Source organism: Oryx dammah, unplaced genomic scaffold, assembly GCF_014754425.2.
Source record: "Oryx dammah isolate SB20612 unplaced genomic scaffold, SCBI_Odam_1.1 HiC_scaffold_2, whole genome shotgun sequence".
Taxonomy (NCBI): domain Eukaryota; kingdom Metazoa; phylum Chordata; class Mammalia; order Artiodactyla; family Bovidae; genus Oryx; species Oryx dammah.
In genome coordinates, this window is record NW_024070186.1 from 177,774,573 (window position 1) to 177,918,751 (window position 144,179).

Consider the following 144,179-nt stretch of genomic DNA (forward strand, 5'->3'; position numbering starts at 1 on the left):
AAAGATATAAGCGTCTGAATGCAGAGTTCCAGAGAATAGCAAGAAGAGATAAGAAAGCCTTGCTCAGCGATCAATGCAAAGAAATAAAGGAAAACAACAGAATGGGAAAGACTAGAGATCTCTTCAAGAAAATTAGAGATACCAAGGGAACATTTCATGCAAAGATGGGCTTGATAAGGACAGAAATGATATGGACCTAACAGAAGCAGAAGATATTAAGAAGAGGTGGCAAGAATACACAGAAGAACTGTACAAAAAAGATCTTCACTACCAAGATAATCACAATGGTGTGATCACTCACCTAGAGCCAGACATCCTGGAATGTGAAGTCAAGTGGGCCTTAGAAAGCATCACTACGAACAAAGCTAGTGAAGGTGATGGAATTACGGTGGAGCTATTTCAAATCCTGAAAGATGATGCTGTGAAAGTGCTGCACTCAATATGCCAGCAAATTTGGAAAACTCAGCAGTGGCCACAGGACTGGAAAAGGTCAGTTTTCATTCCAATCCCAAAGAAAGGCAATGACAAAGAATGCTCAAACTACCACACAATTGCACTCATCTCAAACGCTAGTAAAGTAATGCTCAAAATTCTCCAAGCCAAGCTTCAGCAATATGTGAACCATGAACTTCCAGATGTTCAAGCTGGTTTTAGAAAAGGCAGAGGAACCAGAGATCAAATTGCCAACATCCACTGGATCATGGAAAAAGCAAGAGAGTTCCAGAAAAACATCTATTTCTGCTTTATTGACTATGCCAAAGCCTTTGACTGTGTGGATCACAAGAAACTGTGGAAAATTCTGAAAGAGATGGGAATACCAGACCACCTAACCTGTCTCTTGAGAAACCTATGTGCAGGTCAGGAAGCAACAGTTAGAATTGGACATGGAACAACAGACTGGTTCCAAATAGAAAAAGGAGTATATCAAGGCTGTATATTGTCACCCTGCCTATTTAACTTCTATTCAGAGTACATTATGAGAAACGCTGGGCTGGAAGAAGCACAAGCTGGAATCAAGATTGCCTGGAAAAATATCAATAACCTCAGATATGCAGATGATACCACCCTTATGGCAGAAAGTGAAGAGGAACTAAAAAGCCTCTTGATGAAAGTGAAAGAGGAGAGTGAAAAGGTTAGCTTAAAGCTCAACATTCAGAAAATTAAGATCATGGCATCTGGTCCCATCACTTCATGGGAAATAGATGGGGAAACAGTGGAAACAGTAGCTGACTTTATTTTTCTGGGCTCCAAAATCACTGCAGATGGTGATTGCAGCCTTGAAATGAAAAGATGCTTACTCCTTGGAAGGAAAGTTATGACCAACCTAGACAGCATATTCAAAAGCAGAGACATTACTTTGCCGACTAAGCCCCGACTAGTCAAGGCTATGGTTTTTCCTGTGGTCATGTATGGATGTGAGAGTTGGACTGTGAAGAAGGCTGTGCTCCGAAGAATTGATGCTTTTGAACTGTGGTGTTGGAGAAGACTCTTGAGAGTCCCTTGGACTGCAAGGAGTTCCAACCAGTCCATCCTAAAGAAGATCAGCCCTGGGTGTTCTTTGGAAGAAATGATGTTAAAGCTGAAACTCCAGTACTTTGGCCACCTCATGCGAAGTGTTGACTCATTGGAAAAGACTCTGATGCTGGGAGGGACTGGGGGCAGGAGGAGAAGGGGACGGCTGAGGATGAGATGGCTGGATGGCATCACTGACTCGATGGACGTGAGTCTGAGTGAACTCCGGGAGATGGTGATGGACAGGGAGGCCTGGCGTGCTGCGATTCATGGGGTCACAAAGAGTTGGAAACAACTGAGCGACTCAAGTGAAGTGAAGTGATTTACTTATTTTATTGAAGTATAGCTGCTTTACAACCTTACACAGCTTTCTGATGTACCTTGAAGTGAATCCGTCATATGCATTCACACGTCCTGCCTCTTGGGCCTCCCTCCCGCCCCAACCCCATCCCACCCCTCTAGGTCACCACAGAGCACCCAACTGGCTTCCTGTTGAAAGCATTTCTGATCCACTTAATAACTCAGCATATAAACAAGATAGACAATTTCTATCTTCAGTGAATGATAATCCTTTGGATGTATTCTTTTGTGAGATAATAGAATATAGAATATATACATATTGGAATATATCTATATATATGTATGTGTATATATATATGTATGTATGGCTTCCCTGGTAGCTCAGATGGTAAAGAATCTGCCTGCAGTGCAGGAGACCCAGGTTCTATCCCTGGGTCAGGAAGATCCTCTGGAGAAGGAAATAGCAGCCCACTCCAGTATTCTTTTTTAAAAAAAATTTATTTATTTTAATTGGAGGCTAATTACTTTACAATATTGTGGTGAGTTTTACCATACCCTGACATGAATCAGCCACGAGTGTACATGTGTGCCCCGTCCTGAACCCCCCTCCCACCTCCCTCTCCATCCCATCCCTCCAAGTTGTCCCAGTGCACCGCTGAATCCCTTAATTCATGCATTGAACTTGGACTGGTCATCTGTTTCATTCTTGCCTGGGAAATCCTATGGACAGAGGAGCCTGGCAGGCTAAGGTCCATGGGATTGTAAAGAGTGGGACACAACTAAGCAACTAACACACCACACACACACACACACACACACACACACACATATGTTCTGACCCTGGTTCCTGAACAGAGCTCCTAAAACTCTTATAATTTTTGGAATGGTAAGAGCACTTGGAGTACCTTTTGTTCTAATATTTGGTATTTGATCTCAGTTCCTGACCAGAGCTCCTAAATCCCATGAGTTCCCTCAGTGATAGCCGTTTCTTTTGTTCTCAAAAGGGACTTTTGGTGTACTCCTGGATGAGGGAGGAGCAAGTCACCAGAAAGACCAAGACATAATTAGAAGCTTGGAATTTTCAGCCCTACTCCCAATTCTTCAGAGAGGGGAGAGGGGCTGCCAATGAAGTTAATAATTGATCATGCCTATGTGAGGAAGCCTCCATTTAAAAAATCCAATAGTATAGGGTTTAGAGAACATCCAGTTTGAACACATCCATGTATTAGGAAGGTGACTCATCCCAACTCCATTGGGACAGAAGTTTCTGTGCCAGAGTGTTGTAAGCGCAGTAGTGGTAATAAGTATGAGAGTTAAGGATGAAAGACACAAGAGGGGTGACTTTTACCTGTTTATCTATAGACAGCCAAACACAATGCTGAGTGCTTTCTAAATATGCAAAAGAGTTTATGTGATTCCAAATGTCACAAAATCTTTATCCTTAAAAATATGCTGTGAGGACTTGCCTGGTGGTCCAATGGTTAAAAATCCGCCTGCCAATGCAGGGGACATGGGTTCAATCCCTGCTCTGGAAAGATTCCACATGCCATGGAGCAACTAAGCCTGTGCACCACAGCTACTCAAGCCTGTGCACCCTAGAGCCTGTGCTCTGCAGCAAGAGAAGCCACTGCAGTGAGGAGCTCACAGACCACAACAAAGAGCAGGCCCTGCTCCCTGCAACTGGAGAAAGCCCATGAGCAGCAATGAAGCCAGTGCAGGCAAAAACAAAAATAATAAAAATAGACAATAAATTTAAAAAATACACTGTGAAATAAGATTTGCAAAATGTTGCTGATTGTAGCACAAAGAAACTATTTTCCCTCTCTCTCCCTTTTTTTTTTTTTTTTTTTTATAATAGGCTTGGGCTTCCCACCTGGCTCAGATGGTAAAGAATCTGCTCAAAGTGCGGGTGACCCACGTTCGATCCCTGAGTCGGGAAGAGCCCCTGAAGAAGGGAATGGCAACCCACTCCAGTGTTCTTGCCTGGAGAGTTCCATGGACAGAGGAGCCTGATGGGCTACAGTCCATAGGGTTGAAAAGAGTCAACACACTTCACACACACACACACACACACACACCTCACACACACACACACACACACACAGACACGGCTTAATGACCATACTAACAATTACTTAGACAACTTTAGATTTCACTGTTCTTATTTGCAGTAACAGCTTTGTTGAGATACAATACATAGCCAACATAATTCACCTGTTTAAAGTGGATTTTAGTATGATCACAGAGTTGTGCAGCCATCACCACAGTCTATTTTAGGATATTTTCATCACCCCAACAAGGAACTCTGTACCCATCAGAAGTGCCTATTTCACCCCAGCCTGCCCCCCACCCCTCTCACTCCTCCTTCACTCCAGTCCCACCCACAGCCCTGCTGCTAAGCTGCTAAGTCGCTTCAGTCGTGTCCAACTCTGTGCGACCCTATAGACAGCAGCCCACCAGGCTCCTCTGTCCACAGGATTCTCTAGGCAAGAATCCACAGCCCTAGACGAATACTAATCTGTTTTCTGTCTCTATGGATTTGCTTGTTCTGGACATCTCATATAAATGGAGTGATACATTACGTGGTCTTTTAGACTAGCTTCTTCCACTTACAGCTCATTCGTGTTTTAGCGTGTATCAGTACTTCACTTCTTTTTATTCTTAAATATTATTACACTGTATGAATATACCACATTTTCACTTATTTGTTGGTAGAAGGACATTTGTTTCCATTTTTTTGCTATTATGAATAATGTTGCAATGAATATTTCTATACAAGTGTTCATTTAAAGACCTGCTTTCAGTTATTCTGGATATATATCTGGGAGCAGAATTGCTGAGTTGTATGTTAACTCAATGTTAACTTTTTGAGAAACTTCCAAGCTGCTCCCTAAAATGGCTGCACTGTTTTGCATTCCTACCAACAGTTATGAGGATTCCAATTTCTCCATATCTTCTCCAACCCTTGTTATTATCTTTTTTATTTTAGCTCTTGGAGGGAGTGTAATACATCATTGTGGGTTTGATTTGCATTTTTTTGGCAGCTAATGATACTGACATCTCATATGTTTATTGGTCATATTTGTATCTTCTTTGGGGAACTGTCTATTTAAATTCTTTGCCTACTTTTAAGTTAGGCTGTCTTTGTACTGTTGAGTGTTAAGAGTCTTTTAAATATATTAGCACAAATTTCTTATTGGGAATATGATTTGCAAAAATTATTTCCCATTCTATAGGTTCTTTTCACTTTCTGATAGTGACTTTCAAAGCACAACAGTTTTTAAATCTGATGATGCCAAGTATCTATTTTTTTCCTTCTGCTTGTGCTTTTGGTGTCAACTTTAAAAGATTTACATCAATATTTTCTTCAAGAATATAATAGTTTTATCACTTCACTTAATTATTTGGCTGTGCTGGGTCTTAGCTGTGGCAGACAGGATCCTGTCTTCATTGCAACATGCAGGGTCTCATGGTTGCAGTGTGTGGACTTCCTAGGTGCAGCATGCATGTAGGATCTAGTTCCCAGACCAGGGATTGAACCCAGGCTCCCTGCATTGGGATTGTGGACTCTTACCCCCTGGACCACCATGGGAAGTCCCTATCACTTAATTTTAGTCTTTGACTCATTTTGAATTAATTTTTGTTTATGGCATGAGATGGGCTTCCCAGGTGACTCAGCAAAAGAATCCTCCCATAATTCAGAAGACACAGGAGACACCGCGGGTTTGATCCCTGGGTTGGAAAGATCCCCTGGAGGAGGGCATGGCAACCCACTCCAATGTTCTTGCTTTGGAGAATCCCATGGACAGAGGAGCCTAGCTGGCCACAGTCCATAGGGTTACACAGAGTCAGACGCGACTGAAGCAACTGAGTGTGAGTTGGTTGCTTCTCATACCAACACACATGGTATGAAATGAGATTTAACTTCACTCTTTTGCATGTGACATCCAGTTGCCTTCACAGTATTCGTTTTTTGTCTCACTGGGTTGTGTTCACACTCTTGTTGAAAGTCAGTTGACTTTTATTAATATGAGGGTCTATTTCTGGATTTTCAGTTCTATTCTATTGACCTGGATGTCTGTCCTTATTCCAGTACTATACTGCCTTGAAATTAAAAGACTCTTACTCCTTGGAAGAAAAGTTATGAGCAACCTAGATAGCATATTCAAAAGCAGAGACACTACTTTGCCAACTAAGGTCTGTCTAGTCAAGGCTATGGTTTTTCCAGTAGTCGTGTATGGATGTGAGAGTTGGACTGTGACGAAGGCTGAGTGCTGAAGAATTGATGCTTTTGAACTGTGGTGTTGGAGAGGACTCTTGAGAGTTCCTTGGACTGCAAGGAGATTCAACCAATCCACTCTGAAGGAGATCAGCCCTGGGATTTCTTTGGAAGGAATGATGCTAAAGCTGAAACTCCAGGACTTTGGCCACCTCATGTGAAGAGCTGACTCATTGGAAAAGACTCTGATGCTTGGAGGGATTGGGGGCAGGAGGAGAAGGGGACAACAGAGGATGAGATGGCTGGATGGCATCACTGACTCGATGGACGTGAGTCTGAGTGAACTCCGGGAGATGGTGATGGACAGGGAGGCCTGGCGTGCTGCGATTCATGGGGTCGCAAAGAGTCGGACACGACTGAGCAACTGAACTGAACTGAACTGAAACTGCCTTGACTACCATAGCTTTCTAGTAAGTTTTGAAGTTAGGACATAAGAGTACTCCAACTTCTTTTTCAAGATTTCTTTGGGGTTATTCTGGATCCCTTAAATTCCCATATGAATTTTTGTATCAGCTTGTCAATTTCTGCAAAGAAGACAGTTGTGGTTTTGATAGGGATTTCATTGACTCTATAAATCAATTTGAGAAATAGTGCCATCTTAACAATATTGTCTTCCAACCCATGAGTATGCGAGGCCTTTTGATTTAAATCTTCTTTAATTTCTTTCAATAATGTTTTGTAGTTTCAACATACAAACCTTGCATTTCGTAAGTTTATTCCTGTTTTATTTTTTGATGGTGTTGTAAATGGAATTGTTTTCTTAACTTCATCTCCAGGTTGTTCATCACTAGTGCATAGAAATACAATTAGTTTTTGTATATTGATCTTGTATCTTGCAAACTTAATTTATTTATTAGTTCTAATTTCTTTTTTAGTGGGTTCCTTCTGAATTTTCTATATATTAGACCATGTTATCTGCAAGTAGAGGTAATCTGACTTGATTGTTTCCAATCTGTGTCTTTCATTTCATTTTCTAGCCTAGTTTCCCTGACTAGAACCTCCAGTACAATGTTTAGTAAAAGTGGTGAGAACATATGAGGTCCATGATTGTAATAGTGTAACTCCAGATATGGGAAGCAGCAACAACAGGGACTACTTTCCTGGACCATAAGAGGCAAGTCGTCTGGAGGTGGTCTGTAGCCTTTTGGCACTGTGAATGAGGCCTACCCCAATAACAGCAGGCTGAGTGGTCTATCAGTGAAAGCTTCGCCAGACCTGGGAATAAGCATTCCTAGCACCATGGGATAAAATGGTCACGAAATCTCCCACAAACCATGGTCAGATTTCCTGCCGACTGGAAACTGGACCTTGTCACCTACCTCTACAAGGATTAAATCCTGGCCACTGAAGCTGCTGACCTTCAGCATCCCCTGAAAGAAGTTCAGGGTGGAGATCAGGAATGAAGCACTCTGTCCTCTGGGAAAAACTGTCAGAACAGGTCTTCAAAACATTAGATATTTTCAGGAGAAATTTTTATGAGTCTCAGTTCTTACATCTTCTTCTACCTAAAGAAAAACTAACATCAATAACGGTGACATCTGCTTTGGCTATTAAGGAGAATATTACAATTAAAAGTCAGAATGAAATTTAAAAAAAAATGAGACCAGATATCCTCCTTGTTTCCAATCTTAGGAAGAAACATTCAGTCTTTTTCCACTTAGTATGATGTTAGCTGTGGGTTTTCAATAGAAGTTCTTTATCAGGTTAGGATGTTTGCTTCCATTCCTAGTTTGTTAAGTATTTTTATAATGAAGGAGGGTTGAATAGTGTCAAATCCCTTTCCTCAGCTACTGAGATATTCATGTGACTTTGTCCTTTATTCTGTTCATGTAGTCTTTTAAAATAATTGAGTTTGGGACCTCCCATTGCAGGGCAGATCCCATTTAGTCATGGGGTATAATCATTTTTATATATTGCTAGACTCAGCCTGCTAGGTTTTGTTGCAGATTTTTGCATTCATAGGCACAGTTTCCTTTTCTTGTGAAAGCCTTACCTTATTGGGGTATCAGCGTAATACTAGTCTCAAAGAATGAGTTGCAAAGTGTTCCCTTCTCTTCAGTTCTTTGGAAGAGTTTAGTGTCAGTCCTTTAAACGTTTGGTAGAATTCACCAATGAAACCCTCTGGCTCGAAGCTTTTCTTTGTGGGCAATTTTGTTTTGTTTTACTAACTCAATCTCTTGTTAAGTCTATTTAGATGTTCTACTATTTCCTGAGTCAGTTTTGGTAGTTTATATCTTCCTAAGAATTTGTCCATTTTGTCTAAGTTATCTAATTTGTTGGCTACAGTGTTCAGAGTATTCTCTTATAATTTTTTTTTTTGTAAGGTCAATAGTTATGCTGTTAAAAAAAAAAAGAAGAAGAAGAAGAAAAAGAGCTTCTTCCCTCAAATCTCTACTCTATGCCTTTTCTCAAAACTTAACGTTTGATACCCAAATGTGGGAGGGTTTTTCCAACACCAAGCAAATCTCCAGTTTTCTGTAGAAACCAACCGGATGCCCTACAGTGCAATAGCCCTGACACTGTCTATTGGGGTTAGCAAATATCCCACAGACAAAGGACTCAGCACCACAGGACTGCACACATGCCCCCACTGTAGATGCCAATTGCAAATCCAGGTTGTTACCTGTGCTTCTGGCCAACTGAGTATAAATCACAGATTCCCATTACACCCTCTCCTTCTGATTATTTGCTAGAATGGCTCACAGAACTCAGCAAACAATTTACTAGATTACCAGTTTATTATGAAAGAATACAACTCAGGACGGCCACATGGAAGAGATGTACAGGGCAAGCTATGTGGGAAGGGGCAAGGGACTTCCATGCCCTCTCCAGCAAGCCACACTCCCAGCAACCTCTGTGTTTACCAACAGGGAAGCTCTCCAAACTCTGTACTTTAAAGATGTTTATCTAGGCATGATTGATTACATCGTTGGCCATTGGTGATTAACACAACTTCCAGCGTGCCCCAACTCCTCTCAGAAAGTTGTGGGGTGGGATTGAAATTTTCCACCCTCTAAACAAGTAGCTGTTTCCCCTGGCAAGCAGTTCTTCCCTTCCCCAGCCCTTAGGAGGTTTCCCAAAGTTATCACATCATCATAAACTCAGGTGTGATTGAAAGGGGAGTGTTAGGGCTAAAAAGAGATGACACTCCTTTCATCGTTCTCTCTCATCACTTAGGAGATTCCGAAGGTTTTAAAAGTTCTGTTGTCAGTAACCTGATGGAGACCAAGTACATATTTCTTATTATAAATCACAAAGTCCTCTTTTTCATTCTTGATTTTAATAATTTGAGTCCTGTTTTTTCTTGATCAGTCTAACTAAAGATTTACCAACTTTTTGTTTTTTCTCTACTGTTTTTCTAAGCTTTATTAATTTCTACTCTACACATTGTTCCCTTCTGCTTTCTTTGGGTTTACTGTGTTCTTCCCCACCCACCCTTTTTTAAAATTTTTATTTACTTGTTTTTGGTTGCACTGGGTCTTCCTTGCTGCCCATGGGCTTTTTCTCTAGTTGCGATGCTCAGGTTTCTCTTGCTGTCGAGTATGAACTCTAGGGCTTGTGGGCTTCAGTAGTTGCATCCCAGCTCTAGAGTATAGACTCAATAGTTAGGGTGCAAGGGTTTAGTTGCCCAGGCACTTGTGGGATTTTTTCCCAGGCCAGGGATTGAACTTGCCTACCCTGCACTGGCAGGCAGATTCTTAACCACTGGACCACTAGGCAAGTCCCTTTCCCCCACTTCTTAATGTATAAAGTTGTTGATTTGAGATATTTCTCTCTTTTTTAAATGTAGGTATTTACAGCTACACATTTTTCACTGTTTTAGCTGCTTCCCATAAGTTTTGGCATGTTGTATCTTCTTTTCCTTTCATTTCAAAGTATTTTCTAATTCCCTGTGATTTTTTCTTTTACACATTGGCTATTGAGGAGTGTGTTTCTAATTTCTACATATTTGTGAATTTGTGAAAAATGGAAGTTTTCTCTGTTGCTTTTACTCCATTATATAAAGAGAACAGTCTTTATATGATTTCAATCCTAGTAAGTTTATTGTGACTTGTTTCATGGTGTATTATATGACCCACCTTGGAGAATGTCCCACTTGTGAACTTGAGACAAATATATATTCTGCTAGTGTTGGGTGGAGTGTTTTATAGGTATTTGTTAAGTCTAATTCATTTGTGTTGGAGTCTTCTATTTCCTTGTTGATCTTCTGTTTAGTTCTATCCATCCCCATCCCTGAAAATGGGCTAATGAAGTCTCCAACTATTACTGTTGAATTATTTATTTTTCTCTCAATTTTGTCCATTTTTGTTTTATGTATTTGGGGCACCATTAGGTGAATATATACTTGCCATAGCTTCCTGATGTATCAATCCTTTCATCATTATCAAATGCCCTACTTTAGTATCTTTTGTTTAAAAGTCTATTTTTTTCTGGTATTAATATAACCATTTGGCTTTTTTACGGTTGTTATTTGCATGTTATCTCTCTTACATCATTTTATTTCCAACCCACTTCTATCTTTGAGTCTAAAGTGTATTTTCTATGAATAGCAGATAATGATATCTTGTTTTTAAATCCAGTCTGACAATTTCTGCCTTTTGATTAGATTGTTTAACTCATTCACACTTAATGTTATGTATATAAGCTGGAACCACTGTTTTCTGAATACCAAGTCTTCCTTTTTTTCAGTTCCTCACTTTAAATTTTTTTCATTTTGCTGGAGAGCTGCTTCAGTAAATTGCTTATGGCTATATGTGGATAATACCTTTTCTGAGTTTTTGAAAAACTGAAAAATTTGTCTTTTATTCTTATGCACAAACAATAGTTTGGAAGGGTATAGAATTCTAGAGTCGCAATCGTTTTTCCTTAGAACTCTGTAAACTTTCAGCCATTGCCTTCTAATACTGTTGAAGGGGAACAATCAAATGCATCTTTCTTCCCTCTTTAATCACATTTTAACCTATTGAACCGCTCTTACATACTATGTTAACACTGAGGATTTATAAAAATCCACAAAATACATCCATGTACAGACTTTTTTCCAATTAATTCTGAGGATAAATCAGGAAACCCTCTTGGCATAAAGATTTAAATATTAAGGTCAAAAAAATAAATAAAATTTCAGGTCAAGTAAATTTTCATTTTTTCTTTATTTTTTCTCCTCTATCTTTCACTATATATTTCTCAAATTCCTTTCCCATAAATATTGAATCATTCTATCTAGGTTGATATCTATTTTGTCTTTCAGGATTGTTGTTTCTTTGTCCTTTTTAACCAAGTGCTAGAGGAGCTTCTTAAATAGAGCTTTTTAATTAATTAATTGTGCAAGTCTATTTTTTTCAATCATGTTTTGTAGCTCCAAAAATTCCTTTTGTTTCTCTGATAATACCTTTTCCTTGTAGCCTGCTTTTACTTACGTCACTGCCATATCTTCCCCAGTCTCACTGCTGCAATATGGCTTCACAACATGGCACTTGTTTTGAATCCTCAGAGACTCACTCTAATGAATGTTTTCACGTGTCTAGAGAGCTTTCTCAGAAATAAGGTGAAGATAGTTTAAGGCCAGTAGCTGAGGGAGTTGCATTAATAATTCCTCACATTGATGAATTGTGAGACCAAAGGAAAAGGAAATTCTACATTAGACTGTTTGTTTATCTAATTGGCCTCAGTTACAGAAACTTGAGATAAATATACCTCTCATTTATGGCATATGACCACCTTCAGGCTGTGAAAATCCTACTTCTCTTATTTTATTTATGCATATATATATATATAGGTAAATAGAGTGCCTGAAGAACTATGGACAGTGGTTTGTAACATTATATAGGAGGCAATGACCAAAACCATCCCCGGGAAAAGAAATGCAAGAAGGCAAAGTGGTTGCCTAACAAATAGCTGAGGAACGAAGACAAGCAAAAAGCAAGAGAGAAAGATATATCCAAGCAAATGCAGAGTTCCAGAGAAGAGCAAGGAGAAATAAGAAAGCCTTCTTCAATGAACAATGCAAAGTAGAGGAAAACAATAGAAAGACTAGAGCTCTCTCAAGAAAATCGGAGGTATCAAAGGAACATTTCATGCAGGATGGGCACAATAAAGGACAGTAAAGACTAACAGAAGCAGAAGACATTAGGAAGAGATGGCAAGATTACACAGAAGAGCTGTGCAAAAAAGGTCTTAATGACCCGGATACCCATGAGGGTGCGGTCACTCACCTAGGGCCAGACATCCTGGAGTGTGAAGTCAAGTGGGCCTTAGGAAGCATTACTACAAGCAAAGCCAGTGGAGGTGATAGAATTCCAGCTGAGCTATTTGAAATCCTAAAAAATGATGCTTGTAAAGTGCTGTACTCAATATGTCAGCAGATTTGGAAAACTCAGCAGTGGCCACATAACTGGAAAATGTCAGTTTTCATCCCAATCCAAAGAAGGGCAGTGCCAAAGAATGTTCAAACTACCAGACAATTGTTCTCCTTTCACATGCTAGTGAGGTTATCCTCAAAATCCTTCAAAGTAGGCTTCAGCAGTATCTGAACCAAGAACTTCCAGATGTACAAGCTGAGTTTAGAAAAGGCAGAGGAACCAGAGATCAAATTGCCAACACTCATTGGACCATAATGAAAGCAAGGAATTCCAGAAAAACATCTACTTCTGCTTCATTGACTACACAAGTGCCTTTGACTCTATGGATCACAACAAACTGTAGAAAATTCTTAAAGAGATGGGAATACTAGACCACCTTATGTGTCTCCTGAGAAACCTGTATATGGGTCAAGAAGCAACAGTTAGAAACTTACAGGGAACAATAGACTGGATCAAAACTGAGAAAGGAGTACATCAAGGCTGTATATTGTCACTCTGCTTATTTAACTTATACGCAGAGTACATCATGTGAAACACTGGGCCGGATGAATCACAAGCTGGAATCGAGATTGCCAGTAGAAATATTAATAACCTCAGACATGCCGACGACACCATCTTATGGCAGAAAGTGAAAAGGAACTAAGGAGCCTCTTAATGAAGATGAAGGAGGAGAATGAAAAGCTGGCTTAAAACTCAATGTTCAGAAAACTAAGATCATGGCATCTGGTCCCATCACTTCATGGCAAATAGAAGGGGGAAAAGTGGAAGCAGTGACAGATTTTATTTTCTTGGGCTGCACAACCACTATGGACAATGACTGCAGCCATGAAAATAAAAGATGCTTGTTTTTTGGAAGAAGAGCTATGACAAACATAGACACCATATAAAAAACGAAAGACATCACTTTGCCAACAAAAGTCAATATAGTCAAAGATATGGTTTTTCCAGTAGTCATGTATGGATGTGAGAGTTGGTCAATAAAGAAGGCTGAGCACTGAAGAATTGATGCTTTTGAACTGTGGTGCTGGAGAAGTCCCGTGGACTGCAAGGAGATCAAACCAGTTAATCCTAGAGGAAACCAACACTGACTATCCATTGGAAGGACTGATGCTGAAGCTGAAACTCTAATACTTTGGCCACCTGATGCGAAGAGCCAACTCGTTGGAAAAGACCCTGATGCTGGGAAAGATTGAAGGTTAAAGTAGAAGGGGGCGACAGAAGATGAGGTGGTTAGGTAGCATCACCAACTCAATGGCCATGAATTTAAGCAAACTGAAAGAGAGTGGAAGACAAAGAAGCCTGTCATCCTACAGTCCACAAGGTGGCAAAGAGTCAGACACAACCTAGCAACTGGACAACAACAGCAGCAGAGTCTAGCGAACTCTGGCTGACATGTAGAAGGCATTTCATAAACCTTTGTTGAAAGAATGATCAAATCTTCAGCAAACACTGGGCAACCACGTGGAATCTATAATGAAAATGGAGGGCTTCAGTTGATCCCGCAGTACCATCCTTGACCCCGAGAGAGGGCACAGAGGCTGGCTGTAGATCATTGCTTCCTAATGCTAGTGGGACCAGGGGTCAAGGACTAATGTGCTCCTGCCCTGGCAGGCTTTGGACAACAGACCTAGAATCTGAGTCAGTTGAGAGCAAAGACGAAGATGAAACAGGAGCCAAAGGAGTGTGTGCTGCAATTGTGATAAATGCTGTGTTAGGGTTACTTGGAACTAGAGAGGCATTTGATAGTGATGTTGGAGGAGGGTAGAAGTCAGGGAAGACTTTTCTGGTACTTGAGAAGAGATTAATATGGATCAACTAGGTGACAAAGAGAGGGGGGCATCCTATTTTTTCCTTCTTCATTTCTTTTTCTTCTCCCTCCTCTTTCTACTCTTCCAGTCCTTGTCCTAGAATTCTGAGTGTGCCAAAGCTGGGCCAAAGGAAGCCTATGTCAGTTAGGGAAGAGGCTCTTCTGTTGAAACAAAGACCTAACAATGTGATACCTTAAATAAATTAACAGGCTTTTATTTTCACACGATAGTCCAGAACTGCAGGATTGCACTGCCCACCCCCACATGTGGCTTCCATGTCTGCTCCAGGGGCCAGCCAGCAGGAAAGGGGAAAGAGAGGAAGTGGAAGGCAACCTACTTCCTTTTAAAAGATGTGACTCCCCTGCTAGGCCAGTGGTTAAGAATCTGCCTTCCAGTGCAGGAGATGTGGGTCTGATCTCTGGTTGGGGAATTAAGATCCCACAGCAAAGCCCTCATGACACAACAAAGTCCTGGTGCTGTGCTTAGTTGCTCAGTCATGTTGACTCTGCGACCCCATGGACTGTAGCCTGCCAGGCTCCTCTGCCCACGGGGATTCTCCAGGCAAGAATACTGGAGTGGGCTGCCATGCCCTCCTCCAGAGGATCTTCCCACCCCAGGGATCGAACCCAGGTCTCCCACATTGCAGGCGATTCTTTACCAGCTGAGCCACAAGGGAAGCCCAAGAATACTGGAGTGGGTAGCCTATCCCTTCTCCAGCGGATCTTCCCAACCCAGGAATTGAACAGGGGGAAATGGCAACCCACTCCACTATTCTTGCCTGGAGAATCCCATGGACGGAGGAGCCTGGTGGGCTACAGTCCACGGGGTCACAAAGAGTTGGACACGACTGAGTGACTTCACTCATTCACTCCTGCATTGCAGGCAGATTCTTTACCAGCTGAGCTATGAGTTTACTGTCTGTGCCATCAGGGAAGCCGCAACAAAGACCTAGTGCAGCCAAAAAAAAAAAAAAAGAGAGAGAGATGTGATCTGGACATTGTATACCACTTCTTACACTCTTTCAGCCAGAAGTTAGTCATGTGACCATACCTACTTGTAGGGAGGCTGGGAGATGCAGCCTCTGGTAGCATAGGGAAGGGATAATGCAGAACAGTTGCCAGTATCTACTGCAGAAAACAAGATCATTAACCCAGAGAAATCAATTCACTTCTTCAAGGCCTACTAGCACTTGCTTGGGTGTTGACAGAAGTTTTACGGGCCAGAGCAGGGAACCTGGCTGGGCCCTGGCTTGGATGAGGGTAGTTCATCTCAATTAATTCTAACATTGTGTTCACACTCATCTAAATAGATAGGGAGGCAAAGGGGATTTCTTTTGATCAATTGGCCAAGCACACAGAAGAGGATGTGTATCTTCCCAAGGCCATTCAGCAGGCCAACAAGCTCCTAACTCCCACCCCAGAGCTCCAGCCACACAACCTTCCCCACATGGCTCAAGGCCAGGTCACTGAGCTCCAGGGCCTGTCCTCATCCACTCACCTGGGATGAAGATCAGGGAAATCCAGTTGCTAATCCATTTAACACCAAGCGCTGGGCATTCTTCTACCTACTTTACACACGTGACATTGAGGCACTAAAAAAATAAAGGTAATTTTCCTAGGGCCACAAATTTGGGCCCTAGGGCCTCCCTTGTGGCTCAGCTGGTAAAGAATCCACCTGCAATGTGGGAGACCTGGGTTCGATCCCTGGCTTGGGAAGATCCCCTGGAGAAGGGAAAGGCTACCTGGTTCCAATATTCTGGCTTGGAGAATTCTGTGGACTGTATAATTCATGGGGTCGCAAAGAATTGGATGCAACTGAGCAACTTTCACTCACAAATTTAGGGCATGGTAAAACTGAGAGCTGAACCCATGTGGTCTAGCTCCAGAATCCATTGTTTTAATCTGTTACATGAGACCACACCTGCTGCAGAGAGGAGGTGGCCTCTACCGTCCCCATGACCTCAGGTCAGAAAGAAGCCAACCTCAGATTCAGAGTGAACAAACATTTGTTGAATGTCTCAATGTGCAGGGAAACTTTGACTCTGCCACTCATGGAGGTTCTGAAGCAGCAGACACTTAAGCCTTCCCCAATCCCCTCTCTGCCCCTTGCCCACCTATTTGCCAGGTTCTCCCACAAGAGAGGCTTGCCAGAACATCTCTGCCTCACTCTGCCCTCTGCCCACCCCTGCCCACCTTCCTCCTCCTTCTCTAAGCCCAGGATGCTTCAGCCAAGACTGGTCAACTGGTCACCCAGCTCTGACCACAGCCACTTCTGTTCCACTGGGCAGGGAGGAGGGTGAGCACAGACCAGACACACGGTCTGAGATACTGTGTGAAGGCAGGCTCTCTGGCCTCAGCCCATGGGGAGGGTCTGGCTGCTGAAACCCCATTAGCCCAGACATGCAGGCTCGGGAGAAGGCGGTCAGGGAACACAAGAGTGGTTGTTAAGTAGAAAGCACCACACATGTTGCCCCCATTATTCCCTTTCTGCACTGTCACTCTGACAAGCTCTGACACAGGGGCATTAATTTTTCATGCCACTCTGCCACAGACACACAGATTTGTTTGGAGCGATGACAAATGAAATGCAAATGTGGCTGGGAGCACAGGGCTGAGATGCGGAGACCACGGGTCACACACTGCTCTGGTCTCACCCACCTATCCCGTGACACCCGCAGCCGCCGCTTTGCATCTGCCACATCCCAGTGGCACCCAGGAGCCAAAGGTGACTGGCAAGGAGAGGGCACACAACACTCTCAGCGGGTAGCAGGCAAGTTGATTAAGAAAAATTCACTCCCTCAATACGGCTTCTGATCGCATGTTTATCTTCATTTGAACCATCCTGGGTAGATGTGTTTTAATTGCAAGCCACTTCCATTCTTTTTCCAGAAGCAGGCAGGGCATAAATTATAAAATAAATAAATGATTAAGAAACATCTAATTATTGTTATTAGTTTCTTACTTGAAGGTACTTCTAAGCTGCTTCTTATTAAAGTCATTCATCAAGGAGCCACTGGGCCCTTTCTGGAGGCGCTGCTCCGAGGACCAACTCGAGGCTCGCTGCCTCCTGAAACCCGCACTGCTTAATAAACACGGGAATATTGATGGCTGTGAATTCCTCCCTCAGCCTAAACTCCAGCTTGATGGATTGATGCTTCCTAAACATGGCGACTATTTCTCCAGCCATTCATCAGCCCCACCACAAATACAGGTGTCAGCCCAAACAGACGTCAGCCTCTAACTGCCTCCCCCAGAGCAGACGTGGGGAGAAAGCCTGTGTTTTCCCACACAGGGACCTCATCCATTTTTCATGTGCTGCAGTCCCTTGACTTATTAAATATTTATAACAATGTCATTATTTACCAAACAAGCTACCAGGCTGTGTCCGAGGTCCCCAGAGCCTGGCTCCTGCGTGTACAGAGCAGGGCTTCCCCCCGCCCCAGCACCCCTTTTTCCTCTGGAGAACCTTCTCAGTAGAGGCCATTGGGTCTGGCAGACAGGTCTCTCTGCCTTCTTGCATGAATGCCTTTGTAGGTTCTCCCCAGGCTTGCCTGGAGGGGCTGGGGGTGGGGGGGTGGGGGCTGGAGGTGCATGACCCCGCTGGAGACCGATGCATGAGGAAGCTAAGGCGCTATGAGCAGGGGACTCCCACCGGGCCCCCCTTGCCATTCCGCCATCCTTGCCATGCTGAACTCACCAATCCCCTGATCCACTCCCCACGTCACTCTTGTCTGGGACCACCGTCCCAAGCTCTAATGCTTCCAGGTCATGGCAGATTACATCTCCAGCCAAGAGACAAAGAACTCACAGGCTCCACAAGGATTAACTGAGTGCCTGCAGGTGTGGGGCACTGCCTTAGGTGCCGGGGACAGTGCAGTGTGGCAGACACCGGGCTCTCCCCCCAGCGCTCACCACCTCCCCTAAGTTGCTTCTCTGCTGGAACCCGCCCTCCCACACCTCCCCCAACACTAGCTGGAAATGGTGGTTGATCACTTCCTTTGCTTTCCTTGTAGCTTGGCCATGGGCAGGTAACCAAGATCCTGGTCAATGGATCCGAGGGGAGGGTTTCAGAAAATGGTGAGGGGTTGGGGTGGGGGGGTGCGGATCTGAGAAACATTCCCCTCCCTGGTCAAGACACTCTGGTAGAGAAAGGCCCCATCTTTCTCTGCTGGATGTCATCACTAAAGGCCAAATCTGAGGACCTGCTGAGAATGGCAGAGAGAAGAGCCTAGATCCAGGCTGAGGCACTGAGCCAGCCCTGCACTTCCCTGCTTCTGACCTTCTTATTAAGTGAGGTTTTTACCATGTCTTTCTTTCACCATCAGAATACCCCCATGGGCCTCCCTGGGGGCTCAGTGGTGAAGAATCCACCTGCCAATGCAAGAGATGCAGGGGCCGTCCCTGGTCTGGGAAGATCCCATATGATCTGGAGCAACTAAACCTGTGTGCCACAACTATTGAGCCTGTGCTCTAGAGACCAGGAGCCACAATGACTGAAGCCTGCATGCCCTACAGCCTTGCTGCACAAGAGAAGCCACTGCAGTAAGAAGCCTGTGCACCACAACCAGAGAGCAGCCCCTGCTCGCTGCAACTAGAAAAAAGCTCACACGGCAGCCAAGACCCAGTACAGCCAAAAAATAAAAATAAAAACCTCCCTTACCAAAAAGAAAAAGAATACCTCTGCAATAAAAAAGTTGTTGCAGGCAAGATCCACCGGTGGATGCTAAAATTAGTGGGCCACAGGAGGAGAGATGGGACAGTTGCATGACCTAACGTTACCTCCCCAAGACATTTATTAAGTCCATAGGGAAAAACAGCACCTTTACAGTGGAGAAACCCAGAAGACATCACCTTAACCAAATGGCCAATGTTTTACCACCACCAGTGAAAGGATATTATCAGTCACCTTCTCCCAGTGATACGTTGTTTTTGGAATATTCTTGCCAAACAATGAAAAATCTTAATCTGACCATGACAAAGCATGAAATAAATCCAAACTGAGACACACACTATATAATAACTGGTTAATACTCTTCAAAATTATTAAGGTTGTGAAAGGGTGAAAGTGAAAGTCGCTCAGTCGTGTCTGACTCTTTGCGACCCCATAGACTATACAGTCCATGGAATTCTCTAGGCCAGAATACTGGAGTGGGTAGGCTTTCCCTTCTCCAGGGGATCTTCCCAACCCAGGGATTGAACCCAGGTCTCCCACATTGCAGGTGGATTCTTCACCAGCTGAGCCACAAGGGAAGTCCAAGAACACTGGAGTGGGTAGCCAATCCCTTCTCCAGTGGATCTTCCCAACCCAGGAATCAAACCAGGGTCTCCTGCATTGCAGGCAGATTCTTTACCAACTGCGCTATCAGGGAAGCCCCTTGTGAAAGAGTGAGGTCTGTCAGTTTGGAGGAACTAAGGAGACACGTCACTTCAATATAACATGGGGTCTCGGATTGGTTTCTGGAATAGGAAAAAAAAGACATTAGTGGAAAAACTGGTAAGATTCAGATAAAGTCTAGTTTAGCTGATAATAGTAAACCAATGTTAATTTTGAGTTTTAATAAGTATTTTGGTTCTGCAGAATGCTGACATTAGGGGAAGCTAGGGAGGAATAGCAGCGGCTGTGCTTTGCTGGAGCAGCTGTGAAAAGATACCCCATGTCCAAAGTAAGAGAAACCCAAGTAAGACGGTAGGTGTTGCGAGAGGGCATCCGAGGGCAGACACACTGAAACCATAATCACAGAAAAATAGCCAATCTGATCACAAAGACCACAGCCTTGTCTAATGCAATGAAACTAAGCCATGCCATGTGGGGCCACCCAAGACGGATGGGTCATGGTGGAGAGGTCTGACAGAATGTGGTCCACTGGAGAAGGGAATGGCAAACCACTTCAGTATTCTTGCCTTGAGAACCCCATGAACAGTATGGAAAGGCAAAATGATAGGACACTGAAAGAGGAACTCCCCAGGTTGGTATGGGTAAACTCCGGGAGTTGGTGATGGACAGGGAGGCCTGGCATGCTGCGATTCACGGGGTCACAAAGAGTTGAACACGATTGAGTGACTGAACTGAAACTGAACCGAGGGAGGAATATATGGGAATCCTCTGAGCTATTTTTGCAACTTTTCTGAGTCTAAAATTAATTTTTAAGTTTCAAAAAATAAGCCAATGACACTCTCCTAAACTGTGTTTCCAAAAAGTAGCAATTTCCCCACTTCTGGAATTTGCTGTAGTAAAAATTTACTCAGAGATTCCACACAAAAGAGGACTTTATACAGTGTAGGATTCCTCTTCTAGTAACTGCATTACTAAATGCAGTTGTATAGGCTGATTATTACATTTCCTTAATAATAGTATAGAGTATTGGAGTAACAATGAAAAAAAAAGACAAGTTTTGAAGTAGTGGGCCTATGTTTGTATCCAAGATGTACCACTTAGACTGGTGTGATTGTTAGGTAAGTTATTTACTCTCTCTGCACCTCAGCATACATGCATAGATGGCACCCCACTCCAGTACTCTTGCATAGAAAATCCCATGGACGGAGGAGCCTGGTAGGCTGTGGTCCATGGTGTCGCAAAGAGTCATACACGACTGAGCGACCTCACTTTCACTTTTCACTTTCATGCACTGAAGGAAATGGCAACCCACTCGTGTTCTTGCCTGGAGAATCCCATGGATGGGGGAGCCTGGTGGGCTGCTGTCTATGGGGTCCCACAGAGTCGGACACAACTGAAGTGACTTAGCAGCAGCAGCAGCAGCAGAGTTGAATTTGGTTGTACACTTTGTTCCTTAGAGCTGAAAACATACAAAATGACATAAGTAACACAGCAAAGACAAAGACTCAGCTTTCATGGTGACTACATTCAGGTGGGGAAGACTCATGATAAATTAGTACCAGTGAAGAAATAAGAATGTCAGAGACTGGGATGTGCTATGAAAATACAATAGGGTAATGAAATAAAGAATGAAAAGAATTAAAGAATTGAATATAGAGGTATTCATTTTAAAAAATGACTGCAGAGTCAGGTGACAATGACGCTGGGTGTGGGACTCCATTTGGGATGAGAAAGGACTTGCCATATGGACGTGCCAGGGAAGAACATTCCTGGCAGAGGAAACAGCCAGTGCCAAGGCCTTGTGGTCAAGATACTCAGGTGGCGTCTATGCCTGCAGTGAAGGAGAGTGACATAAGACAGGATTGGAGAAGTGGACAGATTTATTTAAGAGGCTGATGCAGAAGCTCAGTCAGGAGACTATAGTGACCTGAAGTCAGATGTCATCAGTGGAAAGAAAGGTGGGAAGATTCAGTACATAATTGTGGGATCACTGTAGATGGTGACTGCAGCCATGAAATCAAAAGACACTTGCTCCTTGGAAGAAAAGCTATATTAAACCTAGACAGCATATTAAAAAGCAGAGACATCACTTTGCCAACAAAGATTTGCATAGTCAAATCTAAGGTTTTTCCAGTAGTCATGTACAGATGTGAGAGTTGGACCATAAAGAAGGCTGAGCACCCAAGAACTGATGCTTTTGAACTGTGGTGTTGGAGAAGACCCTTGAGAGTCCTTCGGACAGCAAGGAGATCAAACCGGTCAATCCTAAAAGAAATCAACCCTGAATATTCATTGGAAGGACTGATGTTGAAGCTGAAGTTCCAATACTTTGGCTGCATGATGCAAAGAGCCAATTCATTGGAGAACACCCTGATGCTAGGAAAGATTGAGGACAGGAGAAGGGGGTGACAGAGGATGAGATGGTTGGATGGCATCACTGACTCAATGGACATGAGTTTGAACAAACTTTGGGAGATGGTGAAGGACAGGGAAACCTGGCATGCTGCAGTCCACGGGGCTGCAAAGAGTCAAACACAACTTAGCAACTGAAAACTACCAGGCTTAGACAGGGTTTGCAGATGGATTAGATGTAAAGATAGGTCTGAGGGGAAAAGCAGAGTCAAGGATGGATCGCTGGTTTCTGGACTGATCACCTGGAGCGGATGGTGATGCCATTTACTGAGCCCTAGAAGCAGATGGAAAAATGGGTCAGAAGCAATATTTAAAGAGATAATGCTTGAAAACTTTCCCAAGTCTGATTCATGAAGTTCAGGATAGAAACAAACCAAAAAATAACCCCACACCAGGCCCATCATGATGAAACTGAAGAAAAACAAAGAGAGGCATCTTCAAAGCATTTAGAAAATAAATACACACCTTCAGAGGAACTGACTTATCTATAGAAATAATAAAAAGCGAAAGATCATGGAATGAAAATGAAAGAAAATAACTTCCAACATAGAATTCTATCCTCACTGAAAATAACCTTCAAAAGCAAAGGCAAAATAAAGACATTTCTAATCACATAAAAACTAAGAGAATGCATCATTAGTTCAGTTTAGTTCAGTTCAGTCGCTCAGTTGTGTCCGACTCTGCGACCCCATGAATCGCAGCACACCAGGCCTCCCTGTCCATCACCAACTCCCGGAGTTCACTCAGACTCACGTCCATCGAGTCAGTAATGCCATCCAGCCATCTCATCCTCTGTCGCCCCCTTCTCCTCCTGTCCCCAATCCCTCCCAGCATCAGAGTCTTTTCCAATGAATCAGCTCTTCACGTGAGGTGGCCAAAGTACTGGAGTTTCAGCTTCAGCATCATTCCTTCCAATGAAATCCCAGGGTTGATCTCCTTCAGAATGGACTGGTTGGATCTCCTTGCAGTCCAAGGGACTCTCAAGAGTCTTCTCCAACACCACAGTTCAAAAGCATCAATTCTTCGGTGCTCTGCCTTCTTCACAGTCCAACTCTCACATCCATACGTGACTACCGGAAAAACCATAGCCTTGACTAGACGGACCTTAGTCGGCAAAGTAATGTCTCTGCTTTTGAATATACTATCTAGGTTGGTCATAACTTTTCTTCCAAGGAGTAAGCGTCTTCTGATTTCATGGCTGCAGTCACCATCTGCAGTGATTTTGGAGCCCCCCAAAAATAAAGTCTGACATTGTTTCTACTGTTTCCTCATCCATTTCCCATGAAGTGATGGGACTGGATGCCATGATCTTCGTTTTCTAAATGCTGAACTTTAAGCCAGCTTTTTCACTCTCCTCTTTCACTTTCATCAAGAGGCTTTTTAGTTCCTCTTCACTTTCATTAGCATGGGCTTAAAAAAGAAACACGAAAGGAATTCTTCAGGAAGAAGGAAATTGACCAAAGAAGAAACACTGAAATGCAGGAAGGAAAGAAGAGCGATGGACAGTAAATATCTTGCTAAGTCTAAGTGAATACTGGCTTCTAATATCAATTATGATAACATCAGTGAGGACTTCCCTGGTGGCACAGTAGATGAGAATCCGCCTGCCAATGCAAGGGGCACAGGTCTGATCCCTGGTCTGGGAAGATCCCACATGCCAAGGAGCAACTGAGCTACAACTACTAAGTCTGTGCTCTAGAGCCCGGGTGCCGCAACTACTGAGCCTGCCCACTGCAACTAGAGAGGAGCCCCTGCCCCCTGCTACTACAGAAAAGTCCACCCAAAAGCAACAAAGGCCCAGCACGGCCAAAAATAAATGAATGCAAAAGCAGAATAGAAAAAATAACAGTAATGTTTGTTGTGTAAGTTATATATACAGCCATGCCTCAGTATCATGGGAGATTGGTTCTGGGACCCCCACCCCCACCTCGTGAGTAGCAAAATCCGAGGATGCTCAAGTCCAAGGATGGCATAGTACTGTCAGTCGTCCATATTCCCAAGTCCCCCATCTGTGGATTCAACCAGTCATGGTGTAGAATCCACAGAAGGGAGGGCTGGCTGCATATATATATGCTAAATACACATTGAATCTGAATACACAACAAATAGCAAACGGCAGAAAGGGTAAAATGGGGTTAAAGTGTTCTAAAACCCTGAAGGGGTAAAAATTACCAGTTTTTCTTACACTCTTATTAAAAATCAAGAATGCCTATTGAAATCACAAGGATAACCACTGAAAGAAGAGCAAAACAATGAATTACAGAAGTGAAAACTGGAATTTTAAAAATGGTTGATTAAACTGCAAGGAGATCCAACCAGTCCATTCTGAAGGAGATCAACCCTGGGATTTCTTTGGAAGGAATGATGCTGAAGCTGAAACTCCAGTACTTTGGCCACCTCATGTGAAGAGCTGACTCATTGGAAAAGACTCTGATGCTGGGAGGGATTGGGGACAGGAGGAGAAGGGGGCAACAGAGGATGAGATGGCTGGATGGCATCACTGACTCGATGGACGTGAGTCTGAGTGAACTCTGGGAGTTGGTGATGGACAGGGAGGCCTGGCGTGCTGCGATTCATGGGGTCGCAAAGAGTAGGACACGACTGAGTGACTGAGCTGAACTGAACTGAATCAAAAGAAAGAAGAGAAAAAGAAATACAAAGCAGATAGGGTAAAACTAAATACATTAGTGATCATATTAAAAGTTAATAAACCAAGCATACCAATTTAGCCTCCCCACCATCACATAGATACTGTTAGCCACAATTAACAGGTAAAGAATTTGAGGCACAGAGAGGTGAGCTGTCCAAGATTGTCCAGCTAGGAAGTCATGGTACCAGGGTTCAAACCTAGGAGCCTGCCCCTGAGGCCTGAGTAAGCCACTTCCCCTCTGTTCACCCAACACTGTTTTAGGTCAGCCCTTCCACAGGACTCTACCCAGATTCCTGTAACAAGTTCCTAACCAGGGCTTGCTGGTGCCACGTCGTTGCCATGGTGACCATCATCTCTCTTCCAAATTAAAATCTCTTCCTGGATTCTCATTTACTTCAGGACAAACGTGTATGGTCATAAAAATCCTTCCAGATGAAGCCTCTGGCAACCTCCCTCCCCCTTCATCCACTGCTTCCTGCCTTCCTGTCCTACATTCCAGGAAGACTGGACTCCTGGGATTTCCAGAAAGCGCAAGCAGTTTCCCCAGCCTGGGATGCTCCAAAGCAGTTATGCTCCAATGCCTGCTCCTCTGTAGAGGTCCCCTGAAGGTCAGGGTCAGCCCCTCCTCCCCATCCCGAGGCCTTTCTCTGTGCCACGCCCCGTGCTGAATGCTTAGGGCATCTTTCCCATTTAACTCCATGAAGTACCATCACTCTTCATCTTCTAGACAGAAAGCCAAATGCAGAAAGGCTAAGTGGATTACCCAAGCAAATCCACTCCTCCAGCTGGTAAATATTTACTTAGTAACTACGTAGTAGTTACTTACTTGTGCCTGGCACTCTCCTAGGTGGTGGGAAAAGAACAGAACAAACAGCCCTGCCCTCCTGTGAGCACACACACCATTTTAGGTATACACACTGTACCCCACACACAGCTCTAATGGTAAAGAGCCCGCCTGCCAACGCAGGAGACACAGGTTTGATGTTTGGGTGGGGAAGACCCCCTGGAGGAAGGCATGGCAACCCTCTCCAGTGTTCTTGCCTGGAGAATCCACGTGGACAGAAGAGCCTGGTGGGCTACAGTCTGTAGAGCCATGGAGTCGGACATGACTGGAGCGACCTGGCACACACACAACTGCATGTTGCATATATACTGTACAGATAGTGGCTGTTGGTACTAAGTGACATGAAGCAAAGTAGGGAGGAGGGCGAGAATGTGAGGCTGGGTGCAGTGTTTTCAAAGGTGGCCAGGGCAGACCTAGCTAAGACGCTGACATCTGATCAAAGACATTAGGAGATAAGGGAGTGAGCCGTGGGGCACCTCAAGAGAAAAGGCTTCTGAGCGCAACAGCAGGAAGTGGCTGGAGATGGGGTGGGAATGTGGAGATGTCTTGAGGGAGGAAAAACAGAAAGCACACGCTGAAATCTTCATTATCTATCCACCAACCTGACCCTGACTAGACAGCGAGTTCCTCGGAGAACGGTCCTGTCTCCAGACAGGCAGGAGGCGTTGCTAAACAAAGAAAAGTGAAACTGAAGTCACTCAGTCGTGTCCGACCCTTTGGGACCTCACGGGCTGTAGACTGCCAGGCTCCTCCGTCCATGCTCCTCCGTCCGTGGGATTTTCCAGGCAAGAATACTGGAGTGGTTTGCTGTTTCCTTCTCCAGGGAATCTTCCCGACCCAGGAATCGAACCTGGGTCTCCCACACTGCAGGCAGACTCTATCATCTGAGCCACCAGGGAAGCTTGGACTAATCAATTAAAGGGGTGCTTTCCCCAACACACCCTTTTATGGATTTGGAATCCTGAGGCTGGCACTGACCACACAGCATCATTGCCCACCCCATGCCTTCCCTTTCCTGCTCTCTGGAGATGAGGACTCTGACACGACGCCCCTGTGTCCTAGGAACTGGATATGTACACCGAGGGCCTCTGTGAAATCTTCCTAAACCAAGGAAAGCTACAGGAGAGCCTGCTGGCAGCAGGGAAGCCCAATTCTGACAACATCACTGGTTTCACTCATGTTGTCTTCCCACTTTCTTAAAGAAAAACTGAGTTGTTTTAAATCCAAAGAGCAAGTCAAATTAATGTCAGCCTCCTGCACATGCCAAGAAACAGGGTACCAAGCTGATGGGTTACGCTGCATCAGGCAAAAACCTGTCTGGGAGAGCTCTGGTCCTCTGTGCAGAAATGTGGGGAGGGGGTGAGAAACACGGCTGAGGCCAGACCAAGTCAGGACTGAGCTGCAGAGGGTTCTAAATGAGGAAGACCCAACCCACCCAAAGAGGGCACACCTACCAGACGACCCATCTCAAGACAGAGAACAGAGCCACGAAAAGAAAACCCAAGACGTCCACCTGGGAGAATTCAGGAGGTGCCAGGGAAGGAGAAAGGGCATCCTGGGGGCTGAGGGTGGCTTCAAGCCACACCCCGTAGAGTGACAGTGACCTGGAATCAGTCACCAGACCCACAGGAGTACATGTGCCAGGGAGAGGGGATTTATCAGGCCTTTGCTTTTTCCAGGAAGACGGACACAGAAGGGAAATATGTGTGGGGAGATATTGATCATTCAAATATTTGAAAATCATCTTCCAAATTCTAAGGAGACAGTGATCTTTCAATACTTGCCTTATTATTAAAATGACTACAGTATCTATGTGTTTTACAACGTGAACATTTCGGACATTAAAGATGCCTCTCAAATGATCAGTGTACTACATGGTTACATTCTCTCATACAACCTAAGGCACAATCTTCCCAGTTAAAACTAGGTTCATGGTGCTGTACTTTAGGTTTTGTGGCTCACTCATCCTTGGTTAGGAACAGCCTCCCCGCCCTAACCCTAAACCATAGTGCTGTGCCATAGGAAAATAAGATCTGTCCTGTGCTCTGTACCCAATTCTTAGGAAAAATGACGGCTGGTGGTACTTACCTAAACTGAAACCCCTGTCCACTTATAATGCTCCTCAACTCATATCAAATAAGCATTCCCACATAGGCTAAGAACTTGAAGGACGGACTTGTAAAACACCTTTGATAATGGTGATCTCTAGTGCCCCCAAGTGGTCGTAAGTGATGTGACATCCTCAACAGGGAGTCATCCTGAGAGGTGACATTTTCATCACAACAGGATGGCTGAAAAAGAAGATATCAGGGGCAAGAGGGTCCAGAAAAGATGTTTCCTTTTAAACTGCTGTTGCCTCCCACCATAAAATCTTGGTAGAAGAGAAAAATAATACAAAAGTTTGAAAGCCCACTGGAATTGAGTTAAAATGTGAGTTTTTATCTACTTCCATGACCCAGGAAAAACTGCCTCTTGAAGAAAATGGCTGCATTTACTCTTGGTTATGAAAATTAAATAAGCATGGATGTGATTTTTTTTCTTTAAAATGTTACTTACAAAATATATGTATCCTTCTGCAACTTGTTTTCACTTAATACTACAACTTTAAAGCATTTTGTATCCATCAGTATAGTACAAATACCTGTTTAATTTCCAAAGTTAGTTAACACCAAAAATATGGAGGTTGGCAAGGGGAGAAAGAGGAATATGGCTTGAAGAGGGCATCATGTAATAAATTTATTATATTTCATTACATTTTTCCACTTTTCTCTTAAATTCCAACTGTATACTATATAATCAACTGCTGTTCCAGAAATAAAACATTTTAAACATAAAAATATAAATTTTGCTTCTTAAAAGTGCATACACTTTGAATAATAAAACATACAAATAAATAACAGAAGTCAGTGATACATCTCATGCACTTGTTCTAAAATAATTTAAAATGTATGATACACTTTGTTCCCAGCCTCAAGGAAAGACATCCTGCCTTCCATATTACTGTACAACTAAAAAAGAAAATCATACACAAATCACTATGAATGGTGCATGACCACCACCAAAGCATTTTGTTATACAGTGATATGACATGCAGCTTTTAAGACAACTATAGAAATTCCACTGTAAAAACTTAAGAGTTCAATCAAGAAACTACTTTTGTAATGGGGCTTGAATTCAATTTTAACCAGTGGTGAGAGGCACAGTTGGTGAGCAAAACCAAAGGGAACATAAATGCATATTTGAAAGGCCTACGAAGAGAACTTCAGCTCCAGAAACACAGTAACCGCCTCCCCATTTGGTATAATGACACCTCACCATTTAGAATAGCACCTAGGGGATTTCATATTGCATTTTCACCGTTACGACTGGTATCACTGCTCAGGGCAGCCTTTCTAAAGGAGCATTTCCAACTTGGGTTTTTACTTCTAACTTATTCCTTGAAGTGTTGAAAACCTCCAGTAAACTGTGTTTTCTTTTTCTGTAGGCAGCATCATGCTTAACAGGAAGAAACCACCTGAGAAGCACAGCAGCTCATTTTGAATATATTCGTAGTGCATTCAGCTCACCACAGATTAAAACTAAATTTCATTCGCCTCCATAGGTAACATGTACTGCCAAATTTTTGGATGCATCTTCACTTTTTTAGTTACATGAAAAAAATACTGAGGGTTACTCACCCCCCCCCACCCCCCAAAAAACCCCAAATAAAATGCTTCACAGTCATTAAAAAAAAAAATCCTGAAACTACATTCTGGATAGTAAGAGAGTGAGCTAAATATTCCTAAATAGGAAATTGGGCAGCAGCCTAGGGTTTGCTCCCATAACTATTACAAGATGACCATGGTCTATCAGAATCAGGGACAGCTTTTTCAAAGCCACTGGAGGTTTTACTTTAGCATTTTCTAACTCAGAGTGACGGCCCTGCTCCCTGCCAAGGTCTGGCCCTGCTGTGGCCTCTGGTGGAGAGGCTGTGGGAAGGAGGCAAGCCCCACGGGACACCGATGGCTCCAGCGAACTAAAGACCCCCGGCTTCCACCAGACAGGCAAGGGCTGAGGCACACAATGCTCCAAGCTCCTCACATCAGAAAGGCACCCCCCATTATTTCAAACAGGAGTTTGATCAGTAACTCTTTTTTTTTTTTCTCCCTTGTCTCTCCAAAGCAACAGAGGACTCTGAGTCATTTGTGAGTACTTCACACGGCAGTGATTCTCGCCATATTTCTCAGCAAAGGGAAGGTGTATCACAGTGTTTCTCAATTCTGCAAATTAGAAACACTTCCGAGCTTTAAATATACTGATGGTAGCTCCTGGGACCTGCCACTACACTAATTAGATCAAAAGCTGAGGAGTGGGACCGAGGCATTTTTAAAAGTTCCCCAGACAATTCAGTGAGCGCTGGGTATCCGAACCTCAGACAAGTTCTTCACAAGAGGCTTGATGGAATCCGGGAGTACGTGAGATCCGAAAAAAGCCTCCCAAGTCTGGATCTCCCAGTCTCCCAAGTCTGGATCTCCCTTCTCCCTCAACTGGGAAACACCAGTCTTAGACGACTGTGAGCAGCTCTAGAACCTAACCCTCTGTGGACACTACCGTACACCTCACAGCTCAGTCGCACTGTGACCAGTGGTGGGGAAAGCGCCAAAGCTTTCCAGAACAGCTCTAAGTCTCTACAAAAGTGTCTGAAAATTGTTAGCACTGTTAGAAGTCACATTCTTTCCTTGTGACCACGATAGAACCCTAGAAGATATAAAACATTAAGATCTATAGAAAATGGCAGGTTATTTTTAGAACAAAATACTTTAGGAAAGTCTTCTGGCTAAATACAGTTTATAAACCACTGTGTGTTCAACACACCCATTTCCACTCCTGCTTGCAAAATACTTATTTTACACACAATCTTGCCAATGATAAAAAAAAAAAATCGGCCAAGAGAAACACATGCAAAGCAAAACAAAAAATCACATTCATGCTTTTCAATACTGATGGTAGAATTACAGATTCAAAAATAGAGTTCCAGAATCTAACAGATGTCTTTTTTTTTTTTTTCAAACTCACATTGAGTGTAAGTAGTCTGTATTTTTTCTTAGTTGTTTGCATAGGTAGTAAAAGCATGCTTTCTGGGTTAGACGGAGGCCATGCAAAATTATTTCCATTACTTGGGGGGAAAAAATGATTGGTCATGCTCAAAATGCAGATGCAAAAACACTTTGAGAGTTGATCGAACGGCAGTAGGGACTGTCCATTTAAATAAACGCATGGGATTTCCCCCCCCCCAAAATATGAAGTTACAATAACAGTACCCTTTAAGAAATTGAAGACAGCCAGCCTGCACAGTAACGGCTATTTTTTGTGTTTATGTTTATGATATAGGCACTGGTTTGTCAGCAACTTTTGCTCTTCTCAATTCCAAGTAATACAAAGTTCAGTGTGCCTCATAGAACACGTTTTATTGAAACTGTGCTTGTGATTTGCATACTAGCTCAAAAATCCAACCCGGAAACACTAATCATCTTTGCATCCAATAATTATTATAACCTATACAGGAAAACAGGATCTCCAGCTGCTCAGTAATTGGTCAGAACGAAATTTAACGTTGGATGTCAATCTACTTTTTAAAACACATTTATTTGTAATAAACGAGCTTTGTTCACAGCTCTTCTGTTCCTTTATTCGTAAAGGCTGTCACTTCTGTTTCCTTTACATTCTGTCCTGTTTTCTTCACGATAGGTTATTTTAGAGGGATGACCATTTTCCTCCCCACCCACCCACAGAAAACCCCACATCCACCTCACACAAATGCAGGTGACCAAATTCTAATGAAGAGGGACTTCAGACCGGATTTCCAACCTCTTAGTAGGGACAGCACAGTCTGAAACAGAGGATGTGACAGTAAGATGTCTCCAAAGATGAAGAAGGGCACTTTTGGTTTCCAGAACAGAACAGACTTGTTCAAGAGGCCCGCAAGCCTTGGCCGATCACCAGGATCCACTTGATCTTTCTGCTTGGGAGGACTGGCACCCCTGGTTCATCAGCTGTGCTCCCAGGGCTCCTCAGCTACAGCGAACTCCCGAAGCTCTCAGCTTGCCTTTAAAAGCAAAGCAGGCCCTCAACGAATGTTCGCCGAATTAATGATGAAAGGAGGATTACAGAAGAGGTCAGGGCAGCCTCACAGACAATAACAGTACTCTGCTATACCACAAACACTCCCACACCCATTTCTATTGGCCCAGCGGAGCATTACTTACTTTCAGTTAGGCTGTTTTTAGGATGAGAAAATACACAAAGAAGGTGGGAGACGGTCTTGAGGTACCACAAGCTTAACAGTTTCTTTGTGCTTCCACATTACATTAGGGGTTACAAACGCAAGGTGTAGGGTTGTTGGAAGGAATGATGAAGACTCAGTGCACCCGATGTTCACGGGAAAAGAAATCAAGGATAAAGGTTTTAAAAAGCAAACAAGCATTGCAGACGCAGCACTACTGTTGGTGATTACTTTGTGCCCATCAGGAAATATGACTGCTCTGATCAGGCCCACCTGGTTGTCAACTAGGACGCCAGGCCTACCATCTTCAGCAGATGATTTTTAACCCCCGAACACATAGAAGCTCATTGTGCCAAACATCACTGAGAAGAGAAAAAACAGAATACTGAGTCCCTAACTCCACCAAAGAACTGAACTAAACCAAGTGTAATTTTTCTAGAACATACTTCACATCACAAAGAGTATCTCCAAACTTTTGGGCAAAATATCCTTTTTCTGTGGCTTAAAGGTTGCAACCTAATAACTAAGGATGAAATTTTTACTGCTTACCAAGATGCCTAGACAGTGCCATACTTCCTGATTTTTTTTACCATTAAAATCTGAAAGAGGAACTAAATTCCATAGACATACAGTTTATAGATATGCAAAGTTTATTTCTAGATCCCATGGAACTTTAATGTATTTCATAGATTTGGGGGGTTTTTAATTATAAAGACACTTAACAGAAAATCCATTCTTGGAGAACTCCGAAATAAAAATATTTACCCCTGGGAAAATTAAATTACATTCTATTAATGCTTAACTGTTTATATCCACCCCCCAAAAAAGTGTTATTAAAACACTGAGTAGTCGATTCTAAGACTGTTTCAGAGCTTCAGATAAAATATTTCAAATGAGATTTACCTATTAAAGATGAGAGGTTCAAATAGACAAACACTCAATTCCAGATACTGACAACCCCACATCTGGTGCAATCTTTTTAGGAAATCAAAGTGATACAGGAAAACTCACGGTGGCTAAACACTGATGGAGCTGTCAATGTGCTGCTCGAAGCAACAAGCTCAAGATGGAAGGCAGTCACAGCCCGGCAGGGGAGTGAGGCTGCTCTGGAGAGCCAGACGCCTGCACGGTGAGATGAGGACTCCTGGTAGAGTGGTGAAGTCGGGATCAAGCACAACAGGCTCAGAGTAAGTGGATTTCACGGAGCACTAGCATAACTCTCACAAGGCCAGATGTGTTGTCTTAAACGTTGCAGGGGTCTACAATTCCAGCTCACCCTCAACACACGTGGCCTCCAGACTTGCAGGTTAACCTGCTCGTGCTCAAATTAGCAGCAAAATAAAGCAACCTACTAGAAGCATCTCCCTAGAGGCATTCACAGAAAAGAAAGGGGGAAAAAAGAAAAACAGGGCAGTGCAGAATCCATAGCTATGCAGGTAATGTATGTTCTAGTTACTTCGCACACGGCAATACTGAAAAGGGAGATTATATGACTGGATCTGTGTACAAGGTGTTCAGGAAGAACCTGAAAAGTCCATGACTTAAAAAAAAAAAGTTAATATGTAAACGCATATAAACTTAGCATGCCATATTTCACAGCAAAGTGACAAACGCTATTCAAAGAGAATCAGAACCATGACTCTCTTTGACATTTTTAAAAAATGGAAAAAAAAAAAGCTAAAAATCCCAGAACACCTCCTAAAACCTTGAAATAATCTATATACATATCTTGCTTATCTGTGAATTTCTTGAGGTTCCCTTTTTCTCTAAACAAGAAACACAATTTTCACTGACAATGCCAGATGAAACAGGCTCCAGCCTGCTTCTGAGTTTCACTCCATCTTCAGCACAAAGAAGAAATAAATGCATTCCTGAAAAACAATCCCAATGAAGCCTGATAGGCAGGACCAGTGTGCACATAACACTGTCACACGTCGCTCGAAACCACCACCACTGGCTGCTGGCATCAGGCGACTTCTTTCCTCTCCAGGTTACAAGACGAGGAAACGCGGGTGTGCGCACTTGGGGCAGCATGGGGCTTTCCATTTCTAACACAGGAAAAAAAGCAACACCAGAGAAGGAAATGGCACAGATTTATGCATCCAGTCTAGAATTCATTTCTTTTTTTCCAGGAATTTTCTCTAGTCCATTTCAAAACCCCATTGACCTTAGTGAGCAAATTTACAAGGGGAAAAAAAAAAAATTTAACTACTAGTGACTGGCTTTCTGGCTATCCGACTTGCCACCTCTTAGAACACACCCCACAGGTCAAGACAGCTTATGGCAACGCACATCTTTGCAGATAGGAAGGTGGTGAAAGACTTCATTTCTACCTCTAAAAACTTCTCTCTGTGGCAGTAGGAGAAACGACAGCAACCCACAGGCCACCTTCTCTGATCCTTTCACGGATGCGCAACCGTCCTACACTAGCTGAGTATATACCTGAGAAACGTTAGTGTGAAAATATTGCCCTTGACAAAAACTGGTAAGATGGGGCCAAAGTGCAGAAAGCAACAGTTTCTCCCTTGGTTTATTTCACTGTTAGTATCACAGTTGATAAGTGTTCCTGGTGCCACGTGACAATCCACAGCTGACGACAAATTCCGCTCAGATGAAACGAGAGTCAAGTAATTCATCCTTCTACAGAGCACACTAGTGATAACTTAACTGGTTTCACAGGTTTAAAATCCCTAGTGTCCAATGAAAGTCGTTAAGAGTTCTCTAGAAAGAAATATGTACAGTTACTAAAGGGACCGTCCAGGGTATCATCTATAATTATTTCAGTTAGCTTGGTGTCAATGCTTTGCCTATGGCTGTTATTTGGTTCAATGGCAGAATAAGGCGACGCTTTTAACAATTTGCAATTGAATTCTCCACATACACACACGCGCGCGTGCACAAACACACACACACATAAACACACACACACACATGGCAGGCACATGACCCCCAAAAATACAAAATAGAAGCATAAAGGGCTTTGGTGGGAGGGAAGGGGTTCTAAATAAATTAACATCTTTACAGATAAAACACCTGGACTGCAGAAGTATCACTGAGGTTTCTGAGAAGGCCGTGCAGAGGTTTGCATGCTAGAAGGTAACTTTCTGGAGGATTTCTCAGCAGGCTGCCTGCACCCAGGAGACGAGGGTGCTGCAGAATCGAGCTGAGAAGTCTTGGGCTTGCGAGCGGACAGGAGGGAAAGTTTAGCAGCAGTGGGGTCCTTGGAGGTGAGCGGCTCTTTCCCAACCACACTGGCATTTGGCTGCTGGGAGCCTGGCGACTGGGAGCCTTTCTCTGCCTTGTCATCCACCGCGCTCTTACAGACGGACTTGACGGAGCCCCCGCCCGCCTTCTTGGACAGCAAGGCAGTCTTGCCCAGATCTGTCGACCGCCGGGTCTCTTTCTGTCTCAAGGCCGACTTGAAGAAGGACAGCCCTTTGTCCTCAGACTTGCTGTCCCTCTTCAGACCAGCCTTCACGCTCATGCTGGGGGAGCGCAGGCTGGCCATGGAGGAGCTCCGCACGTGCTTGCTATCCGCCCTGCCGTCCCCGGCCCTGGCCTGGCTCACGCGCGGGGAGTTGGGTTTGGAGCTGGAGGTGACGCTGGCCCTGTCAGAAACCAGGCTGTGTCTGGAGCCCTCTCGGCTTAAGCTCCTGTCTGAAGTCCTGCTCTTCCCAGGAGGGAAGGGGCCCCTCGGGGCGGGGCCTGAGGCTTTCTTTGCAGACGTGGAGGAAGCAGTGTAAGCAAGGGAAGAAGCCGACTTCTGCTTCTGGAGTGAAGGGGATGACATGGACTCGTGGGACTTGGGGGAGGACTCCTTCTTTGGGGCAGGGGCAGGGGAGGAATGCCGTCCACTGGCCCTGGAGGAAGAATCGGCTTTGCTTCGGGAGCGGGAGGGCTTTACGGACACTTTCACGGGAACGGGAGAAGAAGGGGATGTACTGGAAAGAGAGGACTCCTGGCTGGCCAAGGCTGGTCTCCCCTTCCGCAAGCTTCGATCTGGCTCAGAAGCTTTGGCGCTGGGGGATCTCTTGGTTGTGCTCTCTGGTTTCTTTGCGAGGGAGCCTGAGTGGCTTGGGGATTTCACCTCTTTAACTGGAGAGCTGTCTACAGAATCGCTCTGATCCACGTAAGCAATCTGGTTATTGTTATCAAATGGATCAGAGACAGGGGGCAAGTGATCCCCATGTGCTGAGCTTCTGCTCTGTGTGTCCGCCACACTGGAGTTCAACTTGCGGGCGTCCGACTCGTCTCTGAACACACCTTCCATGACAGCCAGAGGGGCCCGACCCACAGCCTTGTGCTCCCGCCGACTGTGACTATCACTCGAGTCCTGGTGGCTGCTGGACAGGTTCCTCAAGCTACCGAAGCAGGAGATGGAGACCTTGTCATCCACGGCCTCCCCGATCTTCTCCAGGGTGGACGCAGAGGTGTGAATCGGAGAGTCCCCTGAGAAGCGGGAAGGGGAACTGGAGCGCATTTGTAGTTTGGCAGACAGGGACCAGGAAGGCCGGATGCAATTTTCATTGACGGCCAAGGGGCTGGTGACAGACGGTCTGGATGACAAGCTCTGGCGCTGGACACTTCTCACGAACGGACGAGTTGAGAAGCCTCCTGAATGCAGCAAAGAGATTACCGTTAAGCCAAACCAACAAGATGTGCTAGTAACATCTACAGAACAAAGGAAGGCCAGCCTCAGGGGATGACCAGAGCGTGACCTGCAGAGCCAGTGCGTCTGGGGTCAGTGAGTCATCCTGTGATTTTAACTTTTCTGAGTCTTTACCTATAAAATAGGGGCATTCTAACTTCGGGACCAGCAAAGCACCTTCTTGCTCACTATCAGGGCTCAGCAGACTTTTACTCTAACGGCCAAGACAGTAAATATTTTAGGCTTTGTGGGGCAGCTGTTCAACTCTGCCACCCTGGTGCAAAAGCAGCCACAGGCAACAAATACACAAACAGGCGTGGCTGTGTTCCAACAAAACTTTTTTTTGTTAACAAATAAAGACAGGGGCCATATTTGGCCTGTGAGCCATAATTTCCTGACCCTTGTAACTCACAGAGCTACTCGGAGAATTAAATGAAGTCTTCAAAGTCCTGTGCCCGGCAAGGTACCTGACGTTGCACACTGCTCAATAAACGTGAGCTACTTCATTTACAGCTTCTTTGTCTTACTAAGGACACTGGGGCCCACAGCAGCGAGGTCCGTGCCCATGACCACACAGGTAATTAGAGGCAGCGCCAGCACCAGAACCACAACCCCTTCCCCCAACTCAACATCACAGGCAGGCGGGCCTGTGATCGCTGACTGTGAATGCCACTAGTGGAAAGGACTAGAGACAATACGCTTCTACCCTGAGTGCCTTAAAACTTTCAAGAAAAATATTCATAATTAGAGCAGTAAGTGACTTTGAACTTCCAAGGAAAATATTCTAAATGAAATTCTCCACACTTGCTACTGGAGCTGTGGTATTAATACAGCTCCATCTGGATGAGACCCTGAGAGACAGGCCCTGGTCCACGGGCATCACCCAGCACGACTGTATGATGATGACCCCAAAGAGGATACCGATTCCCCCAACTCCGCCATTTAAAACAGACTGGGGGCAAACCATATCTAGGATCACTGTTGAAACAACAGTGAGCTTGAAGTTTAAAGGTTTGCTGAAAACCACCTCTAAATAATAAACAAGCCGAGGGGCACTGTCAGTTTTTCATAAAATGTCAGGAGTGCCAGCCAGGAGCTTGGTGGTTACATCCCAAGACTCTTACGCCACAAATGAAGATGCAACAGTCGGAAGAAGGGGCAGAGCTGGAGGTGGGACGGAGTTCTCCACGTCGGGCCTTCCTCCAGACTGCTTTTTCTTCCTGCAGTTTGTGTTCAGATTTACCCACTACCACTAGCAAGCAGCAGTTTACTAGAAGCGATGGAAATGCAGGCCACAGACTGACTGAGGCCTGCTGGGGGTGAGTCACCGAGCTCATGGTATTCCACAGAGGCTGAGCTCACTCTCTCCCCCTCCCAACGCTCAGGACTCCAGCTGCCTGATCGCCTCCCCCCAGCTTGGGGTCCTGGGTGGAGCGGAGGGCGGTGTTGCCACTAGTCCAGCGGGAGCTGAAAGCGAAAACACCAGAGCTCATTTTTATCAGCTTTTCCAAGCTTGCATACTGTGACTGTTTTCAAAATTCCCCCAAACAGATTTATGCAAAGGCAATGGCTTCTGTTCTAGCTGCTTCTGCACTCCCCAAGCACACACCACAAGTCCCTCCAGGGAGACAGCGTGGTGGGAAGGAGAAGCCGAGCAAGTCAGGCGCTCCCACACCAGGCCCCGCATAGCAGCTCATCCCCAGGCAGCCTCCCGCAAAGCCCTCGGCAAATCGTAAGCTCGCTGAGTCCCCTCACAGCTACTCTGAAGAGTTTAAAAAGCACTTTGATTAAACTGTACCCGTTACCATACAGAGTTAAAGCTCTAACCTCCACGTTTAGACTTTAAAAGTGAAAAACGACAAAGTGGAAGAAGAAAGTCCTGGATCCCAGAGGAAAAGCGAAAGGCCCAGTGATATAAAAGGTTACATACGATGGTGACCACAGCCACACAGTCCCCTCACTGTCACCCTCTTTTCTGTTCCCCCAACTCCTTCTTGGGACTTGGCTCCTCAATACGAGGGAGCCTGTGTGCGTGTCCACAAGTCGCCGTTTTGGAAATCTGTCACCGAAACCCAGACCCACCGTCGTCTTCACTCCTCTCCCCGGTCATCTCCACGGACTCAGACAGCGAGGCCAGGGAGGTGCGTCTGGAGGAAGCCGCAGAGGTCACGCTGGCTTGCTTGCTCCCCGGGAGTCGGCTCACCCAGTGTTCACACAAGGAGGAACTCGTGGAGCCTGCAGGAAAGGAAGCGGGCACCGAGGTCAGGCCAGAAGCCCGGAGACCTCACTGTCAGGCCAGCGCTAACTCCCAGACCCCACACCATGCCCGCTCAAATGCCCGCTGTGAGGATGAAAAAGAGGGCAGACTCCCACTCACGTCTGGAGCTGTAAAATCCAAGTACAGGAAAGGACACTACATAATGCAAAGTCTTAAGAGCTGGCAACAGAATGGAACAGACACAACTGTTCATACCTTCCATCTATCCTATAAACGTTTACTGAGCACTACAGCCCAGGCACTGTTCTAAGCACTTGCAGTAATACTCCAGAAAGAGAGACAAAAGCAAGCAGTGGTGTACTGTTACTTTCTTGACCTGTTTGGTGAAATTTTTAAATCATTTAAACCACAGTGTTAATATACAACAAGCAAGCACACGCACACACAGGGCCACGTGCCGCTCTGTCTTGTCTGTTCCAGGAAGGCCCTTAAACATGAGTTAGGACAACAGAAACCACTCCTGAGATGGAGAGCGTGCAGCTGCATGACTGTCTCGAGGAGACCTCAAGGGGGTGTCAGGTCCGAGCACATCTGACTCTGGAAAGCACGGCGGGACAGCACTAGAGCCCTGAGTTCGCACCTTCTGTGAACGAAGAGAGCAGCTACAGACTGAGTGCTGTACCGCGTGGGGCGTGATGCACCAGGGGTCTCTCTGCCTCAGCGACGTTTCCTCTGAGCAGCTTCCGGCTTATCCCTCACAAGCTTCGAGGGGAGCAGGGATGAATACCTGATCACACACTGCCATGTCCCAGAACTCTGCCCTACTCTCTCAACTCCAACGTGGCATTAAGACGCCTTCTCCCCGTTTGGATTGTGTGTGGCTGCATCAACATCAAGTGTGGATACTGGTTCTTGTGTCTGTTTAACATGACAGAGTAGATCTCATCAAACTAAACCCCAGCCCTCTAAGATTATTACAGCCTTCAATCCTTCCCCTAACAGAATAGGCCAATCTTACTGGAAAAAAATAATAATTTGTAACAGCGCTTTACCCTTTAACAAAAGGCTTTAACGCAAGTTTACCTGATCTGCTGGACACAACGACCTCATGAGGTAGGTAGTATTATTACACCCATGTTACGGATAACAAATATGTGGCTTAGATGGGACATGCTCCAAGATAACCCGACCAAGGGGAGGCGAAGCCGAGTCTGGTTCTGTTTCCAAATTGCTCGGTCCCTCTACTCTGCGAGCACCCGGTGGTGATCCTCAGCTCCCTCACTCACTGACTCCACAAGTAAACACACGAGCTCCACTCCACCTCCATGGCAACTCCTGGTTCACAGTTGCTTGCACATTCCAGCCCCGTCTCCTTAACTGCAACCATTTTGCCTTCCAGATTAAATGCAAATGTGACAATTAACCTGATCCAACCAGCAGAATCAGAGGACCTTCTGGAGAAGTCCTCTGGATCATCAAGTACCACCTTCTGTTCTCAGAAAAACCACCCCTGGAGTGGAATGGTCTTACCTGCCACCGAGCTGTTGGCCGACCACGATGGTATAGCTGTCCGCCTCTGGTAGAAGAGGATGTACGCCGTCTGCGTGCAGACTTCATCTTCCGACAGCTGCTGCACATCACTGTCGTCGAAGCAGTACCAGAGGCCGTCCACGGAGTTCTTGCAGAATGCTGCCAAAGAGAGCCCACCAGCCATCAGCACCGGGGTGGCCACTCTGGCTGCTCCGCTCCACCCACAGACACCGTTTCCTTGCCTCACATAATTCAATAACTTTTTAAGGTTGCAGGCAGTAATGCAGAGAAAGGATTAAAAAAAAAAAAAAGCCAAATTCCAAATCATACACAGGCAAGATGTTTCACGAAATCCAACCTATTCCAAATGGATGAAATTCTACTTAATCTTAGAAAATGAATATTTAGTTAAACCAACGGCTTTCAACCAGAGATGATTTTGCCCCAGGGGACACCTGGTAATGAATGGAGACATTTTTGACAGTCACAACTTGGGGGTCGGCAGGGCAGGTAGGATACTGATGATGAGTCGGGGGTCGAGACCAGGGCTGCTGCCAAACATGCTACCGTGCACAGAACGGGCCCCACAATGGAGAGCTACCAGCAAACATGCTAATGTGCCAGGACTGAGAAGCTCTGTTTTAAGGATGCTGTAACATTTTAGTGTTTCGAGAACTAGAAAGAATGATATTAACAATCAGTACAGTTCAGTACAGTCGCTCAGTTGTGTCTGACTCTTTGTGACCCCATGAATTGCAGCACGCCAGGCCTTCCTGTCTATCACCAACTCCCGGAGCTGACTCAGACTCACGTCCATCGAGTCAGTGATGCCATCCAGACATCTCATCCTCTGTCGTCCCCTTCTCCTCCTGCCCCCAATCCCTCCAAGCATCAGAGTCTTTTCCAATGAGTCAACTCTTCGCATCAGGTGGCCAAAGTACTGGAGCTTCAGGTTTAGCATCATTCCCTCCAAAGAAATCCCAGGGCTGATCTCCTTCAGAATGGACTGGTTGGATCTCCTTGCAGTCCAAGGGACTCTCAAGAGTCTTCTCCAACACCACAGTTCAAAAGCATCAATTCTTCGGTGCTCAGCTTTCTTCACAGTCCAACTCTCACATCCATACGTGACCACTGGAAAAACCACACCCTTGACTAGACAGACCTTTGGTGGCAAAGTAATGTCTCTGCTTTTCAATATGCTATCTAGGTTGGTTATAACTTTTCTTCCAAGGAGTAAGCGTCTTTTAATTTCATGGCTGCAGTCACCATCTGCAGTGATTCTGGAGCCCAAAACAACAAAGTCTGACACTGTTTCCCCATCTATTTCCCATGAAGTGATGGGACCGGATGCCATGATCTTCATTTTCTGAATGTTGAGCTTTAAGCCAACTTTTTCACTCTCCTCTTTCACTTTCAAGAGGCTTTTTAGTTCCTCTTCACTTTCTGCCATAAGGGTGGTATCTCATCTGCATATCTGAGGCTATTGATATTTCTCCCGGCAATCTTGATTCCAGCTTGTGATTCTTCCAGCCCAGCGTTTCTCATGATGTACTCTGCATAGAAGTTAAATAAGTAGGGTGACAATATACAGCCTTGACATACTCCTTTTCCTATTTGGAACCAGTCTGTTGTTCCATATCCAGTTTGAAATGTTGCTTCCTGACCTGCATATAGGTTTCTCAAGAGACAGGTCAGGTGGTCTGGTATTCCCATCTCTTTCAGAATTTTCCACAGTTTATTGTGATCCACACAGTCAAAGGCTTTGGCATAGTCAATAAAGCAGAAATAGATGTTTTTCTGGAACTCTCTTGCTTTTTCCATGATCCAGTGGATGTTGGCAATTTGATCTCTGGTTCCTCTGCCTTTTCAAAAACCAGCTTGAACATCAGGAAGTTCATGGTTCACGTATTGCTGAAGCCTGGCTTGGAGAATTTTGAGCATTATTTTACTAGCATGTGAGATGAGTGCAAGTGTGCGGTAGTTTGAGCATTCTTTGACATTGCCTTTCTTTGGGATTGGAATGAAAACTGACCTTTTCCAGTCCTATGGCCACTGTAGCAACTAATACTTGTTTAACACTTGTTATGTATATCTCATTTGATCCTATGAAATTTGTTCTATTACTACTCCCATTTTACAGAGGCTCAAAATGATTAACCAGCTTGCCCAAGGCCACACAGCTGGTAAAGCACGGGGTCCAGTCTGTTTCAGAATTATCTAGTCCTTGAGCTTGTTCTTAAACCCCCACCCTACCCTGCCTCCCTCAGGGGCAGCAAAACGGTGCCTCATGGAAGTCCCCCAGCAAACTGAGAACGGGGGCTGATGAATGCATGCGGCCTTCTCTCCAGATCAAATTCTAAGCCTGAGATAAGAGTCAAGAGTGTGGAAGCACCAGCAAGAATAGACAGACACAGCTCACTGTGCTGTGAATCGATCAGGGAGTGTGATAAGCTTGATCTGGAAAGCTATATGCGTACCAGTACTTTCTAACTTATTGGGGTGAACATAAATGAGTGCTACAACATTTGGCTGAATGCCGGAACAGACTCAGTAGGGCCCCGGGGGGCAGGACACATAAGGTCCCCGAGTGGCACCAGGAGTGACAGCCTTGATAGGCCACAACCACTGGGTGAGTATGGACTCCGAGGAGATGAAAGGGACCAGGCGAGGCAGGGCTACACCAGACAGGTGCCAACAAAGAAGAGCAGGCGAACAATCTATGACTGCAGGGTAGGAAGTCGTCTGCAGCTGTGGACTCACTGGAACCAGAGGGGAAAGCGCAAATGGAGCTGGTAAAACAGCAATTGTTTGGTCAGTGGCGTGGTCAGGCTTGATACACTGTGGCCCAGCTGGAGAGGGGGTGCTGTTCAGGAGTGGGAGGAGGGGCAGGAGGACAACTGTATGGAGGAGCATGCCCGAGAGAAGGTGGCAGGGCAACCGTGTTCCAGCTCCAGTCTGCTTCTCCTCGGGGTGCTCTGTCCTCAGCCACAGCATGGAAACTCTCAGGGGCTCATCAACGGGCTTATGATGTATTTATAAAATAATTCTGTGTGCTTTTCTTCCCAGCGCTGTTTCCTAAATTGTTTTCTAGACCAGTGCTATGCAAATTGTGTCTCACAGACTGGTGCCAGACCACAAGAGAAGCACCAAAACGGGGTAAGCATTTAAAAACATTCATAGTAGTCTGATGTTTTTATTGTGTTTTTGAGTAAGTTCTGGCTCATGAAGGACTGGAAATTTTTTAAAAGATTTAAGAAATCTTTTAAAAGGTTCTTCATCGCAGATCGTTTAAGAAGCACTGTTCTAGAATCATTACAAGTCAGCCATACGTATACCATGTAACTATAGGTAGAACCAGTGCAAAATAAAGAACACATTAAAATAAACATTCCAAGTGAAAGTTTAGAAATAAGGTACCTTTAACTTAACAATGCTCAAGTACTTAAATGTTCTTATGCAAGAAGCAGTGGTATGGTCTAAGCATGAGAAGTAAAGTAAGTCAAGTCGCTCAGTCGTGTCTGACTCTTTGAGACCCCATGGACTATAGCCCACCAGGCTTCTCCGTCCATGGGATTTTCCAGGCAAGAATACTGGAGTGGGTTGCCATTTCCTTCTCTAGGAGATCTTCCCAACCCAGGGACTGAACCCAGGACTCCCACATTGTAGGCAGATGCTTTACCGTCTAAGCATGGGAAAGGGGAAATAAATGCAGAAAATATCTGAGTCACTTCTAGGAAACAGGCCCCCAAAAGCAGACATGAGCATTTCAGCTCCCTTGCATGGCCACCAGGTTAGAATACGGTTCTTTGCCTAATGTCATAGAGCTAGGAAGACATGTCTAGCTTCTAGCCCACACTCCTCTAATTGTACTGCCTCCAAGGTAGCTATGGGTTTCCAGGCACTTTCCAGTCTATCCCATAAAAAGAGCAACATGAGGCTAGCATGTCCTATTTTCCTCAACAGTTTCTAGCTATAAACCACGCAACACGCTTGTCCATATTTTCCTGAGAAACAGTGTTCCGCATGTAAGTTTCTTTACCAAAGCTGAAGCTACACAAACACCAACCAGGGATGCTGGAGAAGGTGTTATTTCACCAGCTAATGAGTGAAATTAAATTCCCTCTAAGTCCCTTTCAATTCTCAGAGTCCCTGAGTACATAACTTTGTGACTTAGTATCAAGGAATGGAGATATGACCAGGAATGCCCCAAGAGGAAAAATCCAACTAGATACACAAAGGGGTTCCCACAGAATATAAATATAAAATATGTAAGATACAAAATCTAGTATTAAAATCTGGCTTTAATAGATTTTTCAGTAGATCCTCTGTCTCCTTTTTTTCCTAGAAAGTACTTCCTAGGGCAAGTAGAGGCCATCCAAAGCGCTCCACTATGAGGTACACTCCAAGTTGGATCATTCCTTTTACAACTGACTGCAGCTTGCAGCATCTAAATATTGAAAGAATCTGAACTTAACGGGTTTCAAGAACAAAAGATTGTGTCCAGTCACACTCAAGCTCTTGCCTCCTGGAGGAAGAGCAAGTTAAGAGAGGAAGTGTGCAAGGCCAAGCAGGGGGTCTAGGACCCGACAGACTCATTCACCATGTTATGGGGCTAACTGCCAGGGAGGAGTCTCAGAAAGCCTGAAAGACCAACCGGCAGAGCCAACCCTCCTCTACCTCCCCCTACATTTACGAACCAACAGCACCCTGGGGCCCTGTGGTGGAAATCATTGAATTGAGGACGCAAGAAAGTCCCAGAGAAGTGTTTCTGCCAAACGGGCTGAGTGGGAAGGAGGCAGAAACCCGAGGCCTGGCCACCCACACATCAAGTTCCCCCCACACACAGATGTCCAGGCAAGAAGCCCCCAGTATACGTGCCTCCCCAGCATGCATGCATGCCCTGAACCCCATCACTCCATTTCTGAAACTCAATCTCAAAGAGATACAGAAGGGGACTATGCACAAAGATGTTCACCACTGTCATCTTCAAAGTTAGACACCAGAAATAATGTATGTGTTCACCAGCAGGAAATGGTTATATATCACACTAGAGTTTCATCATCAGAATATCCTGCAGGCATTAAAAACAACGTTTACAAAAAGTTAGTGTCTGCCCCGTGAGTGTACGTGGCAGGTTACTAATCACAGCTTCCCCTGACCCTCCAGGAAGTGGGTGCTCCGGCCACTCTCTCCTCCCGGAACCCACAGTCCACACTTCAATCACAGAACCTAATACACACTTCCGCTCTTTCATATTCTGTGTGCCTACGCCATCCCAACCACTTGTTTACACTCTTGGAAGACAGAGGCTCAGACTTTTTTTGTTTCCAACATGCCTCTGATATGTTACGGCCCATGGCAAGCAAGAAACAGAGCAGGTGCTCCATAGAGGTTCACCTGAACAGAGCCCATCAGTATAAATCACAACAGTATAAAGTAATGGCCAAAACTTACAGAAAACATTGGACGTAAACACCACTTATCAGAATGTTACCTACTTACAATGGATATTATTCAGCCTTAACAAAGAAGGAAATTTTGACACATGGTACAACATGGGTGACTCTTGAATACATTACGCTAAGTGAAGTAAGCCAGACACAAAAGGACAAATACTGTATGATTCACTTACACAAGGTACCCAGAGTAATCAGTTTCACAGAAAGAACGGTGGCTGCCAGGGACTGGGGAGGGGTCAACAGGGAGTTACTGCTTAACGGATGCAGAGTTTCAATTTGCGAAGATGAAAGAAATTCGAGATGGACAGTGGTCATGACTGCACGAAGGTATGAATGAGCTTAATGACACTGAACTGTATGCTGCTGCTAAGTCGCTTCAGTCGTGTCCGACTCTGTGCGACCCCAGCGACAGCAGCCCACCAGGCTCCCCCGTCCCTGGGATTCTCCAAGCAAGAACACTGGAGTGGGTTGCCATTTCCTTCTCCAATGCGTGAAAGTGAAAAGTGAAAGGGAAGTCACTCAGTCGTGTCTGACTCTTAGCAACCCCATGGACTGCAGCCTACCAGGCTCTGCCATCCATGGGATTTTCCAGGCAAGAGTACTGGAGTGGGGTGCCATTGACTTATCTGGAACCGTATGCTTAAAAATAGTTAAAAAGGAAAATTCTGTTGTGTGTTATTTACCAGTTTCTAAAAATATTACCTTTTTTTTTCTTTTGAAGTTTTTGGCTGTGCCGCACAGCATGTGGGCTCTTAGCTCCCCGACCAGGGACTGAACTCCCACCCCCTACAGTGGAAGTGCAAAGCCTTGATCACTGGACTCCAGGGAATGCCCACCACCATTTTCTGAGTAATAATCTCACGAATTATTTTGGAGTGGTATCCTCATGGGTTGATGGCACTATTCTTTTTGCCTCTTTCTAGTCTCTAAATTTCATGATGAGTACTACTGCTTTGCCAAATAAAATAAATAAATTTAACACAAAGCAAAAAGAAAAACCCTTACAAGTCACTTTAAAGACACTATTAAAAAAAAGTGGTCCACAAACACTCCAAATCAGGGAGATGCTAGGCCCTCAAGGAAGCAGAGCAGAACCTTAAACGGGGCTGTGCAGGTGAGGTCAAGAAGGCAAGTCCTGGATGAGCCAGACGAGGCCACCCTTCTGCACAGGCCACCACTCTCCCTGCTCAGGTCAGAGTCTGACCAGATGAGGCCAGGAAACAGAGAACTGGAAGGTGAAAGCTGCCCTCGTGGTCGGCACACTTCCCACTGGAAGAGAAAGCAAGGTTCTAAAGCACAGCCACCCTGTCGCAAGCAAAACACGTCGGGGGGATCGTCAGCACAGGCGCCCGGCCTCTCGCGCTGCAGACCTGTGTAGTGCCCCCCTTGCATGGTGCCATGATGATTGCACACGGCATACAGGTCATAGATGTAGTCCTCAGGGTCCCTCCCGAGTCCGTAGGGCCGTCTCCATGGAGACCAGTGGGATGGCAGACTCCAGCTGCTCTGGCTTCGCTTAACCACGTGAGGTGTCATGTCCAGGCCGGTCAAAGGGAACTTGACCATGTTCTGAAGTTTCATACGCTTGTCTCCTTCCTGTTGCAAGAAGAAAAACAAGTCCTGATGGCATGTTCATGTGAGCAGAGGGTAGGCCAGTTCAGCGTGAAAGGCAGACTCTTAGCTGAAGTAGGTTTGAGTTTCCTATCTGATGTTTCCAAAGACATACAACACAGGGAACAGGTTAATACTGTTAACTACTAGGGTTGGCCAAAAAGTTCATTCACATTTTTCCGTAAGATGCTATAGACTAACCTGAATGAACTTTCTGGCCAACCCAATACCTAGAGGGTTTTAATATCACCAAAAATGGAACCCACGATTAACTACATGTAAGAGGATAATGAGCCTTCTGGCCCTTACCTAATAAAGGTTTTTAACATGCAAAATGACAATTTCCAGTGGTTCATCCAGAGGCATGAAAAGGAATGGAGTAACAACCTATGTCAAGGGACAGCACGGTGTTGGCACCGAACTCATGGAACAGGTCCTCTTCCTGGCCCACCTCCTCCAGCAAGTACATTCAAAGTTAACAGTGACTTAGCTTGCTACATTCACTGAGCTGACAACCTTAGGCAATCTGGAAATCTTGCCATCAGTTGAAACATATCTACTGAATGTTTCCTGTGTCTATAGTGAAAGCCGCTCAGTCGTGTCTGATTCTTTGCAACCTCATGGACTATGCAGTCCATGGAATTCTCCAGGCCAGAATACTGGAGTGGGTAGCCTTTTCCTTCTCCAGGGCATCTTCCCAACCCAGGGATCAAACCCAGGTCTTCCACATTGCAGGTGGATTCTTTACCAGCTGAGCCCCAAGGGAAGCCCTCCTGTGTCTATGGGGGCTTTAAAAAAATGAATCAGGTACAGATAATGCCCATTCTAAGGGGGAAAAAAGTTCCTAAGAGAAAGGGAGGCAGGTCCTGCATGATCAGGCTAAAGAACCTGGATCCTGCTCTGTAGTCAAGGGGGAAGCTTGGGAGAAGTCAAGCGGAGGCTCTCAGGCAGGAGGTGATGTCATCAGAGCTGTCATAAAGTAGTGCCCAAAATGAGCTCGAGAGGGAAGAGCAGTGTAGGTTACAAAAGCAGTAAAAAGACACCGCAACTGCAACCTGCTGGGAAGGAGCAGAAAGCTGGAACTGGCAGGATAATAGCAAGAATGGGGAGAAGAGGACACATACAGAAGAAGCGGGGAGGACAAGCAAGCCTAGGTGTCAGGGACAAGAAAGAATAGTCAAAGATGACACTGCAGTTTTGAGCTGGGCTGCTGGAGGCGTGACTGTATGTCTTCAAAAGAAACAGAAAGCAAAGGACATCAGTCTGTATGTGTGGAAAGAGACAGAGGGCTGGGTAAACCCCCAACGGGCCGCCACCTGCAGACCTCAACAGAGGCGTGCAGCTGGGACACTCAAGGCAAATGCTCACTCCTCACTAGCACAGGGGCTGGACTCCAAACCTCCGTGTGCAAGCCCTGCCCTGACGACCGTGTGTGCCCCCAACATCTTCACTTCATCAGCAAGTCCTAGACACCTCCCAAATCTATCCAGGTCTCTCCACCTCCACTGCTGCAACTCCAGTGCCAGCCATCAGCCGGGCCTGCCTTGAATAAATGCCTCCTTCAGACCTCCCCGTCTGCATCCTTGTAGCCTCCAATTCTCCACACAGCAGCCTGAACGGTCTCTTCAAACCACACCTTTGGTCATGTTGCTTCACTGGTTCAGAATCCCACTCTGCCTACAAGGGCTGGATTACCAGCCACCGCCGGCCTCTTCTACTTCGACTCACGCCTTTCTCGCCAACCCCCCGGACCTCCAGCCACACTGGCCTCAGCTCTCAGCCTCCTGCCCTGCTCTGCACCCACTGCGTCCAGGTACTATACACAGCTCCTCCCTCACCTGCTGCAGGCCTCCTCCTAATTTCAGATCCATACCTTCTTGCAGCCAGGCTCAGAGACTCCTCCAGCATCTACCTTTCATTTACCTCCCTTACAAGGGGGCGGCCCAGGACAGCTCTAACCTCAGGAACAGACAGCCTTTTTGGGAAAACTGACTCACAAAGCCATACAATGCAAAGCAGATTTTGTTCGTATACATGTATGACTCATCTCCCCAACTGTACAACAGCTCCTTGGAAGCAGGACAACACCCGTTATTAATTTAGGTAGAAACAGAATTCTTCCCGCCCCCAGAAAGGAGCTCAAATTTTTTTTTTAAATCCCAAGGCACACTTACTTGAGCACATTTACAAATCTAAAGCAAATCCTCAGGAACAAAGTAAAATATCTGCCGTATGAACTAAAATGGTTAGGATTGAAAGGTCAGAGGACGCTTGAACTTTGCTTTGGGAAAGAACAACACAGGGCCCCAAACGCAGGGGAAAATGTGGGTCTGTAACAACACAAGATCGTGGGCTCACATGAGGACACAAAAGAACCATGCCCAACGGCCCGCAAGTAGGGGGCCCAAGACACCTGGTCACAGGGCTCTTCCCTAGGCCAGAGGATCTCCTTACCTGTCGAAATCTCTTCAGATGTATAATCAGCACGTCAGGCAAAGTCCAGAGGCTCAACGTAATGCTGCCCTGCTGCAGCTGCTTACAGTGCGGGCACCGCCAGGCGTCATCCGGGGCAAGCTGGAAACAAGGAGCACAACGTTGTTAGCACTGCTTAAGCAGGACCCATACAGGAGACAGCCTTGTCTCCTCACTTCCGGGCCAAGGCATGGCACAACTCTGAATTCCTCCACAAACTACGTTTAACGGGAGTCAATGGAAAAACACAATCAAAGGGCTAGGGTTGGCACCCAAACACTGGCTGAATAGCTGCTGCTGCCATTGTTCACTCGCTAAGTTGTGTCCGACTCTGTGACCCCATGGACTGCAGCACGCCAGGGTTCCCTGTCCTTCACTAGCTCCCGGAGTTTGCTCAAACTCATGTCCACTGAGTCGGTGATGCTATGTAACCATCTCATCCTCTGTTGCCCTCTTCCTCTTTTGCCTTCAATCTTTCCCAGCATCAGGGTCTTTTCCAATGATTGCTGAATAGACTCTCAAAAAGGAATGACCAATGAGGTAAATCCTATATAAAGATGTTAAATGTCACAGAAGCTCATCATACTCCCAAACTCAACTCATCGCCTTTCTGTCAATACAGTTCCCCTTTCTCCTCCTCCTATATGTCCTACCCCAGCAAATATCACTACCACCTGTTAAGAGCAGAACACAGGGGTCATCCCAAGGCCTCAAATCCTTCCCTCTTCCTCCACTCCATATCCATCCAAGATAACGCCCCTCTAACATTCCTCACACCTGTCTCCTTCCTCCTCCATCCCCTCAACCCAGCTTAATTCAAAGTCCTCACTCACTCTTACCTCTTCTTCCTCTAGTCTCTTAATTGCTCTTCCTCCCCAAACATCCAACTGCTCCAGACAATCCTCCCCCTCCTGCTACCACCAAGATCTTTCTCAACACCAGTCTGAAGCCTCAAATCCCTGGGTGTCCCCTCTGCAGGCACGGGTTTCAGGAAGGGGATATAGAGGTACTAACAGGACATGTCTGGTAAGAGAGGTTTTTAAATTTCATTCTGGATTTCAGAAGATGCCTCAGACCTGGAACCATTAACACGATGAAGTGAGGGCAGCCATGGGAACGGAATGGATAGCTGTGCCCTCTGAGATGTCAGAGAAGCCAAGGACAGAACCTGGGGGGATGTGGACTTTTAAAGGAAACAGAGATTGAGAAATCACCGAAAGCTGAGGATGCACAGTCAGAAACATAGGCAAGTCAAAAACAATCCTTTCATGCAGACCACGTTAAGAGTGGCAAGAACAGGCTGGTTATCAGAACCACATCCCATGGAGAGGCTGAATGCAGACTGGGCAAAGGCACTGAACTGGGCCCAGGAGGGGCCCCGAGGACCCCGGACAGCTGTCAGAAAGCCAAGTCAGAGAGATGACGAGAGGTCTGGGAGGGAGGGAGGAGAACGTGCTGAAACCACTAATGACCAAGTTAGGCAGAAAAGAAGAGAGACTGGCAAGAAGGCTTGAAGGGGAAGCAGAGCTCAGGGGATTTCTTTCATGACAGGGAGACCCAGTTGTGTGTGCAGGAAAGATGGGGAGGGACAGGCGTCTGAGTGGCTGGAGCTGAGTGAGAACGCTAGACAGGAGGGACCTACACTGTCATCTGGCAAGTCCATATCTTGGCAACATGCAAACTGTCTACCTAAGTACGTGGCCACCTGGCCCAGCGCTTCTGGTAAAGAAGCAGGCTGTTTGTTTTTTCATTTTCAACACATCGTGAACAGATATTCCGTTATAAGATACAGTAAGAACGTCATGACAATGTCCGATAGTTTTGACAGTTTCTACAGCAACGCTCTATTCCTGTACTGAGCTCATCATAAACTGCCACAAAGCTGCCGGGTCTATGGAGCACAGCTGGAGCATGGGTGGCCTCGCAAACTCCTGGCAGGGAAGGCGCTGGCTCAGGAGGCCGCTGCTCCATTTCCAGTCTGTTACAGGGCTCGTCCTCAGATTAAGATGAAATTACTCTCCCTGCAATTTCCAGTCTCTAAGTCTGCTTTTTAGTTAAAAGAAGTCCAAATCCTCATCCACAAGATGAAATGGATGAAAATACCTAAAATACCTTTAGGTCTCCTTTGTCAAAACACATTCAGCCGTGCCAGCATTTCCAGACGCACCATGCACGATCCACACTCTCTGCCCGTGCCCCAGGATGTCAGTCTCTTAACAGTGAACAGCCCAGATGATGAAGCAGGGTGGTGAGAGCAGGGCTGTCACACCTGAGACCCGGATACTGTTTCCAAAGCATCCTTAGGCGGCCAACTGCACTGACATTTGCCGATGCTGCTGACCATCACTGAGCTTGCAGACAGCCTGACCCCAAAACTATCACCACACAGCCTAAGTTTGGCCTTCTCCTCTTTCCTATCTGAACTGTTATTTCTGGACCCGGTGACTGAGCTTCCCAAGGAACACTCACTCATTCACTGCAGGATATATTTATTGAAAGCCTTCTATGGAAGGGCTGGACCCTGCAGTACTTGCTAGGGTTATTTTATGACCAGGACAAAGTCTCTTACCTGCCGTGCCCCACCACATGGGCCTCATTTCTGTTTCTCAACCTTTCTTCTACCCAAGGGCCTTTGCTTCTTTATTTACTTGTTTATCCTCACTACACTATAACAGCCTGAGGGCAAAAATGCTGTCTGTCTTGGCCCCTGCTATAACCCCAGGCCAAGCACAGGACCTGGCACATGTATGTACTCAACAAACAGGTACTGAATGAACAAATTCCGATTACAAGGATCACTGAGATGTTTTGTAGAATACCAATGTTGTCATTTGGGCTTCCCTGATAGCTCAGTTGGTAAAGAATCTGCCTGCAATGCAGGAGACCTGGTTTGATTCATTGTCATCTAGTAGATCTGCCCAACTTTAATCTTTGAACATCTCCCAAATCAAAAAAAAAAAAAGCTAAATAGGATAAGGGACTACACAGAGCATGTAATCAGTCAGGTTCAATGTCAATTGTTTTATATAAGCCCAAGATTAGAAAAATATGCCTAATGAAAAACTAGTAAAGGAACTAGCTATTAACTGAGTGGAGGAGAAAAGGCTTAGTAAGAAGATGAAAACTACTTTCAAACATCTGAAGGATAAACAAGAAAACGAAGACCTGTTCTCAATTGTTCTTAATGACCTGAGAGTTTGCCTGTGGGTTGTAGCAACTGAGGACGTATTTCAGGATAACATCAGTCAGTCACCATCAGAGATATCCACAGAAGAAATAGTGTCTCTGACAAATAGCGGCTGGACAATCATCTATTTGAAATTAGGCAGAAGAACTCAACCATTAGAAAAAAGCTTTGAAGACCCTCCAACTCTGAAATTCCATGATTCCCTACATGCAAGAATGAGTAGTAACAATCAGTAGTTGGAATTATGATCCTAAACATCAACTCAAAATCAGATGAACTCTAAGTGCTCTCATCCAGGTTTCTCAAGGTGTCTAAACCTGAAAAGGCTTAAAAACCACACAGGCCTATTGCACAGTGAGCACCAAGAGTGCTTTAGTTCCTTGGTTCTGTAATATCTGTTCTTTTCCTCTACACTAAAAGGGCTATTTATTTATCCTTTTAAAAGTATTGAGAAAGTCAGCACATTATATTAGCTGCATGAAAGGGTATGAATGATCCAGAATATCCTCCCATAAATTTGTTTTATCATGAACTACAGTCGCATCTAACTAAAGATCTCCAAGTTAGTGGTAGCTTTCTAACTGTGTGTTTAATACAGGGTTTTCATCTCAGAATAATAACAGAAGGATTTTTACAAAACTGCAAAGGAAAAGGCACTTTAGCTTTGTCAATGAATCAAAATACACTAAGAGATGGACAGGAAACATTTACTGACACAGCCAAAACATCTCTACATACTAAAATTCATGCTAAACTTGCTGATGTTTTAACAGAAGCAGCAGTAGATTCCATCTTGGTCTTTAACAAAAAAGATAAACATAGTGATCCCTTCATGGTTGAGATCATGGAGATGAAACATAAACCTGAAACTAAGTAAGCTTAATCAGAGATCTTGTTTTGGATGATGGGACATGCCATCCTGATGTGGGGGAAAAAAAAAAGTAAAAGATGCATATATCCTTATATGCAATGTGCCATTAGAATATAAAAAAAACAGAAGCAAATTCTGGCTTTTTAAAAATAAAGAGTGCAGGGGAGAGAGAGAGAGAAGTTAGTAAAGAAAATTCACTAAAGATGGAGTTTAAAAAGTAATAAAACTTTACAAAATAAAGTGTGGCTGTGACTTAAAGGGTGTGCTATTGTTAATCAAAAGGGAACTGACTCCTTCTCCTTAAATGCTCTTGCTACAGAAGGCCTAGTAGCTGTGCACAGAGCTAAGAGCAAGGTGGAGAAGCTGACTCTGGCCTGTGGTGGAGTAGCTCTAAATTCTTTTGATGACCTGAATCCTGGCTGTTTGGGACATGCTGAACTTGTCATGACTACACACTGGGAGAAGACAAGTTCGCCTTTATTGAGAAATGCAACATCTGTGACATTACTGGTCAAAGGACAAAATAAGTACACACTCACACAAATCAAAGAGGCAATAAAAGATGGCTTGAGGGCTGTTACAAAGCTACGATGATGGCCGTGCCACCCCAGCACTGGTGCAGCGGGCGTGGGGGTGGCAGATGATAGCCTTGACTGTATACAAGTCCAGTGTGTAAGGGGCAGGGCCCAACTTGGGAGTCCAAGTATTGCTAGTGAATTGCTCACTATTCATGAGGTTCCTGCTCAGAACTTGGGTTTTGACCTTCAGGAAACACCAGGTTAAGTTCAAGCAGAATATTCAGAATCAGGTCAGCTTGTCGGTGTGGACTTGAACGCAGATGAGCCAATGGAAGGCACACGAGATGACCACTATGTAAAAAATCAGCTTCATCACTCCTGCACTGTAACTGCCACCAACATTCTCCTGGTTGATGAGTTTATGAGAGCTGGGATGTCTCCTCTAAAAGGAAAGTTGAATTGAAGCTTCCCTTGTATCGTCTGAATCATGAAGACTCTACAGAGTGATCCTAAGAATATGGTATAGAATTTTGATCCAAGCCTCAAATGATTTTCAAAAGCATTTTCTTTTCTCATAGGAAAAAATGAGACAACACTGGCACCTATTCAAATACTGAAGTTTTGAAATTATAGTGTATTTTAAACTGCTCTGAATTATACACACATACAGCAGGCTATATTTATCCAATGAACAGGATGTTTTGCTTTAGATTCATTATATAAAAATATGTTAGATAAGCATGTTATCTACCTTGCTATTAAATATTCCTGTTGAAAAAACACACAGTCAAGGGTCCCATCCACTATCTCAGTTACCAAATCCCTATAACCTACAAAGCACCATGCTAAGTGGTCTAAACCATACTGTCCTACACTGTAGATTTACGTCTATATCTACACTCTCCAAAACAAGAGCAACCAGCCACAGTGTCTCCTGAGCCCTTGAAATGTGGCTAATGCAACTAAGGAACTGAATTTTCAATTTTAATTAATTTTAATAAGTCCTGGCATCTATGTTCTCACTACCAAAAAGTTGAGAACCACTGACCTAGTTACAAAGGAAAATAATTTAATCTCAAAGTTAAAACAAAACAAAAAAAATAACTCAATCATTAACTATTAAAAAGGAGGAAAAAAAAGAACTATACAAAGATATGGGTCTAGAACATTTTTTTCCAGAAATTCCAGAAATTTAAACTGCTTTTTGCTAAAGTCCTAAAAGGATTAACACTAAGATGCGTGTTAAGATGCGTGTTAACACTAACACACGTGCAGAAGCTACATAAATGCAACCAATTCTTGAGGTCATCTCGGGCATAATCTATTCTTCTCCAGGGTCATCCCACGCTGGTGCCTCCCTACTACCCTCATCACCCAACGAATGCTGCCCAACCTTACCCGCTCCTCTTTGGTGTAGAGTTGGAAACACTGGGATAAAGTGCAAGTTTGAGGCTGATGGTGACGCTCCTTCTGTAGCCGGACACTTTCTGCATCAGGGATATACTCATCTTCAGTATTTACAAACAAACTGCAATGAGGGGCAGAAAAGCATGTATCAGACGGTCATGCAAAACTGACACAAGAATAAAATTAACAGCTTCACAACCTTACTATAAATTCATAACTGAGAAGATCAATATGTAGGAGAGCAAAAGGGGCAATCCAACTTTTCTAGGATCCAAAATGTTCTTGAAAAGTTCTCAATCTAAAAAGTCATTTTCAAGAAATAATTTGCAGTTGGTTTTTCCAGGACTAGCCACACACTATGCTGATTAATTCATATATTCTTATCCTTTTGTATTAAAGGGCATGCCTTTAGCGTAACTTGAACAGAGTCAGACATGACTGAAGTGACTTAGTAGCAGCAGCAGCAGCTAGAGTTAATGGGCCTGTAATAATAATCAAAGTAATTTGAATATATAGCTTCTGTCTCATTACCAGCAAACAAATGTTCTAAGATTTGGGGATCCAGACAACAGAATGTATAGGAAATAATACATTGCTTAAATAAAGGATTAGCAATACATTTGGATAGTTAGCTAAAGAAAAGAGAGGTTTGTGTTTCAGCTCATTTGAAAGCTCAAACGTATGCTATTAAAATAACCATTAAGACAATTGACTATATAAACACTAAGTAAGAAAATACTTACAAATCTTTTGTCTCTTTGTCCCATTCTACTACTAATTTCACATGAGCAGTACCGCCTGGTCCACAAGATTTTAGTGCCCTATAGGATAGAGAAGAGAGTCACATATTACTTTCTAAATAAATGAGTTTAATTAAATATGTGAACCATCTGAAATCATAGTGCGATTGCTGAAAATCTGCATCATTGGTCCCCATCAGAAAAAGTTTCTGACCATTATAATCTCATATTTAATGATTTGATTACAACTGGACTGAAAAATCCTTAAATTAAAATATTCAACATGGAAATAAAGATACGGGAAGAAATTTAGTACCACACTATAAGGCTATCCATGTAACTCTTAGAGGGTATGATCTTTCCAATTTTTGTCTAATTTCTCACCAAACCAGAGACTAGACAACAATCAGAACGAAGTCTGCCTCTCTCCACCTCCCTCCATACATCATGCCTGGTCCCGGGACTGTGCCCACACCAATGTAAACTATGCCTTCCTGCAAGGGACCCCTCAAGTTTTACCTCATTTATTGCCCCTGAGCTCCTTGGCTCCTCAGCCATCTTCTGAAACACTCAGCATTAACAGTCAATATTACTTCTCAAATACTTTTTATTTTTTTGCCATGTTTTAGATCATTATCTAATCTATTAACTCTAATTTCTAAAGCCAAACAGTGAATTCCTTTCGAACAGAACTATGTTGCATACTTTTTTGGAATCCTGAAATGCAGGCACTTCAATATTTACTGGAAAAGGCATTATAATAGAGGCAATACTGTGTTTTATATATATCCATATATGTGTAGTGTGTCTATGTACACATATGTTTATTATTTTATTAATACAGTAGAGTGTTGTAAGAGGACAGAAGTGTATAAAAAGCACAGAAGTAGCGTAGGGGAGAGACTAATTCTGGGGGCAAAAAGGGGGGAGGGGACAGTGTGAAGAGAGGCTCAAAGGGAAGGAATTATTAACAGAGAGGCTGCACATGGGAAGGCGCATGTAAACCCGTGCTGTTACGTTCAAGCAACCCTCAGCACTTTGATGCTGCTGAAGGTCTGAGACAGTGGGGGAAAGAATGAGGCTTGACAGAAAAGAAGCAGTCAGGGTTGAAACTGTAGAGAAACTGGGCTTATCATTTAAAGATTTCAAGGAGGAAATTGTTATGATTAGAATTCTACTTTGGAAAACTTCAATCTTGGTGAATATGCAAGTGTAATTCATCTATCATCCTAAGACTTAGACCAATTTAGTTGCCTAACATAAGTACTCTAGGTTTTCCTGATTCCAAAAATGATCATAAAACATATCCCACTCAAATATGAATCAAAGTAAAGTAAGGGTTTACTTTCTAAACGAGCCTGAAGAACGTAACACTCTTCTACGGAAATTACATCAGACATCACTAGAAATTACACACAAGCATACATGAAATCCTAGAAGGTGATTTTTTTTTTTTACCTTTCTACCGTCGGGTGGCACAGAGGCTGCTCCTCCTGGGGCAGCAAGTACGTTATTCCCACAACACTGACCACACGCAAACTGAATGGACACACCTGCGTCAAATGGCAAAGGCAAATCAGGTTCGGTTTCTCTTCCAGGGCATGTGGTTCACAGGGGCATTTCCCAGCCAGGTTAGCGGGAAAGCACACTGTTCTACAAAACGCTTCTCTGTAATATTCCGTGAGGTTGCTGAGCCACTCTAACACACTTTAAATATGACTGACCCAAATGCAATTTACATATCAAATGTTATGCAAGACAAGTAACATGCTGCTTTAGCTTAACATTAAGTTTCCCACAGACACCTTAGCAAAGTAGTCAGAATTTTGAAAACATATAGTTTGTCTACAAAATCTCTCTCTCTACAAAAGCTGATCACGTGCTAAACTTTATTAGACAAACATAAAGGAATACCCGGCAGTTCACAGAAAACCTTGCAAGAGCCAGCTCCCTTCATAAAACAAGGGATAAGTTTTCAGTCTGGAAAACCTGAATGCAGATTCTGCTAAGGAGCTTTTCTCTGGGGCTCCCCAACACTCCAGCACAGTGGCTAGTCTTCCCAAGGTCAAAGGTCTGAACTTCCCATCTCACTGTGGTGACTGTTTCTGCATGGGGTACACACATGCTATTCTGGAGTATCGAAAGGCTTACACACCTGAATGCAAACTGTAGGCCTCAAGAAGTACTTCATCTTCTCCAAGATTTCCTTCTGCAGAAGGTCCCATGCTATTGTCTTCTCTAAGTGCAGCACAAAAGGTAGTCCAAATCTAACATACAAAAATAACTGTCATCCACCTTAAAAAGTATGACAATTCTTTCAATACTGTAACTCTCTTCTCATGATCTTTTTAAATAGAATCACAATACAATTAGTTTTAGGGCAGTTTTCAAAAGAAAGCAAATAGGAAATTTAATACTCTTAAGTAGATGAAAAGAATCAGAAGAGAAACTGAGATTCATAAATGAAATTTAACAACTTATACACCAAAATGGCTTCCAATAAAGTATGCTACCATGATACTAGGTGGTCAGATGACAGAATTAGTGGAGACAGTGAGGAAGGCAGGTGGGCGTGGACGTGAGTCTAGAAAATAACATGGATCAAACACGTAAGGGGTTAGGTGCCAGAGGAATAGAGAGAGAGGGCTGGGAGGCCTCGCAGGGAGGCGGCCATATCCTGGTGGTCTGATGAGGAAGACACTGGCAAGCAAGTGACATTAAAAGTCAGCTCTAGTCAAGGGGAGAAGCCATGTGGCTGCTGCCAGGTTTCCTATCCCATGCTGAGCTCACAGGGAGAACAGAGCTGTGGTTCTCAGCCACGCATACAGGCTGGTATCAGCAAGGGAACTTTAAAATACAGTGATGCCCATGAGATTCTGCTGTAATCGCTCTGGTCTGTGGTTTGAGTACTGAGACTGTTTTAGGCCCCCCCACCCCAGGTGGTCCTAAGATGCAGCCACGGTGGGGAGCACTGGTCTAGCCTCAACTCTCACCCAAGCCCCAGCCATTCAGACCTACTTGCTGTTGCCTTGAATGCATCCAATTCACACCCTCAACAGGCAGTCAATTCCCTCAGCCTGGAAAAGCCTTGTCACTCTTAAGCTATTTCCTACTCAACCATATAAGGACCCAGTGGTACCCCGAGCTCTGCGAACCAAGCACTGCTGCATTGCAAATACCACTTGCTTATTCTGCCTCCACCAATAGACTGCGTTATCTGATTGCAGACACTATGACTGATTTATCATACTAGCCCGAAGAGCCGATGCCTAGAAAACAGTAGATGCTGAATGAATGAATGAAGAAATGAATACACAGACTGAGCCTGACTTAGGCCAAAGCAGAGGTGCTAATGTCACCAAGAAACCTGCTCCTAACAAGTACCAGTTTACTCACAGTAGAATTCAACAGTAAGCCCACCTGCTTAAAAACAACTGTGATTTTTCATATGACAATCTCTTTACTTTTAAGAGACCAGCATCATGAAAGGGATTCCATAAGTTCTTTATTTTATATTAAGTCTGATGAGCTGCCTTTCCTTCTGTCCTTAAACATGCCAAGCTCCTTCTAATTTCAGCATCTTTTCCAAAAAATTTTTATTCCAGTACAGTTAATTAGCAATGTTGTGATTCAGGTGTACAGCAAAATGAATCAGTTTTACATATACATATATCCACTCGTTTTTTAATCCTTTTCCCACATAGGCTAGAGTATTGAGTAGAACTCTGTGTTACACAGTAGGTCCTTATTAACTATCTATTTTATAAATATATTGATAGTTGTATGTGTATGTCAATCCCAATCTCCCAATTTATTCCTCCCCTTCCCTTTCAGCCAGTAATACCCGGAGAAAACCCTAATCCAAAAAGATGCATGCACCCCAATATTCATTGCAGCACATTTGCACTAGCCAAGAATGGAAGCAATTTAAATGTCCATGGACATAGGACTGGACAAAGATGTAGTATATGCATACAATGGAATACTGCTGCCAAGTCGCTTCAGTCGCGTCCGACTCTGTGCGACCCCAGAGACGGCAGCCCACCAGGCTCCCCCGTCCCTGGGACTCTCCAGGCAAGAACACTGGAGTGGGGTGCCATTGCCTTCTCCAGTGCATGAAAGTGAAAAGTGAAAGGGAAGTCGCTCAGTCGTGTCCGACTCTTAGTGACCCCATGGACTGTAGCCTACCAGGCTCCTCCACCCATGGGATTTTCCAGGCGAGAGTACTGGAGTGGGGTGCCATTGCCTTCTCCAACAATGGAATATTACTCAGCCATAATCTCAGCAACTTTGTACTCAATGTCCCCTCTTCATGAGATCCTTTCCCCAGAGGCTCACATAGCTCACAACTTCTCACTTGGCTTGGCCCAGCTACTGCCTCCTCAGGAAGGCCCTCCCTCACTTTCCTCATTAATGGAGTTTTGCCAGATGGCACCCCACTCCAGTACTCTTGCCTGGAAAATCCCATGGATGGAGGAGCCTGGTAGGCTACATTCCATGGGGTCACTAAGAGTCAGACACGACTGAGCGACTTCACTTTCACTTTTCACTTTCATGCACTGGAGAAGGAAATGGCAACCCACTCCAGTGTTCTTGCCTGGAGAATCCCAGGGATGGGGGAGCCTGGTGGGCTGCCGTCTATGGGGTCACACAGAGTTGGACACAACTGCCATGACTTAGCAGCAGCAGCCAGACCCCCACCAGCACATTCTATCATACCAGCATGTTTTAATATCTTCAAAGTAACAATGACTGTCTGAAATTAAATGTTTACTTGTCTTTAGTGGCTCTGTCCTAACTAGGTTGCAAGCACCAAGAGAATACAGATCCTGCTGTACCCCTAGTGTTTAGAATAGTGCCCAACACACTATAAACACTCGCAACACTCGCTAATGAACATCATAAATATACAAATCAACACATTTTGCATTTATGTTATTTTCCATTCTTAAATAAGAAACTTATTTCAAAACAACATTTTAAAAGGTTAATATAAATGCTACTCTAATATTAGAAACACTGTATCCTTCCTCCCCGAAACACATCCATATGTTATTACTACTCTAGTTACATTACTAGTGTGATAATGTTACTTTAAAGACAGTCTAAAACTCCCATAAATCCTTAGAGAGGGAAACAGATTTAAGAGAGAGATCTAACTCTCAAATGTCTGACTAAATACAGCTGAATGAACAGTGGTGCCATTTGCCGGAACAGGAAATGATGGGAGGGTCAGGTTTATAGGGAAAGACAATGAGTTCAGCTTGGAACACAAGATTGAGGTGCACATGCCCTCCAAGCAGCTTTGTTAAGATTTTTTTTTTTTTTAAGCTATAAAGAAAGTAGCTGGATACAGGTCTAGAAGTCTAGGGCTCCAGGAGGATCCTGAGCTGAAAATACAGATAAGAAATGTGCCTCTGAAAACTACGTGAGCTTGAAAGCCATCCTAACTCAGATCCTATCATCCTAATTTTATATTCTCCCCGTGTCAACCCCCTCAAATCAGGTCAACTTACACACATGCTCTTTCTAAATATCAGAATCAAAAATTAAGTACTCAAGAGTAAGGATTTTTTAATCCCTACTTTTTAAAATATTTGAAAATGTTAGGCTTTTAAAGTCTCTATACTTATTGGAAAGTAAGTTGCTTGTCACCTTTTCCCTTGCTGCCCAGTGCAGGCTCGATTGCACACTAACAGAACGATCTTGTCGCTTCCTGCTCTTGAGAGGGGCAAGTCCGCTTTCCCCTGCTTTGCTGCTGCTTGTGTAGAAGACAGTCTATAATGATCCAAGCCAAACTTCAAGTGGTTTAGGTTGTTGTTTAAATGAATTCCTAAAATAAAATGAAAACTTACTTTATCTCTTCAAATGTCTTTTTTCTTTCATTATAAAAAACACACCCATCAGAGAAGTTAAGTTGTCATTATGTTATTTACACTGCAACTGAATGAGGAACAAATGACTGACTTCGAGATTACTCATCCAGCCCTTAAAAAAAATTATTGGCATCCATTATATCATTTAAACTAGCCTTACCTACCTTAAAAACTGAACATTAAAACAATTCACGTCAATGAATATTGGTTTTAGAATGGCAAGTCTGCAGGATGACTCTCCAGGACAGACTTAAAGTGAGTTCATACAACCAGCAACCAAATTTTTTTTAATAAACAATAAAGACCAGTATATGTGGAACAATCTTCAATATTCCAAAGGCAGCTCCTTTTCTTTGATTTAGACCCAGGCGTCTAAGACGCTCACAGCCATTACAGAACTTTAATCAACTAGATTGGATTGATCTACAATAAAAAGTTATGACCAACCTAGATAGCATATTGAAAAGCAGAGACATTACTTTGCCACCAAAGGTCCGTCTAGTCAAGGCTATGGTTTTTCCAGTGGTCATGTATGGATATGAGAGTTGAACTGTGAAGAAAGCCGAGCACCGAAGAATTGATGCTTTTGAACTGTGGTGTTGGAGAAGACTCTTGAGAGTCCCTTGGACTGCAAGGAGATCCAACCAGTCCATTCTGAAGGAGATCAGCCCTGGGATTTCTTTGGAAGGAATGATGCTGAAGCTGAAACTCCAGTACTTTGGCCACCTCATGAGAAGAGCTGACTCACTGGAAAAGACTCTGATGCTTGGAGGGATTGGGGGCAGGAGGAGAAGGGGATGACAGAGGATGAGATGGCTGGATGGTATCACTGACTCAATGGACGTGAGTCTGAGTGAACTCTGGGAGTTGGTGATGGACAGGGAGGCCTGGTGTGCTGCAATTCATGGTGTCGCAAAGAGTCAGACACGACTGAGAAACTGAACTGAACTGAAAGTGAACAAAAATATATGTTTGACAGGCACAGTGCTGGCCTGTGCAGGTCTTCAAAATCCAGGTCTTCGAACATGCCCCAGAGCAGAGCGATCTGTCAATCAGAGGTACTGAGGAATTCAGCATCTAGTACAAGTCTTACACTTAGCTCAGTAAGTGCTTGACTAAATAACTGCTCATTTCCTTAATCCTTTGGAAGGATAGCCTAAGGAAATGATATGTCAACTGGAGAAAAGAAGCCCTCCACCACCACCACACCAAAGAAATAATAACAGTATTACCAGAAGGAAAATAAAATAAAAGCTGGTTTACACAAAAGTATTCATAGCAATACTCCAGCAATAAGCTAAATACCCAGCAACAGGTATTCAACAAATTTATTTTGGTATTAACTATGCATTTGTTGAATCTAGTTAATACCAAATAAATTCCAAATTAACTAGAGTCTAAAAATGAGAACACAGAAACTAGAAATAAGGAAGAATTGAATCTTCACCAAGCTAGTAAAGAAAACCTCTTGAGCTTAAATACCATAAAGAAATCACGACAGAGCAGCAGGTTTCACTTCATAACCATTTTAAACTTTGGTATGAGAAAATGCTGAATTTGAGACAATTAATGGGCTCATTTCCTAGGTTCTTAGCAGAGGTAAGGTTGGCAAGACCTGTTCTGCTAAAACTGATCAGGATTGCCTAATGAGATGAGAGGATACACTCAGCTGCTGAAAAATCAAGCTCCACATTCAAAGTCTAGCCCCACCATTACCAGCTGTGTGACCTGGGCCCCTGACCTCTCTAAGTCTCAGCTCCCTCTCCTGTAAAATGGGGAAAAGAATAGCCTCGCAGGCATCAACGAAATACTGATGAGGCCTTTGTAAAGAGCAGAGGCTTACACATATTCGCTAAGTGCTATATTCTCCCAACAAAGGCACTTATATAACCATGGACCTCACCAAATTCATTTATAAATAGAAACAGTGTTAACCCTAAGCAACTGGGATATGAAAGGGGATCTGGGGAAAGGCTCTGACCATGTGTTAGGAATTATACTCATCTTTCTGGGTACAGAAAGATGAAGCAAAATGCAGTCCCAGCTACAAAGAATTTCACAGTATGGTAGGAAGGACAGAGAAGAAACCAGCATTTCCACACAACACGCTAGTGTCAGAGGTTAGCAGAAGCGACACTGGAACACAGAAGAGCAGGAGTCGGTCTGCCAATCTGGGGCTGGGGAAGTGAGGACAGGCTTTCTGGCCTTTTACTGCAATGCAACTAAAATTAGAAAACAACTTTTAAAAAAAAAAAAAAAAAACAAGAGCATATGCCTGAAAATAAAGAGAGAAAACTAAATCCTAAGCTGGCAGTGGGGAAAGCTGACCAACCCACAATGCAGAATTACCACAGGTTCAGAGACTAAAGGCACCAGAGACCTGTGGAAGCAGAGGTGAAGGAAAAGAGGAAGAAGAGAACTGCCAACGGGGGCACCAAGGCCATTCAACAAGGAAAGAAAAATCTCTTCAACAAATGGTACTGGGGCTACCAAACATTCACATGCAAAAGAATGGTACTTCACACCACACACAAAGATTAATTTCAAAAGAATCTAAGACCTAAATCTAAGAGCTAAAACTTACAGTTTTCTTAGAAGAAAACAGATAAATCTTCATGGCCTTGGCTTTAGTGATGGATTCTTGGAAATGACATCAAAAGCAAAAGCAACAAAAGAAGGAAAAGATAAACTAGACTTCATCAAAATTAAGGACGTTTATGCATCAAAAGACAGTATCAAGGAAGTGGAAAGATAACCCACAGAATGGGAGGAAATATCTGCATCATATATCTGTCAAGGGTCTAGTACCCAGCAAACATAAAGAACACATAACTCAAAAACAAAAAGATGAGCAACCCAAGTTTAAAGGAGGGAAAGGTCTTGAATAGACATGTCTCTAAAGAAGAAATGGCCTAAAAATGCATGAAAAGATGACCAACATCATTTATCATTAGGAAAATGCAAATAAAAATCACAACGACATATCACTTCACACTCACTAGGATGGCTAAAATAACAACTATTGGCAAGAATGTGGAGAAACTGTAACCTTCATATATTGCTGGTGGGAAGGAAAAAATGATGCAGTTTCTATGAAAAACAGTCTGGCAATTTCTCAGAAAGTTAAACACAGAATTATCATATGACCCAGCATTTACACTTCTAGGTATATACTCCCAAAAAAAATGAAAATAGGTATTCAAACAAATACTTGTACATGAATGGCCACAGCAGCACTATTTCATAATAGACAAAAGGTGGAAATTTAAATGCCCATCGACAGACAAATGGATAAAGAAAATGTGGTATATACATATAACAGAATAATATTCAGCCATAAAAAGCATTGAAGGACTGATAAATGTTATAATGGATGAACCTGGAAACATTATGCTAAGTGAAAGAAACAAGTCACAAAAGGCCACGTATTATATGATTCCACTCATATGAACATCTAGGCTAGAAAAATCTACAGAGACAGAAAGCAGAACAGTGGCTGCTTAGGACAAGTGGGATGAGGAGACTGGAATGTGTGCTTAGGGGAGACAGAGTAGGTGTTAATGAAAGCTGCAGAAATCAATTTTCAGCAGAGCAAACAGGAGGGAAAGTACAAAAGCATGTGGCATGTTCAAGAAATAAAGAGTAAATCTGGACAGGGTACATGGGAAAGAAGATGGAATATATTAGGTTGGTGCAAACATAATTAAGGGTTTGTAGCATGAATTTTAAATCATTGTAACTAGGCTCAAACATATCTTTATTCATCAAAATAGGAACCATTATAATCAACACATTTTTGCCAATAAGAAATGTTTGTTTATTCCTGTAGCATAAAAACTCTTGGAAAGCATTTTCTGCATCCTATTGATTGTGGAAGCATTTTCCCTGCAAACAGCTGTTGAGATGCTTATCGAGTGGTAGTTGGTTGGTGAGAGGTCAAGTGAATATAGTGGATGAGGCAAAAGTTTGTAGACCAATTCGTTCAACTTTTGAAGCGTTGGTTGTACAAAGTGTGGTCAGTTGTTGTTGTGGAGAAGAACTGCGCCCTTTCTGTTGACCAATACTGGTGGCAGGCACTGTAGTTTTCATCAATTGCTGGGCATACTTCTCAGATGTAATGGTTTCGCCAGGATTCAAAAAGCTCAAGTGGCTCAGATGGGCAGCAGACAACCAAACAGTGACCGTGACCTTTTTTTGGAGCAAGTTTGGCCTTGGGAAGTGCTTTGGAGCTTCTTCTCAGTCCAACCACTGAGCTGGCTGGTCGTCACCAGCTGTCGTTTACAATCCACTTTTCATTGTATGTCACAATCTGATCAAGAAATGGCTCGTTGTTGCTGTGTAGAATAAGAGAAGACAATACTTCAAAACGATGTTTTTGATTTCCAGTCAACTCATGAGGTACCCACTTATTGCACTTTTTCACCTTTCCAATTTGCTTCATATGCTGAATGACCACAGAATGGTCAACACTGAGTTCTTCAGCAACTTCTCATGTAGTCGTAAGATCAGCTTTGATGATGGCTCTCAATCGTCACTGTCAACTTCCAATGGCTGATCACTAGGCTCATCTTCTAGGTTCTCACCTTCTTTGTAAAACACCTTGAATCACTACTGCACTGTACATTTGTTAACAGCTCCTGGGCCAAATGTGTTGTTGGTGTTGCAAACTGTCTCCACTGGTTTACAACCCATTTTGAACTCAAATAAGAAAATCACTCGAATCTGCTTTTTGTCTAACATCCTTTCCATAGTCTAAAATAAATACAAAATAAACAGCAAACAAAAAAACACAAAGCAAGAAACACACATTAAAATGATGTATAAAGGAATCACCACATTTATTTAGAATGTATTCCAATTTATCAAATGGCCAATTTCAGCAATGCAAAAACTGTGATTACTGTTGCACCAACCTAATAGTAGAGAGGCTAAAAAAAAAGCAAGGCATTCATCCAAGGTATTTAGATTTAAATGCAGACAAAAGGGGCCAGGCATTCTTCCAAGGTATTTAGATTTTACTGCAGACAAAAGGGAACCACCAGGACATCAATAAGCATGTAACATGATCAGAACTCTATGTAAGAATAAGCCTGGTAGCACTGTGAAGAAATAATTGAATAAGAGAAAGCCCAAGGGTAAAGAAATTACTAGAAAAGCCCAGTTGAGACTGGTCTGCACCGTGTCAGCAGCAGTAGAATGAAGAGGAAAACTACAGAGTATTTGATCAGTTGTGAATTTAAGTCAAAATCCAAGAGAAAAGTACTTGGGCCAAGCTTGGGTGAAAAGAAGGACAGTGATACTCCACAGAAGAAACACAAGAGGAGCTAGAAAGAAATGCTCAGTGTGAGATGCTGCGGAGCTCTAAGCAGAGATTCCAGTGGACCGCTGAAAGTCAGGGCACGCAACCAGAAGAAAAGTAGGGGCTAGAGGAGAGTTTAGTTCTAAAAATCACCAGTGCAAAAAACTGATAAGACTGGCAGCAGTTCTCAAACTTTCACCTGCATCAGAATCACCTGTTAATTGACTGCTGGGCTCTGCCCCCAACGTTTCTCACTCAGTAGGTCTGGAGGGGCACCTAAAAATTTACATTTCTCATCAGTTCCCAGGTGACACTGATGCCTTGACAACCACTGGAGTAGAGTAAAAAGAACAGAAGCCCTAGGAACTGAAGATCCTAAGGCCAGGAACAAAGTTCTTTACAAGAATTACCTTCTTCGAGGGAAATATGTTACCTAAAATGGATACCATCATAAAAAGGTATGTTAAGTGTATTTCACCACAATTTCAAAAAATTATACCATCATACAATAAGCTAAAAGAGTAGACAGTTGTTAAACCTGCAAACCCAGGTGGTATTAGGGAAACAGATGCTCATTTACCTCTTTGACTGAGAATTCCTTCAGGCCTAAATATTTCTGGAGTCTCAAAGGCAAAAATGCAGTCACTTTCATGGACCGTTTCCAGGTCGTCTGTGTCACAGAAGGAACGATGGAACCCATCATAGTACATTTCTGTTAACACAATCTAAAAACGGGAAAAACGCAAACAGTTGGGTGACTGGACAGTCATTAAGAATTGATCTCCTAATCCAGCCATGAACTTCTCCAGATCAGCAGGCCTGCAGGGGAGCTGAGGGCTTGGAAACACCTCATCATGCCCGGGGGATCTGCCCTTAATAAGAGAGTCTTGGAAGCACAATATCCTCTGTGGTTTTATAACAACAAACTGATTTCAGAGTGCTGGGGCACTATATCCAGCTTTGGTGAAGAGAGGCAGCACTTACAAAGTCTAAAGCCCTTGTTTCACAGGGAGAAGAAACTAAAGAGAGATGGAGTGACTTGCCTAAGGTTATACAACTATCCAGCCTCACAGCAATGATAAGAGTCTACATCTGATTCTGAGATTTTCTACCATTAAATTTTCTTCTTTTCAGATTAAAAAATGTCAAATAACCTAGAGATTTGTATTGGAAAAAAAAGTAAATGGACTCAAATGCCCAACAAAAAGAACTAGTTAACTATACTATAGTTCTACTGGAATTATAAAGTTCTTGCAAAGAATAAGCTACAAATATTTGCACTAACATGGAAAGATCTCCTAAGTAAATAGTGAAAGTCGGAAAAGAAAAGTATGAGTACACGGTTCCATTTTCATAAAATAGTAAATAAAGTATATGCACAAGACAAAATATAAATGAATATATAACACAGTATTAAAGTTAATAAGCCTTAGTTCTAAGATCCTTAATACAAGGTACTTTCATTTTTACTAACTTTCATTAAGCTTCTGAAATGGCTGACTACTTTATAAAGAAAGAAAAATAAAAGATGGGGAAAAAGACAACGGAGACATGTAGAGACCTCATTACACGCTCAGCAGCACCGTCCAGTGAAAAAGTACTGGACCAGGCCTGAAGAGGTTCCAGTTCCGGCCTGCCACCAACCAGCCCCATGACCCTGAACAAGTCACATGGTTTCTCTGGGCCTCCTTCAGATGAGGAGGTTGGACTAGGCTCCTAAGGCCCCCTCTACTATACAAACATACTAGGAGTCAATGAGGTGAAAGGGGCTTGGTGGCACAGTCCACAAACAATCCAAGAAAAACAATCCTCTCACATTTTTCTTCTAATGATTTTAATGAACACACTGTTTTCCTGCAGGTGAACATCCAAGTATACTTCACTTTCTCCAGCAAGCTGAGGTCAAAAACAAACTTGTAATTATACCACTCACTTAAACAATGCAAAAAGAGCCAGACAGCACTGCAGGCTTTAAAGATACAACCAGATTAGCCTCAGACACACACCGAAGCCTCCCTCTCTCTATCTTTCCCCTCACCTTGAATTTACAAAAAAAAGAAAGCATGAACGAGCATTTCAAAGTAAGGAAAACCACGAACATTTTATCAATCTGCGAGTACTTGGCCTACAAAAATATGAAATACTTGCTGCATCAGGGCAACACTGCTGGTGGTATTTGTTTTACTGCAATACTTCCCAGATGAGGTCACAGGAGGCGAAAATACTAAACACCTTCATTATTTACATGATTACATAGCAGCATTCAGAAGTTATCTAGGGAAAAGCCATTCAGCCACTGAATCATCTTTCCTTGGTAAATTTTAAATAGGGAATTTTTTCCGAAATAAAACTCTTAACAGTGAATTGAGTAAAAGAGGTATGTAAAAGTATGTCAAGTCACAAACAGGCCAAAATTATTCTGGGTCAATACAACTGTGTATCAAATATTTACCCAAAAAAGAAAGGTTGGGGGTTGGAGGGGGTTACAACTTTCCTTTCTCTTATCTAAACAAGGTAAAACACTCTAATCAGAAAATAAACCACACTGACCCCTGTATGTACAGTACTAACAATATGCTCATTCTTTTCACCATAATGGGAAGGAATTTTCAAGAACAACTGGTTGGGTTTTCTAAGCCTCTGACCTTCAAATACCACAGGATGCTCTTCCTGTGGCCCACATGAGCATCCATAGAATGATCTAAGGTGGTGGTGGTTTAATTAATTCTACTCTATAAACAAAGCTGAAAGAAGGTCTTGGTGTAAAGTCACAGCTTTTCCTTTTAAATATATATATACACAATTAAATGAAGCATGGAAAGTTTTGTGTGTATATTTTTCTCTTTTGGATCTTGATGTTTTTATCTTTCCTTTAACAGTACAAGCAACTAGTTTTAAATTTCTATCCAACCATGTTTGGCTGAGAACTGTTAAAAAAAAATATTCCAGAAGAATAGAAAGCAATGTTTTTGTCGCTCATATGTCATCAGTCTTAGCCAGCTTATTACCTGATCAGTGGGGATCTTTGTTTCCACGGACACTGCTTCCCGAAGTCTGGCGACAGTCCCAGACAGAGGCACAGCCACGCCAACCCGCATGCAGTGAGAGCATTTCCCCTCATACACTACGGTGACATAGAGAGGCCTGTGCAGATCAAAGTCAGATCTTCTCATTAGTCACTTACTTCAACTAAAATGAACGAGCAAAACAACTTTGACATGAAATCAACAGCACTAAAGCGAACCCACACCTTCAGTTGGACCCAGGCAGAACTATCCATCGATAATAACTCGAGAGAACCGGCTCAAGATGGCAGAGGAGATGGACGTGTGCCCACAGGCTCCTGTGAGAGCGCTGAAGAACGCCTTGGAAAGGGCAGCGTTTCTAAAACCACCATACAGCGTACCAATACTTGGTCCTGTGCCTTGTGGTTTCTTTAAAACAGCGTAACTTTTTTTTTTGAGGAACAGTTCAAATAAAACAGCTAATTTAAAAGTGTAATGCAAGGTCTCTAGAGGCTCCAGGAGGCACTCGACAACCTTCTCCAGCTCCCATACTACAGGTGGACAACCAGCTGAACAGAATACAACCAGACCAACCAAAAAGACTTGCCTGCCCCATGTACCTGCCGACCCTACAGGCCCAGACTGGCATTTATAAATTTCTCTAAGGCCTTAATAATGCCTGCATTCAATTTATCACTAATGCTATTACTTGTCTAAATATGTAAGAAGCCCCGACAGAGGAACCTACGGAAGAAAAGGAACATATAGGAACACAGGTTTAATTTGATTAACTCTGTTCTTACCTTGTGTGGGGTAGAGGAATTGGCAAAGAAATGCAGAGGAAAGGATCAAAGGTGTTGCTCTGCTTCTGACAATGAGGACACGTCAAAGAAGATCTTCAAAAATAAGAATGTAAGACACTCCCATTAAGATCACCTCGAACTATATAAGCAGACAACATAAGGGAAATTTAATTTGCTCATACCTGTATTGGGCTTGAAAAAGTTCTTGTACAAAAGTGCTACAGACAGGAAAAGATGGTCCCTCAGGCATCATATCAGTCTCTGATGGTGGCTAAAAATAATAAATAAAGTACAACTTCACAGACTAGAAGTGCCAGGTCTTAACTGATGATGAGCCTAAAGATGTCACAAATGTCCCAGACTGCCTTTGCCAGATCTGCATCAGATCCAGATGTTTCAGGGAAAGGCATCTGCTCAAGGAACCAGAACACAGCTGCCAGGACGTGGGTCGCATGGATTCATGGCCTCACAGGCTCTCCCAGACACAGCGCTTGTCCGTCTCTCCACACCATCCAGGCCCTTGGGCAGTCCTTCCCCTGAGCGCTGCAATCCTCCTCCTGCTCTCAACAGGCTCCCTCCAACCTCTTCCAGGGAATAATCTCAACCATTCAAAAGTACCAATTCCTGCCTAAAGGGAATTTATTCTCTAGCACCTATTAGCTCTGCTGCCTACTTAGGCCTAATCATTCTACTCACATTTTACCTAAGTTTTTCATCCCCCTCCCCATCACCACAGTTAGTTACTGAGCATCAGGTACCACGTGCAGAGAGAGCTGCAAAAGGCATAAGGATACAAAGAGAGGTAAGACACAGCGCCTGATCTTGAGTATGTCTTAATCTGGAGGGAGAGTCAGCTACAAGCGCACAGTCATATGACAGTACAGAATGTTCAGGGTCAAAGGACCTTGAATCAGAATAATTTAACAGCTTACCAAAACTAGAAATTTAAAATCTGAGGTATAGAATAGAATTATCAAAATTTTTTAAAGCTATGAGAGGAGAACAACACTTTATTTCCATTACATAAATCATTTTGTCTGTCATATTAAGACTACATTAAAAAAAAAACTGATAATGAATCACTGATTTTCAGTAAGAATATTCTAAGGGTTCAGTTCCTACACTCAAGTCTAATCCTAACAGCAGAGACATTCACACATTTCCTCTTTGTGTGTAGATCACATTCCAGTGATCTACAGACTATGTCTCATTGGAATAGAAGGCAAATTTTTGCTTTAAAGACAGTTTACTGAGTCTAATGTCAGTCTAAAGGTATACAGGCACATGTGTCCCCTCTCACGAGTGTAAGCTCCTTGGAGACAGCGACTCTTGTTCCTGACAACTGCCAGCACAGTGGTGGTGGCCGCAGTGCAGCGGGAGACAGCCTCTAAGTATCCACGAAACTCACTTAGTCAATTTCACAGTATTAACTAACTACAAACTGCAACAACTACCCAGAGGAGGTTTGGAAGAATTTACACTCACTCCTTCCTCCATCCAGCTCAGCACTCCCTGAGCGCCCCAGGGGCGTGCCCTTACCTTCAGAGGAGGCTGGCCACTCTGCTTCACAGCGTGATTGAGGTCTTCGTGAACTCGGTCCAAAAGCCACAGCAGAAACTCCTGGGCATCGTGCTGGGAATTTCCCCGATACTGCAGTGCATTCTTTGACACAATACTCTAAACGGGTAGATAAATCAACATGAATAGTGAGTTTCTGGCTTTAAAGATAAACCATCCATAATCCCAAAGAGGAATGCAAGATCTCAAGGGTGTTAGTGAGTACTTCCTATAAAGACAGCAGATATGAAACCAGAAAAGCCCCACCTGTGCACCAAAAACTTTTAAATGCACCGACCCAACAATCCTGCTTTTAGGAACATGGTCTAAAGGAAACCATCAAAACAGCATGCTAAGACCTCTAATAGAAAAAAAACTCACTTCTAATTCACTAATAGAAAAAAAAAAACAAAAAAAAACGGTTGAAACTTGAACATCTTAAATATAAGAACTGTTACAAATACCAAATCATTATGTTAACTTGCAACCAATATGTTATATGCCAATTATAACTTCAAGTTTTTTTAAAGTAAAAGAAAAAATGGGAATTGGTAAAAGTATTTATTACAGTGTTGGATGATAAGCCAAAGTATAAAATAAGTCCACATAAGGTAAATGACTGAGTAAATAAGTAGGAAGAGGCAAATCTCCCTTAAAGAATAATTCTAAATAATGTGTCAAGAATCTCTCCTCCAGGAGCTGGACCTTAACCCCCATAACCCCAACCCTACCACCTTGACTGTGACAGTGACTTGCTTCCAAAGATTCTGGTCTTTGCAAAGAGGAGTAGCCAGTGAAAGGCTGCAGGTAAAGCAGTGAATTAAAATTAAGATCACGGGCTCTGAAGCATATAGCCTGAATTCAAATCTCTGTCCTGCCGCTTACTATTGGTGAGGCCTGGCCTACTCTGCTCCAAAGTAAAAAGGATAATAAATGTTTAGTGTGATGGTTAAGTGTGAATACATGCAGAACATTTCACAAATAAGTGACATATAATAAGCACTCAAATGTGAGCTATCAGTAATGGATTTGAAAGCAGGGAGAAAGAAGGGGAGACAACTGCACAAAGGAAGCACAGTTAGGAGACAAACGAAACTATGAGACGAGATTAAGGGTCTAAGCTAAGTCTGTGAGGGCGAATTTGAAAGCGATTCCAAAATTGGGGCAGCAGAATTGATAAGATTTGTGACCTAATGAGGGTTTCCCAGGTGGTCCAAGTGGTAAAGAACCCACCTGCCAGTACAGGAGACATAAGAGTCGTGGGCTTTGATCCCTGGGTCAGGAAGATCCCCTGGAGGAGAGCACAGCAACCCACTCCAGTATTCTTGCCTGGAGAATCCCATGGAGAGAGGAACCTGGAGAGCTACAGTCCACAGGGTCATAAAGAGTTGGACACGACTGAAGCGACTTAGCACACCCAAGCACATGACCTAACGAGTGTGCAAAATGAGGAAGGAGGCATTAGCGTCATTCATGTGTCTTTATCTGAATGATGGGCTGCTGCTGGGTCCCTTCATCATAACAACATTAAAAAAAAAAAAAAAAAAGGAAGAAGTCTGAAAAAGAGAGTGACGCATTCCCATTGGAATCCACTGTATCTGAAGTTCTGTGGAACCTCCAAATGGACATACCTGGTAAGCAACTGAAAAAAACAGGTCTTGCACTCAGTGAAAGAGTCTGTGCTCAGGACAAGGATTTCGGGGTGAAGGGATGAGTGGTCCTTGAAATCATGAGTATGACTGACACTGTCCAGACAAGATCATGAGAGATCCGCCAGAGAACAGAATCCAGAGGACTGCTCTATTTAGGAGGCCCTTAAAGATGACCAAGAAAAGGCCATCAAAGATGTGGCAAGAAAATCAATATAATGAAGTCCCAAGAGTCAAGAGCAGATAGCTAAGGAGAGAGTGATCAACAGTGTTAAAAGTTGAAGAATGACAAAGTAAGCCAAAGAACTAACTGTCCACTGTATTTTCTAATTAAGATAATGATAACAGAGATGAAAAGGGATAAATCTTTACTTAGGAAGAACCATCCCAAACTGATGACCAAATTCAATGTGAGTAACAAGATGATTTACAAAATTCGAATTTAAGGAGGAAAAAATTTAAAGGAACACAAATGAGAGAGAATATGGAGGTGTCATGGGCAAAGCTCACTAACAGAATAAAGGGAACAAGGAAGAGAAAGGACCCTGGTAACAAGAATTTGTGTGACCTGAAGGATACCATGTGGACACCACCTCAGAAGCAGGTATGAAAAAGGGGGAGTGGGTGTGGGCCACGAGATCACTGCACTACAGAACTCACCAGAGGTCTGACACCACCTGATCGCCGAGTCTAATTCCTTCTTTCTCAGTCTTCATTTTCCTCAATCCCTCTGTAGCATCTCATCTGCTTGACATCTTGCTCCATTTTGAAATGGTTTGGCTTGTGGCCATAATTACTTTCTCATTTAGGAGAATCAAAACTAGAGCCACTGTGATGGACAGTGGAAGAGTGTGATCCACAGAAGAAAGAGACCTCCTAGCAAAGAAAAATGGATCAGTAAAAACAAAGAAAGAAAAGAAATCAGCAGCACTAGCAGGTGAGCCTGCAGCTGATTCAGGCGGGAAGAGAAACCCACGAGTGACGACGCTATACTGAGTGGTACACAGAAGACATCTGGATGACACCGAGGCTCTTAGCTTCTGATTTCGGTGGATAAAGAAACTGGGAACAGAGGAAGAGACGGGGGCCTGCGGAACTGTGAACAAGATAAGTCTGCGGGACTCACAGGATCCCCAGTGAGGAGAGGTCTGGTGCTCAGGGAGAAGATCTGAGCTGGTAAGTTCAATCAGAGCACATACACTTATCCTGTGAAAGTGAAAGTGTCAGTCACTCAGTCATGTCTCTTTGCAACCCCATGGACTGTAGCCCTCCAGGCTCCTCTGCCCATGGGATTCTCCAGGCAAGAAAACTGGAGTGGGTTGCTATTTCCTTCTCCAGGGGGATCTTCCCAACCCAGGGATCGAACCTGTGTCTTCCATGTTGCAGGCATGTTCTTTACCATCTGAGCCACCGGGAAGACACTCTATCCTATGAGCATAGAGAAATAACCCAAGGAACATTTAATGAGAAAAGGTGGGCATCTGGGACGTAATCTTACACAAGGGACACGCCCCAAGAAAAGAAGCCTGAGAAGAGGATCCTACAGAACAGCCAGAGGAGAGCGGCACCACACAGGTGCAGGAGAAGAAACCCTAAAGGAGATGGAACCGACTCAAACCACCACAGGAAAGTCAGGGATGACAAGCACAGAGGGGGATACTTCACAATAGCAAATTAAGAGACTGATTCCTGCTCCATTTCAGTGACACAGATCAGAGAAGGCAAAGGAGAAGAAAAGGCAAGGCAGCTGAACGGTATCAAGAATACCACTCTTCGTATCCAAGAAGCTTCGTTATAAAAGGAAGGAAGAGTGATGCTCTAATTCTCCAGAGGGCGCACTTAAAGGACAGAGGGACTTAAGTGCTGAGGGAAGAAGCTAACAAACCGAAAGGACACGCTTGAAGAAAGGGTTCTCCAGTAAAGGGAGAAGGAAGGACTGGGAAAAGAGGCAGAGGAGCTGCCTTAAACAGGAGCGGGGAGAGACAGCAGAGGAGGGAAGGATAGTTACGGATTCAGAGAAGTTACAGACAGGGCGGCAGGAACGCTGTTTTTGTTTTCTGGAGGAAGCAGAGGCCAACTGCCAAGAGGAACTTTTGTTTCAGCAGGGATAAAGACAAGCCTCCTGGCATATAGATGAAGCATGCAAAATGCTGGCAGCATAACCAGCTTCTGCTCAAGACCCTCTCCTTTATTTACTTCCAAAGTAGAGGAGGGGTAGTTCCCAGCATATGCGTCCTAAGAAACAAATTAGCGGAAATAAAATGCTTCTCTATGTGTCAAAACAGATACTTTATGCACAGTGTCCATCAAATTCAGGGTGGGGACAACATTCAATTCTTTATCAAGATGGCATGAAACTTGATTTACGCTTCCTGCCATTATCACTTCAACTCATCCAGCACTTCTCCAATCGCTGTGTAAAAGGTGATGTGCTGAAGCTGCTCAGCAAGATTCTTGTTGGGCACGACTCGACAAGCAACAGGACTTCCACAGCCCTCTCTAACTACAGCCAAATCTGCTCTAGGGCCAAGCCCATCCTAAATCACAGCATCTCAAATTAAAGGAGATTTTACAGGAAACCTCACTGAACAAACACAACACAAAGGCTCCTTTCCCTCTTCACAGCGGTGACTTCTTCCCACTGCAGAGACCCAAGGGACTACTGGGACCATTTCACTTCTTCCCCAGACAAACCAAAACACAGAATAATCTAGGAACCATCCTTTAATGTGTGTTACAGAAGAGGGAACATAACAGGAGCCGAGGAGCCTGGGCTCCAGCGCGGCCCCGCCCCACACCGCTGGCTGTCTCGGGGAACTCACTGAACCTGACCACTGCTCACACAAGGAAGCACTTGAGCTGGACCAGCACAGAGACCCTGGCATCTCACATCTTTACCCAAACTCTGCCCCTAGAATACCAGCAAGTGATTTGGTTTTTCTTTGGGGCCTCATCTGACACTGTTGTCATTTGTCTTTTATCATTTTTTTTCTAATTAAATCTTAGTTTATTTGATGTCATAAAGTTAATCCTCCTCTAGTTTTGCAGATTTTTTTTAAAGTTGATTATCACTAGAATATGTCATTTGTAAATATTTCTGCCATCTGAGAAATCATATAAATTTGTCACTTCTATGACAAGAGTATGAACCCTCTTAAAATTACACATCTGTAAAATTACACATCTGTGTAACCTTACACATCTGTGTCTACTTTGCAGAATCTGCGTATGAGGCTGATTTGTAAAAACATTAAACTGGAAACTGCTGCTTTAAATACTTTATGTACTACTATAAATAAACCTAACCATCTCTCCAATTTTTCATTCAAGATGATCCCTAACATCTAGTTACTAAACAATGAGTAAAAGTCAAAACACATTTTTAGGGCCTTCAAACCTCTTAAAATTTCTCTTCACACTTCAAATAAAACCTTAAGGTCTAGAACTACAGAGAATGTTTTTTCTCCCTTAAAGGGGGGAAAAAATGAGTTGGAAGCAGAAAAGAAAAAGAATGAAGTCTATCCAACTGGAGTTCAAAAAAAAAATTAGACATGACATGAGGTCCTTTCATTCCATACAGCCCTAGGACTGAAGCAGCAGAATCCTGGGCTCCAGGGAAAATACAGTAACTGGTTCAAGACATCCTTTACCTAACTCCAAAAAGATGACAAAGCAGTGGCTATTGGTGATTTCCTTCCATGGGGAATGGATGTGGCAATATCTGACATGAACGATCAGGAGTTGGCTTACTCTTTAGGAGAAAAGGTAGCTTGCCAAAACTCATCAAACCAAATCACCACTCACTTTCCTTGGTTCTATGCCAGAAGGAACACAGAATTTACTTTCAGTGATTCTGGAAAAGAATAGAAGAACTTGGGAGGACAATATATTTACATTTTAAGAGAAAGATATAAAACTGAAACTTGGTTTCTGAGCTATGCTGGAAAGGACAGAACGATAAGCACTTGTCCTGAGAAAAGTTTCATCTCTTATATCTGACCTTCTGGACACTTAAGCTGATGAAAAACCTAACTAAAAACATAGGGGATGCAATTGGTACTAATCGATGAAAACCGTAAAAGCAGATACGACCCATAAAAAACAGGGACAGACAAAGTGTCTGTAAAACAGAATTCCATGCCAGGGTATAGGACACAGCCACATTCAACAGGGCTCTCTGTGACCTTCATCCAGCCCTTCCTCCCTGTATCTTCACCTGCGGTGGGGAGGTCTATTCACATAACAGCGCAAACGAGGCAGAGAGGCCCTCAGGACTAAGCCAGCCGGGGCAACTACCGCCCTTGAAAGAGACTGGACGGCCTCCACGGTCCCTACGCCTGGAATGCCCTCCACTCCCACCCCCCAGGATCTCCCTCTGCTCCCTCTCCTTCCTCAGAAAGGTGGAGCTGGGACCCTGGGGAGGAGAGGAGAAAGAGGAGGAAGGAGGCAACGGGAAAGGAGTTTCCTTCTAGGGAACGACAGCTCAGCGAGGCCTGCAGAGATCGCCACACACCACTTGTTCATGTGTTCACGTTTGGCCGTAAGGAAGAGTGAGTTATTCTGGTACAGAGCTCCTTGATCCTTCCAGACCGACAGCCAAACAAAGGGTAGCTCAAGCACAGGTATCCCCTATGTCCAAGTTCTCAAGTTCCAAATTTAGAAAGGAAAACAGATTTGGACAGCAAGGGATACGTATAGTTACTAGTTTTCAATATTAAATTAATATATACCAGAACAACTTGGTGGCAGGAACTTACTGATGAAATAAAAATTAGGAAAGGGTTTATTCTTCTTTTATAAAAGAAAAAGTTGTAATAGAAGGACTGAGAAATGGCTAGTGCATTTCAAGAAATTATAGCTAAGGCTGGAAGTATGGTCGAGAGCATTAGAGCCAGAATAAAAGAAACAGACCACAAGTGGTTCAGCCAGATGAACAATGAACAAGACTTTTCAACAGATCATAAAGCTGTATCAATAGAAAACACAGCAGCAAGAGAAGACCTTCAAGTATTTCCACACTGGTTGAATATTTCTGGTAGAAATGCAGTAGAAACAGAAAGACTGGATTCTGAATACCTGGGTTTAAGCCCAACTTTTACTTAATGTATAGTTTTTCTGAGCCTTGGCTATCTTTTTTGCAAAACGGGGATGATAACACTTTTTTAAATTGACCACTGTGAGGCTTTCATGAAATCACAAAAGCATTTTAAACTCAAAATACCTGTCATCATGTAAGTTTCAAAAGTCAAGAAAAAAGCAAGGAATTAGCCTATGGTATAGTATAATCCTGGAAAATGACAAAGAAAAAGAGAAGGAAATATCTAAGGCACTGGCTCTTGGCTCATGGTGGTACAACAGAATCACCTGGGAAATTTTATTTAACAAATAAAAACCATAAGTGGCAGCAGCCATGGGATACTGACTTAATTAGGTCTATGGTGGGGCCTGTTCATCAACAGTTTTGTTTTTCAAATGTGATTTAATAATTCTATTTCTAATGTGAAGCCACGACTGAGACAGAGCATGCCATGCTAAAAATACACTAAATTTTCAGTTCCAAAAGCATTGAAAACTTACGGGAGGCTCTTTTGTCATAACTGCATTACATCAATTACTGCATTTTATTCAAAACACCAGGATACGTAATCTCATATCTGTCTCTACCACTAGACTGCTCGGGGATGTCTTATTCACTATTATTTTCTAGAAACCTAGCAAATACAGTACGTGACACAAAGAATAATAATAACAAGTTAATATTAGAGTGCCTTTAATGTATCAGGCTTTGTACTAATTCTTTTATAAGTGTTATTTCCTATAAAAATTAATCCCCAGAAATTCCCTAGGCTGTTAAGTACAATATTAACATCATTATTTACAGACCTTGGGCTCAGTAAAGTAACTTGTCCAGTGTTATCACTATTCTCCAACCTCATATGATTAAAGTGAAAGTCACTCAGTCCTGTCTGACTCTTTGCAACCCCATGGACTATAAAGTCCATGGAATTTTCCAGGCCAGAATACTGGAGTGGGTAACCTTTCCCTTCTCCAGGGGATCGTCCCAACCCAGGGACTAAACCCAAGTCTCCCACATTGCAGGTGGATTCTTTACTAGCTGAGCCACCAGGGAAGCCCGTATCTGATTAAAATGACCTTGAAACATTTTTACCCATAATTACTTTTTTCAATGAATAGTTTTTTCCATTATACAACTCAGGATCATGTAGGGCTTGGGTTCTTCATCCTGAGCGCCAGTCTCAATGCTGACACAAAACATATGCTGGAGACTGACCTACAGTTGCACCAAGCCTGAGGCTTCTGGGAGCTGCTTTGCTTTTAAATAAATCTGTGTTAATCAGTGTCTGTTTTGTTCTAATTAGCATTTTTTCCTATGACTGAAATATGGCCCAGAAAGAAAAATGCAATCTATCTAATTGAAATGTTATTATTCAAGGAGTAAGGAGGAATTCGGACTATGTCAGCAGATCAGCTTGCTGCATGTGAAGAAATATGCCCTGCCTGAGCATCCCCGGTTGCTACAGAAAGCAAACCAGAGAGTCAACCATCTGCCCTGGGAGAGCTGCATCTGTCTGCCAATAGCAAATATAAAGGGGAGCGTTCACCTTATAATGCTCAGGCTGGCCTGCTGGTGGAGATGACTCTGATCTCGTCATTCCATCCGTCCTAGGACCCTCTTACTGGCCAAGCCGAGCCAACTCCAAAGTTAACTTGGGTCACCAAAATGTGTTTATGCATCCGATCAACTAACTCAAGAAACTCAAGTGTCTTCTTTTTAGTCTCCTCGACATTTTCCTACACAATCTAAGATTCTTCCCAACTATAGTAAAATAGAGCTTTTTAAAAAACTTAAAAAAAAAAAAAAAGAAGAAGAAGGAAGAGGGAGAATTTTAGCTATCAACAAAATCAAAAAAGGAAACACCCAAGCCCTGATGTGACTAAAAGGTCATCATATGGGAAATGCAATAATCTTCAACAGTTAAAATTCAAAACAGGGACTTTCCTAGTGGCAGAGTGGAGGCGAGTCCATCTGCCAATGAAGAGGACACAGGTTTGATCTCTGGTCTGGGAAGATTCCACATGCTATGGGCAACTAAGCCGGGCAAGCCACAGCTACTGAGCCCCTGTGCCGACAGCTACGGAAGCTCACGGGCCCTGGAGGCCATGCTCCACAGTGAGAGAAGGCACTGCGGTGAGCAGCCTGCACACCGCAGCTAGAGAGGGGCGCCCGCTCAGAACTAGAGAAAGCCCTCCGCAACAACAGAGACCCAGCACAGCCAAAATAAATAAACACACTCAAAACAAAAACTGGAAAAGCCATCTAAAAATCCAAGAAGTTACTGTATAGTCCTCCCACAGAACATTACAAACGTTTGAAAGTTTTAGAAAATACTAAAAATATATATATAATAAAATTCAGTGGAAAGAAGATAGAAAACTACATATGAGTTTGGTTTCAAACTTTGAAAAAACATTTTTTAAAGATCTTTTAGCTTTTTATCCTTGTAAATATACACCAAAACATTAATAACCGTTACCTTAAAGGGGCAAGTTTGGAATGATTTTTTCCTTTACATATTTCACTGTTTTCCACATTTTCTAAATGAATTTGTTGATAACGATAACCAAGTGGTACACAAGGAGATCTTAGCACACTCTAGTATTTTGGCCAAGGAACCGAATCTCATTCACACAAAGGGCTGGCAAAAAAAAAAGAAAAAAACCACCAACAAAACAAACAGACCTTATTTCTAGCTGAGGTTTTGGCCCCAAATCCCTAAGAGTCAGGCTGCACTATGCTAAGAATTTTTTTCTCTGCTAGACAGATCTTGCGAGTTTCAAATCAAAGTTTCCTGCCTTATTAATCATAAACCCAAAACCTAAATCAACCTTTGGATCTTACCAGTAGGGGGAAAAGCAACCAGGACCAAAGAAAAATGAGGGAAAGAGAGAGGAAAGAAAGAGAGTTTATGCCTCCAGCCACCCACCAGGGGTCTTTTTAGGCCTCCCGGCTTGCAGGGTGGGAGGTGAAAGCTCAGCTCTAGGAAGAGAAAAACAGAGCAGCAGCCTCAGCTTCCTGATGAAGGGGTGGGAAGACAAGGGGGAAACAGGGGCTTGGCTTATGGGCTCAGCACATGGTCCTGCTCACCTTCACAGAGGCCAGTGACGTTCTCAACTGAGGGTCACTCCCCTGCGGGGTGGAAGTGAAGAGAACTATGGGTTTCCCCAGTGGCTCCATGGTAAGGAGTCCGCCTGTCAATGCAGAAGACATGGGTTCGATCCCTGGTCCAGGAAGATCCCTTGGAGAAGGAACTGGCAACCCACTCTAGTATTCTTGCCTGGAAATGCCCATGAACAGAGAAGTATTCTTGAACATTCCAGCATTCCTGCCTGGTATGCTATATGGTTCATGGGGTCGCGAGCATTGGATATGACTTAGTGACTGAACAACAGCAACAAAGAGACCTACCCATAACTGGAGGTGGAACAGAGTGGCAAAGACAAGAGAGGGGGAGGCATGAGGCCCTGAACTACTCCAGGGCCAAATAAACTTCTATAATCAGTGTGTGTGTTCACTGGCAAAGTATACATCCTCATGATTTTGAATATGTTGGTATTTCATGATAATCAGATCTAAAATGTTTTTGACCAAACAGACAATTTTCTAAAGGGACTCAAATTATTCTGGAAATAATCTTGCTTTGAATCAATATTCTGATTGCATTTTGATAACTAAAACATTAATTACTAGTAATCAAGAGATGTTATTCATAAGCAGAGACCCAGTCAATTTCACTATGAATTACACATTCATATTGCCATAAACCCAGAGCACTCCAAATAAATTTTAACTGGCTCACGAGGCTTTCAGGTCACAGACCTGCCATATCACTCTCCTCCACGCCCAGCACTGTGCATGCCTGACAGCTGGGCCAGGCTGACTAGGAAGCCACACACAGCTGTAGTCTCCAAATCTGGCCAGCCTCCGCGGGTTCCTTCAACCCTCACTTCGAGAAGCAGGCAGCACACAACCACCACAGGGGCAGCCTCCAGCTTATTCAGGCTCTGTGCTTTCCCGGGGAAAGTGCTAGAACCTTTCCAGTCTAGACCTGGTCTGACATGCCCCAATTTCAGCCAATGCTAGTCAGTACAGGGAGGATTCCCCGCCTGCCAATGCAGGAGATGCCAGAGACAAGGGTTGATCCCTGGGTCGAGAAGATTCCCCTGGAGGAGGGCATGGCAACCCACTCCAGAATGCTTTCCGGGAGAATCCCAAGAACAGAGGAGCCTGGCAGGCTACAGTCTATGGGGTCACAGAGAGTCAGACATGTCTGAAGCTACTTAGCACACAGGCATACACACACAGTCGGTACAGGACTTGTTTATCTGCCTGTAGAACATGAAAGCTAACTCAAAGAGTATGTGAAGACACAGAGAGCAAACAAAAAGAAGTCTGTGAAATTCAAACCGGGTAATTCCCTAAATTATCCCAATGTCACTCTCATATGGGCGTCTTCCCACTTTAAAGAACAGATGAAGCTGTGTGACCTTCACTATCAATGAAGAAACGCAAATCAAAACAATAAAATGCTCTTTCCCACTTATCAACTTCAGGATTTCTTTCCTGCAACAGTGGGGTATGACAGACATTCTTACACTACTAATGGCACAACCCTTCCCAAAATGAAGAAACAACATGATTTAAGAACCTTCAAAATAAATAATCTCTGACAGGAATTTCACTTCTAAATATCCTGAAGAAAAAGTCAAAATGAAACTGTATGTTAAAAATATGTTCACTGCAACCAGAAACAACCCAAAAATAGGTACTAGAACCTTCATCTAAAGAGTTGTTTAAAAAAAATGACTTATATAATACAATATGAAGACAATCACACAATGCAAAATTATAGTTTGATCTCAATTATGTTAAAACACACAAAACAGGGGAAAAAATATGCTAAACAACTTTTATACATTTTCAATTTTCCTTTTTCAACTGTCACATATTTTCCAAGTTTTCTACCATATTTTAGATATTACACTTACCAGAACAGATGTTACTCAAAACGAATTCTGGCAAAAGAAACCAGACACAAAAGACTCCCTACCGCAAATAAAAGCCACTGAGATACCACTTCACACCCACTAAGATAGCTATACTAGAAGACAGGCAATAACAAATACTGACGAGGATGTAGAGAAGTTGGAACCCTCACACAAGCGATGGTGGGAATGTAAAATGCTGCAGGCGCTGTGCAAACAGCTGGGTAGGTGCTCAAAAAGTTAAACTTGGAGTTGCCATATGACCCTGAAATTTCATTCCCAGGTATACATCCAAGAGAAATGAAAACACATTTCCACACAAAAATTTGTAGTTAAGTATTCGTGTGTGGGTGTGTGCTCAGGCGCTCAGTTTTGTCCAACTCTCTATAATCCCATGGACTATAAGCCATCAGGCTCCTCTGTCCATGGGTTTCTCCAGGCAAGATTTCTGCAGTACGTTGCCATTTCCTGCTTCAGGGGATCTTCCTGACCCAGGGGTCGAACTCGAGTCTTTTGTGTCTCCTGCGCTGGCAGGTGGATTCTTTACCACTGCACCACCTGGGACGAATGTTCACAGCCTCATTATTCATTAATAGTCAAAGAGAAGAGACAATCTCAATGTCAATCAACACGTGTCATAAACAGAACATGGTGCATTCATATAATGGAGTACTTTTCAGCCATCACAGGGAATGAAGTTGTGATTCATGGTACAACATAACCTTGAAAAACATCAGGTTAGGTGAAAGAAGTCAAATACAAGGGCCAAGTGTTGAATGATTCCATTTCTATGAAATGTTCAGAATAAGAAAATCTATAGAAACCAGCAGCAGATTAGTGAACATTTAGCACTGGGAGCCTGGGGGCAATGAACAATGACTGCTAATTGATATGGGGTTTCTTTGGGGATAATAAAAATGTCCTAAAATTGAGATGTTGCATGCACAACTCACTGAATATATTCAAAATTACGGAATTCTATATACACTTTATGGGCAAGTACACAGTATATAAATCACATCTCAGTACAGCTGTCTTTAATAAAAAATATTTTTATTTCACTTATAGTAAAATTCAAAATCAGGCAAAACTAATCAATGATGTTAGATGCCAGGAAAGTGGTTACATTTGGGGAAGAGGGAGGATATAGGTTTTGGGAGGAGCCAAAAAAAGGGAGCTTCTGGACAGCTAGTGACAACCCATTTCTTGATCTGGTTGATAATATCACTTTCAGTTCAGTCAGTTCAGTCGCGTCCAACTCTTTGTGACCCCATGGACTGCAGCACGCCAGGCTTCCCTGTCCATCACCAACTTCTGGAACTTGCTCAAACTCATGTGCATCCAGTCGGTGATGCCATCCAACCATCTCATCCTCTGTCATCCACTTCTCCTTCTGCCTTCATTCTTTCCCAGAATCAGGGTCTTTTCCAATGAGTCAGTTCTTTGCATCAGGAGGCCAAAGTATCAGAGCTTCAGCTTCAACATTAGTCCTTGCAATGAATATTCAGGACTGATTTCCTTTAGGATTGACTGGTTGGATCTCCTTGCAGTCCAAGGGACTCTCAAAGAGTCTTCTCCAACACCACAGTTCAAAAGCATCAATTCTTTGGTGCTCAGCTTTCTTTATGGTCCAACTCTCACATCCATACATAACTACTGGAAAAACCATAGCTTTGACTAGATGGACCTTGGTCAGTAAGGTAATGTGTCTGCTTTTTAATATGCTGTCTAGGGTGGTCATAACTTCTCTTCCAAGGAGCAAGCATCTTTTAATTTCATGGCTGCAGTCACCATCTGCAGTGATTTTGGAGCCCAAGAAAATAAAGTCTCTCACTGTTTCCCCATCTATTTGCCATGAAGTGATGGAACCGGATGCCATGATCTTCATTTTTTTATGCTGAGTTTTAAGCCAGTTTTTTTATTCTCTCTTTCACTTTCATCAAGATGCTCTTTAGTTCCTCTTCGCTTTCTGCCATAAGGGTGGTGTCATCTGCATATCTGAGGTTATTGATATTTCTCCTGGCAATCTTGATTCCAGTTTGTGCTTCATCCAGCCTGGCATTTCGAAAGATGTACTCTGCATATAAGTTAAATAATCAGGGTGACAATATACAACCTTGACATCTTCCTTTCCCAATTTGGAACCAGTCTGCTATTCCACGTCCGGTTCTAACTGTTGCTTCTCGGCCTGCATACAGATTTCTCAGGAGGCAGGTAAGCTGATCTTGTATTCCCATCTCTTGAAGAATTTTCCAGTTTGTTGTGATCCACATGGTCAAAAACTTTAGCATAGTCAATGAAGCAGATGTTCTTCTGAAACTCTTTTGCTTTTTCGATGATCCAATGGACGCTGGCAATTTGATCTCTGGTTCCTCTGCCTTTTCTAAATCCAGCTTGAACATCTCGAAGTTCTCGGTTCACATACTGTTGAATCCTAGCTTGGTGAATTTTCAGCATTACTTTGCTAGTGTGTGAAACAAGGGCAATTGTGTGGTAGTTTGAGCATTCTTTGGCATTGCCTTTGGGATTGGAATGAAAACTGACCTTTTCCAGTCCTGTGGCCACTACTGAGTTTTCCAAATTTGTTGGCATATTGAGTGAAGCACTTTCACAGCATCATCTTTTAGGATTTGAAATAGTTCAGCTGGAATTTCATCACCTCCACTAGTTTTTTTCACAGTGATGCTTCCTAAGGCCCACTTGACATCATACTCCAGGATGTCTGGCTCTAGGGGAGTGATCACACCATCATGGTTGTCTGAGTCATTAAGACCTTTTTTGTATAGTTCTTCTGTGTATTCTTGCCACCTCTTAATATCTTCTGCTTCTGTTATGTCCATACCATTTCTGTCCTTCAGTATCACTTTAGGATTTAATATTCATTGAGTTGTACACTAATGATGTTATGCATTTTTCTGTATGTATCCCATACTTCAGTAAAAAGGTTTTTTTTAATGACTTCAAAAAGGAAATACTAAAGTTTCTTAATTTAGCCAGATCCCAGGCCCTAATGCAGACTATTTAGTGTTTCTTGAGTCCATTCTACTTATCTGGTTAGTTAACTAGAAGCAGATTAAAAACTGCAAGACACAGGAATGAGGAAGATGCCCAGGATAAAGTAAAACCGGACAAAGCAAGAGAAAACTAAGGAAGGGCCGTGATAGAGGATGGGAGAGAGCAAGGAGGAGTATTACCAAAAGCAGAAGAAAGAATTCAAACAATCTAAGCAATTCTGGACCATTTATCAATTCCTGCACAGTCCCACTGTCCCCAAAGATACCTCCATATTACAGAAGAGTGCAACAGATGAAGCTCATAATACTCCAAATCACCAGAGAGAGTAAACTATGTCCAGGATTCCCTCCCTGGAAAAGTGAGTATGTAAAATATGCTATCAAGCCATCTATCAAAAAGGGAAAACTTAACCTTTTAAAGACTTGATATCTAAATAATTATCTAGGAAATAACTTACATAAAACACTTATTCCCTCAAAAAGTCAGATGAACGGGTTATTACTGTCACTCAAAAAAGATCATAGTGACAACAAAATGATGCAGAATGTATCACGCAGAGAGAGTCCCTCTGGGGAACAGACACTTCAGCGAATCATCTAGCATTGTTACACTGGAGATTTAAATCCCACGCCTTCAAAAACAACCCATAATTCAAGAGGTCAGCACACATTCATCAAAGGTGAGCTCAAAACAATCAGAATCACAAGGCCAGACCCAGAGAAAATTTTATGTGGAACACATTTATTTTTCCTCAGCACTTAACTATAGTGGCCTTTTGAAGAAGTCTCCACATCTTCTTCCTTGTTGTTCAGACACTCATTTGTGTCCGACTCTGTGACCCCATGGACTATAGCACACCGGGCTTCCCTGTCCTTCACTATCTCCTGGAGTTTGCGCAAACTCATGTCCTTTGAACCAGTGATGCCATCCAACCATCTCATCCTCTGTCATCCCCTTCTCCTCATGTCATCAATCTTTCCCAGCATCTGGGTTTTTTCTACTGAGTTGGCTCCTCACATCAGGTGGCCAAAGTATGCCAGCTGAATGGTCAGGGTTGACTTCCTTTAGGATTGACTGATTTGATCTCCTAGCTATCCAAGGGACTCTCAAGAGTCTTCTCCAGACCACAGCTGGAAAGCATCAACATCTTCTTCCTACCAAGCTCCCTTTCCCATGTTCTAGGCTTGCTTTCACAAGCTGGGTTGGTGGGGTTTTCCTGCTAAAGTGTTTCCATCACTCAGGTGTAAAGGAACCAAAGGTTGTGAGACTGATACAATCACATGGCAACAAAAAGGAAAATAAGGAAGCTGAGGCTCAGTGATTACCCCAACATCTCAACCATACCAGGATTCTGACTAAACTCAAAATCCATGGGTTCACGGATTTTTCAAAAGGACTTCCCTGGCAAACCAGTGGTTAAGACTTCGTGCTTCCAATGCCGGGAACACAGGTTTGATCCCTGGTTGGAAAAGTGAAAGAAAAGAAAGGAGCAGACCTGTACCCTGGCTGCCCTTACCCTCCTCCCAGCACTGGCCTCGGGCACTGAAGCCTGAGAGAGACATCAGCATCATCAGAAAGCGGGTGGGGCAGTAACTACAGCCTAACCAGCTGCCTGACGTCACAATAAAGGCTCAAAGGGCAGCGACCAACAGGTCTCTAACTCAGCTAACCCTTCCTCCTGCTGGATATGAGATAAAGAGCTGCCCATGCTCCCCGATCTCCCTTGCCTGCAGGGAAATGAGGCTACCCTCCTTCCTTCCTGTCGCTATTAAAATCCTGAAATCATTAACTGGTAGCTATTTCCTATGAGCTGTTGCTTTTAAAGGCGTTTTCTTTAGCTATCCTACTTTATTATAACTTTCATAAAAGACTCTAAAATGAGGGAGATTTACCAAGCTGTCACTGCACTGTCAAAAAGGAACTCTTATTTTGGGGTAACATTAAAGAATGTTTCAAGTAAATGTATCATTATAATTGCTGGGACCACCTCTGATCAGGAAAAAGGTTCTTTTTACAATGTGTTCTTATCCAGCTATAGAGAGCCACTGACCTCAAAGAAAAGGCTGAATTTCCTTTCCTACAGTTTAAAAACAGTCCTTCTCTGCTCCCATCATTGCTCAAAGCAGAGAAGATACAAAAGTGAGCTCCCTGCTCATTCACTTATGAATACAAACATAAAGGACAGCACCCAACACTATGGGAATAACAAGAATTAGAGGATGAAAGGTCTGGAGAAATGCCTGTTTCTTCATCCACAAAACAGAAAAAAATATGTATATCCACCTTACACTGTTACAAGGAATACACAAAATAGCCCACTATGCAGGGCAACTGCTAAGCACCCATGTCACCTACAAGAAGAAAACAAGATAAAGAAAATCATGTATTATGTGTGTTAACATTTATTTAAGTCAGAGAGAGATTATGAACACACATATTTGCTGCTACTAAAACAATGAAAGAATAAATCATAAAATTTACAGAGAAAGGGAACAGAATACAGTCATCAGAAACTAGACTTCTTTGAACAGATCTTGTTTTGTATATCTGACTTCAGGCAAATGAATCTTATTTTTTATATAATTACATAACAAAACTAAATTCCAAAAAACAATTCCTCAAAACCAAAAGCAAAAAGAACAAAGGAATGTATATATCACATTGGTGACCAAGTCAGACTTGAGAACTATTCCAAGAGACTTTAAAACAAAAATACGACTGCACAGTCCTAGTAGGACACATCCTAGGGACAAAAATTAATCTTAAACTTTTAAATATTCATCCTGTTGGTGCTAATATTGAGATTATTGTGATGAGACTACAAATGCATTGTGAGATAATGTAAACAAGAATTTACACTAGGGTTAAGAATAGGATTTTCAGCTTAGGAGAAATATAGATTTAAGATCAATGAGGTTAAATAAAAACCCTGAATTCCTGAATGAAATTCAGTTCAGTACAGTTCAGTGGCTCAGTCGTGTCCGACTATGCGACCCCATGAATCGCAGCATGCCAGGCCTCCCTGTTCATCACCAACTCCTGGAGTTCACCCAAACTCATGTGCATCGAGTCGGTGATGCCATCCAGCCATCTCATCCTCTGTCATCCCCTTCTCCTCCTGCCTCCAATCCCTCCCAGCATCAGGGTCTTTTCCAATGAATGAGTCAACTCTTCACATGAGGTGGCCAAAATATTGGAGCTTCAGCTTCAGCATCAGTCCTTCCAAAGAACACCCAGGACTGATCTCCTTTAGAATGGACTGGTTGGATCTCCTTGCAGTCCAAGGGACTTGCAAGAGTCTTCTCCAGCACCACCGTTGAAAAGCATCAATTCTTCAGCGCTCAGCTTTCTTCACAGTCCAACTCTCACATCCATACACAACCACTGGAAAAACCATAGCCTTGACTAGACGGACCTTTGTTGGCAAAGTAATATCTCTGCTTTTTAATATGCTATCTAGGTTGGTCATAACTTTCCTTCCAAGGAGTGAGCGTCTTTTAATTTCATGGCTGCAATCACCATCTGCAGTGATTTTGGAGCTCCAAAAAATAAAGTCTGACACTGTTTCCACTGTTTCCGCATCTACTTCCCATGAAGTGATGGGACCAGATGCCATGATCTTAGTTTTCTGAATGTTGAGCTTTAAGCCAACTTTTTCACTCTCCTCACTCTCCTCTTTTACTTTCATCAAGAACGAAATTATCAATATGAATTCTTGACTTATAAATCACACGTTTCCTCACTCTGTCTACTGAGACCCAGGAAACCAGGTACACCCCTATGGCCTCGACTGTGGCCTCTCAGAACCATCTGGACCAAAAGGAACTAAGTCTCCTTAAAGAAATGACTGATTCCACATCTGGAGCAGGAAACATATAAGATAAGCCTGGAAAATCTTAACTTCCTGTATTTTGCATTGCCATCACAGACTACTACAAAAGGACTTGGTAGCCAACTTATCTCAATGGCCAAAAACAGGACAAGTTGGGCATAATAAAGTTAATAACTGACTCAGTCCAGTTCAGTTGCTCAGTCGTGTCCAACTCTTTGTGACCCCATGGACTGTAGCACCCCAGCTTCCCTATTCATCCACAACTCATGCAGCTTGCTCAAACTCATGTCCATCAAGTTGGGGATGCCATCCAACCATCTCATCCTCTATCGTCTCCTTCTCCTCCTGCCTTCAGTCTTTCTCAGCCTCAGAGGCTTTTCCAATGAGTCAGTCCTTCACATCAGATGGTCGAAGTACTGGAGCTTCAGCTTCAGCATCAGTCCTTCCAATGAAGAGTCAGGACTGATTTCCTTTAGGATTGACTGATTGGATCTTCTTGCAGTCCAAGAGATTCTCAAGAGTCTCCAACATCACAGTTCAAAAGTATCAATTCTTCTGGCACTCAGCTTTCTTTATGGTCCAACTCTCACATCTGTACATGACTACTGGAAAAACCATAGCTTTGACTATACACACCTTTCAAATACACGTCTAAATCCATAAGTTCGTATAGTTACAACAAAAAACTCACTATATTTGGAAATCAAGTAATTATTTTGAAAACCAGAAAATAAGGGGGAAAAACCCACCAAATATTTATCTTGTCTTTCTTCTCAAAATTTACTTTGATGTAACCAAACCGCTGACAAGGGCAAGAGTCTCTACAGAAGTACTCTGGCTAATAAGTGAGGAGACATGTTAAAATTAAAACCGCTATTTCTTAATGAACTAATGGACCAAGGACTAACCATCAATGACTGCTAACACTGAGAGTGACGCAGCCAGACAGGACAGGCTTCCTGATGGAGCTGATAATGCTTTTCAGAAACTAGCTTTACCAGAAAAAAATAAGAGGGCTAAAAAAAAAAAAAAAAATTCAACCATCAATCTCATTAAGCCTCTAGATCTAACTACCATTTTACAGGAAAAGCATAGACTATATTTTCACTGAAACTAAAGGAATAAACAAACAAAATCAGACCCTGAGAAGCTGCACAGCAGTGCTCTTCAAAGTGTGGTCCACAGACAGCTGCCTGTCCGTGAATTTTTTTCACCAGCCCAAGATGACAGAAGTACAGAATTCAAAGTAAGCATTAGAAACATTTAGGACAAATTAACATAACTGTACGTCTACTGAGTAACTTTTTGTTTAATGGGCCTGGTATGCTTTTTTCCTGGAAAAGTTTAAACGCAAAACTAAGAAACTTATACATTTTGTATACAAAAGAAAAACTAAAGGCAACTTTTGAAAACAGAAATAAAGTAATTAAAGATAACCTTTAAGATTAACCTGGCAGCAAGAAGAACTGTCAATAGGACAGACTTTAGAAATGGGAAAGGGTAATTTGGGTGTCCATAGGCTTGGGATGAGCACCTTCTATTTCTGAAATACTTACTTTACTTCTCCTTTAACTTCATAAAAACCACCCAAGGCTTGAGTCCTGGCTTCTACTTACTAGCACTGAAGCTCTGTATCCTACTTTTTTAAAAGGAATAGCAATGCTCCTTTCCCAGGGCTGTCATGAAGATTAAATGAAAAAATTGTAGGGACTTCCCTGGCAGTTCAGTGGTTAAACACACAATCTGTGAGGCTGATATTATCACATGACAAGGAAAAGGAAAATCAGGAAACTGAGGCTCAGTGACCACCCCAAGGCCTCAGCCATACCAGGCTTCTGACTGAGTTCAGAATTCATGGGTTCACAGATTTTTCAAAAGGAGAGGAGCAGGGACTTCCCTGGCGGCCCCGTGGTTAGCACTTCCCATTTTCAATGCAGGGGAAACTAAGATTCCACGTGCCACACGGCGAGGCCAAAAGAAAAAGTTGTATGTGAATGTACCTTGTAAATAATATGGCTCCATATAAACAAATGGTATTTCCGTGATTATGATTATTATCATTTCTTAAATTCCTGAGAACCAGACAGCTTTGCCTTGCTCTTAAAATCAAAGAATTCACAAAACCAAAAAAAGAGAGAGAGAGAGAGAGAAGTTAGGGGACAAAAAAAAAAAATTTACTAAGCTGGTAAGGAGCTTACAAAGGTTCCCCACAGTAGAAGCAACGAAGGCATTTCCTGACCAGTCCTACGCAGTCTTCTGAAGTGTGAACTGTTTGTTTGTGGACACAACGCTAACTCAACAACTGGAGGGAAGAAGCAACAGATGCTGGGTGACGGGCCAGTTCCTCTAGGAACTGCCACAGTTCGTGGCATAAAACAATGGTTTCTAAACAGAGAAAGACCACAATCAAACAAAAAAACAAGATATCCCCATGTGCTCCACTGCAAACATTCTGTTTGTGAAACATAAAAGGTCATTTGAGGAACAGCCAATGAACGACTAATTAGCAGAACAAACAAGAATCATTTTGAAGGAAAAAGCTACAGGGGACAAAACCTTAAATTACTCAGTGCTGAATGATTTCTTTTCCATGACTATATATAAAAGGTTTTCTTGTGGAAATCATGAGGTCATTGTTTTCCAGTCCTCACTATAGGAAACAGCTGTGGAGAAGGGCACAGCGCACACTGCCCCATTCAGCAGCCCCTCACTGTGACCAGCGCACAGATGGCAGCAGGAAGAATCCACCACACCACACACCCTAACAAAGCAAAAGGGGCAGAGGCAGCCCCACCGAGGAAGACAGAAAACCACCAGCTCGGGACAAGCATCTGCATTATTACATCTCTCTCAGTTCCAGAGATTTCCACTTCAGACCACATCAGCGCCTTTCTACATGGGCCACTGAAAACTTCAGGCGATTCACCTTATAGTCCCTGCCCGATAGATGACAGACATTCAACAAATGTAAAAATACCACACAAGTTTTCCTAGGGCTCTTATGCTCACATACTGTGTGAACTTTCTAAAACTGAGCTTACCCATCCACCTGCAGAATGGTTTTCCACTGTGCTTTCAGTCTTAAAAAGCACCATCCTAAGGCGCACTGTTTCAAAGCATCCGAATTATCTTCATCTCTTCGTCTCTCTACCCTTCATGTTAAGCTGCCAAACACTGTCAACTCTGCCTTAATGTGCATTTTTTTAATACGTTCAAAAGTTCGAGGAAAGGAGCAGGAGACGAGGAATGAGACATAAACTGAACGCAACCCAGTCTATTATGGGCTGTAACTCTCCCTTACAAGACCACCCGGGACTCTGGTGAGACCTGTCCAATGATAAAAATACACTGAGGTGAGGCAGTTCATGCCGTTTTCAGACAACCTGCTCAAAAAATTCTGTATACAGAGGCATACCACCCCCTTCTCCAATTTCTCCCCTCCTCTCTCAAGGCCTAAAGCCTCAGCATTAACTCACAGTCCTCAGGGAAGTCTGGCCCATCTGTGTACAACAGAAATGGCCCATCACCGGCACATCGATGTTTACAGCTAAGGCAGGTCTGCAAGCTGTCCTTCCTTGCTGAGGCACCTTCAGTTAGATTAAGCAAGCACCTCCAACAGAAAAGTGCTGGGCAAGACAGACTCGCTGCCCTAGAGGGCCTCGCAGTGGCGTGGAGGAGACAGACATGAACAGGTTTAGGAAACAGAATCCTCTTGCCTCTGAGAGGAAATTTTTCTACCCTTTTGACAGTTATGCAATACGAGGATTATCTGATCCTTGGAAGAATGTTTGACTAAATTCATCCAATTCTGTTATCTTCTGGGGGAACAGGCAGTTCTTTTAATAACTATTTCAATTTCTCCCTCAGTTATCAGTCAGCCAGGTTTTCTTACTGTAACATTATTAGTTTGTTTTGTTTAAAGTTGTGGATTTTATCAGCGACAGGCAGACATTCAGCAAAGACAGTTATTTTTCCCAAATTAATGTAGATACTTAACCCTAAAATTCACACAGGATTAGTTTCTGAAACCTGACAAAAATGATTCAAAAATCTTCCTGGAGAACTTATAAAGAAGAGCAAGATAACACTTCTTACCCAATAAACTCAGTACTTCTCTGCACTGGTTTTAATCATGTCTATTACTGCAGAACAAAAATAAATGTTCCACAGCAGGAGGGAAAAAAAAAACAGCATGAAAAGACACAAGCAACAACAATGCCATGTGGTACCAATAAAAGTACTGATGAAACAGAATACAAAACTCAAAAACAGGCCACAAAACTCCAAATACGGAGAAGACTTCTATAAATAACAGGGTGATAATAAGGTTGGGGTAACAATACCAGTTAACACTCACTAGCACTGATGATACGTCAGGCCCTCGGCCAAGTTTTTCTCTCTCTCTTTTTTTTTAATGAGGTAGATATATTCTTATCCACATTTTACAAATGAGGAAAATAAGCCCAGAGTTTAGTGCTCAAGGTCCCATAGCTAGTGAGTGGTGCAGCCAGGACTGAAACACAGGCTCTCTGGCTCCACAGCCCAGGTTCTCAACCACTCACTATACTATATAAGATGGGAGATCTCAAACCTGAAAATAAATCCCCACTTTCCACATGCACTAAACTAAACCAAACCCCAACTACTGGAAAGAGAAATATTTCAGAACATAATGGAAAAAACTAACAAAAAATAAAATAGAAAAATTATCCTGTATGAAAGCAGAACTTTTCAGCTGTATAGTAACAAAAACAATAAAGAAAAAGGACAGGTTCAAAAACATTAAAACCTTCTGTAATATACAAAAGTAACAAAGCTAAAAGAGTAATAGACTGAGAGAAGTATCTATATCAAATGGCTCTAAGTTTATGAGGGTGTTGCCTTACACACATCTACACTATTCTATAAAGAGCTATTATAAAGTTTCCCAAAAGAAAAGAACCTTCAAAATCCCAAGGGACGCCATGACCATAAAGTAGGATTTATTTCTGGAACGAGGTGGGTTCAACATACGAAAACCAACCAATGTAATATGCCACATCAAGAGCTCAGTTGGTAAAGAATCCACCTGCAATGCAGGAGACCTTGGTTCAATTCCTGGGTCGGGAAGATCCTCTGGAGAAGGCACAGGCTACCCACTCCAGTATTCTTGGGCTTTCCTTATGGCTCAGCTGATAAAGAATCCACCTGCAATGCGGGAGGACCTGGGTTCGATCCCTGGGTTGGGAAGATCCCCTGGAGAAGGGAAAGGCTACCCACTCCAGTGTTCTGGCTTGGAGAATTCCATGGACACTGTAGTCCATGGGGTCACAAAGAGTCGGACACTACTGGGCAACTTCACTTCAAAATGCCACATCAATAGAATGAAAGAGAACTACCACATAATCATCTCAATTGATTCAGAGAAAGCACATGACAAAATTCAACACTCTCCATGACAAAGACACTCAAACTAAGAGGAAAACTTAATGTGATAAAAGCAGCATCTAAAAAGCGCACAGCTAACGTCACACTCAATTGTGAAACACTGAAAGCTTTCCCCTAAGATGAGGAAACAAGACAAGGATGCCCATTTTCACCACCTCTATTAAACAGAATATTGGAATTTCTAGCCAGAACTAGGCAAGAAAGTGGAAGGGGGAGGCGGAATAAATTAAGAGCTTGGGATTGGCAGTTACAAACAGATAAATAACAACTCTACTGTATAGCACAGAGAACTATATTCAATATCTTGTAATAAACTATACTGGAAAAGAATATGAAAAAGAATATATATATATGTAACAACCACTTTGCTGTACACCAGAAACCAACACAACATTGTAAATCAACTAAGCTTTATTTAAAAAAAAAGAAAAAAAGGTAACTAGAGAGAAAGATATAAAATTCTGTTTGCAAAAAAATGATCTTGTATGTAGAAAACCCTGAGGATTCACAGAAAACTGAGACAGCTAATAGATGAATTCAGCAAAGTGCAGGATATAACATCAACATACCAAAAAAATCAGTTCCATTTCTATACACTAGCAATGAACAATCCAAATAGGAAACGATGAAAACAGTTTCAAGTATATAACAACATCAGAAAGGATAAAATAGGAATAAATTTAACCAAGGATGTGAAAAACTTATACATTGAAAACTGTAAAACTTAAGTGACAAAAATTAAAGACAATACATTTATAAAACACACTCCAGTTCATGGATTGAAAGAATAGTGTTGCGATACTGATTCTACACAAAGCAACCTACAGACTTCAGTGCAATCCCTGTAACAATCCCACTGCCATCTTCTGCAAAAATAAAAACCTACTCTGAAGTTCATATGGAATCTTCAGGGACTCCACAGCCAAAACAATCTTGAAAAAGAAGAACAAATTTGAAGGACTCAAACTTCTGATTTCAAAACCTACTACACAGCTACAGTAAACAAAACAGTGTGCTGAAAAACTGACAGGAAACAAAGACAGAGATACAGATCGATGGAATAGAATAGAGAGCTGAGAAATAAACCCGTATATATACACCTGGTTCTTGACAAGGGCACCAAGACCATTCAACAAAGAAAAAGCAGTAGTCTTTCCAACAGTGGTGCTGGGAAAACTAAATACCCACATACAAAATAACTGTACACCATAACAAAGACTCATTCAAAATACGTCAAAGATCTAAATGTAAGAGCCAAAATATAAATTTTTAGTAGAAAACAGGGAAAACTTTATGACATTAAATTTGGCAATGATTACTCGGATATGATGCCAAAAGCAAAGGCAACAGAAGAGCAAACAAAGATGAACTGGACTTCATCACAATTAAAAACTTTGTACACCAAGGGACAGTTATTAAGAGAGTGAAACAACCCACAGAACGGGAGAAAATACTTGCTAATCATACATCATGAGGGATTAACATCCATAATATATAAAGAACTCCTATAACTCGACAATAACAACAAAATCCAGTTCAAAAATGAGGAAAGTCCTTGGATAGACATTTCTCCAAAGAAGATACACAAATGACAATAAGCACCTGATTGGATAATCCAAGTCAATAGTCAAGTCATTAACTAACGATCCTTAGTCATTCAGTTCAGTTCAGTTCAGTCCCTCAGTCGTGTCCAACTCTCTGAGACCCCATGAATCGCAGCATGCCAGGCCTCCCTGTCCATCACCAACTCCCAGAGTTTACTCAAACTAATGTCCATCGAGTTCGTGATGCCATCCAGCCATCTCATTCTCTGTCCTCCCCTTCTCCTCCTGCCCCCAATCCCTCCCAGCATCACAGTCTTTTCCAATGAATGAGTCAACTCTTCGCATGAGGTGGCCAAAGTATTGGAGTTTCAGCTTCAGCATCATTCCTTCCAATGAACACCCAGGACTGATCTCCTTTAGAATGGACTGGTTGGATCTCCTTGCAGTCCAAGGGACTCTCAGGAGTCTTCTCCAACACCACAGTTCAAAAGCATCAATTCTTCAGCACTCAGCTTTCTTCACAGTCCAACTCTCACATCCATATATGACCACTGGAAAAACCATAGCCTTGACTAGATGGACCTTTGTTGGCAAAGTAATGTCTCTGCTTTTCAATATGCTGTCTAGGTTGGTCATAACTTTCCTCCAAGGAGTAAGCATCTTTTAATTTCATGGCTACAATCACCATCTGCAGTGATTTTGGAGCCCCCAAAAATAAAGTCTGACAATGTTTCTGTTTCCCCATCTATTTTCCATGAAGTGATGGGACCAGATGCCATGATCTTTGTTTTCTGAATGTTGAGCTTTAAGCCAACTTTTTCACTCTCCTCTTTCACTTTCATCAAGAGGCTCTTTAGTTCCTCTTCACTTTCTGCCATAAGGGTGGTGTCATCTGCATATCTGAGGTTATTGATATTTCTCCCGGCAGTCTTGATTCCAGCTTGTGCTTCTTCCAGCCCAGCGTTTCTCATGATGTACTCTGCATAGAAGTTAAATAAGCAGGGTGACAATATACAGCCTTGACGTACTCTTTTTCCTATTTGGAACCAGTCTGTTGTTCCATGTCCAGTTCTAACTGTTGCTTTCTGACCTGCATATAGGTTTCTCAAGAGGCAGGGCAGGTGGTCTGGTATTTCCATCTCAGAATTTTCCAGTTTATTGTGATCCACATGGTCAAAGGCTTTGGCATAGTCAATAAAGCAGAAATAGATGTTTTTTCTGGAACTCTTGCTTTTTCCATGATCCAGCGGATATTGGCAATTTGATCTCTGGTTCCTCTGCCTTTTCTAAAACCAGCTTGAACATCTGGAAGTTCACAGTTCACGTATTGCTGAAGCCTGGCTTGGAGAATTTTGAGCATTACTTTACTAGCATGAGATGAGTGCAATTATGCAGTAGTTTGAGCATTCTTTGGCATTGCCTTTCTTTGGGACTAGAATGAAAACTGACCTTTTCCAGTCCTGTGGCCACTGCTGAGCTTTCCAAATTTGCTGGCATATTGAGTGCAGCACTTTCACAGCATCATCTTTCAGGATTTGAAATAGCTCAACTGGAATTCCATCACCTCCACTAGCTTTGTTCATAATGGTGCTTTCTAAGGCCCACTTGACTTCACATTCCAGGATGTCTGGCTCTAGATGAGTGATCACACCGTCGTGATTATCTGGGTCATGAAGATCTTTTTTGTACAGTTCTTCTGTGTATTCTTGCCATCTCTTCTTAATATCTTCTGCTCCTGTTAGGTCCATACCATTTCTGTCCTTTATCGAGCCCATCTTTGCATGAAATGTTCCCTTGGTATCTCTAATTTTCTTGAAGAGATCTCTAATCTTTCCCATTCTGTTGTTTTCCTCTATTTCTTTGCACTGATCGCTGAGGAAGGCTTTCTTATCTCTCCTTGCTATTCTTTGGAACTCTGCATTCAGATGCTTATATCTTTCCTTTTCTCCTTTCCTTTTTGCTTCTCTTCTTTTCACAGCTATTTGTAAGGCCTCCTCAGACAGCCATTTTGCCTTTTTGCATTTCTTTTCCATGGGGATGGTCTTGACCCCTGTCTCCTGTACAATGTCATGAACCTCCATCCATAGTTCATCAGGCACTCTATCTATCAGATCTAGTCCCTTAAATCTATTTCTCACTTCCACTGTATAGTCATAGGATTTGATTTAGGTCATAAAGAAATGCAAATCAAAACCACAATGAGGTAACACTTCATACATGCTAACATGGTTATTATTTGAAAAAAATGGAAAACAGCAAGTGCTGGCAAGGATGTGGAGAAATTGGAACCCTCATGCTTTGCTGGTGGGAATGTACAAAGGTGTGGTCACTGCGGGAAACAGTTTTACAGTTTCTCAAAAAGGGGGTTGAAAAGAGTCAGACACAGCTGAGCGACTTTCACTTTCACGAGGCAAATTGCCCAACAGAAGAGGACTGGATGATTAAATTATCACTTAGCAGTATGACACCATATGTATCATTAAACATTAAACAATATAATGACTACAATTTAGAAACATGGGAAAAAGTTTTATAGGTCGCATGAAAAAAAAATCAATCCAAAGCAGCTTGGCCAGAAGCTACGTAAAATGTGTACCATATATGTAGACAAGTACAAAATGTAGACAAGTACCATATATGTAGACAAGTGCAAAAATGTAAACTGATGGCGCTTCAAGGCAACACGTTCAGTAGAGTGAGAACATGAATGTTATCATCACACTGCCCTGAGTTGAAGTTCAAGCTCTGTCGCTGGGAACGTGTAGAGAACCAAACTAGATCAAGGTCAGAGATCTAACCTTGCCCAAAGCATTACTCCCCACCCCATCCACCACCCTACCCTTCTGCTCCAACCACACTAGACCTTGAAACTTTTTGAATAAACCAAGTTGTCTGAGGTTCTAAGCCTTTGAACATGATGGGTTTTCCACCCTGTTTCCAACAGGCCTTTCCCACCTCTCCCTTTATCCACCAAGAGGATTCCTACCAAATCCTTCCCAACTCAGCCCAGGGGGCATGTCTCCAGTCCCCCACCACTCTTAGATTCCCCCTTTAGGTTTGCACGGCACTTCCGTACACACCTCTATCACAGCACTCATCCGACCCTACTGCAACTGATTCTTTACCCCTGCCTTCCCTTCTAGACCCAGAACCTTACAGGCATGGGCCATCTCACTCATCCTCGTACAGCCCGGTGCCTCCCAACACAGGACCAGCACAAGCAACGTGCTCAATAAATCTGTAGACTTAATGAATTGTGTCTACAATACTTCAACCTGAATTTGACTCTTAATGGATACAAACTGATATTTCTGCAGCTCTACACTGTATTCAGGGCTAAGAGAAGGAAGTCAACCAAAATAAGACAAGCTTCATGACTCAGCTTTCTTGGTTTTCCGCCTATCTCTCTGCTCCCTTAACAAGTCCAACAAGTCCTTCCCTCCTCCTATCCCCTTATTTTTAGTTTTCCCCAAGGGGCTGGCCGTGGGCTTCTGACTACACACTCAATACTCCTGGCTTTAGTTCACCTCTATGCAGCTGAATTCAAGCTATTAAGATTCCTTCTTAGATATTCCATGACCCCCGACCTCACATGTTCAAATTACAGTCATGATCTTCTCTGCCCTCAGTGCCCCTTTTTGGACAGCTCCATCTCTGCCGGCACTCCCCTTATTGTCTCCATCACCCAGGTCTGACCCTGGTGTTTCCTTTATCTCTCCATCTCTTAGCTGGTGTTAATCGCTCAGTCGAGTCAGACTCTGCATTCCGAAGAACTGTAGCCTGCCAGGCTCCTCTGTCCATGGAATTCTCTAGGCAAGAATACTGGAGAGGACAGCCAGTCCCTTCTCCAGGGGATCTTCTGGACCCAGGGATCAAACCCGGGTCTCCTGCATTTCAGGTGGATTTTTTATCGTTTGAGCCACCAGGGAAGCCCCAGTGGGGTCTCCTTAATGATATCACAACACCCTCTAAAACGTCTCTGGATTCACCCTTTCCTCCTCCTCCTCACGTCACTCCTATGACTGCCCTTTCCAAACCCTTACTTTCTCCTCCATCGTATTCGATTTTGCTCACCATCAGACCCATTTTTCTGAAACATCTTTTTTCATCAAACCAGAGTCTGCCCAGCTCAAGAAGCCTCCGTTGAATCACTGCTGACTACTGCCTCAGGGCTAAATAGTTGTGGTAGGCTGTGGCTCAGACGGTAAAGCGTCTGCCTACAATGCAGAAGACCTGGGTTTGATCCCTGGGTCTGGAAGATCCCCTGGAGAAGGAAATGGCAACTCACTCCAGTACTCTTGCCTGGAAAATCCCACGGATGGAGGAGCATGGTAGGCAACAGTCCACGGGGTCGCAAAGAGTCAGACACGACCAAGCGACTTTACTTTCACGGCCACACCTAATCTGTCCCCTTCCACCTCCTCAGCCATCTACATTTAATTCCCCTTCTCACCAAATCAGTGGTTCTCAACCAGGGGCAATTTTGCCCCCCAGGGGACATCTGGCAAAGTCTGGAGACAGTTTAGATTGTCATGTGGGGGCAGGAGAGAACTACCCGCGCCTAGTGGGGACAGGACATGCACGCTGCCGAGCATCCTGCAACACCAGGACAGCCCCCACAGCAAAGACTCACCCGGCCAATAATGCAGGTATGTCAACAGGGCCACGGGTGGGAAAGCCGCTCCAAATCCCAGGGCCCCGCAGCAGAGAGCCCAGGGCCTCCTGACCCCAGACGCTGTGCCTTTACTCAGATTATTCCCCAACAGTCTGAAATGGCATCTCTCTCTCCTTTAATGGGCCAAGCTTTATTTATCTTCAAATCCCATTTCTAAGCTACTTCCCACAGTTTTAAATATCACCTATAGACCAATGAGTCCCAAATCTTTATCTCTAGCCAGTCCCGATCTTCTGAACACCAGACTCCCTTATCCACCTGCCGACTCGACACCTCTCGAGTGTCGTATTTAACCCATCTGAAACTGAATTCCAAAGCTGCTGCTCCTCAAGTAAGTGCACAGCACCAGTAATCACCCTGCTGCTCAAAAGAAACGCCAGGGACTTACCCTGACTGCTCCCCTCTGCCTCAGCGCCTTCCCTGGAATCAATCCTTTTGCAAGTCCTGTCGAGTCTACCTCCAGATATATCTCAGCTCCATCTGCTTCTCCATCCCATGCCCCACCGGTAGGTACCTTTACCTTCGCAAAGCCTCCTAACTGGCCTCCCTGCTTCCAGCCTGTGTTCACTATTCAGACTCAGAACGCGATCACTTTACGTTTCAAGATCATGCCAGAACTCTGCTTAAAATCTGCAACAGCTCCCCACTGCTCTTAGAATCAAATCTAATCCCCTCATCTTGCCCTACAAGGGGGTCCTATAGGCCCCACCTCTGCACACCCAGCCCCCTTTCCAGCTTCATCTATCAGATGCCCCATCTAGCTCTCTAAGCCATGAAAAAGGCCTGTCAAGACTTTCAATTGTACCCCCAGCCCTGCCCCTGCAGAGCCTTTTGAATACATTTTAATCTCCCTACCTGGTCATTATTCTCTCTCATACACCTTAGCTTTTTCTTCTTAGCTCTAATGATTTTGTTTTTCTATTTATTTTTGGTTGTGCTTCGTCTATGCTGCTGTGTGAGAGCTCTCTCTAGCTGCAGTGAGCAGGGGTCGCTCTCTAGATGCACTCACTGGGGTGCCTCTCCTGTTGCAGCGCACAGGCTCCAGAGCACACAGGCTTCTGGACCTGCGGTTCCCAGGCTCCAGAGCAGACTCAACAGTCGTGGCGCACAGGCATAGTTGTTCCGCTGCACGTGGGATCTTCCTGGAACAGGGATCAAACCTGTATCCTCTGCACTGGCAGGCGGACTCTTAACCACTGAACCCCCGGGGGAGTCCTCTAATAAATCTAAAATTTTACATTTTACATTTACCAGTGTGTGCTGATGACTACATCTGCCTCCTCTGTAACAATAAAAGCTTCAGGAAGGAATGGACCATGGGATCTGGCACTATTTTTTCACATTACCATGCTGTTTGGTTTACCCCTATATACCCAATGACTGGGGCCTCCCAGGTAGCTCAAAGAATCTGCCTGCTAATGCAGGATATGAGGGTTCCATCCCTGGTCAGGAAGATCCCCTGAAGAACGAAACGGCAACCCACACCAGTATTCTTGCCTGGATAATCCCATGGACAGAGGAGCCTGGCTACAGTCCATGGAGTCACAGAGTCAGACACAACTGAACATGCACACATACCCAATGACTAGCGCAGCACGCGATATGAAGTTAGGAGCTCCATAAATTCATACATTTGTAGAAGCTTAACAGCCAACAATGAATGAATGAATCTTCTACTTACACTTCTGCTCACCATGATTTCACCATTCTCTGAACCCCCTCTGAACTTTACCAGTCAATACAATTTTTAAAAAATTTCCCTATAAAACTGGTAAGTTCTCTGATGGCTAGAACTCTGTCCCAGAATCCTCGCAGTTAATCCTCTATCCCCAACCCCTCCCCTAAACCAGTCCCTTTGTACACAATAACTGCTCAGTAAACATGGTGTAAGTCAGCAAACATGCGATTCCACAACTGCCCTGTGTATCTCTGTTCCCCAACTAGTCTTCTTTACACTTTTCTTGCGCTTTCTCATGAAGCTGCACACATCAGCTGGGCATGTACTGGAGAGAGAGCCACATGCTGAAGAAGCGTGGAGAATAGGCATACCTAGAGGAACAAACCTGACCCACATGAAAGTAAGTTTGAAAATTGATGAATAGGGCAGCCACTTGTAAGAGGAAACACGTCAGGGGCGAGGCCCTAGCATGCAGCATGGATGGGTCAGAGTCTTGTCCTGCAGGCTTTGGTTAGGCAGTCTGGAGAGGCCCATCTTCAGTGTAAATGCACGTTTCCTCTGACTCAGCAACACCACAGCCAAGACTTACTCCTTAGAAAGGGAGACTAGATCCATGGTGAAGGATTGGCTAGACTGGTTAAAAACTATACAACCAAAACACCATGAGTGGGCTTCTATTGTGTGTGCCAGCCATGAAGTCATGCCCGGCTCTTTTCAACCCCATGGACCCACTACAGTGGGCCAGGCTCCTCTGTCCGTGGAATTCTCTAGGCAAGAATACTGGAGTGGATTGCCATATCCTCCTCTAGGGGATCTTCCTGACCCAGGGACTGAACTCGAGTCTCCTGCACTGCAGACAGATTTTTTACCATCTGAGCCAGCAGGGCATCTATACAACTGTTAAAAAGAATGACAAGGACCTAGATGTTATTAACAAAAAACAATGAAAGCTATGCTGTCTGTGATACAATTTCAAGTCCAGGATAGGGACATAAAGGAAAGCAAGCTGCAGGACTCTATGGGGAGTGCGAGCCCATCGATGCAGAAGATGTGTCTGTTATACGCATTTAAATGGTCTGAAAGGAGAATTTTTTAAAGACTTCCAAAAGTACCTAAGCCTCAGGAGCAACAGCACATGCATAAAGCTAGCTGTAGCTGACCTTATTTTCACTACGATTTGGCACTGCAAACTTAGAGGGGAAAAAAATGCTGCATGTTTCAGCACGTCCACCCAGCCTGTTTGTACATTTTACGTTGAGACTTGTTGTTTCAGTGGCTGTGCTGATAAGGAAACCACAGAACCAGAGCTGTGTGTGTGCACTGGCATGGGGGAGGTGGGGGTGGTGACAAACTCGCAGTCAGAACTCTCCCTCAACCTCTGGCCAGCAGGTGAACCTCAGTTTCCTCACCCAGAAAGGCTGAGGATCACTCACACCTCACCCGAGTCTTCTTCCAAGTCTACGATTTGATGACAATCTCACTGCCTTTCTCCTTCAAAGCTTTGGAACTCACAAACAGAGGTGACCGCATTTGACAGAGAAGGAAACAGACCAGGAAGGGACGGTCTTTCTATTTAATACTGTCATAAATCAGAAGGTGAGCAACCCAATTTCACTTTGTTTCCTACTTTTCAAATCAACCTGAGGGACACCCTGAAGTCAGATTACTTCTTAGGAACCACTGTGAGATGTCAAGCACTAAACTGCTTCATACAACCAGGAAAACTTTCACCATAGGTCTGTACATAAAATCAGAGCTCCCCAGTATAAAGTCCGTGACAAAGTAAGTTGTGAATCCGAGCCAGTGGAAGCCTGATTGCTAAACTGTCTGCCACTACTCATTTATACACATATACTCCATTTGTAACCATTTACACACATATACTCCCTTTGTAACCCAAGAACTCTCACTAATAAATAAGCACCACCAGGCACCAAAGTTCAAGGAAAAAAATGTAGGAGAGAAAATTCGATTCATCAATTACTTTTTGTTTTACAGATTTGGAAGGAGTCCCCATAGTTCTTTTATCAGTAGACCACTCTGTTCCAGTTGTTCTTTGGAAGCACAGTTTGAAAACTGCTGCTATGAAACCTATCTTTGTTACTTGAAAGATGACCATTCGCCTTTCACTTACTGCAAAAGGGCAGTGAGTACTAGAAATCAGAGAGCATCTGTACAAACCTGGAACACCCAAGTGAGCATCCTATGAAAGTGAGGACAATACACTTATTTTCTCTTAGAACACTGAGCACTCAAGTTTCAAAATGATTTACGTACCCTTTACTAATAAGACAGTGATCCAAGGATCCTGCCAGTAAAGTCTCTTTTACATGACTTGTGCGCAGTCATGTCTAGCTTTTTGCCACCCCATGGACTGTATGTAGCCCACCAGACTCCCCTATCCACAGAATTTTTCAAGCAAGAATACTGGAGTGGTCACTGCTTCCTACTCCAGGGGCTCTTTCTGACCCACGGATTGAACCTGTGTCTCTCGTGTCTCCTGCACTGGCAGGTGGATTCTTTACCATTGAGCCACCTGGGAAACCCATGTTGTATGACAGCCCCAAGTCTGGAATCACCCCATTAGTTGCCAGCAGCAGCCCCACCCCAGCTGTGATACCCAAATGGGTCTCCAGACATCACCAAATGTCCCCAGGACTGGGAGGATAGGGAAGGCAGAAGTGCCCTGGCTGAGAACCACTACTTTAAGAGCAGGAGAAAAATGTCTGCGCAAAAAGAGAAAAAGATATAAGTGGCTGCTAGAGAAGTTTCTTAAAGTTTACCAAGATTGGACCACTCAACTTTTTTCATTCTGGAAAATGAAAATCCAACCGTAACAACCATCCAGCTTACCCAAAACCAAAAATCGGTTTTCCTGGCAAGCTCCTAAGGCTGAAATCAATGTAGTTAGACTCCTAATTGAAAATGTTACAAACAAAATTGTTAGTAACTTGAAGTCGTAAGTCAACAAAAATACATTCAAAGACAAATTAAGCATTTTTTTTAAGCTTGCAAGGCAAATTATCTCAAGATGGTAAATTGTTTTTTAGCTCCTCTGTCAACTGGTAGTGGCTGCCTGGAGCCCAGAATTCAGCAGGGTTCTGAATGTGAGCTTGAGAGAAACGAATCTGCCTCAAATATCAATGCCCGCCACCAACAGGAGAGGGGAGCGTGGTGATGGGTGTGTCAGCATCCACTGGCTTCCTGTTCAACGTTCTTTGTTTTTCACAGGTGCAGAGTCTTCCCCAACTGAGAGTGCCTGGCACAAGGCAGGTGAGGCACTTTGGTGGGCTGCCTACGAGAAAATCCCCTCCTTTACTGTCTCTTCTTTTAAGCCAGGAAAATCACATTCCACCTTCCTGCCTCCGTGGCAGCCAGGGGCAGTCAAGCAACATGATTATAGTTAATGAGATGTCAGCAGAAGCCTGTGGAGGGGGCTTCTGGAGGAACTTTTATTTCCCTAATGACTTCCTGTCTTGCCTGAGTAGAATGCCCTGAGGTGACAAACATTAAGGAAAACAGCCAGTAACAGCTAAGAACAGCAGAATGGAAACACAGAAATGGTCTGGGTTCTAAGTGGGCCCATTAAGCCACTGCACCACCTGAGAACCACCTAGCTCTAGACTTCTCACAGGTGAGCTAATTCAACATCTTTATTGCGTAAGGCAAGGGCTTCTCCGGTAGCTCAATTGGTAAAGAATCCACCTGCAGTGCAGGAGACCCTGGTTCAATTTCTAGGTCGGGAAGATCCCCTGGAGAAGGGACAGGCTAATCACTCCAGTATTCTTGGGCTTGCCTGGTGACTCAGATGGTCAAGAATTCGCCTGTAATGCAGGAGACCTGGGTTCAATCCCTGGGTTGGGAAGATCCCCTAGACGTGGGCATGGCAACCCACTCCAGTATTCTTGTCTGGAGAATCCCCATGGACACATGAGTTTGTGTAAGCTCCAGGAGTTGCTGATGGACAGGGAAGCCTGGCGGGCTATAGTCCATGGGGTAACAAAGAGTCAAATACAACTGAGCAACTAAGCACAGCACAGACTGCTTAAGGAACCCTCATTGGGGTTCGCTCTTTCTAGGCTAAATGCATTCCTAACTCACTGAATAAACCTTCAAAAGAAGGAGGAGAATGAATGAATGCAAAGTGAAATCTACTAAAGGTTCAGAAGATTACATTTTTAAAAAACAGGGTCTCTAAGAATCTGTTCGACTTTGCCAAAGCATACTTTTCTAGAATTATTGACCCATTTCTGTGATCGCTTTTTAATGGACAAAAAAGTGAACACAACCTCTTAAAAAGCAATGAAAATGTTCACATACAAAAACGCTGTAGAAATTGATTTTCACATTTTGGAACAGAAAACCAAATTTAAGACACTGGGCCATGACCTTGCAAAGTTGGCAACTGCTGTGGCTACTTTCAGGCACATGCAAAAAGAAAAAGACTGATAGTAGCTGGTGGGCTGGCATTCTCTCCTATTTTCTTATTTTGAGTTCTCTGACATGAATCTCTTTTTTTTTCCAGTCCCTATCCCTATCCCTGTAGTATTTCCATTCAAATTTCCAAGATCAAATAGCGACCACTTTTTAAAGAAAAACAGGGTAGAGCAACATAAATAAAATGTAAGTAAAATGTATTAAAAGAGCAGGAGAGTGTTGTTCCAAAGCAAGAAAGTAGGTCCTCGACCAAGAGCTGATTCCTTAGATAGCTGACCCTTGTATATTTTAATCAAATCATTTGCTTAAATAGATGTATTTTAGAAAGAAACTTCCTAGCACCAACGGAAAGCCAGTACCATCTGCCATAAATAGAAGACAAATGTAAAAACAAACCCAATGAAAACATATTCAGTTCTAGCTACTGTTGCCTACTCAAGTCTCTAAACTGGAAGCTTGTTCTCTGTTATTTAAAAAAAAAAAAAAATGATGAGGGAGTGACCAATAACTGTTACAGACGTGCTATCACCAAGCGGAGACTTTCTCTTTGGTATGATCAAAAAAAGAGAATAGAAAAGGAATTAACTTTCTTACTGTGTGCTTTTCTTCTATTTATACGTTTCTCACCTGAATCCCAAATCATCCCAACAATCCCAAATCATCCTTCTCTTTTGCTTAGAATAAGAGCCCATTTCCTATTACAGCCTAAATGATCCTACACCATCTGGCCCCAGCCCTCCACTCACTCTGCTCTCGGCTCTCACGCACCCACAAAGATCCAAGGGCCATATCGAGCCCACTGCCTGTTTCTGTACAGCCCACGAGCAAACAATAGTTTGTAGAGATGAATACTTGCAATCAATTTGATGACAGGGAACATTAATTTTGAACTCCAATTAAGCTAATCATTGTCCTCTCCGGAAAAAAAATGAAAGTCCCATTATTCTCCTTGGTAGAGCTGTATCACAAAATACTGTATTCAATTATTATAGGCAGTAAAAAAAAGTAGAAATGTGTTTTCTGTTGTTATATAAATAACTACCTCCTATTCCCGATTTTGCATTTTGACCAGCAGAGCCTAAAATATTTGCTGTGCAGCCCTTTACAGAAAGAGTGCGCCCATCCCAGAGCTACCCTGTCGATCAAGGGCACCAAGTTCTTTCCCATCTCAGGGCGTCCGCACTTTCCTTACTCCCGGGAACCGCTCTCCCCGGAGATCCTCAAGGAGGGCTCTCCCTGTGGTCAATCAGAAAGTCTCAGAAAGTCACTTCCTCCGAGAAGTCGCCCTAATCCTTTCCCCTTCCCATGTAATGTACCCCGCCAGCACATGAGTCACATCGCCAGCTTGTACCTCCTTCAAACCACTACCTGACATTACCTTGTTAACTTATTAATAAAACTTTTTAATAATAAAAATAATAATGGCAGCAAACACTCATAGTACTACACACAATGAAAACACTTTACGTACCAGGTTGAACCCTATAATTACTGCCAATCTGTAAGACAGAACGGTCAACAATGGGTAACTTCATAGGGTTCAACCCAACATACCAACTTGTAAGCAGCTCACAACCCAACATCTTATCAACTTGTAAGCTGCTCACGACCACCTAATGAAGTAGGTGAAGTTGACGTCGCTTAGTCGTGTCCGACTCTTTGCGACCCCGTGGACTGTAGCCCGCCAGGCTCCTCTGTCCATGGGATTCTCCAGGCAAGAGTACTTAAGTGGGTTGCCATTTCCTTCTCCAGGGGATCTTCCCATACCTTCTCCAGGGGATCTTCCCAACCCAGGGATCGAACCCGGGTCTCCTGCATTGCAGGCAGACGCTTTATCCTCTGAGCCACCAGGGATAGAGCAGAAATCTGTGGCCCAGAGAGGCTGAGAAACCTGCCCGAGGTCACACCGCTTGTAAGTGGCAAAACAAGGATCTGAACCCAAGCTCAACACTCCCATCCCCAAGAATGTAAGTTCCCAGGGAAGCGGACGGTCTTGCCCATTGTTCCATCCTTCCCCTGCGCCCACCGCACGCAGCAAGCCCTTAAACGCGCGATGACTCAATGAATGAACGGCTCTCCTTGCAATCCGCACCATATGCCCGGACTCGCGCCCACTCCTCTTTCTTTAGGCACCCAGAGCATCAGTCCTTCGGCCGCGACGGAAGCGGGGAAGGAAGCCCTGGGCGGGCGGCTGCCCAAGGGCTCACCTTGAAGTCGCGGCTGTGCTGCGGGGTGTACTCCAAGGTCCAGAGGGCCCGCACCAGGTGCGCCAGCTGCTCGGTGACCTCGCCCTGGCCCTGCGCGCCGCGGCCCGCGGGCTGCTCGGGGTCAGGCGAGGGCTCGGGCCGCCCCGCCCGGTACTGGCCGAGCGCCAGGTACTCGGCGAAGAGCTCCGTGTTGCTGAGACACTGCAGCGTGGCGTTCATGAAGCACGTGTTGCCGTGGTTCCGGAGCCCCGCCACCCCGGGCACCGGCTCCACGGCGCAGGCGGGCGGAGCGGGCGAGGCGGGCGGCGGCGGGCACGGCGGCGGCGGCGTGGGCGCGGCGGCCGGCCCGGGCGGGAAGCAACTGCGGAGGCCGCCGCGGTCCGGGGCGGCGCCCTCGGAGCTAAGGTGCGAGAGCGTGGACAGCGTCTTGAGGACGCGGCTCATGAAGCTGCCCACCGAGCGCGCCGACGAGGGCGAGGAGGGCGCGGCCGGCCCGGGACCCCCGGCGCCGCCGGTGCCGCCCGCGCGGCCGCTCCGGAACAGCCGCTTGCTGAAGGAGCGCTTCTCCTTCCCGCCCGCCGCCTCCGGCGGCCCGGGCCCGGGCGCCGTTACCTTGGACATGGCGGTGGCCGCCGACGCTCATCACCGCGCCCGCCCGCCCGGCCCGCGGCCCCGCCACGGCCGCCGCCGCATCCCGCCGCGCAGCGCCGCGCCTCACCGGGCCGGGGGCTCGATGCCCCACACACCTCAGAGCGCCGCCGAGCAAGCCAGCAAGCCAGCTAGCCAGCCGCGGCCGGCTGGGCGGGCGGGTGCGCGCGAGATCCGCCCAGCTGGGTCGCTCACGTGACCCGCCTCCAGCGCTGCCCGCCCAGTGCTGAAGCCGCCGCGGTCGCCATGTTGACTGAGGGAACGGAGCTGCCTCCTCAGTCAAACGCGATGACTGGCGGCTCCGGGCGGGGTCCTGCTGCGTGAAGCCCGAGAGAGGCCATGTCTAGTGTGGGCAAGGTCCAGGCGCCGCCGGGGAAAGCTCGGGTAGCGCAGGGTGGTGGACCCCTGGGGAGGGTCCCGGTCTTGGCTGCTCTGATGGTGAAGGCCTTGGGAAAGTGCATGAATGAGAATGCCGCTTCTTAACTAGATCTTGGAAGAGCTGATGGACATGGTCCTAACGGATCCTGGGCAAGCCAGCCCCGCCCGGCTCCCGAGGGACCCCGACCTTCTGCGTGCCCCTCGAACGCCATCGCAGAGCCTAACACCTTTCGGCAGGCATGTCTTACGGCGCCACTTACCTTTCTTCCCAGACCCCTTTGAGCTCTATATGCCAGGCACCGTGCTAGACACTGGGAGTACGGCATGTGAAGCTAAGAGGGTTTCTGCATGCTCTCTTATTAGTGGATGCTGAGAGTAGCTGCTGTTACAAGCATTGTGCTAAGCAGTGCAGTATCTCCTTCAATCTTCCATTCAGTTGCTTTGAGATTGTTGTTGTTGTTCAGTCAGTAAGTCGTGTCTGACTCTATGTGACCCCATGGACTGCAACAGGGGCCAGACTTCCCTGTCCTTCATTATCTCCCAAAGTTGCTCAAATTCATGTCCATTGGTTGGATGGTGTTGCCATCCAACCATCTCATCCTCTGTTGTCCCCTTTGAGTTTGGTAGAGTCTTAAACCATTTCAAACCCAAGTATGTTCCAAAGCCCCTAGACTTGACCTCTAAACAAAAGGTCACAGACACACAAATATCAGAAGGGCACATCAGTGAGTAAAGCATTTTGGCGTTTCAATCATCATATTGACCATTACTACTTTAAGTGATTTAACAGTGTTAGAGAGAATATAAGAAATGGTGGGAACACTGGCAAATTGCAAATCAACATCCTTCTAAAGGGGTACTGCCACTCACCTCCAGCCAATTGTTTCCATGCAGAAATGAGGGCTCAGATCATATGATTCTTAAAGGAAGGTGAAAAGTCTATTTTTAAAATTAAAAAAAAAAAAAAGGCAGAGCCATTACTTTGCCAACAAAGGACCATCTAGTCAAAGCTATGATTTTTCTAGTAGTCATGTATGGATGTGAGAGTTGAACTATAAAGAAAGCTGAGCACCAAAGAATTGATGCTTTAGAACTGTGGTGTTGGAGAAGATTCTTGAGAGTCCCTTGGACAGCAGGGAAATCAAACCAGTCATCCTAAAGGAAATCAGTCCTAAGCATTCATTAGAAGGACTGATGCTGAACTCCAATCCTTTGGCCACCTGATGCAAAGAACTGACTCGCTGGAAGAGACCCTGATGCTGGGAAAGATTGAAGGCAGGGGGAGACGGGGACGACAGAGGATGAGATGGTTGGGTGGCATCACTGACTCAATGGACATGGGTTTGAGCAAGTTCCAGGAGTTGGTGATGGACAGGGAAGCCTGGCGTGCTGCAGTTCTTGGGGTCGCAAAGAGTCAGACACGACTAAGTGACTGAACTAAACTGAATACTAGTGCTATGAATAATCACACACAGGTTTTTGTGTGAACACTTGTTTTCATTTCTCTGGGATAATATCCAGGAATGCATTTGCTGGATCACATAATAAATGTATGTTTAGCTTTTTTTCCAGAGTGACTGTTCTATTTTACCTGCCCACCAGCAATATATGAGAACAAGTTTCTCCACGTTCTTGCCCGCATTTGGTACTGTCACTGTTTTTCATTTTAACTGTTGTGATAGGTGTGTAAAGTGTTATCTCATTTTCCTACTGCCTGGTACTGCTGAATATCTTTTTGGGTGCTTATTTACCATCCTGGGTGAAATGTTTCCATGTGTCTTGTCCATTTTCTACGTAGATTGTTTTTTGACTTTATATATATATATAAAGAAAAAAAACAATGCAAAAAAAAAAGTACATCTTTGTGCTGCCCAGTACACTGGTTTGTGACCTCTGTAGATTCTCCTCTTTGCTAACTCTTCGCCCGAGTCCTGGTTACTGTAGAAGGGAGAAATCAGGAAAAGGAGAGCCTGTCCCCTTTGTAAAACCTAATCCCACCTTACACCATGTTTTGGAGTGAATGGCTTTTGCCTCTGACCTCCCACTAGTATTAAACAGGACTCCTATCGTGACCCTCAGTGGGTTCTTTGCACTAGTCCCCCTAGTCCCCAAATCCCTCCATTCCCACTGCATCTTGAGCTCATCTGGACATCAGGAAGAAAGCAGTCTGATCCTTCATACTAAAGTGTGAACACAATAGCCCTCAAACCTTGCAGACATGTTTGAATTTTTTCAAATGAAATTGAGGAGCAGGGAGGGACCAAAAATGAGATGGGGGCGGAGTAGCTTTTGGTGGAATTTCAAGCAGTTTGACAACATTGTATCACAACTTTGGGCCAGTATGTTGAAGGTTTGTTTGCTTGCTTGCTTGTTTCTAGTATAGGGGAGTAGTCTTGGTGCTGTGGTCTCTGTAGATGTCAATCTAACTTGGAAGTTAGGTTACTTCCCTATGCTGCTGCTTTGTTTTTTTTGTTTGTTTGTTTTTCAAGCACATCTCCATTTTGAACTCACGTCCATAGCACGAATCACACTTGCTCAAAATTTGCAAAAGACTGTCAGCTTTTAAGGCAGAAACTAGCTCTGTTTTACTGACCACAGATACCCAGCACTGACCATGGTTCTAATAAATGTTCAGTTGAATGAATAAACTGCTTTAGAATGAAACTGAGCATAGCAACAGCTTTTCATCCCTCACATCCTATGCCCTAAGCCCAGCTCTAATTTGAGCCACTGCTATAAACTGTGTAAGTCATTGCCATATGACAGCACACACACACACACCACCACACTTCAGACACCTGGTGTTCCTTTGTTTGTCGGCTTTAGAGTTCTCCCTAAAGCCAGGGAACTCGCAAGGTGGAGTTGAATTAATAAGTCTTCTTCCCCTGAGCAGGGGCAACCTTCAACCAGTGGGAACTACCTGCTGGTGGGAAAACACCCCAGCCTCCCATCCTTTGAATGAGCAGCTGTGCATCCATCAGAGTTCTTCAGAGTCTCCAGCAAGATTGAGCCCAATTGTCTTCCATATTAACTGGTTCAGTGAGGCACCCTTTTCTGGATTTGTTTACTTCCCCGTCTCATTCTTCCTAATCCTACAGTCCTGCTTCCAGGATCAGCTCCCAAACAGACTATTTGCACCCAGGTCTTTGTCTCAGACTCTGATCTAAGGGGAACCCGAACTGAGACACTGAGCTACTTTAAATAGAGCTGGAGAATTCATACCCAAGACAGCTCTGGAATTGGCCCAGACTGGATTGCTGCAAACAACCGTTGACCTTCTCCACCAATGAACTTTGTCCACGTGACTGTCCTGAGAGTTGCTTTCCAGAACATTCCTTCCTTTACTGCCATGCATGCCTAGCAGACAATAAGTATTACCGAGTTCTTTTTTTCAATGTATAAAACTGAGAGTAAGTAGTCAAAGACCAGAGGAAGTTTACCACCCTGCCCTTCTTGTTTATACTGCATTCTTGGGCAAACTGTAACACCATTGCCTGGGCCCTCCTTTTGGTTCTCCTTGCTTGTCCAAGCCAGCCACTTAGAATCCCATGGCTGTCATGTGCTTTGAAGAAATTGGGGAACCATAGCACCTCCTTCGAAGAAGGCAGTGGCAACACACTCCAGTACTCTTGCCTGGATAATCTCATGGATGGAGGAGCCTGGTAGGCTGCAGTCGACTTCACTTTCACTTTTCACTTTCATGCATTGGAGAAGGAAATGGCACCCCACCCCAGTGTTCTTGCCTGGAGAATCCCAGGGACAGGGGAGCCTGGTGGGCTGCCGTCTATGGGGTCACACAGAGTCGGACACGACTGAAGCGACTTAGCAGCAGCAGCAGCAGTGGCTCTATAGGCTACAAAAGATCTGGTGGTGGTGGCAGTGCCTGGAATGGTGGTGGTGAGGGTCCAACTGACTGCTCTAGTGGCAAGTTCTTACTGGTATCTGCCTCCCTGCATTTCTGCCCAAGCCTGTTTCTCCAGTTCTGTTGATTCTGTAAACTAAGCTGATAGGCTTCCTATAAATTTCTTCCTTGCTGAAACTAACCATTGTCCGCTTCTGTTGTTTGCAACCAAAAAATGAGTAGTTGTGCCTTTTTATCAGCAATTTGTATTTTTGCTGCTGTGGTTTATCTGGATGCATTTTTTGCCTATTTTTCCCTTTGGTGTTTTCCTTTTGTAAATAGTCATTAATGAAAGCCCTTTGTATATGAGTTATTCCTTAATGTATGCAATTTCATTTGGTTATTTATCTTTTACCATCTTTGCAGTGTTTTTATATCAAATAGTGAGTTTAAATTACTTTATCTAAGTCAGATTGATCAGTTTTTTTCTCTAAAGATTTCTAATTTTTTCACATGTTTAGGAACACTAAGATCAAAAGATTACTCATCTGTGTTTTCATTTAGTACCGTTATGGTTTCTATTTTTTCCTTTTTCTTAGTTTTAATGTTGGCTCCATCTGGAATTTATTTTTGTATAAGAAATGAGGTAAGGATCTTGCCTTTTCTCCCACCCACATGGCTAGCCAGTTGTCCCAGCACCATTTTTTTTTTTATGATCTAACCTTTTTCCACTGCTTCAAAATATCACTTTTTATCACATGTCAAATTCCACATACATGTAGGGTTTTAAACAAATTCTCTTCTCAGGACATCCTTAGTGGTCCAGTGGCTAAGCCTCCGTGCTCCCAATGCAAGTTCAATTCCCAGTCAGGGAACTAGATCTCACATTCCACACTAAGCATTTGCATGCTGCAACTTAAAAAAATCTCATACCACAGTGGAGAGCCAGCACATTTAAATTTTTAAAATTCTCTTCTTATTGAGGTGTCTTTTTATCCCATGATAATATAGATACAGAATATATTGAAATATTTGGTAGGGTAATATCTCCTAGTATTTTATTGTTTGTTCACTTATTCTCTCAAATGAATTTAATTATTTGGGGGGTTAATTTATATAGATTAATTTAGAGGGAAATTGACATCATCATAATATTTATCATCTTTCCTGAGAATAAAATATATCTTTTAGAAGTTAGACAAGGGCTCTCAGAGTACTAATTTCCTTCCGTAGGTTTGCATAACATTAAGAAGTTTGTTCCTGTTTGTTGCTATTATGAATAGGATATTTTTGTGCCATTATATTGCCTGCTTTTTATCTCTAGGGAAAAATTATTTTTGTAACCATCCACCTTGATGTACTTTAGTTGTTTCTGATAATTTTCAACTGATTCTCCTGGGCTTTTCAGGAATTCATATCAGTGTATGAAATAATAACCTGGCCTCTTCCTTTAAAATATCTGTACCTCATCTTTTCCTTTCCCTTGTCTAATTGCCCTTCTAGAACTCTGTTAAGTAATAGCAATGAGAGTGGGAAAGCCTGCATTGTTCCTGACATTATGCTTCACCATTAAGCATGATGCTTGCTTTTGGTTTGAGATATATATTATTTATTACATTAAAGTGGTATCCATTTATTTCTACTTCAGAAAAAGTTATTATCAGAAATGGGTCTTGAAGGTTATCAAATGCCTCTGGGCATCAACAGAAATGAGCATATGCTGTTTTTACCCTTGACCTGTGTACCCATCAAAAGTTCCTGGTAGCAAGCAATGCAAACTACTTTCAGCTAACTTGAAAAAGAGGGGCTTCCCTGGTAGCTCAGTTGGTAAAGAATCTGCCTGCAATGCAGGAGACCCTGGTTCAATTCCTGGGTCAGGAAGATCTGCTGGAGAAGGGATAGGCTTACCCACTCCAGTATTCTTGGGCTTTCCTGGTGGCTCAGCTGGCAAAGAATCTGCCTGCAATGTGGGAGACCTGGGTTCAATCTCTGGGTTGGGAAGATCCCCTGGAGAAGGGAAAGGCTAACTACTCGAGTATTCTGGCCTGGAGAATTCCTTGGACTGTATGGTCCATGGGGTCACAAAGAGTTGGATACGACTGAACGACTTTCACTCACTCACTCAAAAAGAAAGGGAGTTTGTTGGAAGGATGGATATCAAGCTGCACACATAACTCTCGGAAGAGTTTCAGAATCAAACCTGGGAAACCAAGGAAAACAGCGCGTAGGACCCTGCACCAGAAAATGTTGCCTTAAACACCTTGCATATTGTTGTTGGCACCACTGGAGAAGCTGAACACACTGCTGCCACCAAAGCTTGCACCACCATTGGACAGTGGCAGCTACACTTCCGGACCCTGGATTCTGCTATGTGTGTGTGTTCTCAATTGTGTCAGACACTGTGACTCCATGGACTGTAGCCTGCCAGACTCCTCTGTCCATGGGATTTCCCAGGCAAGAATACTGGAGTGGGTTGCCATGCCCTCCTCCAGGGGGTCTTCCCGACCCAGGGATCAAAGCTGCGTCTTTTGCGTCTCCTGAATTGGCAGGTGGATGCTTTACCCTCTGACTACCTGAGAAGCCCTGGTTCTGCTATACCAGATAAAAATAATCCTGAATAATTTCTGATTGTCTTGAACTTTTGCTGTCATATCTTGAAAATTCTAAACCTGAAGTGAAAGCATCTATTTGGTTGGGTTAAATTCTAGGTCTGATCACTAGCTTGTGGAAATTAGGAAGAGGACCATATCTCCCAACAGCTTCCATAGTGGGATAAAGAGCTGCCTTCTGTCCATCTTGAGATTTCCTCCAAAAGGAGGACTACTTAAAGCTAGGCAGCAAAAGTGACAGATGTCCATTGTAACCTACTCATGGTATGTCTTGCCAACAGCATTAAATATCTTGCTTGATCTACTTGCTACTATTTTACATAGAGTTTTAAATCTATTTTTGTAAGAAAGCCAGCCTGCAGTCTGTGTATGTGTGTGTGTGGACTATCCTGGTCAGGTTTCACCTTTACCAGCTTTTGAAAAAAAAAATACAACCATGAAACATCTTTACTTTCCTTAGGCTCTGAAACAATTTAAATGATGTGTTTGTTTTCAAAGGTTTTAAGAATTCTCCCATTTACTCTCTGGAACTAGTAGGATGGAGAGTTCTTTGAAATAGTTTTTAGTTTCCATCCACTAATATTGGTCCGTGTAGATGAACGGATAAAGAAGATGTGGTACATATATACTTACCCATAAAAAAGAACAAAATAATGCCATTTGCAGCAACATGGAGGCAGCCAGATATCATACTAAGGGAAGTAAGTCAGAAAGAGAAAGACAAATACCATATGATATCAGTTATAGTTAGTTCATAGTTCAGTTGCTCAGTCGTATCTGACTCTTTGCGACCCCATGAATTGCAGCACACCAGGCCTCCCTGTCCATCACCATCTCCCGGAGTTCACTCAAACTCACATCCATCGAGTCAGTGAGGCCATCCAGCCATCTCATCCTCTGTCGTCCCCTTCTCCTGCCCCCAGTCTCTCCCAGCATCAGAGTCTTTTCCAATGAGTCAACTCTTCGCATCAGGTGGCCAAAGTACTGGAGCTTCAGGTTTAGCATCGTTCCTTCCAAAGAAATCCCAGGGCTGATCTCCTTCAGAATGGACTGGTTGGATCTCCTTGCAGTCCAAGGGATTCTCAGGAGTCTTCTCCAACACCACAGTTCAAAAGCATCAATTCTTCGGTGCTCAGCCTTCTTCACAGTCCAACTCTCACATCCATACACGACTACTGGAAAAACCATAGCCTTGACTTAGACGGACCTTAGTTGGCAAAGTATCAGTTATAAGTGATATCTAAAATATGATACAAATAAACCTATCTATTAAACAGAAACAGAATCACAGACATTGAGTTATAGACTGATGGTTGCTAAGGGTGAGGGGGTTGGGGAAGGATAGAGTAAGATATTGGAATTAGCAGATGTAAGCTTTTATATATAGAATGGATAAACAACAAGATCTTACTGTAAAGCACACAGGACTATATTCAATATCTATAATAAACCACTTGAAAAAGAATATTTTGAAAAGAATGTATACATCCATATAACTGAATGACTTTGCTGTTCAGCAGTAATTAACACAGCATTGTAAATCAACTATACTTCAACAAAAAATTGGTCTGTCTAAATTTTCTCCTCTTGAATAATTAATTTTAGTCATTTTATTTTGCTAGAAAATCACACGTGTTTTCCAATTTCCTAGCATAGTCTTACAAGGATTATCTTAAGAGTCTTTTTTTGGGGGGCGGGGGGTGACTCTCTTATCCACTGCCCCGGCCCTTCTTTGCCCGGACATTCACTAAGCTCCAGGGTTGTGGCAGGCACTATTAGTGCCCCACCCAGATGCATGGGATCCTTTGGCTCTTTCTGTGTGCCAGTCCCCCCAGCTGTGTGCTCTGCTCTGAAGGGCTGCACCTGGGACTCTCTTCTGACCTCTGCCTTCGGGTTACTGTCACTGCCCCATCTGTGTGCATAGACAGAGGAGGTGCCTGGAGCTGGGATGGCCCTTAGCCAGTGCCTGTTGAGTGCAGGAGTATGGAAGCCAGCTTTTCTGCCTTCATCATCGTGAATTCTGAGACACAACTTACATCCAAAGTTCCCTGCAGGATTAGGATCAAAGTGCCCTTTCCAGGTTGTTTTTAAGTCACTAAGTCTGACATTTTTGCGACCCCCGTGGACTGTAGAACACAAGGCTCCACTGTCCATTTGGCTTTCCCAGGCAACAGTACAGGAGTGGGTTGTCATTTCCTCCTCCAGGAGATCTTCCCAACTCAGGGATCCAGCCTGCGTCTCCTGCACCGGTAGGTGGATTCTTTACTACTGAGCCACCAAGGAAGCCCACCCTTTCCAAGACCAAGCTCCAAATCCCATCTTTGCTCCATGTCTTCCTTTTCCATGACCTGATCCCTCATACCTTATGAGTTTCTTGTAAGAGCCCTTCCTCAAAAACCTTACATGTGAGTTCTCATCTCTAGTCTGGTTCTGGGGAACTGGCTTAAAGCAAAGATAATTTGACTTATTCCCTGCCTTTAAAGACTGACCTACCATCCAGTAAACTATACTATAACACCTGGACATTGTCATGGACACACCTGTGACAGCACAGAGAGGAAGTTAATAGTTCAGTTGGGAGGAGAAAGTAGCGCTTCACGTAGAAAATGTTAGTCAGTCTGGGTTGTTTCTTGTTGTTGTTGTCGTCACACCCACAGCATGTGGGGTCTTAGTTATCCAGCGAGGGATTCAGCCTGCACCCCCTGCATTGGAAGCATGGAGCCATACCCACTGGACTGCCAGGGAAGTCCCATAACCTGGGTTTTTAAGGATGAATAGGAATTGGACAGATAGGAAACATAGTGTGAAGATGGGGTGTTACAAGCAGAGATAAAAATAGCCAAAAACTTACCATTACAAGTAACATGTGGCTCCTGTGCTTTAGGAATTCAAAATGTAGTGAATGAAGTCAGGAAGCCAAACAGGTCACAGAGAAAATGCTGAGGAGGGTGTGGTGAAAAAGATTCCTACTGTTGTTGAGAATGTAAATTGGTACAGCCACTATGGAGAAGAGTAAGCAGATTCCTTAAAAAAAACTAAAAATAGAGCTACCATATGACCCGGCAATTCCATTCCTAGACATAGATCTGGAGAAAACCATAATTTGAAGGATGCGTTCATCCTGATTGTTCATTGCAGCAGTATTTACAATAGCCAGGACATAGAAGTAACCTAAATGTCTATTGGCAGAGAAATGGATAAAGAAGCTGTGGTATATATGTGACATGTGGTGTATATATATAATGGAATAGTACTCAGCCATAAAAAGGAATAAAATAATGCCATTTGCAGAGATACAGATAGATGTAAAGATTGTCATACAGAGTGAAGTATTAGATTGGTGCATTGCTATGAACAAAGCTAGTGGAAGTGATGGAATTCCAGCTGAGCTATTTAAAATCCTAAAAGATGATGCTCTTAAAGTGCTGCACTCAATATGTTAGCAAATCTGGAAAATTCAGCAATGGCCACAAGACTGGAAAAGGTCAGTTCTCATTTCAATCTCAAGAAGGGCAATGCCAAAGAATATTCAAATTACCATACAATTGTGTTCATTTGATATGCTAGCTAGGTAATGCTCAAAAATCCTTCAAGCTAGACTTCAACAGTACATGAACTGAGAACTTCCAAACATTCAAGTTGGATTTAGAAAAGGCAGAGGAACCAGAGATCAAATTGCCAACATCTGCTGGATCATCAGAGAAGGCAATGGCAACCCACTCCAGTACTCTTGCCTGAAAAAATCCCATGGACAGAGGAGCCTGGTAGGCTACAGTCCATGGGGTCACTAAGAGTCGGACATGACTGAGCGACTTCACTTTCACTTTTCACTTTCATGCATTGGAGAAGGAAATGGCAACCCACTCCAGTGTTCTTGCCTGGACAATCCGAGGGACGGGGGAGCCGGGTGGGCTGCCATCTATGGGGTCGCACAGAGTCAGACACGACTGAAGCGACTTAGCAGCAGCAGCAGCTGGATCATAGAAAAAGCAAGGGAATTCCAGAAAAAGATCTACTTCTGCTTCATTGACTATGATAAAGTCTTTGACTGTGTGGATCACAACAAACTGGGAAAATCTTGAAGAGATGGGACTATCAGACCACTTTACCTGCATCCTGATAAATGTGCATGCAGATCAAGAAGCAACAGTTAGAACTGGACATGGAACAATGGACTGCTTCACAATTAGGAAAGGAGTGCGTCAAGACTGTATATCATCACCCTGTTTATTTAACTTATAGGCAGAGTACACCATGTGAAATGCCAGGCTGAATGAAACACAAGCTGGAATCAAGATTGCCAGGAGAAATATCAATAACCTCAGATATGCAGATGATATCACCCTAATGGCAGAAAGTAAGGAGGAACGAAAGAGCCTCTTGATGAAAGTGAAAGAGGAGTGTTAAAAAGCTGGCTTAAAAGTCAACATTCAAAAAATTAATATCATGGCATCCAGTCCCATCACTTCATGGCAAATAAATGGGGGGAAAATGGAAACAGTGGCAGATTTTATTTTCTTGGGCTCCAAAATCACTGCAGATGGTGACTGCAGCCATGAAATCAAAAGACGCTTGCTCCTTGAAAGGAAAACTGTGACAAACCTAGACAGTGTATGAAAGAGCAGAGACATCATTTTGTCAACAAAGGTCCGTAGAGTCAAAGTGATGATTTTTCTAGTAGTCATGTATAGATGTGAGAACTGGACCATGAAGAAGGCTGAGCACCAAAGAATTAATGCTTTTGAATTGTGGTGCTGCAGAAGATGCTAGAGAGTCCCTGGGACTCCAAGGAGATCAAACCAGTCAATCCTGAAGGAAATCAACCCTGAATATTCATTGCAAGCACTGATGCTGAAGCTGAAGCTCCAGCTTTGGTCACCTAGGTGAAGAGTCAACTCAGTAGAAAAGACCATGATGCTGGGAAAGATCGAGGGCAGGAGGAGAAGGTGGTGACAGAGGATGAGATGATGGCATGGTATCATCGACTCAATGGACATGAGTTTGAGCAAACTCCGGGAGATAGTGAGAGACAGGGAAGCCTGGCGTGCTGCAGTGTATGGGGTTGCAAAGAGTCTGACACGACTCGGCGACGGAACAACAACAACAAACATCGACAGGGAATTTTAAATCATTGTAACTAGGCTCAAGCACATATTTTATTAATTAAAAAACATCATGGTCACCCGTGTAATGACACAAAGTCATGAAAAGTCTTCATGTGTCAAGGAAATGCAAGTTCAAGGTAGCTCTACTGACTCAGAAATACATGATAAGCAAAGTATGTTCCTGTCATTCATTTCCTTCTGAAAGGAAAAGTCTCCCTGTGGTACTAGTACATTTTGTAAACCCCTCCACCATTTGCTAATCTCTTTCTTTCTCTCCCTTTTAAAACAAGTTCAGAGCCTTCAGCAGGCAGCACAATTCGGGTAGTTTGTGGTTCTTATTCCACACGCTCTTTGAGAACCTTGCTACTCCCCATCAAGGGTAGAATCTACGTCCCCTCCCTTTTGAAACTTGGTGACTTTTGTGACAGCCTTGACTGAGAGAGTTCAGCAGAAGTGAAACTAGGTGACTCTGAGGCCATATCATAAAAGCTATATACCTTCCTCTTGTCTCTCTCTCTCTCTCAGAATGCTCACCCTGGGAACCCAGCCACCATGCTGTGAGGAAGCCCAAGCCACAGTGGCAGGGTCACATGGAAAGTGACCATGCCTGAGACCCTGAGCCCTGGGCCTTGGCTGAACTCCAGCTGGCAACCAGCACCAATTTGCCAGCCACGTAAGCGAGCACTCAGAAAAGGGTCCCCCACCCTTCTGTCCTTCCACCTAAAGAGGCACATGGGACAAAGACAAGTCTTACCTGCCAAGCCTTGCCCAAACTACAGATTCACAAGCAAAATAGATTGTTGTGTGGTTTTAACCCATTAAGTTGTGGGGTGATTTGTTATGATTGGATAACTGAACACCTGTCTGGATACATTTCAATTGCATCATTTTATTTTCCTCCATTTGTTTTTACATTCACTTTCTGTTTGTGGCAACACTAATTTTCTGCTTGCTGCAATGATATGAGGTTTTCTTTTTAAGCACGTTTACTTCTTGAGTGTGGGCGAGGCTTAATGACTTGCTTCCAAAGAACAAAATGTGGGAAGGGGGAAATAGTAAATTTGTGATAGAGAGACCTGGCAGACACTTCCTAAACCAAGTGATGAAGGTTAACACCACTCAGAGATAAGTCATGTTGATATCAAGTAATGCTTTGTATTAGTCAGGATACTAGAGAATCATAACCAATAAATAGGATATGTGTGTGTGTGTGTGGAGGGAGGTGAGGGGAGAGAGAGGGAATAAACAAATAAAGAAGATATAAACCTACAAAAGAGGGGTTAAGATATGTTAAGATATGTAAACATATGGCTTATTCACTCTGTTGTACAGCAGAAACTTACACAACATTGTAGTGCAATTATACTCTAACTAGAAAAAAAACAAGAGCATACAGTCAGTGATAGACTGTAAATCAAAGTTCCATCAGAAGAATAGACGCCACTCTGAGTGTTTTGATTGGGAAGTGGAAATGTAGTGGTTACCCCACCAGTGCAAGGCTGGGGAACACAGGACAGGCAAGCCATTGGCATCAATCTTACCCCTTGGCACAACAGTGAGTGAATCTCTGGAACAATCTGACAGCTCTATGCATCCCAAGGGCAGGGTCGGGCATAGGGTGAAACTAGTGAGACAGTCACCTTGGACACCAACTTTAAGAAGGTACCACAACACTCATGTACTAGGGGGTCGCCAGAGAAACAGAACCAACGGAGTAGATAAGTGTATATAAGGAGATTTATTGTAGGATTTGCCTCACATGGTTGCGGAGGCTGAAAAGTCCTGCAGTCTGCTGTCTGTGAGCCAGAGAACCAGGAAAGTTGGTAGCATGATTCAGTCTGAGTCCAAATGCTGGAGAATCTCAGGGGCCAATGGTTTAACTCCCAGTCTAAATCTGAAGGCCTAAGAACCAGGGTGCTGATGTCCAAGGGCAGGAGATGTTGAATAGCCTGGCTCAAGCAAAAAAATATCTAGGTTACCCTTCCTCCACCTTCTTGTTCCAATCAGGTCCTTGATGGAGCGAGTGATGCCCAACTGCCCTGGTAAGGTGGGTCTTTACTCAGTCTACTGATTCAAATGCTAATCCTTATGGGCACACCCAGAAATCATGTTTTACCAGCTACCTGGGCAGCTCTTAGCCCAGTCAACTTGACACTTAAAATTAACCGTCACAACTCATTTAGCAAAATGAACAATGTTTTATTGCCATTTTTTTAAAAGCCAAACAATGCAAGAAAAAAAATCTATCATGAATAAAATGTCAAAATTTCACAACAGAATTTTTTTATTTAATCTTTTTTCATTAAAAACATTTTAACAGAAAACATCTGGTCCTGCATTTACACAATCCTGCCTTGCCCACTTCACCCTCTTCCCAGCCCTGCTCAGTAGCTCTGGGAGGACCTGCGGTCTGCTCAGCTACCCATAATATTAAGAGGAGTGATTTATTGTCCCTACCAGGAAGATACTGAGAACTTCATGTTTACTGTCTGCTCACCCATCTGCCCATAAATGTTGACAGAGAATAGCAATTTCTCTTTTATCTTCTGAATTCTTTGTTGGTACCTCTCGTGAGCAAACATTATGAAAGAGATTCTTTGAAATGTAATTCTAGGTTTCTTCCCTGTGGTGCAGAGGAAACCATAAAAGAGGTGATGCTGTCAACTTACTAACAGATAACCCAGCAGAGAGATGTGAGGATGTTTCAATAGCTGTAAATCAGGCAAAGCTATTTATTAGCAGAACTGAGAAATACCGTGGCGCTAGTGGTAAAGAAGTGAAAGTGAAGTCACTCAGTCGTGTCCGACTCTTTGCGACCGCATGGACTGTAGCCTACCAGGTTCCTCCGTCCATGAGATTTTCCAGGCAAGAATACTGGAGTGGGTTGCCATTTTGGTAAAGAACCCCCCTGCCAGTGCAGGAGATGGGAGAGACAGGAGAGATGCAGGTTCAATCCCCGTGTCCGGAAGATCCCCTGGAGAAGGGCATGGCAACCCACTCCAGTGTTCTTGCCTGGAGAATCCCATGAACAGAAGAGCCTAGTGGACTAGGGTCCTAGCCTAGCCTAGTGGACTAGCCTAGTCCATAGGGTCACAAAGAGTCAGACACAACTGAAGCAACTTCACGCACATACACCTCTGGGCTTCCCTGGTAGCTCAGGTGGTAAAGAATCCGCCTGCAGATGTAGAAGACCTGGGTTCAATCCCTGGGTTAGGAAGATCCCCTGGAGGAGGAAATGGCAACCCACTCCAGTATTCTTGCCTGGAAAATCCCATGAACAGAAGAGCCTGGGGATTACAGTCCATAGGGTCACAAAGAGTCAGATACAACTGAGCACACATGCATTAAAGAGAGGAAGAAAACAATAAGCAAGCGAAATTGTAGAATCTTAGAGATTCTACAGTCCTACAAGGTCAGTGTTATGGGTTGAATTGCCCTGCCCCTCACTTCCTAAGTCCTAACCCCAGGACTTCAGAATGTGACTGTACTTAGAGATAGACTCTATAAAGAGGTAGTTAGAATGAGGTCTTTAGGGTGAGCCACGGTCCAATACAGCTGATATCCTTGTAAGAAGCATTTAGGACACAGACACACAAAGGGAAGACCATATGAAGGCACAGGGAGAAGACAGCCACCTACAAGCCAAGGAGAGAGACCTCAGAAGACACCAAGCCTGCCAACACCTTGATCTCGGACTTCCAGTCTCCAGAAATGTGAGAAAATAAATGTCTGTTGTTCAAGTCCTCCAGCCTAGGGTAATTTGTTATGCCAGCCCTAGCAAACTAATAGAATTAGGAATGAGGGGCATCAGACATTAGCAAAAGATGGGGTAAAGCGTGGAGCTTAAGGACTTCCCTGGTAGCTCAAGTGGTAAAGAATCTGCCTGCAATGTGGGAGACCTGGGTTCAGTCCCTCTGTTGGGAAGATCCTCTGGAGAAGGGAACGTTGACCTACTCCATTATTCTGGTCTGGAAGGTTCCATGGTCTATTCCATGGGATCACAAAGAGTTGGACACGGATGAGTGACTGTCACATGGGGCTTAAAATAAAGAGCCTGGATGAAGATTGTGTATTTAGATCCTTAGGTACCCTCACTTATCACACACAGTCAAAGCAAAGACGCTTCTAGCTCCAGCTTTCAGCGTGAAGTATATTTGACAAAGACATTAAACAAGAGAGATTCCAAATTCAGAGAAACAAGGCCCAGTACAGGGGGGGCAAGAGGAACTCTTCTGAGAAGTAGGGAACCACATAAGAGACAGCCACCTAAAAACTGTGAAACCATCCCTAACCTGACCCACTTTTGGTCCCAGACTGGTACAGAGGACCATCAGTAGGAAATTAGCATGCTTTTCTAGAGAAGAAGGGCTCTGAATAAGCTCTGCATGCAGTGACCTTTGGGAGTCTGACACAAAGGGCTGGTAGATTCCTACCCAACATGGAAGCCCTCTGAGTTGAAAAGACACATCTCACATTCACAACTTTTTAATACCTTACTGTTAAAGGTAAATAGCTCAGGGACTTCCCTGATGGTACAGTGAATAAGAATCTGCCTGCCAGTGCAAGGGACGCAGGTTATCCCTGGTCCAGGAGGATTCCACATGCCACAGAGCAACTGAGTCCATGCACCGCAACTCCTGAGCCTGAGTTGCAACTACAGCCTGTGTGCCTAGAGCTCTGCAACAAGAGAGCCAACGCAGTGAAGAAGCCTGGGCAGTGCAACCAACAGTAGCCCCACTCGCCAAAGTTAGAGAAAGCCTGTGCACACAGCAGTGAAGATCCAGCGCAGCCAAAAATTTAAAAATTAATTAACTTTAAAAACATTTTTTAAACAGATAAATAATTCAGGATCATCAGACACGTAAGTAGGATATTTTCCTTCCTTTGGAGGAAATTGAGACAAAGCAGAGAGCTAAAGAAAAAAATGTTTAAATTGCACTTAACATACTCAAAGAGATAAGAAAAGATATTGCATCTATGAAACAATAACATGATTTTTTAAAAATTAGAATATAAATTACTTTGGGGAATTAAAGTTTTGATGGAATGATTTTAAAACTGAACATAAGTATTGGAAGATAAAGTTGCAGAAATCTCCTAGGAAGTTGAATTGTTACCAAACAAGACTCTGTGGGGCCTTCTTGAGACAAACCCTTCCCCCATATTCTCTGCTTTAGCTCCTTTCTGAAGTAGCTAGATAATAATATTAATATCAAATACCAATTTTCTGAGTTGTTTTACAGAGGTGGAAACTCCCACCAAGTGGAAGATGTTAACTTCTTGATGACCATGAGCACGTAGCCTCCTGAAGCCCAAGGGCTGATAATGTTCACCCCTGTGATGTCACCCAGTAACATCATCCCACAGTCACCCAATCAGAGAATTGTGCATCAGCTGATCACAGACTCTGGGACATCCCTCCCTCACCTGTTCTTTAAAAATGCTTTGCTGATATCCTTTAAGGAGTTTGGGGTTTGGGGGGCTAGTTCAGAAGGAGTAAAATTACAGGTCAGCATGGAGTAATATTTACATAAGTCAAATAACACAAAACACTAAGTTAAACCGTCCCTTAGAAGGAAATCTAAAAAAGTGTGAATATATGTATACGGATAACTGGCACACTTTGCTGTTCAGCAGAAACTCACACACACTGTAAAGCAACTACAGGCCAATAAAAATTTTAAAAACAACAAAAAAAGGACTGTCCCTTAGCCATATTGAGAGGCTGGTAAGAATACCCAGTGATTTAGCAAGAAGATGCTAAATATGTGGTTGTCAGTGCCAGTTGACTACCTAATATCTATTCTCCTCTTCTGATTTTTTCTCCTTTAAATGTTTTATTTACTTATTATTTGGCCATACTGGATCTTCATTGCTGCGTGTGGGCTTTCTCTAGTTGCCTTGAGCAGCGGCTGCTCTCTGGCTGTGGTGCACAGGCTTCTCGCTGTGGTGGCTTCTGTTGCAGAGCACCGGCTCCAGGGTGTGGGCCTTCGGTAGCTGCAGCTCACGGGCTCCAAAGCACAGGCTCAGTAGTTATGGCGCATGGGCTTAGTTGCTCCATGTCAAGGGGGATCTTCCTGGATCAGGGATGGAATCCATGTCTACCACACCAGCAGGCAGATTTTTTTGTTTGTTTTTTAACCACTGAGTAACCAGGGAAGCCCTCCCTTCGTGGTATAACAATAAAACTCTGGTTTTTGTTGGGGGTAGCAATGAACCTTGTTTAAAAATACCATTTTCACCTCCAGAAAGTAGCCAGACGGCGTTCTCATGCCTAACACCTCTGTAGAGATTTCTTGGAAAAGTTTTCTCTCCCAGTCTAGGTGCTCTCGCTTCCACATTGTCACTTACTTCTTCCTTCCAGGAAAGTATATTGCAGACCAAGAGACGAAGAGGTCATCTTTCAACCCTGAGATCCTAAAGATGATGGAGTCAAAGAAAACAGAAGGCTGGACCCTGACACCCTTGAGAAGTTGTATTAACTCCTAGGTACTGGTAACACAAGCAGAAAATGAAATTTAAAATAAAATCACTTATGACAAAACCCATCAAATATCTGGGAATAAATCAGACAAGAAACATAAGACCTCTACACTAAAAACTACAAAATACAGTTGAAAGAAATTAAGAAAATCCAAATAAAGGAAAGGATATACCAAATTCACAGTTAGACTCAATATTATAAGTCAATTTTATCGATTGTAAATTGACAAAATTGTAATGACATTGTCATTACAATGTAAATTGTAATGTTAGTTTCTCAACATTGTAATTCTCTTAAAATTGGTCTATAGATTCAACACATTCCCTATCAAAATCACAGCAAGATTTCTTCACAGAATTTGACAAGCTAACTCTGCATTTTATAAGAACATGCAAAAGACCTAGAACTACCAAAATCACCTTGAAGAATGAGGCTTTACACCACCAGAGTAATTATGCAACTTTGTATAATTAGCTTGTTTTTGTTACTTCATTGTTATCTGCTCTTTATCATTCCTTCCTTCTACTTCCTTTGGGTTTTACTTTGCTGTTCTTCTTCTAGCTTCTTGAGATGGTAGCATAGAGTGTTGATTTTCAGATAGTCTTTAAATTTTTTTTTTTAACTTTTTACTTTGAAATTATAATACAAGGGACTTCCCTGGTGATCCGGTGGCTAAGACTCTGTGCCTCCAGTGAGGGCAGCAGGGTTTGATCCCTGTCAAGGAAGTAGATCCCCATGTTGAAACTAAAGATCTCACATGCTGACACAAAGATCGACAATTCCACGCGCCACAATGAGACCCGACACAGCCAAATAAGTAAATATATTTATATTTTCCAAAAGAAATAATAGTACAAAACATACAAGAAGTTGTAAAACTAGTACATAGAGTTCCTTGATCCCTTTGGTCAGCTTCTACCTATGATGATGTCTTATAAAACTCAAGTGCAATATCAAAACTGGGAAACTGATATTAGTACAACATCGTTGAATGACCACAAACCTCATTTGGTTTTCAGTGAGCTTCAAATGTGCTCATTTGTATATGTGAGAGGAGGGAACTCTGTGCAGCTCAGTCCCATGGATAGACTTAAGTGACCCTGCTGTGATAAATATATAGAACTGGTCTACCATCACAGAGCAACTCGCTCCTGCTGCCCAGCTATACTCCCACTCACCCTCTCTTACCCCCATCCCTGCTTCTTAGCAACCATCAGTCTGTCCTCCATTTCCATAGTTTTGTCAATTGAGAATGCTATACAAATGGGATCCTCTAATGTATGATTTTTTGAAATTAGATCTGTGCATTAAACATAATGCCCTTGAGATCCACCCATGTGGTTACATTTGTCAACATTCATTCTTTTATTACTGAGTGGTACTCCACTGTATGGATGTATCACTTTGTTTAACCATTCACTTACTGAAGAACTTTTGAGTTAGTCCCAGTTTTTCAGTCTTACAAATAGAGCTGTAATGAATATTTCCATTAAGATATTTGTCTGGACATAAGCTTTCATTTCTCTGGGGAAAATGCCCAAGGATGTGATTGCTAAGCTTTATGGTAAGTGCACATTTGGTTTTATAAGGAACTGCCAAACTGTTTTCCAGAGTACCAGTTTACATTGCCACCAGCAATGTATGAGAGATCCAGTTTCTTTGCATCTTTGCCAAGAAATATTCTTTTAAAATACGTGCGTTAGAGTCATACATTTCCATCTGAGCACTGCTTTGGTTGGATTTTCTAGACTCAGTTGTTTAAGCCACTGTTAGTCAGTTCTTCTAATACTCAAAGCTGAGTGAAATCTTAATCAATTGTGCCCTGTGCAACTCCAGAGGGCCATTATTAACCTCATGGTCTAGAGTTTTGTAACAAGCACTAGCAATTCTGAAATGAGTGTGAAATAGGTTAACTGATTACAATACAGGTTGACGATTTGTCTTCAAAAGCCATTAAAATATGCAATTAGAAAAAAAAATCTGAAAGCTTCTAGTAGATATCTAGAATTCAGTTAGGAGGAACAAACCTGATTTAAATAGAGTGGTCATGCAAGACTTGCTGGAAAGGTGAATTTTGAGCAAAGCTCAACGCAGTGAAACAATGAGCCGGGAAAAATTAGGAATTTCACGCAGAGGGGAGCACAAATGCAAAGGCTTTGAGATATACATATGTCTGGGTTGTATGAGGGCAGTTTGGAAGTGAGTGAATGACAGGAAAGTAGTAGGATATGAGGTTAGTATGGTAACGGGATTAGTGGCACTAGCTCGTGTAGGGATCCAGGATAGACCATATGGGAGGCTATAAAGCTGACCTCAATATGTTTAAAAGGATTGAAATCATATACTGTATGTTCTCCAACCACAGTTGAGTGAAATTAGAAATCAGTGACAGAAATAAATGTGGGAAATTCACACATGAATTGTGGGAAATGAAATGTGGAAATTAAACAAGACACTTAAAAATTTTTTTCTTTTATTTGGCTGTGCTGGGTCTTAGTTGCAGTATGTGGGATCTTTAGTTGGGGCATGCGACTGAGCGACTTCCCTTTCACTTTTCACTTTGATGCATTGGAGAAGGAAATGGCAATCCACTCCAGTGATCTTGCCCGGAGAATCCCGGGGACAGGGGAGCCTGGTGGGCTTCTGTCTATGGGGTCACACAGAGTCAGACACAACTGAAGTGACTTAGCAGCAGCAGCAGCAGTGAACTCTTAGTTGAAGCCTGTGGTATCTAGTTCCCTGACTAGAAATTGAAACCAGGCTCCCTGAATTGGAAGCACAGAGTCTTAGCCACTGTACATTAGAGAAGTCCCAACAAGACACTTCTAAATAACTAACGATCAAGAAGAAACCACAAGGAAAATTAGAAAGTACTTTGAGATGAGTGAAAATGAAGACACAACATATCAAAAATTATGGGATGCAGCTCAAGTAGTTCTTAGAGGAAAATCTATAGCCTTAAACACCTATATTAAAAAAAAAAAAGAACAGAGATATCAATTCAAGGGCATCCCAGATGGTTCAGTGGTGAAGAATCTGCCTGCCGATGCAGGAGACACAAGAGAGGTGGGCTCAATCCCTGGGTCAGGAAGATCCCCTGGAGGAGGAAATGTCAACCCACTCCAGTATTCTTGCCTGGAAAATTCCATGGACAGAGGAGCCTGGTGGTTAACAGTCCATGGGGTCACACAGAGTCAGACATGATTGAGCACACATGCACGCGTGCGCACACGCACACACACACACACACACACACACACATCAAATCAGTAATCTAACTTTCCACCCTAAGACACAGAAAAGGGAGAGCAAACTAAATCACAGAGAGCCATATGGGATTTGGTGTCTATAACTTTTGAGTACCTTTTGTATCCTGAGATGGTTAATTTTATGTATCAACTTGACTGGGTGAAGGGATGCCCACAAACCTGATGAAACATGATTTCTGAGTGCTTCTGTGAAGCTTTCTGAAACATTAGCATTTGAAGCAGTAGCCTGAGTAAAGACCATCCTCACCAGGGCAGGCAGGCATCATTTAATCTGCTGAGGACCCAAACAGAAGGATGAGAAAGTGGAGGGGGGATTTTCTCTCTTCTTGAGCTGGGATGTCCATCTTCTCTGCCTTTGAGCACCATGCTGTAAACAGCTACTCTTTTTGGAGCCTATTTAGTGCCCGTTTTTCATACTTTTGTGCCTTTTGTTGGTGATCTTGCTGTTTAAAATGGCCTCCAAGTGTAGTGCTGATGTGCTGTCCACTGTTCTACCCACAAGAAGGCTGTGATGTGCCTTTCAAAGAAAATATGTGTGTTAGATAAGCTTTGTTCATGCATGAGGCATATACCATAGGTGAACAATGTTCATCAATGCTGATGAACTAACTATATATATATACATATATATAATATTTTATATATTTATTTATTTATTTGGGCTGTGTCAGATCTTTGTTGCTGCACACAGGCTCTTCATTGCAATGTGTGGGCTCCAGAGTGCACAGGCTCAGTAGTTTTGGCATGCAGACTCTCTAGCTGTGGCGTGCGGACTTACTTGCCCCACTCAGTGTTGGATCTTAGTTCCCCGACCAGGAGTAGAATTCATGTACACTGTCTTGGAAAGCAGATTCTCAACCACTGGACCACCAGGGAAGCCCCAACAATGTATATTGAATAAGATATTTTAAAACAGAAACACACATTTTTAAAATGTATTTATTGATCAGTTGATGAATACACTGTGACCAGAGGCTCACAGGAACTTAGCTCTCAGTTTCTCTTAAGAGTAATGGTTCAGTATTTGCTAATTCAGTGTTTGTGATGAATTTGTAACTTCAAGTGCAAATATCAAGAAAAACTTTATGTTTTTAGTTCTAAAGGTAATTTGACTGTGACTTCTCTTATCAGTCATGTGCTGGCTGGAGGAGGTCATTCACTATTTCATCCTTCTTGCAGTTTCCATCTCAAAGCTGCAAGTGGCATTTTGGGGGAGAGGAACATATCATAAGAGACCTCTTGCATACAGGGAGAATCCACAACTGCACCCATAGCTGCTGTCCATGGTGCTGATCATCTAAAGCAAGCGTGCTGCAAGAGAAGAAGCATCACAAAAATCATTATGAAATTTGCATGAGTAAACCTAAGGATCCTGTCCTCTACTCCTCCATGATCAAAGAGAATAGGTTTCCAAAACTGGGTAAATGAGCATGTATGATTAGAAACTCTTGATCCCATCCTTGTAACATCAACGTAACATCCACAAATACTGAGGAACACAGTACTAGAACCACAAGGAAACCTGGAAAGAGCCAAAGTTGGGAGCATACTTAATGATTACCATGGAGTTCCCACGCCTAGCCAGTCCTGTGTTACTGAGGACTAAGCTCTAGTATCAGTTTAACCAAGCCTTCTAAATCACTTCAGATTCTCCTCTAACTCTCCAGAAGATTTAAGATCTCCTGGTATTTCTCATGACTGGCTTCTTGAGTCCCCAAACCTTGATCCTCTAAAACCCAGAATCTTTGCAGACTGCATTACAAAAAATTTCAAAAAGCAGAAGCAAATTTTAGATAAATTGACACAACAGAGAAGACAGTGTTTCACTGAGACAATAATCAAGAGCAAGTGCCAAAGAAGGGGAAATTGGGGAAATTATGGAAGATTAGCTGTTTTGAAACCCAGAATTTACCTGAATTTTGCTTTCGGGAAAACAACCACTGTCTTACTCTCAAACCATGTATTTTGGGTAAAGATGATTCCAAACCTAAGCATGTGATCCAAGCCTAAGCCTATCAATGCATTCTCTATTCTAATCACAGCTTTCAGGTAGAGGTTGGGACATGCTTCAAGCAAGGTAATAAAGCCTAATTAGGACAATTCAGTAGTCGTGTATGGATGTGAGAGCTGGACCATAAAATGGCTGAGCACCAAAGAATTGATGCTTTTGAACTGTGGTGTTGGAGAAGACTCTTGAGAGTCCCTTGGACTGCAAGGAGTTCCTTAGTCAATCCTAAAGGAAATCAACCCTGAATATTCATTGGAAGCGCTGATGCTGGTTCTGGGAAAGATTGAAGGCAGGAGGAGAGAGGGATGAAAGGAAAAGATGGTTAGATGGCATCACCGACTCAATGGTGACTCCAGAGCAAACTCTGGGAGATGGTGATGGACAGGGAAGTCTGGCATGATGAAGTCTGTGGGGTCACAAAGAGTCAGGCATGACTGAGCGACTGAACAACATCAAGGACAATTCAAAACTAATTCTACAATCTATTCTGGAGCCACAAGTCTTGCTGGACTCAGTTATGTACATTAGAGACTGGAGCTAATGCAATCCTCTTATAATCGAACTGGACAGAAAATGGCATGAACACTGAGAAAGTACAGCCAAGACTTAATCATAGAAAAAATAGGTCCTGGTGACATCTTTTTGTGTGTGTGACATCTTTTGAATCCAGGCTTATGCTAAGCTGAAACCAAATTCCTCAGTATATGAGATAATTTGTTCCATCTTTAAACTAGTTCAGAGTTGTTTGTTTCAGATACTTTCAAAATACAGACTTCTGCTTAGATTACAAATAAGTACTAGAAGTGGACTAAAATATTTTAGGTGATGTATGATAAAATGTGAAATTCACGAAGGCTAAGTAAGTTGGATACAGGGCAGTGAAAACCCTTCTGACATAGCTAGGAAGTTGGGAAGCCTTTTCACCTGTTAGCAAAATGCTGATTAAACTCTCTTAAGGGGAAGGTTTTTATCAGCTGGCTCAGGAAGCATACCCTTCCTGAACAAATGATGGCAAGAGAGAAAAATGCTGTGGTTGGTGTTGAAGTGGGGGGCTCCTACCAGAATCATATAGCTATAAGCTAGGGGACTATGATTACCCAAAGGAAAATACAGGCTCTGTTGCCAGTAGAAAGTGGAATGAATTCCATGCAGGCAGGAGAAATAGAGTCCATCAAGAACTCTCCTGAAATAGTTGTCTTGTAAGTGCTTTTAATAAGTCCCCTCATAAGCATGTCTCTAGAGCCTTAAAGGATCTGATTAACAAAATGATGTTTCTTATACTAGAAAATGATGCTAACTTTTGTTAGAAGCATTTATGTCCCATGGAGAAAAAAATGTCGTAGAAGATTAATGTAACCAGATTTGCATTTCTTTACTATTATGAAAAGTAATGCTATTGGCCCAAGGTAAGTCAATGTGCAGAAACAGTATTCAGGTCACTGGAAGCTAGGGTTGGATTAAGAAATAAGAAAGATTGGTGTGTGTGTGTGTGTGTGTGTGTGTGTGTGTGTGTGCCCACGTGCACGTGTGTGTGTGTGCTTAGTCACTCAGTTGTGTCCCAATTCTTTGCAACCTCATGGACTGTAACCCACCAGGATCCTCTATCCATGGGGATTCTCCAGGCAAGAGTACTGGAGTGGGTTGCCATACCCTCCTCCAGGGGATCTTCACAACCCAGGGATTGAACCCATGTCTTCCACATTGCAGGTAGATTCTTTATTGTCTGATCCACTGGGGAAGCCCTGATTGTCTGTTATGTCACCACTTTTCATGAGCTCAGGTTGTGAAAGACGGCCTTTACTGGAGTTATTTGACATAAAAATAATGTTCTCCAGAAAGTCTGTAGATCCTGCATCTGGGACTGGATATGAAATACACTTTAAGGAGCAGAAGATGGCATCACCCTAACCAAGTAGATTGTTGGTTGAAACTCCTTTGATTTCTAGTGAGAGAAACTGAACTCAAAATATCTTAAGCAAATAGGCAATGTATTAACTAACATGACTGAAAAATTTAGAAGGTAAACCCAGCTTTGGGTTGTGTTAGGTCCTGAGACTCACATGTTATCATCAGGGCTGGAACACTTCCCATCTTTTAGCTCTCCTTTTCTTTTCTCTGGCATTGCTTCCAGGTCTCATGTGATTTTCCAAACACTTCTTAAGACTACATAGTCCTTTCTGCTACTAGCTCCAACAATAAAGAAAGTTCTCCTTTTCAGTCTTTCAGAAGACATCCTGTGTGGGCCTGACTCTCACTGGATTAAATTGGGGCCCATGCCCACTCCTGAACAAAACACTGTGACCTGTATGGTAAGATAAGCTGATTGGCCAGACCCAGAGCCAGAGGTGGGATCAATCCAGCTTGAACCACAGTTCAAGTATTAGGAAAGGAGGCTGAGTTGTTCTCCAAAGGAAATTCAGGATGTCCCCAGAACAAGAGGAGATAAATGTTGATTGAAAAATAGAAGAAACAGATGACCACCACACCAGTGCTTTGGGCAAGCAAATCTATAAAATCTGTGCATTTAGGGGACAATGTGTGCGCATGCACGCTCAGTTGACTCAGTCATGTCCAATTCTGTGTGACCCCATAGACTGTAACACACCAGGCTCCTCTTTCCATTGGACTCTCCAAGGCAAGAATACTGGGGCGGGTTTCCACGCCCTCCTCCAGGTGGTCTTCCCGACCCAGGGGTTGAACCAGTGTCTTCTGCAGCTCCTGCATTGCAGGCAGATTCTTTTTTTAACCACCGAGCCCCTGGGAAGCCCAGGGGACAGTGTAGCAGTACTGTTAGTCTCTCAGTCATATCCAACTCTTCGAGACCCCACGGAATATAGTCCAGCCAGGATCATTTGTCCATGGAATTCTCCAGGCAAAAATACTGGAGTGGGTTGCCGTTCCCTTCTCCAGGGGATCTTCCAAACCCAGGGACTGAACCTGGGTCTCCTGCATTGTAGGCAGATTCTTTGCCATCTGAGCCACCAGGGAAGCAGGCATCAAGGAAGCAGGGGAGTCTTATCTAAATGTATCTTTTCCTAAGTGGCCTAGAAGCAGTACTACTAACTCAAAAGGAAGTGTTGGTTCACTTCATTTTAAGATTTCGTCTTTACTCATAGCCACATGCTCTGAAAATTGCCCATTCTCCCATAGTGGTGGACATCTGCTGTCATATTTAATCCTACTCTCATGCTGCTGGCTTATTGGACATGAAGACACCTGACCCCCAAAATCTAGCTCATTGGCATAATAGTGGCCAATCAAATTCTTCATGGGCTCCCCTGAGACTGAGAGGGGTTGAGGAACTTAAAAAAAAAAAAAAAGCCCACAAAATCTTCCTTTTGAGAGATCCAGAAAGTTCCTGGTTCCCATTCTCCTGAGGCCTTATTTATGTTTCTTTGGCTCCTATTTAAAAGAATTCTGCCTGCATCATTTAATAATTTCTTGGTTTTGCTGATACTAATTTAAGTCTATTTCTGTTCATTAAAACCAATTGACTTTACTGAGACTAATTCCACTCACAAGGTTTCTAGTATCATTGAGAAAGGAGTAGCTGGTTTTGAGTGTAAGCAATTTTACTCTTCTCTGAACTTGGCCCCTGTGGTTGCATTTTCCAAGCTCTGAGTTCTGGCTACTGAGCCTAACACTAGTCCCAGTAGTCCTGAGATGCTTGGGTAGTTCAAAACTTCTGTGTGAGTGAAATTATACCAGTTATCAATTGCCACAGCAATGTTGAATGACTGGTGCAGCTGGAATCAGCTGGGGAGGGGAGGAAGTATTGCAGTCTTCCTGATCTTGATTGGGCCTGTCATATTGAAAAATAACAAAGGAAGTGGGTATGAGGCATTTGGGATGATAGGAAACACTGTGATTTAAAATAGGGCAACCAGGGAAGTTGTAGCTGATAGAATAATAATAATTCAAAAACTTGAAGGAGGTAAGGGGATAATCCATGGAATTATCTGAATGACTGTGTGTGTGTGTGTGTGTGTGTGTGTGTGTAGAGAGAGAGAGAGAGAGCAGTTCAGATAGAGTGGACACCTGTCACAAGACCTGAAACAGGAGTGTGTCCATCATATACAAGAAACAATCGGAGGTCAATGAGAAAGAAGCAGAATAAACCAGAGTATAAGCCACAGGAGATAAAGGAAGTTTGATAACAGGTATCAGGTCATGGAGAACCTTGTAGGTGTCATGAAGACTTTGGCTTTTACCCTGAGTGAAGTAAATAGCCACCAAATGGATTTAAACAGAAGGTAATATGATATGGCTCATATAAGAGCATCTCACTGGGTAGTGTACTGACATCAGGCTGTAGAGGATGGACCCATCCAGACTAGTTGGGAGGCTATGGCAACGATCCACAGGAGAAAGATGATGGATTGGAGCACAGTGGTGGCCCCAGAGGTAGTGAGAAGTAGACTGTAGATACATTTCATAAACATGCTTTCAGGGGGGAAAGAAGTGGCTTATGGTCTAATAAGGGCTTCCCAGTTGGCACTAGTAGTAAAGAACTCACTTGCCAAGACAGGAGACAAAGAGACACGGCTCCATCCCTGGGTTGGGAAGATCCCCTGGAGCAGGACATGGCAACCCACTCAAGTATTCTTACCTGGAGAATCCCAAGGACAGAGGAGCCTGATAGGCTACAGTCCACAGGGTGGTGAAGAGTCAGACATGACTGAAACGATTTAGCACACATGCATGCATGGTCTAATGATGATAGAGTTGTTTCAGTTTTTATAACTTTGTTAACCATGCCGCCTTATGCAAGCACCTTGAGAGAAGGCTTGCAGTCCCATGGCCTAGGAAGCGAGGGGCTTCTCTCCATCTCAGCCGTCCCAAGGATGTTTTGTCATCCTTCATGTGGGACTTGGAAGGATGAAGCTTGGTCCTACTCACAGCAAGATTCTCATGCAGCCTTGTGGGTAAGTGTGTAGGTTTTGTATTCTATAAAGCAGACTTGGATGCAGATATTGGCTCCACCACTTACAAATGGTAAACTTCAGCTTTCTGAGTCTCAGTTCCTTCATCTGTAAAACTGGGGTAATAATAATTCCATAAGCAGAGACAGTGATAGCATAGTAGAAAAACAAAAGTCACAACTGAATTCAGGGGGAAAACCAGACACAAAAAGACACACATACTGTGTGACTCTATTTACATGAAGTTTAAGAACCAAGAAAGTGAATCTATTATTTGCCCTAAGAAATGCTGGCTGGCTGTGGTAAGTGAGTAAAAATGGGCTGAGGGAACTCTCTGGGGCAATGTGCTATATGTTGATTTGAGTGACGCTTACATAGTGCATATATTTACCAAAATTCATGGAAACCAGAAAACCTGTATATTTCATTGTATATACATTTAACTTGATTTTTAAAGAGAAGGCAATCTAGCCTAAATTAACTATATCCACAATTGCACTTATCTCACACGCTAGTAAAGTAATGCTCAAAATTCTCCAAGACAGGCTTCAGCAATACGTGTACTGTGAACTTCCAGATGTTCAAGCTGGTTTTAGAAAAGGCAGAGGAACCAGAGATCAAATTGCCAACATCCGCTGGATCATCAAAAAAGCAAGAGAGTTCCAGAAAAATATCTACTTCTGCTTTATTGACTATGCCAAAGCCTTTGACTGTGTGGATCACAATAAACTGTAGAAAATTCTGAAAGAGATGGGAATACCAGACCACCTGACCTGCCTCTTGAGAGATCTGTATGCAGGTCAGGAAGCAACAGTTAGAACTGGACATGGAACAACAGACTGGTTCCAAATAGGAAAAGGAGTACGTCAAGGCTGTATATTGTCATCCTGCTTATTTAGCTTCTATGCAGAGTACATCATGAGAAACGCTGGGCTGGAAGAAGCACAAGTTGGAATCAAGATTGCCTGGAGAAATATCAATAACCTCAGATATGCAGATGACACCACCCTTATGGCAGAAAGTGAAGAGGAGCTAAAAAGCCTCTTGATGAAAGTGAAAGAGGAGAGTGAAAAAGTTGGCTTAAAGCTCAACATTCAGAAAACCAAGATCATGGCATCTAGTCCCATCACTTCATGGGAAATAGATGGGGAAACAGTGTCAGACTTTAGTTTTTTGGGCTCCAAAATCACTGCTTTGGTGATTGCAGCCATGAAATTAAAAGATGCTTGCTCCTTGGAAGGAAAGTTATGATCAACCTAGATAGCATATTCAAAAGCAGAGACATTACTTTGCCAACAAAGGTCCATCTAGTCAAGACGATGGTTTTTCCAGTGGTCATGTATGGATGTGAGAGTTGGACTGTGAAGAAAGCTGAGTGCTGAAGAATTGATGCTTTTGAACTGTGGTGTTGGAGAAGACTCTTGAGAGTCCCTTGGACTGCAAGGAGATCCAACTAGTCCATTCTAAAGGAGATTAGTCCTGGGTGTTCTTTGGAAGGACTGATGCTGAAGCTGAAACTCCAATACTTTGGCCACATCATGTGAAGAGTTGACTTATTAGAAAAGACTCTGATGCTGGGAGGGACTGGGGGCAGGAGGAGAAGGGGACAACAGAGGATGAGATGGCTGGGTGGCATCACTGACTCGACAGACGTGAGTTTGAGTGAACTCTGGGAGTTGGTGATGGACAGGGAGTCCTGGTGTGCTGCAATTCATGGGGTCGCAAAGAGTCAGACACGACTCAGAGACTGAACTGAACTGAACTGATAGTGACATAGATCTGATTTTAAGTGTTATTCCTGATTTCAACTAGCTCCAAATCTTGTAAAAACATTTTTTTATTTTTATGAAACGTTTTATATTTACATGTATATATATACCTATATGTATATGGCTAAGCATTGAATAATTGATGCTTTCAAACTGTGGTGCTGGAGAAGACTCTTGAGAGTCCCTTGGACTGCAAGGAGATCAAACCGGTCAATCCTAAAGGAAATCAAACCTTAATATTCATTGGAAGGAGTGATGCTAAAGCTGAAGTTCCAGTACTTTTGCCACCTGATGTGAAGAGAGACTGATTGGAAAAGACCCTGATGCTGGGAAAGACTGAAGGCAAAAGAAGAGGGCAGCAGAGGATGAGATAGTTGGATAACACCAGTTCAATGGACATGAGCCTGAGCAAACTTCGGGAGATAATGGAGGACAGGGAAGCCTGATGTGCTGCAGTTCATGGGATCACAAAGAGTCAGAAACAAATTGGTGACTGAACAACAGAATATATGTGTGTGTGTGTGTGTGTGTGTGTGCGTATAAAACAAGAAAAAAACAAATGAAATTCACTTGTAAGCCTACCCCAAGAGATAATTTCTTTTTAAATATTTCGATATATATATTCTATGCATTGTTTTGTAGCCTGCTTTTTTCTCTTAACTGTCTTTTTTGTTGTGCGAATTAAACTGGGTGAATACATTGTCAGAAAAAAATACACTAATAGGATTTTATCTCCCCAAAATAATCAGAGATGAACATGATATTTTACAGAATAATTTACATTAGTAAAAAATTGGAGACGATCTTGAAATATATCAAAAGATCAATTAAATGATATGTGAGTGGAATACTTAGGTAAATGTAGTTATTGGCAAGGCAAGTTACATATACTATATCACGAAGTGAAAAAAGTGCAGACCGCTTCTCCTCTCTGCACCTGTTCCTTCTCTTGTCAATGGGGCTGTGACAGAGCTGTCCCTATGGTCCCTCCCAGTTGTAATCTTCCAAGCTCATTTCTTGTAGTTTTCAGCGTGAGTTCCTAAAAGAAAGAAAAAGACAGCTGAAGAGACTGGAAGATGAGCGCCCTGCCCTAACATCCCTGCTGCCCAGGTGGGCACCGAAACGCCCTCAGATTCCATCCAGGTCAGGAGGAAGCCGGGGACAGGAGGCTACTTGGGATTTCTCTGGATGCTGGGGCCGGGAGGGTGCCCAGCTGGACCAGAATGAAAGGCGCTGGGCAGTAACAGGGCGACAGGAGGCGCTGCGAGAGCGTGAGGAGCAGGATGCAGAGTGGCCTCAGGGCGGCAGCAGGCACAGCGCCGTGCCACCTGGAAGCACGGCGCGGGACGGGCTGGGGTGCAGAGCGCCCTCGGGATGGCAGGGGGCGCTGCAGAATCGTGGCCGACTCTGGGATGCCGCAAGTCCCCCGGCCGCTGGGGAAATACACCTGGGCAGGTGGGGGGGGGGGGGCCGGTGGGGGGGGGGGCTCCTGGGGGCGGGGCCCAGCCCACAAGAGCCTTGGCGGCTGCGGCTGCGGGATGCTCTCGCTGTAAGAGGAGCGGAACAGAGCGTACTCGGATCGCGCACACGCTAACCGCAGACACTTCCGAACCGAGTGAGGTGAGCCCAGCCGAGTTGGGTCGGGAGTTTCAGGCA

The 144,179-nt window shown here is 43.5% G+C and overlaps 2 protein-coding genes and 1 pseudogene across 2 annotated transcripts in view; 2 read left to right on the forward strand and 1 right to left on the reverse strand.

The window, feature by feature from the left end:
- Window positions 1-28,209: 28,209 nt before the first annotated feature.
- On the reverse strand, window positions 28,210-112,111 carry USP31 (ubiquitin specific peptidase 31). The gene is made up of 16 exons (XM_040257778.1): window positions 111,491-112,111; window positions 72,944-73,081; window positions 71,587-71,675; window positions 71,405-71,497; window positions 70,605-70,740; window positions 68,177-68,321; window positions 62,077-62,254; window positions 58,577-58,688; window positions 57,880-57,974; window positions 56,425-56,502; window positions 55,673-55,802; window positions 49,681-49,800; window positions 46,986-47,211; window positions 40,157-40,315; window positions 38,491-38,643; window positions 28,210-36,374 (listed from the first exon to the last, which is right to left on the reverse strand). Exons 1-16 carry the CDS (start codon window positions 112,109-112,111, stop codon window positions 34,810-34,812), a joined length of 4,038 nt encoding a protein of 1,345 aa, XP_040113712.1. The 3' UTR covers window positions 28,210-34,809.
- LOC120859271 lies at window positions 53,556-54,737 on the forward strand (annotated as a pseudogene).
- Window positions 112,112-144,051: 31,940 nt separating the features above from the next.
- Window positions 144,052-144,179, forward strand: part of SCNN1G (sodium channel epithelial 1 subunit gamma) — a 30,475-nt gene continuing 30,347 nt past the window's right edge. The window contains exon 1 of the mRNA XM_040257783.1: window positions 144,052-144,143. The gene's annotated coding sequence lies outside the window, so the exon portion shown is untranslated. The remainder of the gene's footprint in view (window positions 144,144-144,179) is intronic.

Coding starts and splice junctions, on each gene's coding strand:
- USP31 (XM_040257778.1), bottom strand. CDS start 112,111: ATGTCCAAGGTAACGGCGCCCGGGCCCGGGCCGCCGGAGGCGGCGGGC. Junction 56,503..57,879: donor TGCCACCCGACGGTAGAAAG/GTAAAAAAAAAA, acceptor TCTATCCTATAG/GGCACTAAAATCTTGTGGAC. Junction 47,212..49,680: donor ATCTGAAGAGATTTCGACAG/GTAAGGAGATCC, acceptor TTCTTGCAACAG/GAAGGAGACAAGCGTATGAA.